The following is a 106,484-nucleotide window of genomic DNA, read 5'->3' on the forward strand; positions in this document are numbered from 1 at the left end:
GTAGTGTAGAAAACACTGAGCTTAGAGTCATCAAGACAAATGCATGAAAGGTAACTTAACATTGGTTTCGCCAGAAATTTGAAGTAAAGTAAATGACTTCAATGGGAAAATGATTTTAGGAAAATCTTTGACACTGAAATTAAATGGCAGCCCGAAGTCATGATTCCCAAAAGCCATATTTAGTAAAACATTCTCAAGTTTGACTTTTAAATTGTCAGATCTGTGAAGCATATCCTGAAAATCAAGTCAGCATTTGTAGAAAATATTTTCTGGGAGCTGCGGTTAACTGAGAAAATGTCATCTTAAAGTCATTTGTTTCCCATCAGTGTACAGAATATTCAAATATGTCAGTCAGATGTTGACATTAAAGTGAAGGAATGAGTAATCTGATTGCAAAAGCAGGATTTCTGAAATACTCTCATATGTATGTGCTTAATATTAACCTTTCTTAAAGCAGTCCTTTCCCTAAATTCAGCTTTTACTCTGAACGTCAAATTAAAACTTCCTCCCCGCTTCAAGATATTTCTGCAGCGCCCAAATCCGTCTCACCTCCCCCTCCACTTGGATGGGCTTTGATTTATAATTCTAAAGTAAACCAGCTGGGGCATGTTTGCATAGACACACGCACGCACACACGCACGCACAGCTTGTGTGCGCACTGATGCGTGAATATACACCAACAGCAGCGCCTCGCCTCTGCAGACAACTTCTAATACACTGTTATCTTTGTGGTTTTTCCACCTCGCGACTTATCGAGTGCAGCCTGCAGGCATATGACCAAAGAAGAGGGGAGCAGAGATGATTGATAATTAAGTGAAGTACCTGTATCGGTGACGTGGGTGGGGAAGACAGAGAGAGAGAGAGAGAGAGAGAGAGAGAGAGAGATGGAAGGAGGCGGGCCGAAGAGGAGAGAGAGGTCTTGCCTCTTGTCTTGCCGAGGCTCTTTGATTCAGTGGCAGTGGCTGAGACAACCCTGTTACCGGCCACTGTTAACCTGGTAAGTCCTCATGTTCTTCTTCTCTCTCTTTAAATCAGACCATTTATCTCTCTTTAGAAACGAGCAGAAGTTACTTTACAGGTCAGGAAGTCGGAAGAAATAAAGTTTATGCATAAAATGGAAACAGACGAGGCGACACAACGCAACGCAGCGGCATATTTGGGATCTCCGTGCAAGTCAAGATTAAGAATTGGTTCTTTTTTAAACCAAAGTAGCCGAAATTGGTGTTTTGAATTATATGAATATAGAAACGGGTCGGTGTTTTTTACTTTCCGGGTGCTGAAGCGCTCCAGTAAGCCAAAGGGAAACTTGGGCGCTGTCCACGGTGCTGAAAGTGTTCGCGTGTTTAAAGTCGGTCCGGTTGTCGCAGCTTTATCTCTGTCTGTATTGACAAAGTTTCTCATGGATAACCCCTCTCTTCTCCACAGTGTAACTAAGAGCCCCGATCATACTCGAGACCAACAGCTCGTGGCAAAGCAAAGACAGATTCCCCTGAAGGACTCTGTGTATTTATCGGGTATCTGTGTCCAGATATAAATCCAGACCTTTGGTCAGACCCAACTTTAGAAGAAAAACACGCTCTTTATTGGATGACCACGACGTGTGAAGATGCATTGCGTGTCCGATGAGTGCAAAATCTGCCAATTAAAGTCCGTGATCAAGAGCTCGGCGCAGACAGGAGTACCCGCGGTGAAGAAACCCGCAAGAAGCTCCACCCGGTAAGAAGTGGAAGAGTGATATTCAGTGAAGAAAGAGAAGAGAGTGGGGGCCAGCAAACAAACAGCAGCGCGTCATCAAATGATGGGGATAAAGCACCTTCTGCTTCTTTTGGTTTACTTAGACCCTCTGAATGTCCTGTGCGCCGCCACCGCTAACAAAAAGAACAAAACCCCGCTGAGGAGGATCCCAAAGGTGAAGGAGGTCAACGGCAGCACCACCGCGGTCCCCGGAGCCGCCGCCGTCCCGGGGAAGATCACCCAGGTCCAGGCTCCGCCGCTCGTCGCGTTCCAGCACGACACCTGTAAGGGCTACTACGACGTGAGCGGTCAGTTCGACAACGCGTTCGCCTGCAACAACACCGACCACCGCTTCTGCTGCGGCAGCTGCTTCCTGCGCTTCTGCTGCGCGGACCGGGGGAAGCGGCTAGAGCAGAACAGCTGCAACAACTACATCACCCCGGACTGGATCAAAACCCAGCCCCCGTCACCGGCGCCAACCGGTGACACGTACGACCCCGAGCTGGACCAGACCAACACCACGGTGTACATCACCTGCGGGGTCATTGCGCTCATCATTGCCATTGGGATTTCTGCAAAAGTTGCCTACGATAAAGCCACGAAGCCCCCTCAGGAAATGAACGTGCACAGGTGAGATCTTTTATTTTTTTTAATGTTGTCACAATCCAGTCTGGGAAAATATAAATTTTAAAAGATGTCCTTTATGTTACACACAGTTTACACTTGTGTTCCTGTCTGGACTCTTTCAGTGCCGTTTACTCATATAAATCTGAACCTGTTTTCATGTGTCAGAGTAATTAAGACTAATTCTTAAATCTACAGTTTATCAAATGATCAGATGGGGAAGCCTTTTTTGCAGATTGACACAGACTTCAGCTCACAATCAGACTTTTTGCTGTCAATTCCCTCCAATAGCTTTAAAAGCCAATCTATATAGTTGCTCTCATGGGGAATCAACTAATATATAGCAACGCACATAACTTACACCTTAAATATCATGGGTTCAGTCTACCCTATGACCTTTTAACATGTACCATTACTCTTTTTCCCAGAGATTTGCTTTTAAAAAATCAAAAATCATAGATACCTTTACAGGGCACACATCCCATTCTCTGGCAATCCTTGAAGGCGGGTGGTGGTATTTTATGTCCGTCAAACCTCCAGGGAATAAAGCAAATGCCACTGAAAACCATTATAAGTGATCACGTTCATCGTGATGGGAGTGGTCTGTTCTGCAATGACATTTTTTTTTAAGTCCTCGAGGCACCAGTAGTGGTCACTGAATTGCTCAGTGAATATTAAAGCCACATAAAAACACATCCTGTGGCCATTTCAGTCACAAGCTGAACAAATTGCTGTATGATGTGTGGAACGGGCCAAAGGCAATGTTTGCCCCCCCCACACACACATCATCATCATCATCAGAAAGTCAATTATAAGACATTTTCCATGCAAATGACTTCTGTTTCCAGCCCTTATGTCCTGAATCAGACCTCTTCCTCTATTTTTTCAGCTTCAAGGCATTCTTTGTTGCCTAAAAATAATTCAGCTGACCAAATTATGGGCACCGTTGTGCATCTGAAAGTCTGCTGTGCCAAACACTCCAAATGGTGTGCTGTTGTAAGTCTATATGGAAAGCTTTTACCTGAGTGTAAAATCGTGCAGTTTCTTATAACTTGAAAAATTCATGACTGTCAATTCCAAAGCTTGGATTATTGCGGTTAGACTCTTAATAACTTACAAAGAATAACTGATTTTTCAGGACTGTATTGTCTGCAGCCCAGAAAAAGTCAGATAACTGTGGAAAAATTCAGACTATGGTTCATTTCAGCAGGATATATCACATTCCACATTTCTCATTTATTTTCTATGCAGTACAGTCTGGAGGCTTTGCATTGCATTCTAAGTGATAAAGTGTGGAGGACCCTACTCCCTATTTGAATAAAACTGAGAACTTTGGTACTTTATGCAAATCAAAGGGCAGATGCAAGATCATGGGGAGCTTATTTCTCACTCCAAATGTTGCCACTGTCTGTCTATCCATCCATCCACAGAACCCTAAAGCAACTAAAAACTTTGTTATATTTGTTATCTTTAATAACAAAGGGATTACAGATTAAGTAAATCTACATTTGAATCATCCTCTTTGGCATGATTGCTCAAAATGCCACACTAGTTCTTCATGTTTGCTACCAAATGTGTACAGCTGTGGTTTCCATATGGCTCTGTCACTGTCTGTAGCTTTAAATGGAAGTGAGCCACTGTGGCCACCCCATCTTTCTCAAAGAGGTCTGTGAAATGGCAGCACACAGATCCCATGTCACCTGACACGGACTGAATGATACTTCGAATGGAAAAAATTCTGCCTATTCTGCCTTTCTGAACTATTATTTTACAATGAACTATAATGTGATAATAATAATAATGATGATGATAGGAAACATTTTAGAAGCAACTTTATGCCAAATGGTAGCACAAAAGTCATCTAATAGTTATGTCATTGTTATTTGGCTTCACAGTTTCGACATGCATTGTGCTGACATTAAAGATAAAAGAAATAAACTTGGTGTTCAGTTCCTCAGATACCAGCAAAAGACCACGTGACCTACTTTACTTATGGCTGAAACATTTTAGGTTTTGCAACAGAGGATCTGAAGATTTGGCAGTGTGGTGACTGTAACTGTAAAGTCATAATGTTACACAAGTCTTTATAGGTTGCTTTCGTCCGCAGGCATGACTTTTATGGTATCGTAGTATATCACCTCATGCTGTTATAGAGTAAACTTCTACAGTAGGGATCCTTTAATTGTTAGTGTGGTGTGTGGTTAGAATTTCTTGTGTTGTTTTGAATTTTGGCTTCCACCTTGAGATTGAAAAAATCTTTTTGGATGCATCTTCTTCAACAGGAAGTACAGAACAGGTAAACTGGAAAACCAATGTCTGTTTCACTGTTTGATGGACTATCCATTTTGCACATAGCTGATTGCTTCCATGTCTGATGGATATTTCGTCGTCACTGAAGCAGGTATTAAAAGGATAATTAAGGATAGTGTTTAATTAGGCGTAGGTTTGACTAAAATACCATTTTCCACCCACAATTAAAGAAGAATTATAGTCAGTTAGTCACTGCTGTTGTTCAATAGTCTCTGGAGTCACCTCCTATTATCCATAGTTGACTTTGGACAGAGCAGGAGAGGACGTCTTGTTTCTCTGCCAGAGCCCAGAAGTTGACTTAATGATAACTGCGCATTGTTATGCTCGGGTCATGAAGCTTTGTTGCCTGCTGATTTGAAAATGTCGAGGGAGATTACTCAGCCGTCTTTCTTAGAGAAACACAGTAACAAGTTCTTGATAGAAAATGTCCAAATTCAAGCTCTGACAAACAACACAAAGAAACCTTTTCAGCAAATCAATTATAGATTCAATTTAAGCTAGAGTGTTGGCTTTCTCCTTTCAAAAGCTGGCACAGCAAGCTTTTAATATCCATATGGACTTTATAATACAGTATTGTGTTTGAAATGGACACAAAAATAACAAGAAATATCAGGATGCAGATTTTTTTTAGTCTGTGCTTTGAAAAGTGAAGCAACATTTAGATTTATGCCTTCGTACTGCTTTTCCATCCTAGCCATGGGGTGTACTTTCAAGTGGATCTGCTTAATGTCACCACTTCAATACGAGGGCTGGTGTCGAGAGTTTAGAGAGAGGACAATTAAACGAGGAGGCACGGCCTGCTGGGTGCTCAGTAGCATTTTCCCTCTTTTTATGATTTATTTATTTTCACCAACCATTTGGCACATAGAGCTGTTGTAATGATGTCTGCTGGAATAGACCTCAGAGGCTGGCAGCAGACATTCATGCTGACAGCCGTGACCACAAAGAAGTAGTGGAACATGGGATTAGCTTTATATTTGGCAAGGGCCTGCTCCTGAAAAGTGTGAGCGTCTCTCTTAATTTCCGGTGCTTCTCCAAAGTGATTTAGACTCCTACCTCTGTGACTGAGGGAGGAATGTGAGCAGAATATTGAGCTGTTGGCAGACCTTTGCTGTTTGGTCTGTGACCTTCACCGAAACACAAGAAATGTGAGTGAGAGCTAAAGTTTTATTGATCGCTTTTCTCGGAAAAAAACACAAGATGCAATTTATGCTAGTTACACATTTGGTGCTTGTGAGCGTTTGGGGCAGCGCGGTGCAGGGCGGTTGGTTTGACTTAACCTCTTCACATCCACCAGGACACAGGAGACCACATCTAGGGTTAGGGGGCGGAGTCTGGTTAATGTTCAAACCCTTTATATGAACCTTTTATCAGAAAACGTATAACAACAATATGGATTAGACTTCATTTGAAATGTAACAGCTCCAAGTTTCCATAAATTTGCCTATTTAGGATGTGGTTAAACACATTCTTATTCAAATCTAACCCTACACAGCTCACCTGTAACTTTGTAGATGTTCAAAGACAAATGAAAGGCGTCTTGCAACAGTTCGACTCACTCACGTTCACATAAATCACTGAAATTGGAGGATTTTTGGTTTCAGTTCATTTCAACAAGACAACATATGCAATATTATACCTATCCTTTATATTAAAGTTGTTACATAAACAGTTTTGCTATTAGAGCTCTATCGTAACAACAGTAGGTGAGTTTAATTGCGGTGTTCCCCAAGGATCGATTCTTGGCCCTTTGTAATTACTGTGGTCAAACTTGGTTTACCACAGTAATTATTTTTCCCAGTTAATTTAGAGGCTGTCTTCATTTTAAAGTCTGTAATATTCTGACTGTAAAATATGATCAAATTGGGTTGTGCATCTTTGACTGATTATTCTTGCTCCATTTTTTTCTCTTATTGGATCCTAAAAGATTCTACTTGTAACTTAATTTTAGGACTTTATTTTTACCAAGTACTTTTTTCCTTATTGAGTCTTCTTTGTAAATAACATTATAGATTTAATTAAAGAATTATGCAATAAAATTCCATATAAACAGTAATCACATTTATAACAGCTGCTCCTACAGTTTTGAAGAAGCTGTGTGAAACTTGCTTCCTTCACAATTTGCAGTTTTATACCTGATTAAAGTTGGGTCAGTTCCTGCAAACTATACAGGATGTGCTCCTGCTGCACGCAACGAGGTATCAACTGGGACAATGCAAAATCAGGTCGCCTCTGTCTGTGAAAACGAAACAGCTAAAGTGTGCTCATCCTGGAAGGGAAATGCTATTAATATACAGTATATCTCCCAAAGTCACAGAGTTATGGAAAAGTGGACTGTGTGGTTCCTTTAGGTTGACATTGACACAGTTAAATTGCCCTTTCATTTCCTCTAAGAAAGCGCACTGCTGGCACTCAGTGTCAGAGACAGACACTGAGCCTCCAAAAGTTGGAAGCAGAATTAGTGAAATATCACTTTTATTTTGCAGCTGCAAAGAAAAGACACTGATTTAACGCTTTGCAAACAGGCCTCGAGCTTGAGTCCGGTACAAATAACACTCTGTATCGTGTGCATTGCTTTATTGACCACCTGACTCCCTCGTGATTGTGGATGTAATTAGGATTTCCTTTTCGCCTTGCCCCAAACCTCTGTGGCTCAAATTGAAGCTGCAGCTAAACAAATTAGGAAGAGCTAAGAAAAGAAAATGTTGGCAATTGGAAACGAGAACATATCAGTTCATGTTTTTAACATCACTGCGGTTTCCTTTCAGAGCCCTGGCTGACATTTTGAGACAACAAGGACCGGTTCCCATATCTCAGTATGAGCACGAAAACATCGCAGCGCTTGACGGGTCCCCCAAAGATGAGACACCGGTCAGAACCTTGAAGAATCATTACACACCTGTTCACACTAAGGCAGCAAACCATGGTAGGTGACACTGCTCTGCTTTTATTGGGATCAATAAGTCAGACTGTAAAATAGAGTGTGTGTGTGAAGGCCAAATAACTGGCTTTATGTGTAGCTCTCACCCTACGTCCATTTACAAATCCAGCTTTACGATGTTGTGACGTGCGGGCGTTAAGCGACGTAAACAGAGACCTCCTTTGCTCTCGTTAATCTGCAACAGCGTCCTGTGATTGGCATCCAGTGAAACAGATCCTTTTTCTTGAGTTGCTCTATAGAGCCAGCATTTACGGAGGTGCATAAATGAAACGCAATCCTCTGTCTGAGTTCTTCTCTCCCTCATGCTAAGGTTGCATAAGCCTACTCAGCATTGGCTAAAAATTTAGACGTAAACTATTATCTTCTGCGGGATTACGCCACCTTTTTGTCCAGAGATAATTCTGGTGTAACGCTGTTCCTGCTACTTTTATCTGGTCGGTCTCCAGATCCCAGCTCCAGGGATCAGCTTGTTTGCTAAGTGCCCTAGTATGGTGTCCCAGATTCAGTAGTGTTATGTTTTACTCTGGTGTCATTCTGCCTTCACCATTTTCTCCATCAGCACCACCACCCAACATGAAGCAAAGTGTCAGAGGAGAGCTCATACTGACAGTACTGAGTAGCAGGATATCAGAGCATGACTTGATTTCATTGGCATATATGATTGAAATGGAACTGCTCCAACAGACAGGAGAAGCAACACGAGCCTATAAGTTTGTGTTTTACCAAAGAAAAGCAAACAAGAAAGAAAAGTAAGTCATTTCTTGCATAATCACCAACTCAGATGGTCGAAAAATAATACAGTGTACGTTCTTTTCCATCATTTTCCTATAATTTGTTGCCATTTTGCTCTGCTTTGGGATTCAAAGGTGAACTTCATAAACTCTCAAAACAACAGCCGAGACCCAGGGGGATGTTTTCTGAGATATTGCCTTTGCTACTTGAAATTATAACTGGATTAGTGAGTGTTTCTTTAAAGTAATAAACTGCATTTTATTTGTCAAGGTTGAGCTAATACAATCACTTTCTGATGCTGTAGTAATTTGGCATATAAGCTGCAGCACTGGTTCAAAAAGTCGTGAAAGCCAGGAAGTTTGGGGAAATGGTGTCAGTTTATTGGCATTAATGCATTCTTTAAACATCACAACCAAGCCTGAGACTCTTACCTAAACCCTAAACGAATTCTAGGTTTAACCCCAACACCAACCCTTAACCCTCAAACAGGCAGAAGTGACGCCAAAGTAGCAGAAATGCATTAGGGGTAAGTTTAAAAGCTCATCTGTCTGGATAAAACATTGAAGCAGCTTTTAGAATAAGCTTCAGTGTCTGTTTGTGTGAGTACAAACACCGAGTAAAGACTAGTCTGTGTGTGATTCACAAAGTGATACATAACTTTCTTCAGTATATGGTAACACCCACAGAAAAGATGTTGGTAAATTATGAAACCCGTGTTTTATTACCCGGCTATTGTTTGCTGTGTGAACAGCAGACCTCCCAGTGAACGGGTGAATGGAGACCTTAAGGAGGATGACGGATGTTTAGGCTGAGATGGCAGAAATTTTGGACAGTGATGGGAATTTAAAATGAGGAAAACTGTCTCTGTTAAGTATTACAGTGTTAGTGGGAGCATTTACATGTTGTATTGCAACATATTATTATTACTATTGTTAAATATGTGGATTTGTGAGCCCACTCACCAAAAGAATGAGGAGAGTTTGTTGCTGCATGGCAGCATGCGGCTTTATTTTCATTATCATAATTACTGTTAGCTTTACAGAACATTATAAAGACAGATCAGTTTATGCATGAAACACACACTGCATTTGGTTTTCATTATATCGAGAAACTGAGGAAATGTAAGTTTTTATGAGGGCAACAACAAAACACTGCAGTAATTTTAAAGTAGTAGAAAAAGGTCTGGGCTAAAGAGGACATGCTTATGTTTTAGTTCTATGTTTTTATCCTTGGACTCTATTAGAGCGATTTACATTTCATGTTTCTTCACTGGTCATCTGTTTCAAACAGTAGATGAACTCGAATTCCCTCTTCATCCTTTCCTTGACCTCATGGTGTTTACTATTTAAGCCAGCTATTTAAGCAGAAAAAGAAAGAAAGATGTCCATGATCCCACAGGTGCAGTGGTCTTTTGGCCGCCTGAAACCATCCTCTGGATCGCTGCAACAAATCAGAGTTAATGGGCAGAGAGAATGAAGACAGATTTGAATAGACTTCTGTGAAACACTGATATACAACCATGAAAGAGAATAATAAAATATACTCAGAAGAAGCTACACTCAGCGGATGGGCTCTAACAGTATGAAGCTCATTCTCTCTTCTTAATCTTTTTTTATCACTTGTCTTTATATGTTGTGATTAAAAAATAGCCCTTCAAAGAATTATAAGCCTACAAGAGCCAAGTCGTATCTCCCCCCCAAAAAAGGACAGCGTTAGAAAAAGAGGGAAAACTCATTAAAAGAGGTTTATGACGTGTAGCAAGAGTTGAGTTCTGGATGTGAACTCAAAACATCAGCAGTGCGTTATGTGCAAATCGCACTTGCTGTTCCGGAGGAGAAACTGTATTATAGCCTATCAAGATATGATGCTGATGGAGTGTGTCTTCTGGTGAGGATAGTGCCCCTCCAGAACTGTCCCAGAGCGAGCATTATCACTTCAATTTCCTGGAGTTTTGTTCTCTACTCTCATTTTGTCCTCTAAAGTTTCTATGTTGCTGCGAAAATAGGCGACAAATGTCTTCCACACTTTCCACACGGAGAATGAAATCATCCTTTCAGGACACTCACAGCAACTTAGTTTTGATGGAAACAACTTTGGGCTGAAACTTTCAAAAGATGATGTCATTGCATCGGTTTGCTTGAAGAGTAGCAAAGATTTCTGTGTCTGTATTATATGTATTATACTTATACTCCGTTATTTTACTTGACATTTAAATATAATTGTATATGTGAAGGAACCCACTGTGGTAAATACAAAAGACATTAATCCTCTCCTTTAACAGCTTTCGCTCCCCCGAGAAAACGTTGCACCGCATTTTTAACCCTGGCTGGAGGGATTTGTTCACATTCAGCCACAAGAGCATTAGTGAGGCCAGCACTGATATGGGCTAATAAGGCCTGGCTCACTGTCAGCACTCCAAAGGTGGTGCATGGGACTGCTACCTGACAAAATTGTCAACACCTTGCACTCTGTTTCCATCTTCAGTCTGTTATTGCCTCCGCTCTCAGTGATGAGGGATTTCTGTAGGTGAGGGACATTTGATTTTTGCTCATATGGGTAATTGTGCATCCTCCTGCAGGACTAATGAGAACAATCACTTTTTCAAACTAGAAACCTCAGTGTCAGGTCAAGATGCCAGATGAATTGGTTGTCCTGGTGAGCAGATTCAGAGGCTTTGAACAATGGAAGAGAAAACGTTTTCTGCATGCAGCTGGTTTTATGCTTCAATTTTGTTAAACTGCATGAGGAAAAAGACAAATGCTGCTCTGAATGAAGAGTTTGTTTTTGTCTGTTTATTTGTTTAATCAGGTGACTGATACCATTTTCATCTGTTTATATAGGACATAAATCTCTGCAACCAGCATCGAGTTAGATTAGCTTAGCAAACTGGGGGAAATAGTCTGTTTATTTCTGTCCAGTGGTAACAAAATCTGAAATTTCCCTAGAATTTTGTCCTAGAACTATTTGGAGCAAAACTGGAACGAGATAACAGCAAGAAGCTGGCTTGAAGACAAATATTAAAATTAGTGCATAATCTGTAGCAGTAACATATGTCCAAAGGATACAAAGTTAACCTTAGTTTTTGGCCAGAACACACCTTAAGGTAACTTTTTTTAAAACTTCCCAACAGCTGCAGTGCAGCTCAATATGTGGATGCCCTTTTATACTTCTGTATATTTCATGGAGGTGAAATGTCACACTTTTAGGTCCTGACACATTCCATCTCAGTTTCAGGAATAATTAACAGTTGTAAAAAATGAGGATACCACTATTTTTGGTATTGGAAGTGTAACAAATGTGTGGGAACCATTTTGCTTTGGTGACGCTCATATGGATGCTGCTGCTGTAAGTCACCCTTTAAAGCTAAATAACACTAAGCCAAACTATTTCAGGCTGGAGTTTCATAGAAATAGAGAGAGTCATACAGTGTTTTCCTCAAAGTTTGCAAACACATCAAGTAGAAATAAAATAAAATAAAAAACCGAAGCGGCTTTAGGCTCAGGCTGCCTCAAGGAAGCAATTTATATCATGGTGAGTGTCTCCAGCTCATGGTTTTAGTGTTTTAGGTGTTTTCCTTTGAGTGTACAGAATTTATGAATCATCAACATTTCACCCTGTGAGAAAAACTAAACATAGCTATAGTACAGCATTCATATCTGCACAGAGAGAGCAGTATTAAAAATCAGGCACTAAATGGAGTGAAATATGCTACCTCCCATCCTCGGATATTTCCTGATTTCTTTCAAGGTCTCAAACTAACAGTGGTGGTCAAAGTGCGTCAGTAATCAGGCTTTAGTCATCCTCTGGGTTTGATAAAAGGAAACAAACGAGCTGTGTTGCCGAGGCTTCAGTGCCAAACTTCAGCGTGATGAAGACCAGGCCTAATGCTCCCACGTGTTTCTTCTCATTATGATAATTTGAAATGCTGTTCGATCTCGGCTTCCCCTGGCCCAAAGGTCTGAGTGATGTTATTGACTTTGAAGTGGCTCTTTGGAGAAATAGGCATTTAACTCTTTGCTAGTTAATGCAGAGAGGTGCGAACAGAGAGCAGAGAGAAGGAGGAGGAGAAGCAGTTTGATGAACCACCTCTATAATGTTTTTTAAAAAGGTTTTCATCTGTTAATTAATGCTGCAGTTTTTAATTTTCTTTTAGGCAGCTCAACACTGCCACAGTGCTAGCAGACACCTTGTGTTGCTCCTTTGTGTTCAGACCAGGCTCTCAGTTACACCCGTGTTCATCCTGATGAGGCGAAAATCACTGATTACAGATTTTTTAACACAAACAGGATGTGCACATAAGACTTAACACTGGTCATTCTTATAAATACGTCTCCAAAAGTCTTAGACTTTAAATCATTCTGAATTATATAACAACCCAGTTCCCTCCTTTCTAAGGTGCCAAAACCTCTGCAGTTTTATCAAAGGGTTTCAGCTACTTCGGAAAAAACGAAGGGCCACTGAAAAAGAGGAAATATGAAACCCTGAAATCTGCTGATTTCATTTCTGGCATCCTTAAGCAATGCATATTGACAAGCTAATCAACCCACCTGAGAGTCAGTTTTGCCAGTTTTGCCATTTTATCCCTGTTTAGTATTCTTGTCATCTGCGGCTGCTCTTCTATAAAATGGCAGAAACAGCTGGGAATTCACTGCAGACTCTCCTTAGTTCAGAAGCGCAGCCACACCAGCATTTTAAACGGTGAAATGTTTCGGTTAAATTCTTTCCAATAGAGCGGTTTCAATCAATGGATTTACCTGAGGGGGTCAAGTAAATTCAGGTGAGTTGAACTTTGGTGATGTTGCTCTGGTAGCCAATAGCAAACTGTCTTGAGAGCACTGATCTGTGAAGGACTGAGCGACTGACTCTAAAGAGGAAAAGTGTGTTTTGGCATTCGCCAGTCCAATTTATCTGACTTCAGCCATTTTAATTATCTCGAGTAACATTGTTCCCATTTTATCTAAAAGTTTGGCTTGAAATAGTTTCACATAAATGTGATGTCAGTGAGACTCGGCTGTCATTGCTGTTCACAAAACAGAACCAGAATTCAAAAGTTGTTTTGGGGTTTTTTTGTAGATGGCTCTCAAAATTAAATTACATTTTAAACTAAAGTAAGGTCTTTTAGTTCACATGCATGTACAAATATTAGAAAGCTTTCAAATATTTTACAATTCTTTTGTTCTGTTTTTGCATCGATGTAATCTGCAGGATTTCTGTTGGCCAAGGTTTTCAACTTGTGAGTCTCATAATGTTATTTAGAGGAAAAATGAATGAGACTTCACAGCACACTTGCAGCTATGAATACTAAAAAGTCACCATTCTAACAATATGAATGTTTTGAATGCCAGCTGGCCTAAGAAGTGCACAATAATCCATTTTTTTCCTTTACTTTTCATGTAACCTTTCATAATCTTTGGAAAATCCGGGATATCGAGCAGCTGCTGCTCCAACAGTGACGACAAACTTGGAAAATAAACAAATGAGAAATATTTGAGCCTCAGAGTGTCGGACACTTTGTGTATCTTCCTTAGGTCCATAGAACACTTACTGCAGGCGAAAGCGCATCAAACTTCCCCTTAAACTTTTTTGACCCTATGCGACCCATATCCCATCATGGTATGACAGTTTGAACGGCACAAATCCGATATTTTCAAATCCGACCTGGGTCTGTGACAGCACGTTTGCTGTCACGTTTTATTTGTAGTGTGAACAACCAGATAAAAAAATCAGATTTGATCAAAAAATCGGAATTGAGCATTAAGACCTGCAGTGTGAACGTAGCCTGAGATATTCACCAGTAGTGGATCGAACATATTAAGAGATCAGTAACAGCGGGGAAGGATTTACTTAACAGTAGTCAGTCTTAACATGATGATGCAACTGCCTTTTGAGTTGTGAAACAGATGATGTCAGCTTATCTGAGTCTGCATCACCAAGCCCGTGTCTCAACTTGAGGCACAGTACACAGCACGTCCTTTAAACTCTCAAATTTGTTGCTGAAATATTAATTTTCCACAATCTTTGTCTCACCAGGACATTACGGAAAAGAGAACCTGCGCAGCGGAGGCCAAGACATGCACAACTTCATCTCCTCTGGGTTTGTCACACTTGGACGTGGCCACTTGAAAGGTAGTCCATCCTCATTATCTGTTTTTCACTTCACAGTACAGTGAAGTGCAGAATAACAATCATTTCACTCACTGTGCCGTGCTGTCGAGCTCTTTCTGCCAAATGACTGTGTGCAGGACTGCGCAGTAAAAAAAAAAGTCAAAGAATGTGACTTTTGTTTCAGCTCAGTGGAAACTGGATGCTACAATTCATAATGGCTTTAAGTGACATCTTGCAAAGTTCCCACACAGACACACATTTCTTATCTATGATTAAATCCACACTTCCAATGACAAAGTAACACTTTCCAACTCTGTAGGCAGCCAGTGTGAACGTAGCATGGCACAGTTGTAGATTTCCCTCCTATTGTCCTCTGAAATTCAAATAAATTAAAGGAGCATTAGATTAAGAATGGGCCATAAACAAGAGGCCTGTTGTGTTTTTATAGCGCAGCACTCCATAGACGAATCGGGGCAGATGTCCTGGCAGGGCGATCTGGACATCCCCATGTCCTACGGTATGTTCTCTAAATCTTCCATTTTCCAGCCACACAACCTGTTTTCTGCTCACACCTGATAAGAGAAGTTGCTCACACTTCACACACACACAGGGATCAGTGGAGTGCCCTTGGCCGATAATCACAGCTCAGTCACCGGGTGTAGAGTGCCAGAGTTGTAATATTTTATTTATTCTATGGGAGGTGGTTCTCAGACCCATGTATTTCTGCTGGTGGCTGTTTGACAGCAGCTCTGAATGAATACACTGGTCGGCTTTATTTGAATGACCTCTACGCACAGGTGAGGATGTCAGACATTAACAGGGCTGCTTTGATGCTTATAAGTGAGAGTCTAGCCAGGGGTTAACACTTTTCAGCAGTCGGGAAGGTAAGTGAAAGGTTCACAGTTTGAAGGGTTTTTTTTGTTTTTCCTTCTTTTGTTGAGTTAACGTGTGATAGAATCTTATCTTTGGTCATAAACATGTGTTTAGTTGTTTTCACATGTGAATTCCTGCAGTATGAGGTTGAAACATCATCAGAACTGGCCCTTTCTCAGCTGTGTCACACAGCAGATGATCCTCTGTATCAGATGTTTTATTACTACTGGAAATACTGAATTTGCTTATGGCGATGAGTCGCGTGTCACCCACTTCCTGACTGTGAATTATCCAGAAAATTACCTGCTCTATTTGCACAAGGGAGCTGGGAGGGTGAAGTGTACTTAATGTCCAACGTGACTCATTTGGACATTTGGTTTCTGACACACAGCTCTGCTGGGTAACGTTTAGAGAAGATCGGGGCTGCAGGACGTGACGAGTGACTTTTAGGTGACTTTGATCAGCAAAATACTTGTTTCTTTATCGTAAATGTCTTTAGTTTTATGTTCTATTATTGAATGTTGAATCTGCTATTGAATCCTTTCCGATTCTTAAACCTAAAATGTGTGGTTGTCTTTGAAATTCTCACTTTTAACATCATAACTGATCGAATTCTCAGGAGACCGCAATTCAGACCCATGAAGAACATTTTGTTGCAAGCTTGTCTTTTTAAGTGACAATGATGTACCAAGAGGTGTTTCTCCTTTAGAAAGAGTGGTGGCAGGAGGACTGGTGATTGAACTGATGATTGTAACCTGACAGGTTTTGAGTCCCAGTGATAGAGAGCGACAGTCGCTCTGAGTGGAAGCTGTGCAGTCAAAATGGCTTTGTGAGATTTAAAAAAAAAAAAGTCTAGTGTCGTTGAAAAGGGGAGAACATTTCTGGATCATTCAGCTTCACACAACCTGAACGAGTTAAATCTGGACCAGTCGAGCTGACCAGCTCTCAGTCCTAACATGTCATCTGAGAAACCGCTGTAACTCGTCTCCGTTATGTCTGCACAGACTCTCTCACTGAGCTAAAACCAGCGAACAAGTGTGTCTCTGTCTGGAAAAGCCTCACGTAGGTTTCATTTGGATTATTGTAAAATTATTGATTGTTGTAAAAATACCCAGAAAAACTCAGTACTCAACATAAAGAAAAGCTCAAGAAAGGACTTCAAATTGCAAATTGTTTGCAACTTCTCTCTATGTATGTGAACATTTATCTCTGAACCTTAATATACATATTTACAAGATACGCTTTTTCAATAAAACCCAGATATAAAGATCAGAGATGACAATTAATCAATTTAAAAATTATCTTTTTAAATGTATTAATGACCACTGAATGTTTTATGTACAGGACTGTGCAAGAGGCTTGAGCCACCCCTCATTTCTTTATATTTTGCTAGAAAAATGGGAAATGTGTGCAGGATATTATTGTACATAAGTTTTTTCAACTTTTTTTTAAGGACACATTGCACACTGTGCTGATACATCTCAGCTAATGACAAAATGCAATTTCATTCTTATGAAGCTGGATTATTTTCTTTTGCAAAAAAAACTAACAAATCATGTGTTTATGCATCGGGCTGTTAGCAACAATGTGGCTAAATATCTGTTTTAAAGTTGGTTCTTTGCTGTCTGTTATGTGTGAACTCAATACTATATCTTCCCTTCACTTAAGTGGCTTTTTAATGCTTGAATGTCTAAAACAAAAAACCCCAAACAAACAAACAGTCCACAGAATATTTTGGAAACACCTTCAGAAAGCCTGTAGCTCTCCTGCTGGAGAGCGCTAAAAAAGTACAACAACATCTGAATGCTGAAAGTGAAGCTAACAAGCGCATGCCAGTAAAGCAAATACTGAACAGCAGTTCTGAAAGCTGGAAACGTCAGCTTTCATGAACTGGATCAATCCCTTTAACTAAAGACTAACACTTCAGATGTTGTCTGAGGCAGCGACCCTCTCCTGACTGTACCTGTCACCCTCTCACTGCACCTATTAGCTGACACGCTTTAGCGGCCTGATGGCGGTAGCTGTCACTTCAAAGCGGAGGTCCTGTCAGCTTCCATCGTACGTGTCTTCGTTTAACAGCTGGCTGTCGGCGGGATCTCCCCCCCCACTCCCCGAACACACAGCTACTGTCAGGAGGAAGTAGACTGACAGATGTGCACGTGTCACAGCTGACGGCATCCTGCCCTGGCTCCAAATCTGCTCCAAAAACATTTTTTTATTTAATTTTTTTTTTAGCAAAGATCATCCACAGCGAACATCTGCACAGGTCAGCTGTTCCAGGCAGACATCAAGTCCTTAATTCTGGTTCATGTAAGAAGTGGAAAGTTCATTTACTCAAGTTCTGTTGCAGTCAGAGACCGTTTGGAGGAGTTTTACATATTTCACTCTTTACTTCCTCCCTTTTCTTTCTGTGCTCCTTACCTTCCTTTTCTTTCCACTCTTCCTAGATTGTCACGATGCATTCTCCATTACCTTTCTCCTTCCTTTATTTATCTTTTACTCCATTTATCATAGTTTTTGTCCTTCCTGCTTCACCTTCGATGGATCAGTTACCATTAAACACACCAGTGTTGTAGATACAAGGCTTTGGCCACATAGAGGAGGTTCAGTAACACATCAGTGAAAGAAGATCTATTTCATTAGAAGTCCATTTTCTATTCAGGTACATCCTGGGTGCGTTTATTGGCCTAAAAGGCTGGATGAGACATTCACATTCACTCCTTTAGACAAATATCTAAGCATGAATACTTTGACCTTACGCCCAATATTTTGTGTGTGTGTGTGTGTGTGTGTGTGTGTGTGTGTGTGCAGCATTGTTTTGTTTGTGTGGGGGTGCCACAGTGACAGGAACAGTACAAACAGTACAGATTTGAATGTACGTCAGTCCTACCAAGCTGTTAAACAAAGATCCAAATAATGTCATTAATATTCATGCACCTGTGATCTAACATGACTCTCTGAGCTTTGAGTGCATCCACAGAGACACACGAGCATCTCTGGTTTGCCTGCAGGAGTGCTCGGATCAGGTGGTAAAGTGACTAAGTGAGGCTGGATGGATTATATGTAGCGATGCTGCTTAACAGCTCCGGATATCAGTTTATATGGAAGTCAAGCAGATGCAAACAGCTGATGTTTCTAAATATTTTCACTGAATAAAACTGGTTGAGATGGCCCGTGTTTTGGTTTATCCAGCAGTGTGATTACTGTATTTGTTTTGTATAAGGGCTTCTTATGAAATAAGAAAGGGGGATAGCAGGGTGAGTGGTTGATTTTAAGGCCAAAAGTGACATCATTCAATTTATTTGACTTTTCCTATTTAACTCCATCACAATTACAAGAGGGTCTACTGTTAAATTGTTGATTTAGAAAAACTTCCTTTAGTAAAAACGCTTGTGCTGTCTTTTGCAAGTCAAGGAATGTCAGTTTAATCAAAGTAGGACAGATTTTAAGAGGTTTGTCTAAGAACATGTTCCCAAAGGAAAGGAAAATTCAAAATAAGATCTCTTCTTTGTTCAGCCTGTTTCTCTGAGTTTAATTTGACATCAAAATGACATTCAGGGCATTTTCCTTCTTTCTTTTATCTGAAATAATTAATCAGCAGCGCTTTAGATAACAGTAAGATTCAAAGAAAGCTTGAGTGGCTTGTGCATCAGTATCAGAAATTTGACTCAGTGATGGAATTAAAGTCTCAGCTTTGTTCTCAGAGTTCTTAGATCTACATCTCAACTTCAGATTGTCATTGATGTGACACAAATCTGTCTATTCTGGTTGGTCCAGCACACTTTTTTGGGAAGTTTTTATCGCTATTTCATTTTTTTTAAATGACTTTCTACCATCCATGGCTGGATGGATGTACATGACAGGTGTTACACAAGTTAGCTACAGAGGTAGTTTCTTTAGCTGTGTCCTCAGTCAAACCTGTTGGCACTGACTGTTGGATGGTTTTATGGACACAATTTCTAGTCAGAGCCAAAAGGTCTCCCCTTTTTGTGGCCTGAAGATCATCTCTTTTTGCTGCTGGTGTGGTCCTTCATCAGGCGCTGGCCTTTAGCGCTCACTGGGGTGGTTTGCAGTGTGAAGTGTGAAGCGCCAAGAATAAAAATTAGCAGCTCCAAGTCTGAGACCATTGTTCTCAGCTGGAAAAGGGTGGAGTGCCCACTCTGGGTTGGTAATTAGAGCAGAGACCCCAGGGCAGACCCATGACATGCCTGAGTGATTACCTCTCTCAGCTGGCTTGGGAAGGCCTCAGTGGCCCCCTGAAAGAGCTGGTGTGGGTGACAGGAAGTGGAGTTTCTGGGCATCTCTGGTTGGACTGCTGCCCCCACATCCTGGACCCAGATAAGCAGCAGAATATAGATGGATGGACTTCTTTCAAAAGTAGTTAAATGACTTTACCAATTATTACACATACATTCGTTTTGCTGTAGTTTTAAATGTCTATTTTGAAACAGAGAACGTTGCTACCGTATTTTATTGTTGCGACGACAAAGAAAAGGATGCCGTAAGCAGCAAGAGTTTTCCTCTGGATGTTGACATGTAAAAACAATTAGCAATCATTTTCTACAAGTAAAATCTGCAGCTTTTAAATAATGTTTAATGAAGTAAATCAGCCACAAAAGCCGTGCAGTAACACAATCCAGTCATGTTTGAGAAGCAGGAACTAAAATATGCTCGCTGCTGTTACCCGAATAGTTGTCGAGTCACTGTAACTCTGAGGCTAACGTGTAATATCTCTGAGGTTAAACAGTCCCAATGTGTGCATTTAGCGAACATCTCCCAGACATCTTGTGTACAAACATCCCCCTCGTCCTCGGGGCTTATTCATCTCTCTCCTTGCTTTCCCCGCCTGTGGCATCCACTGATGTGCATCCTGCTTAATTACTTTTTCATGAGTTGCTCCCTGTTTTCATCCTGAGGGAATTGTCTTCCCACCTCCCCAACCCCCCCACCCCGCCATCCCAATCCATTTAAGGTGACCTTGTCTTATTGGGACGCACTGCTGCAGCGCTCCCACCTCCCCTTGCTTTAATCCCTCGAGGCCTACAGTGTGTCTGTGCCTATGCATGTATGGGGCTGCATAGCTGAGTATGAGAGTATGAGTATGAGTATGAGTATGAGTGCAAATGGAGGGGTGTCAAATTGTGCCAAGTAGGTTTCACTTCCCAGTTTGCCTCCATTACCGAGTCCTTATATAGGCTCGTCTTTACAGATGCTTGTAGCGGCTGAAAATCTGAGCATGCAGTAACTGAAAACTTCAAACGTGAGAATCACTGATCAATAAAATCCTGTAAGGTGACATCAGCCAATTGCATACTCATGTTTATCAAACTAGACTATGACGCTTTATATTGATTCAAAGGGATCAGTGGTGAGTCAAGCTCCTTCTGGATCCAGTGACGGCTCCCTGCTGCTGCTGCTTGAAATCCTTTCTAAAGTTTCCAACTTTATCTGGAAAGAAAAGGATGTGCATCAGCAACCGAGATTTTATTTGTTACAGAAGATCATTTCCAGAAGGATTGCGTTCCCCCCTCAGTGTGCAGCCACCGTTTGTGATTGAAGCTGATAATGTTTAATTATTTTTGATATCTGATTCTAAATAAGCTTAATGCTTCCTTGACAGTCTTGGTACAAATATCCAGATATCACTGAGATTGTAGTCATTGTGGAATGCGTCTTGAAAAAAAATGCATGAAATGGGAAAAAAAACTCCTCTAAAAGAAAAGAACTACAATTTTTTTGAGTCTAAAAGGGAGACCGATGGTCTAAAACACAGGTGTCGAACTCCAGGCCTCGAGGGCCGGTGTAGACGTGTCCTTGATCCAACACAGCTGATTTAAATGGCTAAATGACCTCCTCAACATGTCTTGAAGTTCTCCAGAGCACTGGTAACGAACTAATCATTTGATTCAGGTGTGTTGACCCAGGGTGAGATCTAAAACCTGCAGGACACCGGCCCTCGAGGCCTGGAGTTCGACACCCCGAAAACAAAGAATTAACAATGAAAGAAAGTCGCTTAGAGAATTTTGATTCCTCTGAAGCAAAATATTCTGTTAGTAATAGTCAATAAAGTCACTGTGTATAGAGTGTGTCCCATTCTACAGTCCAATATATGTCCCATTTAGCTGTACAGTATGTGTCCCATTTAGCCAGTGGATATGTTTCCCAGCAAACCTTCTGGCATTTACCCGTCCCAGAGCTCCTGTGTGGTGAAATAAGATGAACTGAAGGACCATCTGTATCTGCAGTTTGTCTTTTTCTTATAAATCTGCCTTTTTTCTTTTTGGTGCTTCTGGAAATGGAAATATTTTTCAACAGTAAATCTGTTTTGTTTTTCCCAGTGTGTACCGTTTCAGCTTCCTGCTAAAACCAAAACAGCCTTTTATTGCTCAACCAAGCCTTCAATTTTCTGGCAGATTTCACGCTCAGTGAAAGCGAGGGTCACAGGCACCAATCAAAATGTTGCTGGTATCATTTTTCGATAGCTACTACAGTGTGCGTCGACACTAAACTCATAATGATAAGCAAAAGTGATGCTGCCTATTTACATAAAGCTGTCCAAATAACAACAACAAGAACATTTCATTCAGTACCGGCCTTCAGACTGGCGTGCAGGGTGGTAAAGAAAACAAGACTGTGCTCACGTTTTGGTAAATGAGTCAGCTTTTTATTAACTTTGCAGTTTTTTTTCATCAATCATTACATGCTCTGACCACAGTCTCTGCCACAATTAGTCTTTTCCCAACATTAACTTAACAATAGTGAATGCCTATGCTCTGTTGTTAGGAGGTTAACAAGCAACATTAATATCATAAAATTCAAGTTACGTGAATATAAATATTATTATCATGAAATTAAGTAAAATATTATGCCTTTATAAGCTGTTGAATGTGCAAAAATGAGTCGTTTCAGCCCATAGGTAGGTGGTTGCTAGGCAACATGATGATGTCACCATGTTTGGCATAGATAAATATCTTCAGGAGCCCTAACATGTACCTGTGTTTATGTGTTTGGTTACTGAATTCCTCACCGTGTAGAGCGACATCATGGACAACAAGATCTAGTTTGTTACAGTAAGATTAAATTAATAATTTTTCTTGAAACAGTAAAAAGATAACTGCAAATTGTTTGACAACATGGCTAAACCTTTTCATAAGAGCTTCTTTTTCTTTCAACCGATTAATATGCTTCCTTCCAATCTTCACATTTAACATTTTATAAAAGATACAAGATCTGAGATGTTCCACGGCCACTATATGTCACAGAGTTACTGAGCTTACAGAGCTACAGGACTTATATTACAAGGGCAGGAAAGTCTGTGGTAGACCCGCTGTGTTCTGCCCACACAGACCAGTTCCCATCCCAACACTTATCTAAAACCAGCAGGGCTACCAGCAGCATCTGATGTATAGTCTTCGCAGGTGGTGAAACAGAGCATGGCAACGCTGCTGGTTTTCTATAGGAAATACGACTGTTTTGTTTTTCATCAAGTCTCGTCTTCTACACACTTACTTACAAGCCACAGCTCATCTCCCAGCTGGTCACATCTATACAAATGGCAGACGTGGCGTGGGATCGAGGTGTAGACGGAGCATCAAACCTGCAGCATTAAGATGATCAGAGCATTCAAAGGGCTGAGACTCAAAGGCAAGGCATCACATCGGGCGGAATACAAGTGGCTTATCCCTGCAGCATTCTGTCTGTCACTCAGTTGTAAATGTTTCATCCTGCTCTGCTTTACATATGAACCTAAACGCACAAATCTTGTAAAGGCAAACGGCGCTACTCCCACTATCAGACACCAGAAAAACTCTTTTTTCAGCATAGTAGGGTGGAATAAAATATTCAACATGATGTCAGGGTCATACGGCCTTTGCTGCGGTTGTTTACTGAGATGAGAGGAGCAGGTGGTAACAAGGTTAAATGGACTATTTTTGCATTGTGTATTTATGCAGAAAAATGAACCTGCTTTTATTCCAAAGAGTAATTGGTTTATTTGCATAATATTGCTGGGCCACCATGGGATTATATTGTCATAGAAACTCCATTTTTAAAAGAAGAGCCCATTAGAAACATTTGTCTGTGAGAGACACACTGTCAGCTATTATTTTAACTCCGTTTAAATGCACTATATTTACATGTTGGATTGAGAAATGAGGTGAAAGCTGCAGTCTTCTGCAGTTAATTTGGAGGTATGTCTATCTTAATTATTAACACTAATGTTTTTCTTAAAAGCATTTATGATCAATTTCAGTTTTTTTGATTGTCCTATATATTGTGTTTATTTCATCATTTCCCTGCGAATGTGTTGCTACGTTCTTCTTCGTGTACATTTCGCCCACACAGTCACCAGAATTTGTATTAGTGATAAAATTTGGTTCGAGTCACCAAGAAATATAAAATTAAGAATTTGGAAAAACACCAAAGGCCTGGTTGTCGCTAGCTTTCCAAAAACTTAAGCGCGAAGACAGCTACAAGTCTGAGTTTTATGACCACTGGCATTGATGAAACACAAGATACAACTTAATGCAAGATGGTCAGTATAAGGGAGTGCTAAGCTTAATACAAGCCCATGATACAGTCATGTTAGGCCGCTGTCACACAGGCCTCGAGAGTGGTCGCTGACTGCCTGGCAACCACCTGTTGCTAGGGGAAAATGTGCATTTGAGTGGTTGCTGGCTGTTGCTAGGTGACACTAGTCACAGAGAGACTGCAGACTGCCAGCAGCAGTTTGCACGGAAGATGCCAACTTATCTGCAAACACTCAGCAACTGCTCACTGAGTGAAAGTGAAACTGTGAAGAGTGTGACTCAAAAACCAGAAACAAAGATAAATGATTCAAAGCAGGGTCACCCTCTAGGCCTGTGTTACCAAAGCCTCATACATGTCTTCCACAACACTGCCTACCGGACCAGAGTCTAGATGGGGATATGAAATTATAAATATGTTGGTAAAAAACCCTGTACACACAGACCACTAAAGCTCTGAAACGTATGCGAGAGAAGCTGTAGTTTGTAAACTTGCATACCCTCAACAGTGTGATGCTGCAATGCAAAATTCCCTAAAACTTCATGTACAGAGTGCAAAGCCAAATGTATGCAGATATCTGCATGTCGTTGCACCAAAATGCAAAAAAACGTTCACAAATATTTAGCAATAATAAACTTTAATAACTTAAAGCTCACTGGACTTATTCCAGTGCCTCTATACTAAAACCTTAAGTAGCTCACTTCTGGTGCAACTCTTAAAATCATTGATGTAAACCAGCCTCCAGATAAACCTGGTATGTGACCTTTTTGATCTGTAATAACCCATATGAGTGTTTCTGGGCAATTTTCAGGCAGCATCCAGTCTGTGATTGGTCTTTATCAAGTCATTTCAAGTCAGCACAGCATTTTCCTAAGCCGTAACTTTCTCAATGAGCGTGATTCCAAACAGCAGGGAGACGGTGCCATCTCCGTGCAGAGATCTGCGGCTGCCAAATGCACAATATGAATTGATTTGTCTCCTTATCTCGCCTGTCCATTAAATAGGAGGCTAATGAACCTGATTAGAGTGGTTAGATGAAACTCACACTCGGAGAATCCCACAAGCCTTTCCAACCACATGGCCGAGAACTGAATATTGAGACTCATTCATGCATCCTGACACACACACAGATAGCCTCTTAACACCTCGTCTGATCCAGCCTCTCCTCATGAATTATGTAGCGCTTGTTTGTACACTGAAATAACATCTCGAGAGCTCACCAAATGGAAGGTCAACCCGAGCTCTCGCCGTATCTTTTCCTGACACCGTTTATCTGAAATTGGAAATATATATTGTCCTTTTTGATATCGAGGCTAGCGCATATCTGTCTGAACATATTTATGTATAACATTTTGTATATCCCTGTGAATTCTAATATCAGGTTTAGTATTCAATGTTTAAATTAAGAGTATGTAATTTTATAAGTGCAGAAAAAAGCCGAAGTAATGACTGAATGTGGGTAAAAGTTAGAGGTGAGAGATTCCTCCTCAGATAGTCATATTGCGTATTTTTCTTCAGACTGTGGGGTTTTGTTTAATTACAGAGTTTCCCTACAAGTAAAAGATAAAAGGCAAAGGAAGGGAAATGTATTTACACAGAAGGGCTTTTTCAAAGTGCTTCACAAACATTTAAACAAACAAAAAAAAAAAAATACAAGAACTGCCTCATACGGGAGGCTTTAAGAGTATTATAAAAAATGTGAATCCAAATTTTAATGTAATCCCAAAGACATACGAGAGTGAAAAAAATGCCTTCCACAGGCACTTTCTGCAGTGCAGTGGTACTGGATTTCATCACACGCCTTTCTTTTATCAATACTGTGTGCTTTGAGTTTCTGCAAACATAAATCATTAGTTAACACAGTTCATTAACAGTCACTAAAAGCTCAAATTAAACTTGATTTATTATGGCTTCCACTAATTTTCTATTCTATTTTGAAGTCTGAATCACGGAAAACTACCCTAGAGGAGAATCTAAATATGGAGCTGGAAAACAGGAGCCCTTTAAACGATTACTCCACGAATGCTGTGCTGCAGTTCCATCATATGAAGCAGCGCGCTATGACAGGATATGAACTCACATTCACTGCTCAGAGACAAAAACACCGACGGTAAAAGGTGATAAGGAGAAAAAAGGAGAGAAGAAAGCCGCAGGGCCCCCATGGTTGAAGTGGCACAAAGATGATCCGACAGTGGCTGAAGGACACGTGGCAGCAGGTGGGTGTGGAGGTCATATGGAAAGGTGGACACCCACTGGGGACAACAGGAAGGGAATGGCTGGTTATATTTGTAATAGTGGCAACAGAAGGAGAAGAAAGAGAAAGCTGGCTATGGTATTTATAAATTTGGGATTTTCACAAGAGACTAGAATCTTCTGAAAATGGAATAGCGCTGATAAAAGTTATGATCTTCAAAACTGAGATCGTTCCAGTTATCTTAGATGTTTAAAAGGTTTTAAGAAAATCCACTAAAATGCGTCACAGTGTTGATTTCTTCTGATCGGTGAGCTGAAATGAAAGAAAAATGCTCTTTAAGATAAAATAACATCTCTCGTTGAAGGACTAAATCTCCCACTGATGCATTTTAATGACATGTTTTTTTATCGTGACTGTTAATGGACCATATGCTGAGTCCAATAAGCATTAATTCACCTGCTCAGACAGCAAACCTGTGAATGAGTCAGGCTCCACTTTCACATCCTTGCCTTTGAAGGCCGCAGGCTGTGCCACCGTAATGCTATTAGCCGCATAACAAAGTTGTGAATTGAATGCCGTGGTGACGAGAAAGCACTCTATGACATGTAAAATCCTATTAGGATGCAGATTAGTGTTATCTGCGCCGCACCTGTCAATATCTATTATGAGTGGGGGGCAAGGACATGGCAGAGCTGGACATGGAAATGCTTCAGTCAGCACACTGTCCACAAGCAAATACCAAGAGGGCTGCTTGTATTGGTATGCAAAGAATTAGCTATCGTACAGTAGGCAGGCAAGCTCGAGGCAGCGTTGTTTTTATCATGCGGGAAGTATTCTCCCTTTACAAAGATGAGGGACTGCATGGAGACCAGAAAGCTGCCAGAGCGATAGAATAATTAAAGAGAGAAAAAAGCTGACAGCCAAGGATAAAGAAAAAGAGTTTCAGTGTTGTGAGGAGAGGCTGAATGTTAATGTCTCTGTTGTGAAGGACAATATGCTCATTTGGAAAACAAATGGGACTCCATTTCATAATAGTTACTCTCATTTGACCAGCAGAGACGCGCACGCTGACATTGTAATGATGGGCTTTTGGCTTAACGTCAAAACTAAGCTTTGGGGAAACTGCGAACGGCCTTAGTCGAGATGAGACGTGTGTGTTTTGAATCTTGAGAACATCGCTGTGGCAAACAGGGAAAAGGTGGAAAAACTAACTACCCTGATGTAAGCAAATGGAAAAATATGATGTAAGAAGTACAAGTAGCAGAAAAAAACAGAGATGAGATAAATAATGTAGAGGATGCATTTAAGGATTGATGGCTTTGGGATCTTTCATCATTAAATTCCCTCATAATTAGTATAAAGGTAAAAGAATGTGCAGAGCTTTTTGCGATATGTGAATGAACACCAATCAGGCACCTGCTTAATATTGTGCTGGTCCCCTGTTCGCTGCCTTAACAGCTCTAACCCTCCACTAGACCCTGAGGGTGTGCTGTGGTATCTGGCAACAAGAAATTAACAACACATCCTTAAAGTCCTTGATGTTCTGAGGTGGGACCACAATTTAATTGGCCATATACTGACTTGCTTGTCTAGCACGTGCCACAGATGGTTTGCCACTGCTCCTTCTTTGGACCCCTTTAGATACTGACCACTGCAGACTGGAAACACCCCACAAGAGCTGCAGGTTTGGCGGTGCTCTCACCCAGTCATCTGGCTAGGACAAAATGTTCACTTGCTCCCTGATAGATCCCGCCCACTAACTGGTGCCATGATGAAGAGATAATCAGTGTTATTCACTTCACCTGTCAGCGGTCATAATGTTATGCCTGACTCAGTGAAATAGATGTGAGGTTACAACTATCGCATTGAAATATGGGCACTGTCCAGCCTACCTGATATATTGGCTGGGGTCAAAACTATTTTTTGTGGCTGTGCTGTAAATGTGCTTTTTAATGCTGTCAAGTTGGGCAATTTAACAAGGGAATATATAAAGACTGACCGCCAACCTCAAGTGGCCATTAAAGACACTTTTATTGAGCCGTTTTGTGCATCGGATATCAACCCAGCTGCAAACCACTTCCCCCATTTTAAGTGTAGCTGTGTCTCACATCGCTTACCTCCAGATGATATCAAAAATTTGCCAAATATACCTGTGGGGAAAAAGAGTGAATGCTCAAATTATCATAGTGAACAGCTGAGTCTGTTCACCTCAGGACATTCTGAGGGAAGTCCAAGAAATTACCTTCAGTACACCTTCAGTAGAAGCTGACAGTGTACTTTAAGATGTAAGATTTAAATATTATTAATATCCTTCTTAGGCAACATAAAGCATTTTAAAACTTATATGGCTCAAATATATATATTTGAGCCATCTTGAGATGCATAATTGGCCCAGGACAGTGTTAAAATGCAACTTCGGTGGACTGAAGTATCTATGTATAAGCAAAAGGTTTTTTCTGATAGGTGCTTGCACACATTACATAAACAGCTTTGTTAAAGCGCACTGAACTCATCAGAGACAAATCCTGTCCAAACAAATCAGCCTGCAGTTGGGCAGAGATGCGATTCGTGTTCGTGAAATCTTCCCACTCTTCCTGCTCCTCGCTTGTTTTACTGGTGCTTCTTGTCAAATTACGACCAGTGGCTAAGCTTTCACAAATTGATGCTAATTGTATGTAAATCATCATCAGAAATTACATTTGCAACTCATCTTCAGGTTGAGTCTTCTGCTCTAAATGCTTCATTAGTCAGTGCCTCTGCATGTTTTGTGTGAACAGAGCTGCCCACAGATTTCCTGTGACCCTTTGGGCAAACCTAGCTTGAATAACTTGAGTGATACAACCCCCACACACATGCACTCACACATGCACTCACACATGCACGCACGAAGACTCGCTCACAAGGCCAGGCTTCATTCATAAATCCACCTCTTTAAAAAGCACAGATGTGAAGCAGTATGAAAAATTCAGCTGCCGTACAGCAGCACACTGTGACAGAGAGTTCAAGGCTTACTACACAGCAAATCTGAGGTGTATAAGCTGTGAGTGGGTAGCACTGAGAGGTCTGCGATTAGTATCATCCCTTGTGTGTTGTCCTGGAAAAGCAACCAGCACACACAGCCCTGCGTGACAGAGAGGCTAAGAGACAGAATGAGAAATGTTAAAGAAGGAAACCAAAGGGGAGCAGGGTGAATTCACTTCTACTAAAGGTGGCCTTTTTGCCCATAATGCGATGCATCTATCAGGGATGTTTCAACAAGCCGTGTGGCCACTTTTCCGAGTGCTCATTAGAGTCGACGCCAGCTGGGTGCCTGCAGGAATGCATGATGGTTCATTACAATATTTACGGATGTTGGACTCATTCATCATTGAGTGTAATGTGGTTTGCAGAGAGCTATCAGCATTAGTGTTAATTTAAGTGCGTGCCACTGAGCTGATGCGCAGCCCACGGCACCGCAGTAAAAAGGTTGGGGACAGGCCCAGCTGGGGTTTTGTCTGGATTCAGGTCCTGTTAAAGAGCCCTGTCCAGGGAGTGCCCTTGTGCCTCATGGGTAGGCTCCAGTGGCATTGGGGACAAGCAGCAGTATAGAAAAGGGATGGATGGATAGACACAGAGGTTTAAGGCCATATCTGCATTTTTTTTAAACTAGCAGTATAGATATGCAAAGCAAAAGTGAAACCAGGTCACCCTTAAAATAAGTCTGTATCAAGTCGTAAGCAGTATGCATATAGACTCATGCATTAGATTCCTAAAATGACATTTTTAGACACAAGTGTTTTTCAATATCTCTTTTAAAAGCCAACCAGTGATGAGACAGACAGCGTCTCCATCTATCACTCTGTACTTTTTCTTTTTTTGTCTAAAGTTTTCTGATCACACACTTGCAAATCAGTGCTTACACAAGTGTGAAGTTTTGTTTGTCAGAGTGTGAGTGCCGCTGATACAATGCAGTTGCAGTGATTAAGCGTGCAGCTGAAGGCCAAAAGCCTGTCGAAAGAAGTAAATACAAGTGTAATTCAGTTTTCTTGTTCCAAGCAGGGCTGTCATGGTGTCTACTTTTCACTTCATCATTACTGTGGCGAAAGAAAAAAACACAATAATATTGTTCTCCCAATATCAACAGACCATTTTTAAATGGCAAAAACGCTGTTGTCATTTACATATTGCATAAAATAACAATAACTATTTCTTATTTATTATATCATCATATGTGTACATATATCCATACTTAATTTTTAGTTATTACTTAACAATTACAAATTGGTTATTAAGAAGACTGAGTACCTCGAATGCAGCCCCCAGACTGACGGCACCATCACCATCAACGGCGAGCCTCTGCCCAAAGTCACCCAGTTCAAATACCTCGGGTCCCTCGTCACCTCGAACTGCAAAACTGGTGGCTTCAGGTCATTGGAGTCCTGTGCGACAAGAGAATGCCAATCTACCTCTACGGGTCAGAGTGCAGGCTGGCGACGAGCAAGCACGAGCAAGTTCTTCACACCATGGAGATGAAGATGCTGAGGTGGCCCCTAGTTCTCACACGACTCGACCGAGTGATGAACGAAAACGTCATTAAAATGATGGGGACAAAATGCAAGATGGCACGGCCATGTTGCCCATTGTGATGAGAACTCCGTCATGAAAACAGCCCAACGATTAGACCCGGGCGGCAACAGGCTGCGAGGAAGACCAAAAAAGCGCTGGATGGACCAAATCAAAGACGACATGAAGGATGCGAACGTCACAGATGCTCTGGATAGGAAGAAGAGGAGGAACGCATGCAAAATAGCGGACCCTGCATCGAGCGGGACATGAACTGTAGAAAAGAAGAAGAAGAATTACGGATGAATAATTATTAACTAATAATACCAAATTACCACTTTAACTAATAGTTATTTTCTAATAGTTACATACCCTTTAGTACCTTTTAAACTCACAGAGTGTGGACAGGTGTTTAATCTGTATGGACTCGTTCTGATGCTCAATCTGCTGATTTTCTGTACTAAGCTGACTTCAAAGCTCATAAAATAGTAAAAATGTAAATCGCAGTGCATAAAGAGACATCTTTAGTTGGTTTAGCCAAACAACAATCTAAACCCAGTGATTTTCTACATGTGAAGCTCCAATTATCAAATGTTTGGCATTTTTAATCATTTGGAATTGATTATCAATATGGTTGCAATTACTTTTTGCCAGTAAACCAGTCAAGTAATCCTCGCAGCTCTGACACATTTGAACTTTGCCAATAGGAGCGTCTACGTGAAGCTGCAATTATGCGGTGATTTCTTTATTGCTAGGTGCTACTGATACCCCTTTCACTCATAGGTGTCTTGTGAATGTAGTCATTCGTAATAACTGAGTGCAAATCGGAGCCTCACACTCCTGATGAAAACATTTCTGTGAGACCGTGTTTGCTTTGATGAATAAAATGGTAAACTGAGGGCAGCATATCGAGCTGTTTTGGGTGTCTGCAGTGGAGCTATTCCACTATATCGCTTCTTAAATGTTTGTGTTATGATGCAGAGTTTAACGTGACCTCCATTCACGTCTGAAGCGGTCGCTGGTTTATTTATTTGTGCGAGAATCCAACAGCCATTTGATCCAGCAGACTGTGAATTAGCTCAAACTCCTTAATGAACTGCATTTTTTTTCTCCTAAATTCCAACATTTCTGCTGTATGAGATGGAAAAGAGATGTCTTTACAGAGCAGTAATGATGCATGAATCCGTCTCATCTCCCCTTATCGTCGTGATATGAGCTTTAATATGCTGCACAGCCGTGGCGCTATCTGATAAGATGTGGCTCCGGGCGATTGGAGCCTTCATGGGTGCAGTGGATAGAGAGGAGGAGGAGAAGGCGCTGAGCGGCTGAGCAGCTGAGCGGCTTCGGCTCTGGGTGCATCATATTCTTCCCATTTTTCTCCAGTTCCAGACAACAGGCCCCGGTGAAATGACTGTGGGTGCCGCCGACTGTGAAATTAATTGAACTTGTGATCCGAAGGGTAGAGACCAGCATCCGGCCTGAGGAGGCGAGTGTACATCCGTGCTTACATTAGCCCATGACAAAGGAACAGCCAAGGCCACGGGCGACGACTGGATCTGCGGTCAGTTTCCCCGATGAGATGTCTCGAGTAATGGCTGAGCAGAGCTTGACTCGTATGACATTGTGATCGTGTGAGACGTGCTGCCACGCTGCTGGCTCTTGTTAGAGGCATTATTTTGGAGAGAAATTGGATTTGCTCACAGATCCACCATGTCAAGTTAGTGATGACCGTGTAGATAATGATTTTGTGTCTTCTTGGCCAGAGATGCAGCTCAGATTGCCAGATTCAGAGCTGAGCTTTGGTGACAAGTAGATGCACACGAGCTATAAAATGTCGCCACAACTTGTAACGATAAACTAACTACAGTCAAACAGCTACAGCTAACATATGGTTTTTGAGAGGGGACTCTCTCCCAGTTCATCATGTACAGAAGCTCGGTCAGAATCAGTTGGCGGTGCATCTTAACACTTGGCACCCTTTTAGTTTCATTTCCATGTTGACAGGTAGTCTGACTTAACTAAATCTGTCTTCTTAGATGTGGTTAGTGATGTGAAATGATATATTTATCCCAAAGCATAAACCTCACTCAAGTAGTTCAGTCGCCGTCACCACCAAGAGCTAAAAACAAAATACCAGAATGTTATTATGTCAGCTACTGATTTAAGCCTCCACCAGGCTGCTGTTCTGTGCTGCAGGATCTTTATACTTCCCACTTTCAGCACAGACTGCTTCTAACAGTACTTAAAAAGCTTTGTCCGAAACATGTAACTTTCTGAAACAGTGTCTGCCGCAGTGTGAAGGTAGGCAAGGTGTGCACTCCTTCTCCAGCTCTCCCTTGTAATGTCTCTCACTTGTGGATCTTCTGTAGGTACAATTAAATGCAACACAATGGACAGCTCTGACAAGACTGTCTGACAGTGTGCGCTGACGCCTCGCTCTTCTATTCTGTACTTGAGAGCAGACTTTTTGTGATGCACTCAAGTGTGACTGTTTGACCACATATAAAGATGCTTCTCTTTACACACAATTGTACAATGACCTCATCTGAAGTGTAGAGAGGTCCTTCAAGCTCCTTTGATTTGTCCTGATCCTCGGAGTAATCCAGGCCAAATTGGATTTTTATACTGTTAGCAGAGACCACAATACACTTTAGCCTGACATCAGCATTGGCAAAAAGAGGCGGAGGTATTGTTGCTATTAAAGCCTTTGGTTGCACCTGTTGGATGATTATATGAAACATAGCAGTATTCTCATGACTTTTTTTTTTTTTAAATTTTCATTGCTCGTCCGACTCCACTAAAAGATGAGTTTTAAAATTAGCTTCAGTTTCTGTAACTTGCCTGAAGCCGTTGCTGTACACATGTACCAACATTAACAAGGATCATCATCACAGGTGGAGGTAATTCATCTCATTTAACTTCTGGACTCCACTCAAAAATGAGCAAACACAAAGTTATGATTGTTTTTTTTTTTTTTATTGTGAAAGCCAACTGTTGAAATTAACTTTAACTTGCTCCCAGTAGTGACCATTGCCAAAGGGGTCAAATTAAACAACAAAAAGGTAACTCCTACCTGCATGCTCCAAATTGTTGTGACATAAAGGTTCTTGGCTTAAACGACTCAGCTACATGTTTCCATTTTTTCATTTAGCCTCAGACCAGAGGCTAAGCCGAACAGGCTGGAGACTGGTCTTCTCTGTAGGCCTTCTCTGTAAGAGATCTGCTTTCAGCGCTGTGTCCCTGAGGTTTCTCAGAACTGTGGTCCCCGGCCCTGTGGACACAATGCAATCTGTGCCGCCCCACATTAGATAAGTCTCCTCCAACTCTCATCCAGGTCACATTGCACCACAGAGTGCAGCAGGGCTTCCAAGACTCTGCTGCCTCCGCTGATGCTCAGGTGGAGAGAAGACTGCACACGTGACAAAGCGCTGGGTGAGTGTTTCAGGTCAGCTGAATCCACAGCTCCAAACAGACCTGATTTCTTTATCAACAGGTCACCTTTAGGTTCAAACTAGTTTAGCACGAAGCCCGCCTCTGATGTGATCAAGCTTCCTTTGTGAGTCCTGTGGCAGAGATCTCTCACAATCTGTGAAATCTGAAGTAAAATGTTATATATGAAGCTAGAAACCATAATATTTCAGCTCTATGCTGTTAAACAGCAGACCTTTTGCTTTTGGAGCAAGACACATCCATAATGTTTTAAATCATATCTAGTCTTGTTTACAGAGCCTTGACTTTTTGAAAGTAAATCTGGAGACAAAGATTCAAGCGACTGATCTTCAAAGTTCACCAAGATAGCAAGCACCTTTGGGCCCAATCTGGGCTGCTCTTATGGATCAGTTATTCCACTAACAAGTATAGTGTCACCCACATCCTCTCCAAAGTTGTTATATCTGCATGTTTAAGCAGCCACATCTTTTCTGATGCCGTAATCATTTTTAACCTTAGTTGTAGTTTCACACAGAAAATCTGCAAACGCACTGCAGAAATTTGCATAACAACTTCACACTTATCACCACATATGCTACAAATGTCCCCTCCTTGATATTGATTGACCTTTACCCTGGCATGTATCTAACATCAGCATTTTGCCGGTCATAGATTATCTTCCTCTAGCCACACGACCTGGATGAGCAACGAAACTCGGGCGTGGCTCACGACATGATGCCTTTTTTCCGTGTGATATGACACAGCAAGAAAACTCAGTAAAAAGATCTGGTGACTCTCATATCGACTTCATAACCTGTATTTTTCACACAGTGCAGGCTATAATTATAATGATTAAATTAAAGATTATCTTACGCCTGTGTGTTGGCGCTTGTTAGTGAGAAGGCCTGCAGACTTCACTGTCACAGGAGTTAATCACACGAGGGCTTCGAGGCCTGGACCTGCAGCTGGAAGTTTAAAACACAGCGAGACAAAAGGACTTGATCCTGCACATCATGCTCATGTTCAACAAAAGTGCAGGTACATCAGACAGTGACACAACTCAAGGAAAGACATCAGAATTTCGTCAGCAGACGTCAGTGTCTGAATTTATTCATTTAAGCCACAAACTTGAGTCACTGTAACCGAGACACAATTTCAAAGATGAAGCTAATCAGCAGAACTATAAATATTACTTCCACAATTTATTCATCTGTTTAAAAAATAGAGAAGCACTTCATAACCCTCAATTTAGCATAACCAACCAAGCAAGTTAGAGGTAATGTAGTAGACGTGAGAAACAGGCTATAGAAGCAGTTTTTAAATCTAAATTAATTTATATTCTCAATCACAAACGTCCACTTCTAGATCTAAATCTAGACACGAGGCTGCACTGAATAAAATCTCTCTTTTTTTTGGTCTTTTTGCATTTTCTCAGCTCTTTTCACACATTTCCCTGTTTGACATTCTGTCTGTTTGCATGAGAAAGAATTACAAAACTCATGAATAAGTTATGAACAAAACGCCTTTAAATGCGAGGCACGCTCAATGCATTTCACAAGAAAGTGCAGAGTGCGTGATAAGGAAAAAAAAGTCAAATGATTATTTTCTGACTTTTTGTGCTTAAAACTAAACTGACGTTTCTGTCGAACAACATGCCGGCTACTTTGATGAAGTATATTCGAGTCTCTTCTCGTGCCAGAGGACCATCTGATTATTCAATAAAAACACAAAGTTTGTCCTTTAACAGATAATCGTCACACTGAAACCTTGACAACAGAAACACATCTTGAAAATGGAGTTTAATGAAAGAGTGCTGGTTGAAAAAGAACACGTCCAAGGCCCTGAGTTACTTGAGAAAAGGTCATTTTTCTCTTTCCTCTTTGCACCTTTTTGTCAAAGAGGTAGCGGACGACGTGTTTTATGTGTTACATTTCAGCCTGCTGTCAGTGATGGGCAGATAGCACAGATGCCACATATGGTTGGATGTGCGTTCATGCTTGGAATGACTCAGACCAGCTTCAATTTCACACAGTGTCTGGTTTCTCCTTCGCAGCCTCCCTGTCTCCTCTCACCATTTGTTTCTTTTTTCCTCCTCGGCCCCTCGGAAGGATAAATTACAAATGATAAAAGTGTGTTTTGCAGCCAATCTCCCTAACACAATGCTGACGCCTCCAGTAATGAGGTCATTATCATGCATATCGCAGATATCAAGAGGAATGAGCTTAAGAGCTTACACATTTAATTGATTAAGACAAGCAGGCAGCCATGTTATTTGTAACAAAGACAGCTGGGGTTTTTTCGAAGGTCATGATTTCTGAACAACATATCTAACAAGTTCTAATAAAATATTGCTGTCTTTTGGCTGTATAAATAAACGAGTATCATACTGAGGTTATTGTCTGATGAGAAACCATCTGTTTGGTTTTTATAACAGCCAGCCTTTCTGGGCAGCAGTGATTGATACCAATCAGTGTCTTTATAGCACATAGCTGTGATTAGGAAGATTTGTGGTTTAAAATATAAACTACTGTAATAATCCTTAAAATTCAATAAAAATTCAAACCTCTGGTTTTTAGCATTTTTCATGATGGCCATCATTCTCCCCCTGAAGGAAGGGAGCATGTAATCGACTGTTTGTTAGCGGTTTTGCATCCACAATTTTCAAGATATAATTTTCAAATTTTGTGTGATGGTGGAGACCAATAACAGCTCAAGCTGACTGGATCAAGGACACGTCAAATGTGAAAATCAGTAAAAACTTTATATTAATGGATTGTCTTCAAACTTCACAACAATATACTTGATCTTTAGTTAGGTTAGCGTTTGGCCTTCATTGTTAAATGGACTGACAGCACTTTTCTACTCTCCTGGAGCACTCAGATCACTTTATACGACATGCAACAGTCACCTTTTTCTATGCTTTTAAGTGCTTTCATACTCCAGTGGATGCATTGGAGAGCAACTTGGGGTTAGTATCTTGCCCAAGTATATTTGGCAGACTGGGCGTCCCAGGAATCAAACCACCAGCCTTGCAATCAGCAGAGTACCTGCTCTACCTCCTGAGCTACAGCCAGCCCCACTGTTAGTGCTCAAGGTCAAAGATAATCTTGGGGAATAAAAAAGTCAAGAAGCAATACTGAGTAATACATTAAGGGCACAGAGAGAGCATGAATATATCTTAAACTCTTACGTTTTTACAGCCTGTAGATCCAAAGATGTCAGCCAGTTCTGCTCTAATAATATGGGTAAAGAAGATAATAAAATACATTATTTTAGTACGTCATGCATGAAGGTCATAGGTCAAAGGTCAAACATAAGCATGTTGTATTAAAAGCAGGCTGACATTAGCGTGTGGTAATAAAAATGACATAAAACATGAAAGTTTTAATATAACTCTGGTCCTCTAGAGGGAACTGCGCTCTCTGAGTGCTCTTGTTTTTGTATGGTTTTTTTAAAATAAAGTATTCATGAAATATCTGAATTAATTTTAGGAGCTTTGTATTTCAGCTGGACGCTCAAGACTTAAACTCAAGAGTTTAATTTGAGCTTAATTTTGCCCTGAGACTGTTTTGCTTAAAACTAAAATCTGAACACAAAGCTGTGATCGTGTCGTGTTTTCAACGGATTAAAAACAAGTAACCGTAAATAACTAAGCAAGAGCGAGGTCCTTAGAGCTTTGAGGCTTTTATGTTTAAATATTTAGCTGTAGGACCTGCAGCTGTTTCTGCACAATATTAATAGAGATCTGAAAGCCAAGACAGACGTAAGTGCAAATGACATCAGAACCTTCTCAGGGACTTAAATGAATAGAATATGAATTGTCGTCAAGTGCTCTGACTTGGCTGCATATGAAATGGCTTGGTTTAGATCCAATATGACTTAAGATTTGACGTCAATGATAAGAAGGAGAAAGGTTTCAACGTTGGTTTGACTTGTTTGTAAATGATTATATAGATTTATTTATAAAGAAATAATAGAAGTAAATTGTTGGACTGAAGAGTTATTTTGTGAACCTGCAACTGAAAATTTAGCTGGACTTGGAATTGGATATCTTGTTCAGGACAACATGGCACTAAACCAACTAGTGTGTTGTGCATTTAGACTAAACTTAGGACTTGGAACTTTTATTGCCATTGTACAGTTGCTTGCACAATGAAGGTGTGAAAGTAAAGAAAACAATATACAAGAAAAGAAGGTAAACAATATAAGAACACTATGTGCACTGTATACACGATGTTTGGGTTACGGGAAGTATTGTGGGGGTGTGTACAAGGACATCGTAATAAACTATAATAAATAATAAATAAGGGCGGAAGTGCTATGGTCGTTAAGGATAAGTTAAGGGATGGAAATTGCACATCTGCCGAAATATTGCACAGGAACAAAATATTACATGAAATGGCAGCAACATAATAAATAGCAAACAAATGCTGATGTCATTCTGAGAGCGTTTTCACACCTATAGTTGATGTACTCTGGCCTCGATCACTTGATCAGTTTGCAAACTTGCAGCCTTCTTCTGTTTCTTTCTTTTCTGTTTTCTTTTTGTACACAGAGAAAATTCCACATGAACCAAAAGGCATCACTACAAACCACGCGAAAACGTTTCTGCTGCCTGCTGGCCAGATGGGTCGGGCATGAGCGACAAAAGCGGATAAAGAAAGAAAATTTCACTTCTAACATTCATATTAATACATGTTTGCACTTTGTGTACTCTGCGTGTTTCTGGTATTCTGCTACATCCCAGAATGCTATGGGAAGCCTGCTAGTTGAGTTGCCTCGATGTCGAATTACATTCTCGCCATGAACAAACCGCTCTGGAGTTTGTTTAGAATCAGACAGACAAACCATTAGAGTGCCTTCTTTTCAGTTATCTCCTGCCTGACTGTAGATTGCCAAGTGTGAAACCTTTCCTGGACCACAGTCAGGTACAAATAGCCAAGCCCCAAGCCATTGAACAGAGCTGATCTCAGTCTATAAGAAACTGAATCATGATTCTTATCAATTCTAGTGTGAAAATGGTTAAATCAATGACAAAAAATAATTTTTCTGTAATTTATCACAAGGGAGGAATTATGAAAATATGGCAACCAGTCGGTGTGAGATCCAGCCAAAGTACCCCTGGACATATATCAAGATGATATCTCTCTCTTACAATTCTTAGGAAAAGAATTCCTCTGAAACCGTGCCTTTACAAACAAATTTTTTTTAGTGGACAGGTCTATTTTTACCTTTCGCTGGACTGATTGGAAATTCAGGACACTGCTAGAGACTGTGGTCTAACCTCGGTGGCCTCTGGTCCCATCCCACTACTTTTTCCCACTGAGATCATTTGAGAGCTGCCGCTCCACACAGCAGCAATAACTTCCTCCAGAGGTTCATCACCTCACCTCACCACAAAACCTTCAATCAACAAGAGACCGACCGTAGAGCAGTTTGACCCCAAATCTGCCACCATGTGTTGCACCATAATCGTCTCTTTTCTTACTGGGCTGACAACTCAATTAAATGCTCACGCTGGGACTTTAACAGGAAGTGCAGTCTGTCGCTGAGGTAATTTGGACACGTTTTGTCACGTACGGTGGCCAGAGTGGCTCAGCTTCAAACGCTTGTACCATCCGATAATTTCGTCTTCAGTTAACCGCTCCGTGATCTTTGTGCTTCATAAAGCAGCACGCCGTCATTTTGATTTTGGTGTCACAAATCTGCACGTTTAGATAGAGCGCATCATTATGCACCTCATCGCATGCTTCTGACTTACTGCTGTAATTCTGGCCAGTGGTGCGCATGCCATTGCTCCTCTGTTGCATTTCTCAGTTGAAATATAGAGTTCTACAACTTGTATCACTATACTCTGCATAAACATAGAAAAATAGAACAGCAGTCTAAAGTAAAGAAGTGAACCGTTTCTCCTTCATAGTTGTTCCATATGTACACTGTCCTCCAACTAAACTAGTGTTCCTGAAACCTCATAATTTAGGAGTGTTCAAAAGAAAGAAAAAGTCTACATTGAAAGGTATGTGGGCCACCCAAACTCTTTATTTGGGTTAGGCTAGGAAACCCTCACAGTGTGGCCTAAAAAATACACAAATTTAAAGTGTTCGAAAGCTCAGTTTTCTCCTATCTTTCTATCTAAAGGTGAAAAACCAGTGTGGATTTTACATACACTTATTCAGGTTGCTTGTCATCTAAAATAGATCATGATAACAGCTTGCACAACCAGCCTGTGGGTTTTTACTTACACGGAGCGTTTGATGTTGGTAGAAAAGTTCTGTGATCAACAGGAACCTAAAGGTTTGATTCACTAAAAATAAATCTTTCATCTCGGAGTGAAGCCTTTGCGTTATTAAAGCCTCAAAAATGCAGAAGCTCTCATAGAAAGTTGCTGTGGGATCTGTGGTGACACTTACCTCCAGTTTGACAACCATAAATATGGTATCACTTGAGACCTGATGCTGTGCAGGTTTAAAATGTAAGCAGAACACTGAGTATTCAGGATTTATGTACTTTTTCTTCCTGAAAAAAATAACCTTAAAGAGCAACCAGCATGCGCATAAGAGAATAATTCAACTTTTCTCAAGTTTTAAAAGACATCCTGCCTTGTTGTTCCTTATTTAAGAGCATCCTTGTTTGTTGTTTGTCTGTGAATGCTGGGGTTAGACAATCTGAACATAATCCTGATGTCAGTCTTTCTGAATGCTGCAGTTGTTGTCCTGACAGGCTTGGCTGCTGTGCACAGATGGTGTTTCCTCTCTGACACCATCAGGGATCCTTGTTGGCATGAAAAATGGTTTTGTTTGTGAGAGTTTCAGCAACTCTTTCAGCTTGTCTGTGTAAATTCAAAGAAACACTGTGGCTTTTTGGTGATTAGACAAATGTGGTATCATGGAAAAGATCAAAATTACCTGACGGACAAAAGATTTTTGCTCATGGTTTTCCTTGTTTCCTTGTCACGCTTTTTCAAATAGATAATGCAATTCAGTCACTGACTGTCTGAAGCAGGAACAGACGGCTTGAGATTCTAAAGGTATCAGATCTTTATGAGTTCCAGGTTTTTAAGACTTTTTCTAAAGAAGAAAAAATTACCGAGTTATATGATGTAACTGCTTATCCTAGCAGAAAATGCTCATTTTTTGAGAACAGCTACAAACACATTTACCTTCAAATTCAGTCCAAAACATTAAAGCAACAGTAAATATATTAAATACAATAAAATTTAACTTCCTGTTGCATAAAATCTCTATAAACAGTTTGGCAGCTATCTTCCTGATGTAACAGGTCCTTAACAGGTCTTAAAATTAAATGCCAGATAAAGGCGACTTCATATGAATTACAAAACATGATAATTTATGATGTGTAACTATTCATTTAACCAAAATGAAGCCAAAATAAAAACTAAAAAAACAGTCCTGTGAGCAACTACAAAGACCACCAGTGTGTTTATAGGAGTTGTAAGGGTAAGTAACAGAGAGGATAATCACATGCACTCTTAACTGATCAGTACGTTTTAGCATTAGCTCTATAAAAGCAGAAGTGTTGACAGTTTGCTGTCCTGAAGCATTCAGGTGTGTTATCACAAGACCAAGGAGGAAAGGCATTAGCAATGATCTTAAAAAAAGAGAAAAAATGATCAGTCCATCAGCTACTCTGAGAAAGATCATACACAAGTGGAAAACATTCAAGAGAGCTGCCAGCCTTCTCAGGACGCTCCAGTAAATTCACCCCACGGTCAGACGGTGCCGTGCTCAGTTAGCATGTTAAATGTTACAGTTCACAACAGTAGAAATAGACTGAAGCGGAATGGCTCGTTTGGAAGGATTGCCAGGAGAAAACGTCTTCTGTCTAAAAAGAACATGGCAGCACGGCTTAGATCTGCAAAGCTGCAAAACCTCAATAATTTCCTTTGAACAGACAAGGTCAGCCTGGAGATGAATGACCACAATGCAAAGCACTAAGTCTGGAAAAAACATTCACCTTTTACGCCTCGTACCAACTGTCAGCAGAGTGGAGGAGGGCTGATTTTTTGGGCTTTTTGTTTTTTTGTTTGCAGAAACAGGAATTTGGCACCTTGTAGTTACCAACTTAACCATGAAATCTTCTGTATACCAAAGTATTCTAGAGTCAGACATCAGGATATCTGTCCATCAGTAAAATCTTGGACCAGTTTGGGTCATATAAGAGGACAATGATCCCAAGGACAACAGTAATTTCCAAAAAGAGAAGAATGCAGGTGTTGCAAACTGACTGAGTTTGTGGTGCTGTGGTGGCACCATAAGAGAGCTGTGCATGAATGAATGCTGCACATTTCAATGAACTGAAAGGATGCTGTAAAGAACAGTGTGCTAACATTCCTCCACAACAAGTGAGAAACTGATAAAGTCTCAAAATCACTGCCAGCAAAATAATATATCAGTTATTGCTGCTAAAACTGGTTCTACAAGCTAATGTGTATTTCACACATTGCTTCTGGTAAGAACCAAATGATGTTTAATTATGTCCTGAGACATGAAACTTGACAGAGGGTCTACTTTTTTGTGTGAGTGCAGCATGATTATTGCCAGTGTCCATGTAAGGACACAACCTGACACCAAGTGATGCAAACAGAGACTAATGTGTCTGTTTAAATATTTTAACACAATCTCCTTTCTGGGTTTTCACTGTTTGGGTTTTTAAATATAAGTGTCACTATTTTAAAGCAAGTCTGCTTCCCAGCATGACAATCAACATAATGGCTTTTGATTCTGATGATTATTATCATAGTTTGTTTTTCCAGCGTTGAACAGGTTGTTGTTGCCAAAGACAGTTTGGGATAATTTCTTCTTATTATTATTATTACCAGAAAATCTTTGTTATTTCCTGCTGTTGCTTGTAAATCGTGTCCATCCAGGTTACAAGCCAATAGTGGACCTGTGGTATTTGTATATGTGTATACATCCTATTTGTGGTGTTTTGTCAGGCTAATAACTTTTTCAGTAATATAGTAAATTACATATTGAAGAAGGAGCACTATAATGCATGTGTTTTGATTCCCACAGCCTCAGTGTAATTATTTTCTTCCCCAGGTATATTACAAAGAGCTCTCTGCGGAGAGTGATGAAGGTTTTATGTGACCAGCAGCTACATGTGCGGCGCTCGCACTCGATCATCAGAAATGTTATGTGAATTAATGTGCTTGTGATTTTTATGGTGGGCACATTGATCTGTTTTCTTTTCAGTAGAAGTGAACCACATTAAGCACGTCATGAGAAAATAATAAAGCTAATATCGGTGGTGTTGTTAGGAGGATGACACTGGCTTCTCTCTCAGCCCGAAAAGAGAAACTTCTCCAAAAGTCTGGCGGTATGGCAGCAGATACTTGGGTATCGCTTGCCAGATGGCAGAAGGGTGAACAGGCTGTGGCTCGGGTGGGTATTAACTTTTAGTATCCTTTGGGCTCCCCCTCACCTCCGCGATTCATCAGCGTTAAGACTCTGCTGCATCAGTGCTTGGCTCAGACAGGACATATGATTGTAATTCACCACATAAATCAGTCATCAGCTGCAGGTTTCTAATTGTTCCTCGTGTACCTTCAAAGTAAGACAAAAACACGAGTGAGGGAACTGTGGAGCAGGAGATTTTACACAGTGTCTGCAGTGGTGCTGATGCTGTCCCGCTCCGCTGTGAAGGTGAAGCTGCCAATTTACTAGTCAAACTATGTTTCTGCTCTCGCCTATGGTCACAGGCTGTGGTTAGTGACCTAAAAAATTACATTGTGAAAATGAGTTTCTTCCGAAGGATGTTTGGGCTTACCCTCAAAGACCTTCAAAGGATGAGGAGGCTCAGTGACTTAGGAAAGGCTGAGAGGAGAGCAGCTCCTCCTCTGCATCAAACGGACTGAGATGAAGTGATTTGAGGTTCTTGATCCCTCTAGGTGAGGTTGGGTGTTGTGTAGCTTGGGAACTCCTCAGTATACCCCTGAAAGAGTTGGAGGCAATGGTTGGAGAGAAGGCTTCTCCACTTAGGCAAAAGCCTGATAAGCAGAAGATGGATGGATGTGCAGCCACAACAGAAAACCTGGCAAAATATATATTTATGGTCCTAATAACACCCCCTCAGGACCTGCACAATCTACCTTCTCTCATTAACTACAAATGCATCTTATATTATCACCATAAGGCCACCCTATAACAAAAGCACATCCACTTACTAAAATTAGAGACCGCGTTTAATGATAGAATTTATTGTATCTCATTTAAAAATCAAAAATCTACATAAAATTATTTTTAAAAGTGCTACTTTCATTGACTATTAACAAACGTAATATTCAAATAACATTAAATCCAACAAAAAAACAAAGATATAGAAATATAGGAATAAGGCCAGTCAATCCAAGACCGGGAGAATCACAGCTCACTTAAAAAACACGAGATTCATTCAATCACTGCACTAAACATGACGAATACTAAACACAGGTAAAAGCCAAGCATGCAAATGAGAAGCAAGAAAAACTGAAAGCCACTTATGATAATGCGCTCCGAGATTTAAAGTAACTGCGCCCACCTTTAGGAGGATTCACTGTAATCCAATCCAACACTTAAGGTAAAATCCTTCCTGGAATAAATTAATTTAAAAAAAGAATAAATGATAAAATCAACTATTTATCAAAGACTTCAATAAAAGCACGCAGCTGTACAATAAAACTGTAAAAACGTCAGGATTCTGTGAAATTGCATTGTTACTGCTGCCTTCTGGTTTTACTTTACAACATTATGTTTCACCAGCAGAATTAATCATCCAGTCTTTAAACAAAGGTACACCTCCACAAACACCCCGAGCCCGTATCCACCGGAGCCGGTGACCTGTGGGGTGTGCCACAAACAAGGCAGCCTTCACCTGTTTAGAGCAGAGAGATGTTTTCAGTGGAAGACGAAGTTCCAGGTTTGGTCAACAGATATTTAAGACTGACGGTTTAACATCCTCCATGTTCCTGCCGGACAGAGCTGGATGGATCTACAGCTTTTTTTAGACATGTTCATGACTTTAACTCACATTCAGCACTTAATACTTGCAGAAAACTAAACAAAATGCGTCACCCTGCACTAAATTTTCTTCATATTTCTCGTGTTGACTCTTCAGAGGCTTCACAAGACACCGTGTCATTAATATGAAATGAGATTTATTCACTGAACACAGATCTTCCATATAAAACTACCTCGAGACAGTGCAGACAGTCCTGAAACACTCCTCCATTAATTCTTTAAAAGCTTCCTTTTGATAAAACGCGCATGAACATTTAATAAAACTGCATACTCCATGTATCACATGCAGTGAGATCGGTTCCTTTTTTCCTACCAAACCTCTCAGTTGTGCAGCAGCCTCTTTAAATATTCACAAAATATCATCTTCCTGCCCCTAGATGTACATTTTCATCAGAAACTGTGACTAAATATAAATAAATATTCTACATTTCTAATATTTGTCGTGATCCACCGAAGCTCAGATGTGTTTCCACGGAGGAAAATGATATTAACTGAGCAGTCAGCGGGGACCGTATATGAAAAGCCGCATCTTTGACGAGTTCATTAGATTTCAGGGAAATGCAATGGAGGAAAACACTGATAAAGAGCTGCTGTATGTGCAGCCAACAAAACAAAATGGGCACAGAGTGATTAAAACATATCTGAAGAGGGATTAGAGAGGTTAACAAATGCTTTATTGGCTCTTACAAGATCAATGAAACACTTCATTTTGTATCGGAGACTCACGACAGGAAAAATGTCCTCTAGGTATTAATATAACCGGCTTCCTTATTTCACATTTCTCTCACATCAAACCTTTGCAGTCGCTCTTCATTTCTATTTGGTTTACTGATGGCTTTGATGTTCCTTGCGATGATTTAACTTAATTGTGATGATTCACTAACCGGCAGCATTTACACGAGCAGCTATTGTGGCAATTGAAATGTCACTGGGAGAGAAAAAGCTTAAGACTACAGACGTAGATCAGAGAGAGAGATCAGAGCGGAAGTGAAATTCACTCCGAGAGGCGGCATATTTAATGCTTGACCTCATTATGGAGATCGAGCAGAGAGGTGTGTCTCTGCTTTATTGGCCTTTGCACTGACGATGTTCATTTCAGAAAATTACATGATCTTTGGCTGGAATTGGTGGCCTACTTTCTGCTATGATAAGCACACTGTCGAGATCAGACACTGAATTAATAACAACCGCGCTTATTATATTGCTCTGCAATCCTCCGCTTCCTGCTATATTAAATCTCTTTTTTTGTCATATTCTTTTCTGGGTTTATTTCACAATGTAGCCTCAACACAAAGGCATTGTTCAGAACTCTGTAAGTCGTTCTCTAATGCACTTAATGCACCTGAGAATTTCAGGAAATGAGTCCAAAAAGTGACGCGTATTAGCTGAAATATTATCCTCTGTGCTACAATCACAGTAGCAAGGCACAAGAGTAAATTAGCTCTTTAAGCTTTTTAATTTGAACATGTGTTATGTTAAAGATGCTGAATCTGCAATGTGATGTTTATTGGTTTGGCCCTTAAAGACTGAATGTGCTTTGTCAGCGGACAAAACAAACATTTGCAAAAATATTGTGCTTTTTTTGGCTTTGTGTCACATACTTTGCCACCGGTCGTTCCTACACTGGACAGGTAATACCACTTGGTGCATTGTTGCTTGAGGTAGAGCCACACGAGGACAGCAAGAACATAAATGGCAAAAATATCCGTGAAAGGTTACAAACAAAAGTTAACTGGGAGAAAAATTGTTTCCCTTAAAACATAATTGAGAAGGGAGAGCAGTTGTAAGGGAAGGTCATTTCTTAGAAGCTGCACTAACAGGACAAAACATAACTTCAATTGATCACTGATGGCAAACCAAACCAAAATGACCTTTGATTATATGGTTACAGTTCAGGGCGGGCATTATTTTACATGCCTTAAAAGTTAAGTGTGCACAGTTGTCATGCTTATTTAGATGTAATAATAAATGGAAACACTTCTTAAACTGTTGTTTTCTGATTATGATTAAAGCATATCTGCTTAATTAGACACATACAAATGATAACGAGGTTTAATGAGTGAAGCCGAAGGTAAACTTATTTTCTTTGCACACTAACAAACTGCTGTGAAAACACAGTAATGCACAGTTATTCGTGAATGCTGTGGAGTATTATAAATGCTGATGCCTTTCAGGAAAAACAAATTAACAGCAATCCACTCTCCATTTTTATAATTAGCCATTCTCCAGTGATACTTTGATTGCTGTGGGTATGTGCTGTGGTTTCCATTGTCTGCGTGACTGAGAACAGCGTTAAGATTTCACTGGCAAAGAGCCGTCGTGACCAAGACTGCTGTAGCTAATAAACTGTTTATGGGGAATACAGTAGGAACACTAAAATAGCAATAATACAGCAAACAAACATCATGGCCGGTGTTTTATTTTTGCATGAAGGAAAATGACATCACAGCTGTTATTAATAAAATTTATAGCTTTAATTCTCAATTTAGTGGTTTAATATTGTAGCTGGAAAAAAATGAGTTGATTTATTTAACGCAATACATTTTACAGTCAAAGAAAAAAAGATAAGCTAAATATCTTTGGCATCACTTATGCATCCAGTTTACAGAAAAAGTTTGTCTTTTTTCAATATCCTTCATATGCTTTTATTTGTGTGTATGCTGTAAGTAAGACTGGGGCACAAAACCTAAAACAACAAACTCTAAAATGCTCCACAGAGCTGAAGAGAAGTGCAGTGAGTAATAATTGAGGATTTGTCATCTGAAAATATTTTAATTAATATTTAATTAATTTAAATTTTCCATTACAAAATGTTAACAATTGCTTCTTTTACATATCGTATGCTGGGCTATATTTTGTAACCATGGCGACTCACTTTTTGTAACTGCCTTTGCCTGTAGTGTGCAGAACTGGAGGAGGAGGTTTGATATGACGCGCACACAGTGTGATACGGACACGAGCTTCAAACTCTGCGTGCATGCTAATGTCCCAGCCCGGCTGGAGATGCAGGGTGGCCCCGAGGCGTTCTGTCAGTCTGTCAGCTGACAAGCTGGATTCTTATGAAGCTGAAGGACTTAGGAGTAAAAACAAAAGTGGGGAGGTGAGCATGGGTCCCTTAACACCACTGCAGAAAATAAAGGTTTTACGGTCAGATAGTTTTAGGTTGTTTGTGGCTGGATTTAGCCGGCAGTGCAGAGAAAATCCAGGGTGAATTGCTGAGCTAGATGCTGTCCTCTGCAGAGAGTCTGGGTGGCTGAAAATGTGAAAAAATACCTCTGGGTTTAATGGAAATGGAATGAACTAGACTTTTTTAAAGACCCACAGACATTTGATTTAATACAATTGCAAATCTAGCACTTGATTTCTAGACATGTGTATAAACGACCCCGGGTTTATCAGAAATATGACTGATCCGAGATTTCACTCAGTGTGACAGTACCCCTGTAAACTTTCAGTAAAAACATATAAAAAGATGCTAGTGATGGACATTTTGGAGAAATTATTTGTCAGAGGGGAGTCTGAGATTGCAAGTTCCCAAAGAAAAGACAAAATGGATTTGACAGTTGTGATCACACACGTTGTCGACTGCAACTCGAACCATTTTGATTTTTATTTAGACGTTTGGAAAATCAGAAACATTAAATGTATGCTGAATTATCCATTAGTAATTCCTGCCTCCAGTGAACCTGTGAATGCTTCAGAAAACTAAGAACTGCACTGATTATAAGCCAAAGCCCAGACTGGGCCTAGTTGCCTGGAGCAAACAGAGGGAACATGGACTGAAAGAATCACGATCTATAAACCAGCACATGGTGTCACATAGCTAATGAACTGCAACTGAAAATAAAGACCGTAGTTTTAAATGTGTTGATGCTGAAAAAACGTATTTTTAAAAACAAAGATTAAGAGATTTAAAAAGATTCAAGTACATGAAAAAAGAAAACACAACCAGAAGAGTAAGATAGGTTTCTGCAGAAATATGCCGGGACCATCGCAAAGCCACTCAGTCATGCCTTTATTCACTGCGCTCAGGTGTGACAATTACAAAATTAACCCCAATTTACCTTTAAGGCTCGTGAACTGCCACTGCACGGCTGGTAGGGGCGTGCTGACACCTGGAACAAAGAGATCTTTTGTACTCAGGTCAGCTTCAATCCGCTTCCTACAATATCTCCATACAAACTTTGTGCATTCATGTGAAGGGTCTGCCACATTTAGCGCTGGTCCCAACCAGCTGGCCTAAACCAACCAGCTCAAGTAAGTTAAAACAGTGAGTCTACACGTGTGAAGGTGCCGAACCTGTTTTGTGTCAGATAAAGAAAAAACTCCACTCACGTTGTTTTCCTTGGCCACACATGGATGCAGAAACTGAGACTGAACATGCACGTTTGGGTAAAATCATTTGTCTGGTTATGACCTACGTAAACACCTTTATTGTTCTGGCGTTGCTGATAGTTTAAAGGGGTAGGAGGAAAGAAACCTGAGATTACCCACCCCTTTATTTAAATATTGTTACTGGGGAATTTTAAAGACACAACTGAGAGCTTAAGTAGTTAATTGAAGACAGAGTTAATAGAAGTAGCACTATTGTTTGTTTTTCACTGTCTGAATGAGGCGCTTTTGGCAATGATTCAGGTGCTGGGCAAGAACAATTCCATTTGAAGTCTCCAATTAGTTGAATTGATTCCATGTTAAGCTCGGTCACCAGAGACAGCCAGCGCAAATAGAAAATGAGGTGATTGTACCTCTAATATTTGGGTCAGTGCTGCCTCGACTCAGAAATAAAATACATCTGTTCCATTTCAGCTTTTCTTTTTACATCTTTTTGTTGTATAATTGCCTTAATCCTTTTACTTTTTGCTTCCTCGAACTAATATTAATGCTTTCAGAGTGTGATACATACAGAGAAGAATCAAAGGAAAGGGATAGAAAATAGCTGGTGTTGCATTGTATAATGCCGACCATTACCTGCGCCTGCAGGAGCCAAAGAGACTATCATGACTCACTTTAGATTAGACCAGGCTTCTTTCATTGTTCCCCAGGGCAACATTCATCTTGTGGCAGTCACCAAATATTGACTGTAATGGTGACAAATGTGGTCTGCATAGTACAACGCTTTACAGCTCCTGTATAAGGCCAGTTCATTACTAGAATTCATTATATGTGCAGGACAGACTGGGCAATGCTGCAAAATTTGAAAGGCACCAATTTACTTTTAACAATATGCAAGGCCTCCCTAATCCCTCACTATGCACCTCATCAGTGAAACGGATGGCTGTGAATATAGAGCCTATGAATCTTTAACCACCTCTGCTCCTTTCATTTGTTTTAGAACACCCCAGTTGTACAAGTTGCTTCGCTGGCAGAGCTGAAATTCAAAGTATAAGTTCTGGAGTTAATCCCCGGCTGGGTGCCGTACCTGCGCAGTCATCTGGGTCGCCGTGCAGCAGGTGACATTTCGGTCCCGATCGCTCGCAGGGCCCTCAACGCTCCTTTTCATTATCAGGAGCTCCAGTTAGCTGGATCCCGCGGTGTCTCGTGTCGGTTTATGTAACTCGTGTCCCGTCTGCGTGGACGGGCTCGCCGTACAGCGTGCTACACCCCGAGCCTCTTGCGCTGCCCTATTTAAGGGGGTATTTTAAGACTTCCCACACGGGTTCATTTGCCCTTATCTCCTTTTCAAGTTCAGCTGTTTTCCTCTTGAAGCATTCTTCAGTGTCAGACCACAGGAAGGAGCCCGAGGTAATTTACACACCATTGTTATAATGAATTAGGAGCTGCGTGTTAGAAATGGGATGGGTTTCCTGGTGTATTGTAAGAGGCGCTCCAACGAGTCATCAAACAGCAAATAGGTCATCGGGCTTGTATAGGTAAAGGTTGGCTGTCATATTGTTCAAGTAACGGAGACGGATAAGCATCGGTTTCAAACATGTTGGAAGTTTGTTGGTAGGAAATGAGACCGTTCTCATTTAAATTTGGTCAGAGCTGCTGGCGTCCCAGATATGTGTACAAGGTGTCCTTTGGTGTCAGTGCTGTAAGGGATAACACCTCCACCTCCTCACGTGTTCACTGCATGTTTTACATGTTACACGTCCCTTGAATCCACTGGATACCCCAAAGTGTCAAATTCTGCACCTACTGTGTTCGCCTCCGTGTCCATCTCAGTGTTGTCTCTGTCAGCTTATTATTGGTCCCTCTTGCTTACTTTTTGATTTCCTTTGGACTTGTCTCCATTGTTCTCCTCCCAGCTCTTTACTTCATCTGTTCGACATGACCCTTCTCTTCCTGGGGTCTGTATTTAGTCAGTGTATTCTCCCTCGGTGTGTGTCAGGTCAGAGTCTCTACTCCTTCTCCCTCCTGAATCTTCCCTGTTGTCTTTCATCTGTTTGTGTCGTCTTTGTATCGTGACTCTTCAAGTCTTTGCGTACTGCAGATTTTGGGTTGTTATTTTGAACAAAGTCCTGACAGTTTTGTGCTGTGTGGATTGTGACAGCCTGGACAGGCTCGTTCCGCTGATGCCCACAATTCCCCTCGGTGTTTGTTTTTTGCTCGCTGCGATGGATTTGCAGGGAAACCTTGTTTGTCCCTGTGATGCCACTCGTTTGGTGTGGAACATGAAGACGTTTGTCTTTCTGGGACAGGACCTGTGTTGGTCCGTGTGGCAGTTTCTGACCACAACGTTCACACAAAGTTCATAAAAGATTAATTGTAAAATTTTGACATTTTTTTCCTTAATTTTTTGACAGATGTTTGAGAGTCATGCATCCATGTTCACCACTATTGATTTATTGGTCATTCAGTGTTAAGCAGTGATTACATGATGCAGCTGATGATTTGCTTTTTTTTCTGCCATCCTTCTTTTGTTTATTGCTTCCATCTTCCTCCATTCATTTGTTCCTTCTTTCCTTCCTCTCTCTCTTCCTTCGTTCTTTTCAGTCTTCTCCCTTTCACCTCCTCCCAACTTTCTTCCTTTTTTTATTCCTTCTTTTCTGGCTGTCTTCATCCTTCCTTCCTCCCTAACTCTAATCCCTCTCCACTGACCTTTGACATGCATTCGGACCATGTATGAGTAAAGTTATGTTTGACGAGTTGATATTCGGTTGAGTGGAGCTCAGCAGTGAAACCTGGACGTAATGACGTGACCCAGCAGTGGCTCTGTATTTTTTTTTTTCTTACAGCCATTTTTATGTCTTTATATTCTTCACATGAAGGCAATTTCAATAATGCTCCACTCAAACGGCAATGAAATCATTTTAATGGCTTTTGCTCAACTTTCAGAGAAATATAATTAGCAGAATGTTATTTGAAAACACATTTCACTCTGCGACGTGTTATTTGTGCCTCTCTCCACAACCTGGTGTAACAACTTCTCAAACTGGCTTCACTCGCACGATGATCTCCGCTCGGATTTCATTCATCACAAACTGCACACTAGGAAATAATGACGAACTCTGAAATGTTTGTGCTTGATTATTTTAATCTGCAGAGATGATGATAGGTTTCCAACCCTGTCAGCAATAAAGGGGATGTGCCTACTGCTTCATAATGGAGCCTCTATTTCACACGGTGCTGATCAGCATTTCTGGCAAGTTGGTGGAGACCTTTTTATGACTGCGTTTAAATCTCCACCTTCAGCTGCTTGAAATCCGTCAGTCTTATTGATTTGTCAGACACTTTTGGCTGTAGACACTCTCTTAATTAGATAAAATTAGTCTCTGCTTCAGTTTGAGTCATAATTTTTTATAAATTTACAGAATTTAATAAAAACATCTGCTAACTTGAAATCAAAAGTGATGCTCATTAAAGAAGATTTTCATGCTTACCATCATTTTTTTATTCTTAGATTCTGCTAGCACGATAGACTGATTGTATGATTCTCAGTATAAAATCATCCTTATTAGTCTTACACAGGGTCTTGTCTGAAACAATCTCTTCCCTCCTTTAAGGTCACCTTCCTTTTAATGGCTCGGGTACACTAAAGTAAAACAAAGACAGCCACCTCCTTACAAGCAATAAAATTAGTGATTGCCAATCAGTGCAATTCATCTGCAACACGTCTGTTTGCAGCAAAGAACTCGGCTCAGCTTGTTGCCAACTGATTGTAGTCTGGTTACATTTTCTGTTTCAGGTCTATGAGCCTCTCGTGTAACTGTTGCACGAGCCAAAGTTTTTCTGACTGACTAAAGGTTATACCTTAAAGGCCGGTCCGTGAAAATATTGTCACATTCAACCGGTCCGTGGCGCAAAAAAGGTTGGGGACCGCTGCCATAAGCCTTTTATGGCTGAAGGGGTAAAAATTGAGCATGCAGGGCAGTCTGAACCTCCCATGGGCGATTTTTACATATACCAACCTCATGACTTGAAACTTTGGCCAGAGTAATATGAATTCACTGCTGTTTATATATGACAGTACATAAGGGAAAGCATAATAGGTCCACAATAATGTGTTACTATATAAGCAGTCAGGGTTTCCACCAGTTGTTGGACTCTTTCAGCTCCCATTTAACCACAAAAGCACCTGTAATACCGACATGTTGAAGCAGAAAAAGGGTACTCCCCAAACCGTGTTACAAGCTGTGCGGTCTAGTGTTAAGATTTCTCCTGCCCAAAACCATTCAAGCAGACTTGAAGTACACTAAACTGTACTTTTTCCAAGAGTGGAAATAGTTTCAAGCTAAAATAAAATATCCTGCTGCTCAGTCATAGCAGCGACCTTCATCATGGAGCAGTTAAAAATGCAAGGCATTGGCAGGAGTTCATTAGTATCAACTAATCAATCCCCTGCAGACACTCTGATTTATGCTTGATATATTTTGCTCTGTGGTGCAGCGCACTGGTGCCTCCACCCGGATTTGAACACACTCGTTTATCATCAGCAGCTCTCACGCCTCCAAAGCTCTTGTTTTGTTATTAGGTTTGCTTGTCAGGAGCAACAGCAGACAGTGATAGACACCTGAATCTCTATGTGGATTCCAGTCATGCAATGCCCACCAGGATTTCATCTCCGAGCAGTCATAACCTTTGCAAGCTCGCAGACAGATGTGTCTGGCACCCAAAATGAACAGAAACAGCAAGAGGTGGAAAAACGAGGCACCGTGAGAGCTTGTTAGTGCATCACTCTGTCTTGTGGGAAGCGCCTGGACGTTGTTTGTTCCCATATTCACAGACTTGTGTATTTGTGTGTGTGTGTGTTTTTAAACTCCTTTACACCCCATTTTTTTTGAGTCTTTTCATCTCTCACTTTTGTCTAGTTTCAGTTTTTATTTAGTTTTCAGGCCATCAAAATGCAATTTCCTGTTTTTAAAAAATATATATATATAAATAAAGTGCTGTCTGTGCGATCGTCACACTGTGTTATCCACAGGCACGTATTTGCAGTAAACACATAAAGAAATCTTTGCCTCTGCTAATGCAATCTTCTTTCTGAGTAAATAATATATTTTAGGTTCAAGTTTTGAAAGAGAAAAAAAAACACATGAAAAGTGAAGCAGCTTCTTTCTGAGTCTAATTAAAACACATGTTTGGTTAGAGGCGAGACAAAGCATTGAGAGACATAAAAGCAAAGATCAAAATGTGGCTGGTGGAGGCTCCCTGACAGCAGGAGTCTTCAGACAGACGACACGAGGTTGCAGAAATTTCATTTACACCCCCCAAGATACCTGAAGGCACAATGCAAATCAGTCTTACAAACTGTCGCTTGACTTTAGTTTTCTCTTAATTTTCATCTTTGAATGGATACCCTCGTGCTTATCGTGTCTCGCTTTTGTGTGACTATACACTTGGCTTTCTGCAATAAGAGCAGGGTCCGTTGTTAAGGTTACTTAAGGCGGAAACTGTTTCGTTCAGTCTACATTTAAGGTATTAAACTGAACAAAGCGAGTAGCTGTTTGTAAGGGGAGGCGGTTGAGGGTAGCGAGACTTAGTAATGGTTTTGCAAATGTCACTACAGAGGGAGGCATAGATGTGTTTCATTTACTACCGCTCGGGAAAACAAGCCTTTGCAGATGGATCTGATGTCTGATCGATTTGGTGAATAAAAGAAGAAATGAGAGCCACTCAGCTTGTTTGAGGTTTTGCTAAGGCTTAAAATTTATTTAGAAATGTGAGGCTTGTCCACATCATTGTATTGAGAACATCTGGGTTACTGACTAAACCATAGGTTAAGAGAGAGATCTTTTTTTTTTCTATATGTTGCTAAATTTTCTTTTTAAGCACTAATTAGCAGTCTTCACCCAATTTACAAAGCTCACTAGATAAAAGAAAACCTAGTGTAAGACCACAGCAGTGCATTAGCCATGGCATAAACACCAAACACACCCTTTAGGTATGTCTATGCCACACCTTTAACCCTGAATTTCCATGAAAGAAAAACAATAAAAAAGCAAATTATACCATTATTTCTCTAGTTTCTCAGAAAGAGCAACACATCAAGCTACTACTCTATTTTACCTTTCTTCAGCTTCACCTCTTTGATATCGCCTAGGTCAGAAAATGTCTGGCATCCCTTGGAGGGTTGCATCCATCCTTCACTCTCACCTGTGTTTTCTCTTTTGTTTGGCAGTGTGGGATTTCTTCACCTGTGCATATGGCAGACCACCTATTCTACCCTTATCTGTTCACTGACCCTTCCTTTTGTAAGAACCAGACATGTCTTCAAAAGCTCTGATACAAACTTTCATAGACATTCATTCTCTTTCAATCCTTCCTTTCATCTCCGGCCTCTCACCTGCTCCTTATCTTCCCTTGTTTCCTTTACTTCTTATCTGATCTCAGCCTTTTGAAATTCAGCCTTTCAGATTTTGGGTAGAAAAGTATTTTGATTAACCAGAAATGTTCTCTTAGTTGTGTAATTTGTTTTGTTGTTGTTCTGATTTCACTTGGCTTATTTCTGTGCTGGTAGCAACATTGCAGCTGATGAGTTTTCATTTCCTCTGTATATTTGACACCTGCCTCAGGTCAGAATCATATTTCAAGCAAAAGATTATGCATGAGAAAAGACACATAAATAAGCAGTTTTTAAAGTCAAGTTATATAGCAATACCATTTTACTGTACACATCCCTGCTGTTGTCTAATTAGTAGTCACTCCTGCAGTCAGCACCACGGGGGGTACTTTGAGCGTGGGGTAGACAACCAAACGCTGTGGAGACACAGAGTATAAAAAGACCTCCCTAAGAAAAGAGTCAATTAACTTGCTTCATAAAAGGACTGCCGTGTTCTTACTTGGCATTGTAATTGTCAAATTGTTAATGCCATATGTTTACCTTTGTAGTAGTGGCAAAATTACAGGGTACAGAAACACTGAGCACAGTGAGGAGTGGCTTTTTTGTAACAGAATAACTGTTTTCACTTGAAGAAACCTTGAAGCAGGCGATACAGTGGATCCAGAAAGTACATATTCTGGTTTTGCACTCATTAAGTTGGTAAAACTGATGGTTTTTGATATCAATCATCATGTTCTCCATATATTTATATTTGACATATATTATATATTTGAACATAGTGTATTCATTTCATTTTGGTGCTGAGAAATCTCTCAAAGTTGTAGCCCAAGGAGTCACACAGGGTTCATGTTCATGTGTCAGTTGACCGAGCGTTCACATCTGAAAAGTGGAGCCAGTGGGAATGATGCTCATTTTGTATGTTCATATTTACAGTCAAATGGATTATAAAACAGGCTCTGCTCTAAGGCAGGACAGCCTGTGACTGCTAAGTGGGTGCGCAGTGACCCTCAGCTTTTCTGTAAGATCCACTCCTCAACTGTCACGCCCAACTTTAAAATATCAGCCATGACAATCTTCAGGCTAAGGCTTCAAAACAGGACGTCTCACACTGACAGGTGACAGTACATTCAACTTTTATATGTAGTTTATATGTTAAACCTGCCAACAGGACTTGAAGTGTGCATTTGGAAACTTCTATATAATTTTGTTCTCTTAAAATATTTAAAATATGACTATATGACTAAAATATGACTATATGGTAACCATCATAAAATATGATGGTTACCGTATAGTCTTAAGGCTATTACACACGGAGTGAGTTGCAAAAAAGTGACACAAACTTTTCATGTAATCCAATAAAAACATCAAAATGTACTTGGAAATAAAGTTAATCAATATCAAGCAATGATGAGCTGATGTTTCTAAAGAAGAAAAGGAAGAAACCGATTCTGGGTTTATCCACTTCTCACGACAAAGAAGCAGCTGGACATAATTCATACCTCAGCTGAGGAAGCAGAGGAATCATTTCAGAGAGCTGATGGACCCAGAGCGGTGTCGAGCTGTGTGTCTGAGGTAAAACAGTAACTAGTTGTGTATCACTTTATATTAAGTACCAGTGCACGTTTTGAGCTACAGCTCACCTGTTGCAACATGCCGTAGTCTGATTGGTCACATCTGTTCATATATATATATATATATATATATATATATATATATATATATATATATATATATATATATATATATCCTGGACTTCTTTTCTGGAAAAGAAAAGCTTATATTTAAGGAGACGGTCCTTTCAGGGGCCGCTTCACCCTCTAACCCCAGCGACAGCAGCTTGTCCAGGATGAGACAAGAAACATCCACGAATACATCACGAAGATGGCCCCAACTGACAGCGTGCTCAGTGAACACCTCAGGCAGCAGAAACCCAAGAAAGAGGAGGAAGGCGAGGAACCATCATGGAAGGACAGGCCCCTGCACGGTATGTACCACCGGCAGATAAAGGAGGTGGCTGATATCCAGAAATCCTACCAGTGGCTGGACAAAGCTGGACTGAAAGACAGCACAGAGGCACTAATCATGGCAGCACAAGAACAAGCTCTGAGCACAAGATCCATAGAGGCTGGGGTCTATCACACCAGGCAAGACCCCAGGTGCAGGCTGTGTAAAGATGCCCCAGAGACAATCCAGCACATAACAGCAGGGTGCAAGATGCTAGCAGGCAAGGCATACATGGAGCGCCATAACCAAGTGGCCGGCATAGTGTACAGGAACATCTGTGCCGAGTATAACCTGGAAGTCCCGAGGTCAAAATGGGAGACGCCCCCAAGGGTGATGGAGAATGACCGAGCTAAGATCCTGTGGGACTTCCAGATGCAGACGGACAAAATGGTGGTGGCTAACCAACCGGACATAGTGGTGGTAGACAAACAGAAGAAGACGGCTGTAGTGATCGATGTAGCGGTTCCGAATGACAGCAATATCAGGAAGAAGGAACACGAGAAGCTGGAGAAATACCAAGGGCTCAGAGAAGAGCTCGAGAGGATGTGGAGGGTGAAGGTAACGGTGGTCCCCGTGGTAATCGGAGCACTAGGTGCGGTGACTCCCAAGCTAGGCGAGTGGCTCCAGCAGATCCCGGGAACAACATCGGAGATCTCTGTCCAGAAGAGCGCAGTCCTGGGAACAGCTAAGATACTGCGCAGGACCCTCAGGCTCCCAGGCCTCTGGTAGAGGACCCAAGCTTGAAGGATAAACCGCCCGCAGGGGCGTGCTGGGTGTTTTTTATATAGATATATATATATATATATATATATATATATATATATATATATATATATATATATATATATATATATATATATATATATATATATATATATATAAATTTATATACTGGCTGGATTTAGTCAAGTGTTATATATTTATGAAGTACATCCCCATACCTGAGAACAAATCTGCTAAAGAAGACAAACATATGTTAAAAATACACATTAAACCACCTAAAAAAAGATTCCACACCTAAAACTAATAGATATTGATCGTCATGGCAGGTGTAAAAAAACTGACCCCTGACATTTTTAAAAAGGGTCTGCACATTCATTGCGTCTAATACTAACACTAATGGACAACATGGATATGGCACTGATGTCTTTTTGCATCAAATTTGGTCAAGTTGAGACTTTATAGATGCAACAGTCCCACTGACTCATCATAAAAAGTCACTGTTTTGAATTTTGATTAGAATTTTGATGGGGCTGAAGTTAAACTGGATTTCTGCTGGACTTTCACATATCTCACTCTTTCCAGGTGATGGTGCGGGGACACTGAATGTATTCAGTTTGGCTTTACAGTTGTGGAGATGTTACTGATAAATGAAATTACAAAAATAGCCTAGAGCATCAGGAGTTAAGGTCAGCGAAGATCACCTTGCTTGCTTTAAATATAGCAGTGTTAGTTAAACTCTGAGTCATGTGTGGCTTATATTCATCTCGACCTCCTGAAAGAGTTTATTCAGACTAAATATTTTCAAATTACAGCTGTTGTCTTTAAATATCAAAGCTCAGGGTGTATTGGGTTTTATTAAATGTCCCATATTACCAGCAGCTGTCTGATACAGGCCTGTGAAACAAGTTGTCATTATTTTGCTTGACACTTTGAGTCATGCAGGCCTGGAAACCAGTCAGTGATCCCCTGCAAAACTCCAGCTGCTAGGGAAAAATGTGTGTTCCCTCGCTGGTTGGTGAGTGGCTGCTGGAGGTTGCTAGCTGTCACTGCGTGAAATTAGCTTACCTCCTGGGGATTGCTTTGGTCACTAGTACATTGTCACGGTCGCCAGTAGTTTGCAAGTAAAATGCAGACTTGAGCAACCCCCCATGACCCAGTCAGGGAACATACATTTTGTCCTTACAGTCAGTCAAGCTTGCAAGGAAAGACCACCAGCTTCATAAACTGACCACACTGTAGATATATGACACCTAAACTTTGTGAAGATAGCTTTTCTTTAAATAGTGAGTGCATCAAACTGTTCATGAAAAGGCTGTACGAGGCATAAATCAGTCAACTTTATACTGCGTGTGTATAAAATCATCTCATGTGACAGCTGGTACACCGAGATCCTCAGCAGCTCATGAGTAAAAGTTTCTAAGTGTGTCAGAATTATTACAGTACGTCAAAGGAAATCAAGGATCATTTTGACCCGAGGTCGAACCTCCTGCCAGCCACATTTTGCACCTGCAGCCAAGTGGCAAGCTGCCGACCTTTTGGGCTTAAAGCCAAAGTTTTAATAAGTAATCTGACTATGTACCTGTTGAGGCGCGACCTGACTGCAGGGCATGTTTGACACAAGGCTGCACAGGGTGAGCAAATGGTTTCTTCAGGCAGGGCCAATAAAAATTAAAAAGCACAGCAGGGAGAAGGAACAGAATTTTGATCTGAAAATTATGAATGCACAATCAAGATATTGTTGCTCGTTGTTATGAAAATGGGGTTTGTGGCATCTATTTTAAAAGGTCCTCCTGTTTTGAAACCATTTGGGTTTGTCTTGACATTTCCAAAAGTCCCACTGCGCTCGGATTTTAACGAGTGCTGGCATTATCGCTCGAGTGTTCATTTGAGATTCTTATGAGGGTGGTCGATATTGTGGATGACAGCACCTCATCAATTAAGCCTGTGGCCTCTGCAGTCACTCTGAGTATGCAACTGAGAAAACACAACATCTGACTCCTTACAATCACAAGTCTTCGAATAAACACTGTGAGATGCCATAGCAGCGTCTCTCCACACATACGGCCTCACAGCGTTGCGCCGTCATTAATTAGCGTCATCATCTCCGATTGTTTACTTGTCGCGAATGATCATTTAATTAGGTAACTTCAGATGGAGGATCCAAATATTATGGATAGATTATAACAAGATCAGTGCCAAACGTCTCCGGCAGCAGCTTAAAGAAGCTGAAGCTCTGTAGGAAAAATATCAATCACATTTATATGTAAATAGATGTAATTATCTGTTGTAATCATCGCACATTACTCAGGAGGCAGCGGAGGAACGGGCGCTTGTTGCTTTAATTCTGTGAATGTGACAGAAGTGTGAAGGAGACAAAGCAACTCAAAGACATGCAGGGAGCCAGAAAGGCTGTAAAATAACACCCACTTACACTGAAGCCTCCCGAAAAAAGATCATCTCAGTCGTCAGTAAATGGCAAGACACTGATGCTACTTTTCAAGGTTAGCCTGGCAAATACATACAGAGTAAAAGCCTCACAATGCTAGTGTAGAAAATACATTAATATACTCCAGTATTTATTTTCCCTCTGACACAACATTTAGAAAAAAATGTAAAGTTTTAATATTAACAGATATTAGCAATGGTTGAAATCGTGTGAACTCTAAAGGGGGTTGTTTTTAATGTTAAGCTGTAGTGACCTGTTGAAGTATAATTAATTAATTAACTCTGTTTTCTGACCAAAACCTCTAAAAACCCCATTGCAGTCGAAATGCACAGCACTAAACTGGTGACCATAAAGCAGCAGATTGCAGGTAAAGAATCAGATACTGCATCGAAAGATGGAGGGGACCAAAAACAGAGCTAAAAAAGAGAGATAGTGTTAACCTTAATAATGCCACATGAATGTTTTTTCTCTCTTTGGATATCTGAAAAGACAGATGGCTCGACTTATCATCTTGCAGTAGATAATAAACACCTATTCCCAACCTTCATGCTGTAAACTGAAACATGGATACCTTCTGCTGACCAACTAAACCTTTCATCACAACAGTGATGAACAGACAAAACTGAGAATTTGTGATTTAAGGTCGACAGCAGTCTAAGAGGACCTCCCGGTGACCAGACACCTCCTCCAGCTCACACTTGGTTAAAACAGGAGCCACACACTGAAGATGTGATTTAGGTGTTACTCTAGAAATTGTAACCCTGTAGTTGATTATAGCTGAATGATCTTGAAGCTTTAATCTTGAATTTGTTATGTGATAAGTAGAATAGAGATGAGAGAGCCTCTTATTGAAGAGTCTTGATTCCTTCAGATATCCCGCAAAATGCAAAGTACAGAGCACATTCCCAGAATGGGAGCACAACCTTGGCACAGAAGGAAATATTGTGCATAAACACAGCTTAGTTTCGTCCCTCCACACCTATGTGTTACTGCTTTTTGCCCTGCAGGCTCTGCAGGTATTTTCTTCTTTCTGTTCAAAAGTCACAAGGTCACAGGAGGAGAGGGGAAAAACAACAGCCTGCGCCTCCTCTTGACTGGAAAAAGCATGTCAGGAGCACATGATGCATCCAAGAGCTGTGACACACGATCCCTAATCAATACTGCAGAAACAAAGATCCTCGGCCTCGCAGGCCCCTGGTGGGAAGCCGTCATGTAATGCCAAGACAGTCGTCTCGGTTCTCCGGTCTGTTCTTTTCGGCGAGGAGGGAGAGCTCTTTGAAAACAGACCAACATCTGTCAGAACTGTGGGTACAACTGACAGACTGACAAACAGCTAAAAACATACTAAATCACTGGAAACAGTGACTGCGCTCGTCTGTTTTCAGAGTGTGCAAGTGCACATCAGAGACTAAACAAAGAGCATTCTTCAGCTGTTTGTTCAGAGCCATTTTCTAGTTCACTCTGAAGCTTGCGTGACGCCTGACTGCGCAGTCGTCACTGATAAAAGTCTAAACTTGCACGAACTCCAATTAGCTGTAACTAAAATAAAATGCATTCCCAAATTGAAGGGAAAGACGTAAACATTTAATTTTAGTATTCCGTGAGCTCTCTGTTAAATGCCAACGAGCAGATGAGGCTGCCTCATAATTACAAAGTCATTAAAAGATCCCAGTTGCAATTTTCCAGTTTGTGGTGTCTTGACAAAACCTGCCTATTTCTCCTTCATTTCATCGTTTCATCAGCCTGCTTATCAACAGTTGCTCTGTGCCAAACGACCAATGTAATTACGGGAAAACACGGAGCGCAATTATGGAAAATAACTTACTGGATAATTTGTTTTTTGAATACTCTCCTGTCTTTCCTTTACATCAATGATTTCCTTTACATCTATAATGAGAATTAAAACGCTTTGCCAGTTTTTACTCATTTGCTTCTGTTCATGCCATGAGCCTTATTAAATTCAGCTTTTTGCTTGAGCTATAATCTGCCTTGGTTACACACAAAAAGTCTGTAAACATCCTCTTTGGCATTAAAAAAATAAAATCAGCAAAAAACAATGGGCCAAAAAGTTCAAGCTAAAACTGGTAAAACAACTGAACTGAAGAGCTGCAACGAGCAGGAGGTTTGTTACTAACATATAATGTTTTTTATTTTAATACATGGTATGCCCAAAAGTAGCCGGACACAGAAAAATATGTGAGGGTACTGAATGTTATTCCTAAACCACAGAAGAAGAACTTAGTCCAGGGATTTGCTTTAATTCCGACAAAATAGTAGCAATCAGGTCTCGCCAATTAAAAGATCGAGGAACCTTCTGAAAAGTGAAGCCAGTGCAGAATTCCTTCTAATGACCACCAGGGGGAAACAGCATAAGTCTGTGGGAAAGTTAGCATTTGGTTCACTTGCTTAAAGTCCTCTGTTTACACTTTACTGGTCTCAGTCACAGGTTTGAAGGATAAAGCAGGTTATGATTGACATGTTTCAAGCCTCTGAGTCTACAGTGCGCCTCAGTCTCTCAGTCAGTACCATCCCTCAATCATTACACCTGCTTTAAAACAGCAAATAGAAAATCAGCTTGGGACTGTCACAGTGGCTACATCCATCTTTTACATACAGTCTGTGAGTCTTACAATGAAGGCTGCATTTTAACTAATACTGCATTAAAAAAATCTTTCAGGATATAGTTTCAGAATATAGTTTCATCTGAACCAATGTAGCTTGTCTATGTTCTCGCTTCCTCTCCTTCAGCCTGCCCAACTTTCCACAGACAGAAGACGCTAGAACAGGAATTCAGCATTGCTCATTAATTACAGCTCTCATTAAAAGTGGTCATTTAATGAGAGCTACTCTGAAATGAATGCAGAGGTGTCGGCATTCTTGCTTCTGAGAAGACACTGCATTGATGCAAAGAAAAAGTTCTAATAAAAAGAAATCTTTTGGCAGAATCATTAACGATATGTGCACATTCTCGTGTTTTTAATGAGGTCAGTGCCTGAATGACGGTTCAGGTACTCATGTTCAGTTTGTTGCTATGCTGACACGGCGAGCACACTTTTATGAAACATAAGACGCCAGTGACTTCACGATGTCGCTAATTTCGATTCGCCCAGTGTCAGCGCTGTGGGACTACCATCCAGCAAAGAAGGAGTTAGTATCATAGCTGTGGCGTCCAGAGTTCGGTGTCTGTCCCCTGTGGGGAGTGAAAAGGTCAGTCTGCTTTCCAAATATCAAAAGCTGCACATATTATATATTTCTATTATACTCCATTACACATTGGATAGCTGACTTAAATTTGCTTAAATCTACTGTGAACCTTGTGAACCTTCATGGATCTTTTGCTAAAATGGATTTTCCTGGAACATCTGCACTTTAAACACTCACACTAAAGGAGGACTTTTGTGTATTTCTGTAAAAGCATTGCACTTTTTGCTCCATTAAAGCTGGACATTCTGTTTCCAGTTCATCCCTAAAGTGTTGGATGGGGTGAAGGTCACAGCTGTGTGTACACAAGTCAAGCTTCTCCACACTAAAGTGGGAAAAGCATTTGCTTACAGGGCTGGCTTTGTTGAAACAGGGAGCACAGCTAACAAAAAGATCCCCCAAAAAACACTGGAGGATGTAGCAGAGATTTCTCTGCAGTGGAGGAAAGGATGCTCCTAAACCAAGAAAAACAGAGCCGAACTAGAAGTGGATGGAAAGGAGTGTCGAAGGAGAAAGCTTTCGGTAAATCTGTGGGGTTGGGGGACGGTTTGTGAATACGTTCTTCAGTAATCAGTTTCCCTTTTGGCCAGTTGCAAGCCTGTTTTTGTTTTTTATGTATCTGTGTTTGTTCCAACCTCAGCTGCTTACTTGGATTCCTCAGGTTTCCTATCCATTTTCAGCCTTCTGGTTCATGGAGTCCTCTATTTCACGGCAAGGATAACGGCAGCTTTGTGTGATGTGACTTCTGACATATCGAAGAAGACATCAGATAAATCTGTGCTTATCCTTGTTAGTAATTCACAGACTCCAAGAAGCCGTGCTCCCCGAAACACCATCGGTCAAGCTCGTGGCAGCGTGTGGGTAAGGCTCCGAGACTTTGTGTGGATCGCTGCTCTCTTTTGTTCATTTCTGGAGACGTGTTAATGTTAGAGACCGGCATTTAAATAAGCAAAATGAAGCAACTTTCCTTTTCACCACAGTACCATGTGAGATGGAAAATTAACAGATTTGTCATCAGCAAAGTCACTGGTGAAAGGATTTCTTTCCATCTGATTTCAGTCAGATGTGGTTTACTTGTAGAATGAAATAAGATTAAGTCATGTGCACAGAGAAATGCTATAATTACGCTGAGTGCAGAAAGTGGAAAATGATACAGAGAATTTTTAAATACCCGGTATGCTGAGATGAGCAACAACCTTCTAAAACTCATCAAAGATGGGCTGCAGCCAATGAACGACTGAGAGTTGCATGCCTTATCTAAAGTCATTCCTCTTAATGTTCATGAAGTCTAACTCTTTGTAACTTCATGTGTGTCCTCCAAGAAAATGTCTGATTAATAAGCAGCAAGTAGTTTATTTTTTGGTGAAAGAAAGAAGGAAAAAAAAACGTTTGCACCACCAGCTGGTGTTGTGAAACCATAAAAGATGGATGTTGCTTCCGAGTCTGAAAAGTGAAGCTGGGAGTGCAGATTTAAAGCAGGGGGGCCTTAAGTTTGTGTTCTTTTAATGGCTGCCAGGGGGCGAGGCCTGTTTTGACCTATAAATGCTTTTGTGGTAATATTATAGATGCAATCAGTCATTTTGGGTCATATCTAAAAGTAGATTACGGTCTCTCCAAGAGTAAGAAAGGAGGATTTTTCCGGGTACGCGTTGGATTTACCCCTTTGTTCATACTGTCTATGCTTGGAAGGGACAACAGTTAAATAATTATGGGATAACACGTCTAGTAGATCATAAGCTTACTGACTCACATTTTCATTTCTCTGATTCTGTGTTTTAGTTTTTGTCTACATTTTTCAGAGTACAGTAGATTTTTTAGTTTGCTCGGTGTTTCCATGTCTATTCACTCTATTTATGTCTGTCCCCCTGTCTGAGTTGAATTGTCATTTGTTTACTTTCTTGTTTACTTTCTGGTTCATTTTAAAGGTTTACATTCCTTCAGTGTAGTTTCACCTTGTTTGGGTGTTGTTTCCTGTTTTCTTCTGTCTTGCTTTGCCCCTCCCCCCATGTGATTGTCTTGAATAACTTCACCTGTGTCTCGTTCCCCTCCAGTCTCCACTCAGCCCTGAGTATTAAATGGTCCTGATCCTATGCTCTTCTTTGTTCTTGTTGAGTCAGCTGTTTTTCACCCTCATGTTTCTCTCAGTTTTCTAAGCTTAGGTCCTGCTTTTTTCTCCCCTTCCTGTTTCCTTTGCCCTCGATTGACTTTTTTGAATTTAGTTTGTTTTTTCCATCTCTTTGGGTTACACAGTTTTTCCTTCCATTTCTGATGAGCCCCCAAGGAAAACAAAAAAACAGCACTTTACACAACAATCTTTTGCCTGTATAACTTTTAAATATTTCTACCTTGTTAGTATTTTCCAACCTGCCTCAGTTTTCTTAGCGTAGTAAAGTAGTGCATATACCTCCCATATGTATCCCCTATATATAGGTTACTGTTATAAAAAATAGACAGATTTAAGGATCCACTCATTAAATATATGTAAAACTGTGCCTGTCCAAAAAGTGGCTGTGCAGAGAAGGCATTCAAGCATGAATGACTGAAGTCATTTGTTACAGGAAACTAAAGCAATTACAAGTAAATATAATCATGTAAATATAATCTCATATATATATATATATATATATATATATATATATTCATTCATCTATTTTAAGCCATCGGAGTGATGTTATTACTACTACTACTACTACTTCCATCCGGTTTAAAGGCTTATTAAGAGTTTGTTTTAGGGTCACTGTTAGAATCAGGTTTAGACTAGACACTTATTTGTAATGGTTAAGCCTAGGGTGAAAATGTCAATGAATAATCTGACACAGATGTCAAAATTAAAATGTCTATAAGCATGTGTTTGGCCTTCCTCCTACACACAGAGTGGAACAGGTAGTGGAAACATTGGTAACAGCTTTCAGCCACAGTATGAGAACAGCTCCAACTGATGTCAGCAGCTGAAATACACCTACTCAGGTCTCCAGCAACACAACCGCCAGGTTTAAAGCACGCTGGATGAATCAAATAATGAGATTTATGGACAGACAAAGCTTCCTGTGACTCCTGAAGGACATACACAGCTACAACATTATCTTCCTACTGGTCTCGTACTGTATCTACGTCAAAAGACACTGGTATCACAAAGAGTGGTCACTGCAATATTGGATCTAAGAACTATCAAGCCAGTTTTAAAGTCTGCAAAGAGGCAGTTTTGTGTGACCGTGAACTGTGGTTTGCTTGAACACCTTGTGTTCTTGGGCACTGGTCAAAGTCAAGGCACTCCTGCCTTTGACAAAACAGCAGAGGACCAGCTGGAAATTTAAATGTAAGCTGTAGCGGTAGTTGAGTCACATCAGGATTTTAAGGTTGACCAAAGTTGCTAATTAAAATGTGTAATTTCTTTAGTTCAGCTTCGATGAAGGTTGTAGAGGAAATCTGATAAATGGCATCTGCAGAATTATGTAATTGTCCTCAGTATAGCAGAGGAGTAAACATGACTACTGAATTTAATATCCAAAGCATCTCATCTTGCCTGGTGTCACATTAAATTTTAGTTTTCAGTCTCTGTATACACTTTTTTCAGTTCATTTTGGTTCGATTTGGGCATTTCTTCCGTTTTTTTTCCACCAACATCCACAAATAACACAAGTGGGCTCACATAAGTAGTGCTCTTTTCATGTGTTGTGCTATATGGTTAGTCAAATTGCCTGACTTCACTTTTCTAGTTCCAAAAAGCTGCATTAAGAGGACTATTTAAATTTATTATATGTCATTAATAAATTTGCAGTTGCCAAATACACAAAATGTCTCTAAACTGCTTTTTGGGTTTTTTACAGATGTAATTTCTCTGTGTCAGATTGAATTATTACTAACACTTTACAATGTATCCATCATAGCTTCCCTTTACAGATACATGAGAGCTTAAAATCCTGAATGGCTCTAGTAAAGAGAAACTCATCTTCCTCTGTAAACTGGCCTCTCCGTCACACATGCATATGTAGAAGGGCAAAATGAGGTGATCTGTCCCACCAAGTCCACATGGTACTTCACACTCTGCCAGCATAATGACATAGCATGGGCTGTCTCGGTAGCCAGCGTCTGTCCATCAGCTTCCCCCAGAGCGAGGCGTTTAAAATGGATCTGGGTCACAGTGGGATCCCCTCTGTCCACCCGCTGGAACCTGGAAGCATTCGGCTCATTTGTGACAGATCTGCCTGAATTACTACAGCCAATCCATGTGACACACTTTACTGACAGTGAGAGCTGCTGCATTATGTATTAACACCTAGACGGTGTGTTCTTTTTCAGTACACGCTGATGCATTCAACATGCCACTATCTCTGTGTGAATGATAAAACTGACATTTGCTCCACTTTTTTGATTCCGTACTCGAGTGACTGCTGTTTAGCACTTTAATAACAGGTGCTGTAACGGGTTTGAGGATTGCTGGAGATAAAACCTGAGAATTTCCTGTTAAAAAGTGACACATGGATTTTACTTTTTATACAAGTACAAGCTTTTTCATACGATGAAGAACCCAACAACCATATGAACCCCTGTGAGCAAGCACTTTGGTGACAGTGGGAAGGAAAAACTCCCTTTTAACAGGAAGAAACCTCTGGCCGAACCAGGCTCAGGGAGGGGCGGGGCCATCTGCTGCGACCGGTTGGGGTGAGAGAAGGAAGACAGGATAAAGACATGCTGTGGAAGAGAGACAGAGATTAATAACAAGTATGATTCAATGCAGAGAGGTCTATTAACACATAGTGAGTGAGAAAGGTGACTGAAGAAGAAAATCTCAATGCATCATGGGAATCCCCCAGCAGCCTAGACCAATTCAGCGTAACTAACTTTGGTTTTCAGTCGCCTAAACATTTTTTTAATGGTCTGTGATCTTTTGCTGATATTCTATTTCTCCTCCTCCTTTTGGGAGATGGCAAATTAAATAAAATGCAAACACAGGACAGTAAGACACTGAAATGACAAGAGAAGAAAAATCAAAATCCACAAGAGACTGATCGTGAAAGTAAGAGAGCTGCTGTTACCACCAGGTTAATAAGCTGAAACATAAAGTGAAGGCTGACACAAGAGTTTGTAGAAACTGGAATTATTTTAAATTACTTGACAACTTCAACTAAAAATGACATCCTAGAGTATGAAGGCATGAAGTGGTGTCTGCCCCAAACCAACCTCAGCCATACTTTTTCGACCATACCTTGTCAGGTGTAGACAACTGGGAATTAAGCCTTGGCAACCCCCAAAGACTCTGCTGTAACTCCAATTGCAAGGCGAGTAGGGGTTGCAGAGGGGTGTAACACCCTATAATGGAGTACAATAACACCACGCCCATGTGTGAAAATGAAAAAAAGAGTATTAACTCTATATTGTCAGTACAACACAAGGAGACATTCCCAGACCTGCCCACGCAGATGAACTGACAGCATCCACTGGCTGTGGAAGAAAAATGACATTTGTGCTTTCAGAAGCTGTTAAATACATCAACGAGTGCAATGCTCATATTTTACTTATCAATTTTATGTATTCATATTTAATATTGAGTAAATGTACCTTCAGTAATAAATTCTTTTATCTTATTATTCTCTCTTTCTACCTTTAGTCTGAGGCTCTTCTCTTGTTAAGGCTCATTAGTTCCAGTAAAGGGAAATTTTCATACAAGATCATTTTAAACAACGCTGCGCTGGTGACAGTGGCAGTACAAACCTTTGGTCCATAAAGGTTTTCATTTATTTTCACATTTTGGTTTTGAAGAACTCGACTGGTCTGCACAGTCTCAATCTGAATCTGAGCTTTGCTAAAAGCATCGACTGTCAGCTGAGCTTTAACATTCAGTGGTTAAATAAGAGCAAATCCCTGCAGTGTTTTCCAGAAGCCTGACGGCATGCAGCCCTGTGGCAGCTGGGATAGGCTCCAACCCTCCCATGACCCTGAATTGGATAAGCGGAAGAAAATGGATGGATGAATAGATGTATGGTTGGATAGACTAATGGCAATACCTTTGCAGATGGGTGAAGACTATTAATTTTACCCACATGTTTCAGTATATTTCAGTAGTGCATTAAACTGCCAGGTTTTTTATGTAAAACAGTGTTAAGCATTATCTATGTAATGCATCTGTAGTGCATCTGTGCACTGCTGTTGCAGCAGACTGCATAGCCCTAAGAGTTTTGATGTGTTGTCGTCCTGCTGGGTTTCAGGCTTTGGTAAAAGAGGACATCTTTTAAAAGGCTCAGCTTTGCATGACGCACTTGATGTTCTCTAGTGGGGGAGATTTTCTTTTTACTTTTAAAAACAAAATACTTTTTGCATCAAGTTACCTTCATTTCATTTGGTAATGCCATTAATTCTTAATATGTAGCAGGATTCTTTAGCTGTCAGTTTATCTGAAGGCACAGACTTTAAATTTCATATATTAGATGTGAGATATGACCAAACACATCTAAAGAAATAGAGACTCCAGCCTCATGAGTTTGGTGTGAATGAGCTCCATGCTCCATGTTGCCATGCATGGGACTAGGTCAGATTTATTTTTTGTATGTGTTTTTTTTGTTCTCAGTTTAGTACCAGAGTCACTGCACAATACTGGCGATCCCATTCATATGTATATAAAGGGATCACACACATGCATACTCTGAACCGGAGATTACCTCAAAGGGAAACCATCTTTGCCGGGTGATAAGCTTTTGAACCTTGGCTAAACACTTGTGGTACATTTTAATGTGTGAAATTTATCTAGAGGTCTGTTTTTCTGCTCTGGGGAAAAAGCAGTTTCCCCAATTACTCAGATAGTAAAAGGTTGTTATTTACTTGGTACAAAACCGCTTTCATTTCCCGTTCATAGAAGGGTAATTTAACTGGGTTTTCTATAGCTGCTATAATTGGCCTCTTGATCAAACCTGTGTGACTGGCAAACAGAGTACAGCTGCAGGGAGGACGGACCGAAGACGTGCACCCAGTCAAAACAGTTTAACTCTCAAAGCCTTTACATTCGAAATCTGACTGTCTGTCTAAATGTAAAAGGGACTCCACCAACTCCACATTAAGGATGTTAGCAAAAGTCACCATTTGTCTGAAATGTCACAAACTCCCACCGGCAAATAAACATCGGTGACCTACGGGCACTGATCTTTCACAAAGGCAGAACTCAAGCCACTGTTATCAGTTCAAAGCCTCTATAAGAGCTCACACACAGCTATCAGAGCTGTGCTTTTACTGCCTTATTGAATGATAGATAAACATATTTAAATGGAAATAAGCCACAACTGCATAACCATGAGTTGTATGTTGTTCAGGAAAAGAAAAAAGATATAATTGAATAAAGGCAATATTTTCACTTATTGGAATTCCCATTGCTTCTCAGTGACAGAGGTCTCACAACATATTGCTTTGTTCTATAGCCAACAAAACAACACATTACAATATTAGCGCAACATCAAGTGACACACCCGCCGCAAAGATGGATCACCGTGAGGTGTAGCCGCTTCCACGTACCCAGACAAAGTGACTATAATCAATCATCTTGGTAAAGCGCTGCTAAACAGTGGATTCTGTCAAATGGAAGAAACACTTACAGGCTCATAACTGAGCAGTGGCAGTTTACTGCTCACTTGAGACACTGAACAAATCAAAGCTTTCATGTCTGGGGATATAGCGAATACTGACTTGAGTGGATGGAAGGGCTGACTGATACTCTGCTGAAATAGAGAACAACATTTGTCACGTTATTATAGAAGAGCCAGTAGTGCTGAACTCATAAAGGTCAGTTTTTCACTACTTCAACACTGCGGCATAGATAATGCATAAAGTGTAGTGACTGTCAAGGCAAAGCAAGGTTATTCATATTGCACAGCAGCTGTGGATGGCCTGTATAACATAGCTGTATTATTTATTGAATAGGACCGATAGAAGAATCTGTTCTCAGATTCTCAGTCTTCTAAAAACCCCAAAACAAAAATTGGATCCCTTGAGCCATGAGATACGTTGACATTTTCCATAAGCTGTTGTCAAACAGGCATATTAACGGTATTATAACAGTAATTAGATTCCAGTTGTAACCATCTTATTTGTATTTGGGCTGTACACCTCATGTTTGCTGTGCTGCTGACTGGTTTAGTTTAACTTGGCTTTGTAATATGTTTTTGACTTGATTGTTACTACTTTTGAGTCGGGTCAGTTATTCTATATATTAATGCAATATGAATAAATCAAAAAGGGCTGCTTTTTTTTGGCTTTCTTTGTGTCTGCTGATTTTGACACACTTTTATTTGCTTTTGTTCTTCTGGTAACAGGAAACCACCACCATGACTACCAGCATAGCCACCTGGACCTGACCGCCCTGACACCTAAAATGGGTAAGAAACTGCTTGACTGCTGATGTGTAGTTACAGGCAGAGCCAGTGTAACCCTAGACTGATAACGTGATATACTCTTTTAGTTTAGCCTGATTTCATGGCAGTCATTGGCTTCATTTTCCAAAATGATATGCATTATTATCTCTAAGTGATAGAAAGCCGAGCAATTTCTGTGATAGACTATTTCCAATTTCAAAAACAAAAGTATGCCTTTCACAGGGAATTTAAAGTACGAGGAGCTGATAGAGAAATCCTCGGAGAAAATGAAAAGCAAAAAGTGTGATAATCAAAGGATCGCCTGTGCAGTTTGCTCAAGTTATTGAAAACCCAGTTACTCTTATAGCATCCCATCTATTTTTCTAAATGTGATTTTCTGTGAAAGGGGAGCAGCCCTTCACTGTGGAATTACTGAACGGTTCTGCATCTAAATGGCTGTGAAATGAAAGAGGGAACCTGGATTTTTAATTACTTACAAAAATCCCCTCTGTGATATTCTAAAACTGCAGAGGCCAGTGTTTTGTGTCACTGTTTTGGGTTTAAGTTATCGTCATTGAGTCATTAAACAAAGTTTTTTACCATTAACGGAGCGCTGCCATCCACATCCTGCCTGCACTTGTCTGCCTCTTAAACAGGGCGGCTTTTCATGGGAAAATGGGTTTCGAAAGTGCTTTCAGAACCAAATAAAACTCTTCAAACAGCACTTTTGAAGTCTATTTAGCTTCTGATGAGGATCATAGCTGCAATGCATAATTCAAGAGTTGCTGGTTTGGACGTTTTTGTTAACCCTTGGCAGCATTCCTGCAATATTGTTTTTGACCAAGGGCAACCTCTAGTTTGAAACATACTGTGCACATTGATTGTTATTGATCCTTTCTTTCTCACTTGGATTTGTTAGCCCACAGACAAATGAGATACGGTAAGTAATACACATACACATGGTGTTTATGTGTATCTTTTCATCAGTTTTTCTTTAACATAATTCATGTAAAGTAGCAACTGAATTCTTTTCCTGCACACTGAGGGTCATTATTCTCCTTTTCTTTCCTTTTGTTCAAGCGCTTGTGTATTTTTTGCAGTTGCAAAACTTCACGTTGCTGCATTACAATCCATGACCTTTAGTCCAACCTTAAAATCTTTTCTTCACGCATTTTTTTTCTTTCCTCTTCCTTCACTCAACCTAACCGGCTCTATCTACCCCACAAACCCCCACACACACTTTCTGATTCTGTGAATGTCTCCCCTCTACACCATATGTTCCTTGATGTTGTGTGTCCCTATCCTCCTTGCTGCAGTAGTTGCCCGGTCCTATTTTTAAATCCAGCACCCGCGTCCCTGCCTGAATCCCAGCCCTTTCCGCCCACCGCGCCTCCTGACCCGTGACTGGGCGTCCTAAATTCTGAAGCCACAGGAGCTCTGTGCAGTGCAGGGAGCTGTAATGGTGTCATACATATCACAGATATCCCCAGATGAACTGTTAAAGGCATGCGATAATGATCTGTCGTTTGAGCTGCTTAGATGCAGTTGAGTGACGCAGTTTCCCGCTGACTCAGAACTGCAAAGAAGACAAATTAGTCATTTCATTGAAGCTGCAACTTCAGTAAATAATATCCTTGAAATGCCTTGACACAAAATCCTCAGCCTTACCAAGCAAAGCGCTCTTTGTTAAGCATAGTCCTTTCTAAAATACAGCCCATTCTGACTTTTTAGTTTTTAGTTCAGTTCAGTCAAACATGTTATCTCTTCTTTTTAAAGTTCTGAGTATGTTTCTGTCCAGCAAAGAAAAATTACATTTTCCAAACTGGGATCTCCGTCTGAGAAGTTCTTAGAGCCAGAAGTAGCCATGTTTAGACAAAAGGTTGAAGTGTAAACTATCAGCCAATCCCAGCAAGCTTGGTTCACATTATGCATCCATATACTTTACTGATTGCAACCAACAGATACACTATATGGTCAAAAGTACTGAGCTACCTTTACATTACACCTTCAGAAGCTGCTCAGCAATGGAAACCTATACCATGAAGCTCCCAGTGCTCAGTTCTGTGCTGATGTTAATCCCAGAGGAGTTTTGGAAGTCTGGAATTACTGGTGAATTTCATGCACCATGTGCCTCAGCACTGGTTGAGATGCTGTGCCATTCTGCAAAAATACAGTTTACAGTTGACTGTGGAATATCTAGTAGGAAGGAAATTTTGTTGTAAGAGTGGCATCCTATGAGAATACCATGCTCGAATTCACTGAGTTCTATGCATACTTGATTTTTTTCCACCAGTGGCAGTGGGACTTTTGTCCATAAAGTAGTTAAGGCTGGCGCACTGGTAGCTATTGGTCAACAAATGTTGAAATGAAAAACAAGGATTTGTAAAGTTTTTGGCAGAATTGTTCATCTTGAAAATGAAATGCATGTAGAGATGTTTGCCTGGCCATGCCAGATTCCAAAAAAACAGGACATCACAAGCTGAAATGACGCCAAAGTTCACCGAGAAGTTGTGGCTATTTTTAACAAGCACCACAGTTCAGAAGAAAAATGACAGTGATCATTTGGAGCGAGCCCAAGTTTTTGGCATTTCAGAGAGAAGTAATGCAAATATCTTAAGGACATATTCACGTATACCCAAAATAAACTATCCAAATGTCACAAGAGAAAAGATTTTCTCACCTGAATGGAGCCACGTACCAGGCTTAAATATAAAAGGGTGAGAGTGACTTTGAAAACAAAGGGAAAGAATCAAGAAAAAGTTGCAGACGGACGCAAGCAAGCAACACTTTTGACATTGATCAGAGGAAATCTGTGCAACATCATTTCATGAGTGGATGGAGGAGGAACAAGGAGCATATGGAGTATAAGACAGAAACAGCTGGCCTTTTCTGTTACTTTTGACTTTAAAACAGCCCAAATCTGACCAGCATGCACATCAGATATGGCGGGTGTAGTTACAGTGGTTTTCACAGTTACCCGTGCCCACATTCACATTTTTAATACTCTAACTTCCTGTTCAATGTCTCAGTTATTTATTGATTGATTGATTGATTGATTGATTGATTTTTTACCAAAAGTTGAATAAATTCCAGCAGCATGTGTGAAACAGCCCCTAAATGCTCTGTAGTCCTGCTCAATCTTTCTCAACGCACATTTCCCACTGCATCACTTTCCTTTCCTTTTCCCTCAAGTAAAGACTCCCAGTGTATAGCCCATCCTTTTGACTGACTGTGTGCTGACTGCAGTGCACCACTTCCTCCCCTGTCCCCTGTAGAGCGACCCCAGCGGATGAACAACATCCTGACCTCAGCCACGGAAGCCTACGACCTGTCCCTCTCCAGATCCTTCCAGAACCTGAGCCATCTGCCGCCCTCCTACGAGCTGGCCCTCAAGTCTGACTTAAGTAAATACTTTCCACAGATCTAACAAGTGGTCCTTCAGTCGTCCTCCATCGCTGTGTCATACCTGATACGCTGCAAAAACACAGGCGATGACATCACCCTCATGTCGGGCCTGTGCATTAGGGGTTGTTCGATTCACCACGCCAGGCCTGATGAAACATCTCAATGACCATTACAGAGACATGCATCACGATAACTACCTCCAGATGTTTGTTGGCTCATCATACAGATAGTACTCTCACTTTTCACCTTTTTAGGGAAATAAACTTTTTAAAATGCATGACAGCTCGCTCAGAGGCTCCACACTCATTCCCATCCACTCATCTATCGGCTCATAGACTGACATCTAATTGGCGTGTAATTTAGTTCCATCTGTGGCCCATGTCATGTTGCTAATGTCTCTTAATGACATATTAAGAACCATTTTTTTTTTCAGCTCAGTGGCTTCTATACAACAACTGGATGGCACTTTAATGTCCCGCCAATATTGCAGTTCATTATCCTCATGGTGACATTTTCAGTTTGATGATAACGTGGATGCTGCTTTAACCTCCTGACTGGTGCATTGTCCACTGGTTCATAGAATGGTTTCATGTGATGAGTCAAGTTTTGTTTCATTTATTTAACTTTCATTAAAGCCACAAGTTTCCTGAGGTATGCTTCATCTGTGTGGAAGATCTTCCCTAAACGACAGTAAATTACATTTACTTTTATTGCACAGTAAGATGGGACATGAGGCATGAACAAGAAAACAAACAGGAAACCTCGACTATTTAAGAATTAAAAAATTGTGTTCATAAAACAGTTTTTTTAATGCGATCTTTAAATGAAGCTGTTTATTTAATGTTATGTTTATCTTGCAAATTAATTCAATCCCAGGTCATTAAACTGCAGCTTTGCTAATTTCTAGGCTGGGCATGTGGATTGTAAGGGTCCACTGAGTTGACATATTTAGTGAGATTTTATAATCAAATATTGATTGCATATAGCCTTATTCATGCTTGACGTTTCTGGGGCATGTTTCCATGTAGCCAAAATTAATCAAACTCAACAACTGTATTAAAAGTACCTCAACACATTTGTATCAAAAAGATATACACATGCATCTTCTATACAAAATATAGGCGACCGGTGCAATGCAATAATAAGGAGGTTTTTGTTCCAGCAGCATATACCTATTTCCTACCAAACAGCAAGCAATCGCTTGCCAATCTGTCGGGGAAGACACATTTTTCCTTACTCACTGAGCCACTGGCAGATCTTTAGGTCTGTGTGTCCTTGGCTTTACAGACAATTTCACAGCAACCCCCTATAACCTCCAGCAACCACTTGCAACCAAGAGCATCCTCCTTTTTCTCTAGCAACTGGTGGTTGCCAACCAGTATCTAGGCCTGTGTGAGTGGGGCATTAAATAGTTCAATTCAATTCAGTTATATTTATACAGCACCAAATCACAACAAGAGTCGCCTCAAAGCGCTTTATATTATAAGGTAGACATACATACAGAGAAAAACCCAACAATCATATGACCCCCTTTGTCCCCTTTGGCGACAGTGGGAAGGAAAAACTCTTTTTAAATAGTATCCTCTAAATACTCTAAAATTCCACCAAACATATAAAGCTGAAGCAGATCAGTCATTCCAGCAGCTGATGTGGGCTGGCATGACTATTAACAACTAGCATATATATTATATGTATATATAAAATTGCTTTTATCCTACTCACTTATAGCTTTAGCACCCAGAAAGTGCACATTTCATCGGTGACTTCTGGGTGTATTTAAGTTTTCCCTTTCAAGCTCAGAAAGAGCTCCACAAGAGTCTGCAAAAATGGTTCAAATAAAACCCTCAAAGCATCAGGAGCAATCTTAAGACAAGGTACGCACACAGAGAAATCCACTTAAACATGTCACTGGTCCTTTTTTACACTGTGTGGTTATGTGATAGAAAAACATGCATCAGAGCAATCTCCTCTCAGCGCATTCCACATTTGTCTTTTATAAGTTTGCCTTTTCTTTCACTTATCAACTCAGGGCTTTGCTCTTATCTTGCCGGAGTCCTGTACAAACACAGAAAATCACAGAGATGAATCATGCTGAACTACAAAGAAGCTTTTCGAATTTGAGACAGGGGCCCGGCAGAATTTGTCAAACACGCAAGGAAAGTCATCCCTTGAAGAAAAAAGAAGTTCTAGCATGAGTGAGATCTTTGGAAACAAGCCTAAAAGTAATATAATTAGTTGCAATTTTAATGAAACCATCTGGAGAGACGATGATTACTAAATTAAATTAGCATGGTTTATTTGCAATTTAAAATTGGCAATTATAAATCATTTCTGGTGTGTAGTTTTTGTGTGTGTATGAGAGAGAGAGCGAGAGAGGCGCTTCCATCCTCTCCGTCCTTCAACGATGTCAACGATGCAGGGATTGAGGACGCAGCTCTAAAATAACCCGCTTAGCTCCTCCAAGGAGGCGGCACAAAGAAGGAGAAACCAATCATATTTGGCTCTGCTGTTTTTCCCCTTAATCACCCTTAAAAGGGATTAAAACACCTTTTAGAACAAATAAGCCACTTTTAATCCGCCCAAAAAGAAATACCTAAATGATATTACCATATCCCCCTTTTACATTCTGCCACTCCTACTCCAAACCTCTAAAGATCACTTTATAATTGATGTTCTACCAATTTCACGAGTGTTAGTGCATTATATGATTACGGTGTTCTGTGATCAATAGCTGACACATAAATACACTGGCTATACTGAATGTAATCTAGCAAAGTGGGAGCTGGGGTTTAATTAGCAGTTGTTAGCAATTTCCTGTGTTGTAGCTCTGCTTCACATTTGGGACCCTTCAGCCTCTCGCAATCATTTTAACAGTAAAGTGCTGCGTTTTATCTGTGCCGCAGAGATGAGATAAAGCAATTTCCATTGCCCTTCTTAAATCATTTCAGCCACTTACACTGTAAACAGTGGAACATGTGTACATCCATAAAGAATAAGACCTAAATCAAATGGAAGCGGAGGCAGTTATAGAGGAACAGACCATTTCGAGGATGACTTTACTTACCTCAGTGGCAGAAAGGAAAAAATTGCTCATTTCAGCTGATTGCAACAAAAAGCATCTCTTGTTTTCTGATCTGTTCTTGTCCTGTCCTGTGAACGCTTTGACTTCAAATATAAAAGTAAACAATGTATAGAAAGGGGGGGGGGGGCTTGCTACATCTTACTACATCGCTATCTTGGTGTTGAGAAACTGAAAACACTGCAGTAGTGATGTGTCAATAGCAAAGCATTCGAGCCCTAAAGAATGACATCCTTCAGCATCCATCTAAATGGGACCATAATTTCCAAGATAAACACTGAGTTGTATAAAAAAAAGTAGAGATTGAGACAATAAACTGAACAGAAAAGTGGTTACTGAGGTCATAAATTGTAAAAGCAATACAGTCATTTTCTCATAGACTTCTATATTAAAACAGGCTTTTTGCACCACAGTTAAGACGGTTACTGTAGTTACTGTGACGTCACCTGTTGGTTTGCAAATTCCTGTTTTCAAGCCTCAAGATGAGCTTTTCAGGCATCTTGACTGCAAAAAATATATGGGAGGAGGGGTTTTGAAGACTCTTAAACTGCTTGCTCATTAGCTAAGGACTGACAAGTCCTTAGCAAACAAGTTAGCAGAAAATACCACAGATGGTCATCCTTTTGTAAACGAAGTCTGAAAGTTGCTTCTAATAGACTTTTTATGAGACTTTTTGCAACCTCAGATATCCCCATGGTGGTGTTCACATAGACCATAGTTTAAGACATTTTACTATAAGGAATGAATGCTAATTTAATCTTTAATCTTCCCTCTTCAGACCCTAAGGTTACATAGACTCTGCTCCGTGTTGTGGGTTTTTTTTTCTTATTTATGCCATATCATTATCTGAGTGCAACTCTTGAGATCTTATTGACTGGAAACTTCACTTTGACCTGTCATTAGAGATATGAGCCACAGCTTGTCAGTTGTGTCTATACTTGTAGTTCGGTTGACATTTCCCGCCGTAATGTCATATCTAAACCAACCCTTCGGGGAAGAATGCTAGACCACATCGCCACAGGCAAGAGTTGGGCTTCCCTCATTAGGAATGCACAGAGTAGTGGACATTAAAACCTCTGAGTGGGAGAAAATAAGGTGACCTTCTGTATCCAGGCGTGACATCTCTCCCAGAGAGACGAGCATCCAGACAAACAATTCCCATCATCCCCTTTCTCCACGACCTGGTGAAGCGTGATATAGTCCTAAAGCGCCAATTCAACCTCTGTGTTCTGCAGTAATTAACTACTGCAGAGGTAACAACTGCTCAGCACAATAGTTAATCAGGCAGGCTCCTTGGTAGCCTTCCCCTTTTTGTGAGCACAGCCAAAAACCAGGTAGACAGAAGTCTGCTGAGAGCTACCTGTGGCTAATACTGCGGTAATGATTTTACCATTAGGAGTGTGTGCACACAGTGGAGCGGCGGCCTGCTTTCTGGCAGAGGATTAAATCACTGGTTGCCCGTTCAGGCACCACCCGCGCATGAACTGTTGAGTACTGTGGCTTGCTTATGAGTGTTCTCAATCCTGAAGGACAAATACATTGACAAGAGCTTGGAGTTATCCTGTTTTTCATGAAGGGAAGGGACAAAACAATTCAAACTGCTTTGAATAGCACTTTCCAGCTGGTGTGGGATTATATTATCAGTTCTCACTGCCATTATTACCGTGGGGATCACATTTTTGTGAAAGACCGGTTTAATCTGCCGCCGCAGCTGAGTGTTTTGTTATTTGATTTAATGATGTCGCGAGACGCACTACGCAACCGTCATCTGTACTGAGCCACACAAATGGCATGAGCCTGGTCGTCAGTAATAGTAGACAGAATGCTTCTAATTACCCAAATAGCCACAGAAAAGAGATTTTATGCTCAGTAAGGAGTCTCCTTAGAGGTGGACACCAAGACTGGGGAGTCTTTTTCTGATGCAGGTACAGGCTCTTGCTTGTGCAATAATTTGTTTTGATTAGTAAAACGTATCAGAATGAAAAATGATCTAATATGCTGCAAAGCACAACTTGCCCAGGAAACATTTTGGCAATGAGCAATTTGCTTTAATATTTACTCAACACATTGTGTCATGATTGGACCAAATTTAGACTTTCTAGCAACGGGGGCTTATTACCCAGAACTCTTTGTAAATCAAGTGGAAATAAGATAATTTTTAATTCATGAGCTACAAGGTGGGATTATTCTTGCAACCTTTGATTCCTAACACACTGACTTATACTGCTGACAGTCCAGGGTTAGACGCCACTGGATTATATTACTCATACCGAAAGAGCAGAGTGACGATCGTCGGGCATTATGTGACAGTCTGAAGGTCAGTACAGCTAAGCTCACCATGATGTTCCTGTGTACATAAACGACATAAACATGTTTATTCAGCGTTCCCTGATCTACCGGTGCCTTTCTGTATTTGCATGTTCTCCTAGTACTCTCTTAGTTTTCCTCCCACAGTTTAAAGACTTGGCCATGGGTATGAATGTGTGATTGTCAGCCTTTCGCTGTTTGTTCTGGACTTGTGACTTGCCAAGAGCGTATCCTTCCTTTTGCCCTATGAGAGGGGAGACAGGATCAGGCTGCCCCTGATCATAAGCTGGATAAACAGTTAAGAAACTGGGTGGATGCTCATAATTTCCTGGTTTATAAGAAAGGTTCCTGACTCCCACTGTTGAGCATGGAAACAGCACCCCCACCCCCCATCTGTCTTTCCACCTCATAAGCCACACTGCAGTTTTTGCCAGTGTACTGCAGCTATTTTTGACCAGGGATGCAATGTTGCTGTTTCAGTGATTGATGGGTGCATTTTGCTAATTTGTTGAAATAAAGCTAGCTGCGGAGAGATGTGTCATAAGCCAAGCTATCCAAAATTATAGCCATTCAAAGCAAAGCCATTAAGACTAAATGCGCCTGCCTCTCCCTGATGATCATTGTCTTTAACTCCCCAGGTGATAAAGACATAGATGACTACTACGCCAGGAAGCATCATCCTGACTTTGGTGGACGGGGACCGACCCACATGGTGAAGCTGAACGCAGAACCCCAGCAACACCAGCAGCACCAGCAGCACCAGCAGCGGCAACGTCCCCGTCGAGTCCAAAGGGCCATGTCGCAGGACCACGTCCTGTCTCCTCCCAGGACGCCGCGACGTGGAGAGTACGGCCTGTCTTCATACGGTGTGATGGCGGCCGCAGCATATGGAAGCAGCCGCCACCTCTCGGAAGAGCAGCTGCTCTCAGCGGACCGCCTCCATTCCCAGGATCCGCTGTTGTTATCCCCAGCAATGAGGCGTGACAAGTTCCGTGAGAAGGCCATGGCGAGGGCGTTGTCTCATGCTGACATGCTGATACCCACCACGCCAGTTATGGACCGCCACAAGGTGACCAAGATGCACTCTCAACCCAGTGCCTCCACCGACTCCTACAACACGCTGACGGTCAACCACCAAGTGACCACGTCTAAGAGGCAGGCGTTTGCTTCCCGACGAACACACACGGTGGACCACCTGCAGTACATTCCCGGCCACCACCACACATACCACACTGCCAGTAAGAACGAGGTAACTGTTTAACTCCGGGGTTGAAGCATTCCTGAGACCCACCACCAACATCAACAGAAGGATACTCAGCAGAACTGTTCAGTCTTCTCATCAAAACAACCTCCTGCATTTAAGAAAAAAGAACAAAAAAAGAACTCTTCCGGCTTTTTAGCACAAGCTTTCTGTGTCATCCAGATTTTGGATAATTAGAATCAAACCCTGGCAAAGACATTTCTCTCTTAGAGCATCATAAGGGCTTTGCGCGGCGACACAAAGATCCTTCATGTCGGACATTAGACAATGTGAAGAAAATATTTTTTAAACTGGATTTGGGACTGGAAGGGAATTGTATCAACTTTATAAATATATAAATATAATATATTTACTATTTGTATTTTCAGTCCTTGTTATAGCTTTAGAGATTCTCATTAACTGATGTAAGCACTTCAGATGGTGCCTCTTGAATTGTCCCATTTCGATGATGAAGTGGATTTGTGGGTTAAAAAGCACAATTAATGACTTCCCTTTTTTCGATTAAGTTTTCTCTTCTTCTTCTTCTTCTTCTTCGGTGAATGGCCAGAACATATCAGCTTATTAGTGAAAAACGAGGCTATTTTTGTTGCATATAATAGGAGATTGTAAATAGGCTATATTAGCAGCATTAACCTAGAAAAGCTGGCCCTCCGGCATTATTTTTTTCTCCCACCTGGAATCCTTGATTCCTACTTTAAAATTTTGTTTTAGATAAGGTGAATTCCCCCAAATAGCATTATTTCCACAGATGTCGGCAAAATATGTGGATTTAATATATATCTGGGGGGAATTTTTTTCTTTTCTAACTGTGCTTGTAGCATAGAATGATTGTGTGTGAAAAAACCTTTTACCAGTGTTGACTGGCAGCTTCAGTCTGCAGAAATAAATCTACAGGTGAAAACGGAGCCTGATGGTCATTCAAATTTGCTGAATTTCCATATCCTTGCTTTGTCATCCGTAACCCCATCCATCCATAATTCTGAGTTTGTGATTGGCCAGCTGCTTCCATCTCTACATATCAAGCACTCAGTGTTAAGAAGTGCACAGGTTGTGTAATAGTTTGTCGATGTGATGGACCAATCGGTACTAAAGAGGACATCACAATCGCCTGTTAGTGAAGCATTGATTAAAATGTTTGAGATATTTTCATTAAAGCAATGCCTTATTGTATGGAATCCCATATGCTCTTAATTGAACAATCATGCTTGTTGTCTTTGCTTTCTGTGCAATATTATTGACTATAATTTACCAGCAGAACCAGCAGTGAAAACCTATATGGTGAGAGATGTTACAGTATATATACCTCAAAAATTCAATTGAAGAAGTCTCAAACTTTGCAGGCAAAACAACCATTAGGTATATCAATCTTCCAATTGTTATTGAAAGTTGTTTAAACTTTGCTCGAATAAGATTTATTAAAGTTTTATGGGATAACAGGTACGTGAAAATACTGTGGTTCTGTTTTCAGTTGGCCTGGGGGTGGGAAAGGTTTTCTCGGTTCCTATATGAAGATCCAGTCCAGGAAGTGAGACAGTTGGGGTCCAAATTTTATACTATTAATAGAAGTGTGGCTGTTAGGATTTGTGTAATTCCTTCAGGGCTTGGGTTTTCTAAATGGACTCGCCACAATGTGTCATAAAGTTTGCCAAAGACAGTTTTTTAAGGCAAATTTCTATTAAGTGCAGGAAAATTTAAGCGTGCCATTGCACTTTTTAACAACAGGTGGAGTGTCATGCTGCTTCCTGCCCAATTCCCAATTCAAATCTCAAGGAAAGCCAGTTAAGCACCTCCTTTAGGAAATGGTCACATGTCCAAAAAAATAGCTTTCTCACTAAGACAAGTCCCATCTTAATTTAAGCCTAGACTGAATATAAAAGATGGACGTAGCCACCAACTTAAGCATTTCTGCTGAAGGCGTGTGTCTGATGGAGATCCAAAAACACTTTCACACCTTTTATAAATAAACATCCTGCTAAATTAAAGATAATTTGTAACTAACAATTTAAACTATGAACTCATACAGAAAGTGTCACACATCAAATGAGCAGTACAGTCATTTTCTGATAGACTTTTATAAAATTTGAGATTTAAAGCTACATCCAACTTTTATATTGTAGCTCAGTTTATGGTATAAAGGCCAGAAATTACATTACGTTTTCATTAAAGGTCAGAAATGCTCCTCAGAATAACCTTTGTATTTCTACAGACTTGCTATTTCCATTCCCAAAATGTCAGGAAATAAGAAATTAAAATCGTGTCTCTTTGTGACAACTCTCAGCAGACTGGGACAAGTAAGATATCAGGAAAATTGTTGTTTCTTTAGATATTTGAGTGGTCAGCTACTGTATATACAAACTTGGATACAATGTTACTTATGATTTGGACTGTGCAATTTAAATGGAAAACTTCAAAGGAAAGCAATGTCTCATTCAAATCAATTCTGTGATTATGCTGAAGTACGCTCATGCATTGTTGCACGTTTTCCTTAAGTGTGCTTCATTTCTTGTCATAACAATACATTTAAAATTGATTTACGTTGTGGAGCATGAAAGGTTGGCCAAATGTATCTTAAGTTCAAGAAATGTATTTCTTTACTTTAATGTGCCACTTTATTTTTTAATGTCAGATATGCATTTAATGATGTCAGTTTGAGGTCGTCTTTTTTCCAACTTTACTGTCTTTGTACACGATTTTTTTCTTCCTATATTGGAAAGTGCTTGCACAAATGAGGGCCATTTGAAGAAGGCGTGATTAATAGACTGCTTTAGACAGATATGTGTTCATCCAACTTGCTCGACTAATCTCACAAACTTCTGCTCCTTCTTTTCACTTAATTAATAATGATGTCATCCCAAGAGCCTTTTCTCTATGTGCAATATTTCCTGTTCATGCAGTATAGCTCTATAGCCACTTACTCTTTTTAAAAAGTTGTGAAGTTCATTGGCTGCCATACAGGCTTTGTTGTCCTTTTTATTTAGAAATGTTTTGTCTTTCATAGTCAAAGAGGAGTTTTTATAATACAGATAAATGTGGTATGAATGACAACACGTCTATGTAACTGCACAAATAACCGGAGACTAACTTAAAGGCTTCAACAAACAAATTATGACTGTTCTTGTGCATTTTTCTGTTTGTTTACAAATTATTAAAGCAAACCATGTGTGTTGTATATATGAGTTTAACAACGTGTGCTTATATAAGTCCAAGATAACAAAACTCTGAAACCCATAGAGTGAACCTGGGGAGGACTTGGATATTATGCAGATGCAGAAGCACCAAAAACTGCAGTTCATCAAATGGCCACAGGAGTTTTCCTCCAAAAGCAAGTAAAATACAAAGTAAGGTCTCTGTCACATAGGCCTGGTCATAAACCTTACTGCTTACGGCTGGGAAAAATGTGAATTCGGGCCAGTTGGTAAGTGTTTGCAGGAGGTTGCTTGCTGTTTCTAGGTGAAAGTAGTCACAAAGAAATATATGATGCTGCAGCAAAAACCTCCTTGCGATTGCTTTTGTTGCTAGCAGATTGCCCTGACAGTCAGTACTTTGTATTGAACTCTCGCCAACTACTCACTAAGAGGTTGCAAAACTGTGAAGCTTGCAATGCCAACCTTTGGAAACATGATGGTTTCAGCAGTGAGACACAATTGTTGTTTTTGTTTGTGATTTGAGCCACACCTTTCACGTTTCACTACCCTCGTCTGATAGCCATTTCGCAAAAAAGTGGGCGATCTACTGAAACACTCTTCGATGCACTATCCTAGTCAAGCTTCCTAATGTTACCTGAAAACTTTTCCAGAAACTATGATCAAAATGGTGAAACACTTCAAAATCCAGTCCACATACCAATTTATAATGTGTGTTACAATGCACATCTTTTATATACAGTCTAATAGTTGGGCCAAGGGTCATGCTCAGGAAATGACTGTGCTTTGGGTTAAAATGCACTCCTTCACTAATTAATCCTTCACAGGTGGCATACTTGGTCAAAACTGGAGCCTCCCAGCAAGTTTCCTGGTTTGAATCCTGGTGGGTTCACTTCTGTGTGCTTTCCATGGATACTCTAGCTTCCTAACACAGTCCAGTGCATGTCAGGTTAGCTGGTGATTCTAAATTGGCCATAAATATGATCTAGATAAAGTATGTAGAGTAAAATTCTGCATTCAAAAATGAGTCCAAAGGGCTCTCTTACAATAATCTACAGTGAAAAAAGACTCTATGCAGTCCTGGAAGTGTTTCCATAGGAATTCTGGGGGTAAATAACAGTTATATGCACTTAATAAAATCTACTTGATCATCTGGAAGTTGACCACCTCTAAAAAAGCAAAAGGTTTTAGCAGTTTACCGATGTGGAGCATTTAGGTGCTGACCACGCAATGCTCAGTGAAATCCCCCCCCCCAAAAAAGAGCTACATTCAGACTCTACAGGCCTCTGTTAGTGTGAAATGTCAACGTGCATTACAGAATAATTAGAAAAATACTGAGTATGTTTTTTCTTTTATTCACTTCGTTTCCTTTCATTTCATTTACAGTACACTGTTACTCACAATAACAGTCAACTCAAGCTACCTTCCAGGCATTGAGTTGATTGTGAACTCCTCGGTACACCAAGCTATCCTAGAGTCAAATGTGAGGCCATCTGTCGGACAGATAAAGCTTGGCCTAAAAATTGGATCATGCAACAGGATGATGATCCCAAGCACATCAGTGAATCTACAGTAGAACGGTCCAGTCCTCACCCTGACTGAAATGCTGGGGCTTGGCCTTAAGAGAGCTGTGCATAGATGAATACCTGCAGAATCACAGAACTGAAGCAATTAATGAAGAAGAGTGGGTCAAAATTCCTACAAAACAACGTGAGAGGTTGATAAAGTCATACAGAAAATGTTTACTTCAAGGTTATTGCTGCTAAAGGTCGTTCTATGAGATTAATTTCTCACAGGACTATATAAAAGATGAGTTGGGCATAAGAACCATCTCAGCATTGTTATAACCAGGTGTGTCCTGGCACACCAACAAACGCGGTGTGCATATCTCTAAGACAAAAAAACAGATTTGGATACACTGAGAATTACAATGAGGCTGGTTTCGCCTTATAATAATTTCAAAGACCACACAAAAATACCTGTACCCCAACCTGCCTTTGCATTCCTGGTCACTGACACCATCAACAAAAAGCACTGAGCCTCATTACTTTTATGACACATGTATTAATACCTTTTGCTCCCATCATGTCCTGGTCCATCTGAAACCCTCTTGAAATTCATAGCGGAGTGAGCAGGCCATGCATTTTGTACAATACCAGAACAAAACCTAATGGTCACAATAGTGCACACACAAATGGGCAGATGGCAAATAGCAGTGGTTTCCACTTTCTTCAAAACCCATCCATTTGCATTTAGATGGAAAAACGAACAAGGTTATTTGGACAACTGTGGCCCAAATGGAGGAGCAATGGTCAAATGTTTGGCCATTAAGCAATTTAATCCTGTTCCCTCTGTGTCCTTTATCAGGTTAATTAATTCAGATAACTGCTTGAATGATTCCGACCATCATCAACAGCCACTGGTGTTCAAAAAGGTGATATGGTGTATATTGTAATGTGGTCCCGCTTACTATCAGTAAACCAACAGTCAGAAGGATATATCCTTGTGCTGTTGAACACTAGTGCTAATCCTAACAATGTAAAATAACCAAGCATGCTCATGAATCATTCCTTTGTTGTTGGTGGTATTTTTCTGAAGAAAAAACCAAAACCAAAAAACATGCAGACCTCTGAAAAGAAACAAGAACTTCAGGGTTGTATCTATGCTGAAATTTGAGATCTGAGTTGTCTGGAAGGACAAAGGATTTCAAACTCATGTATCACCACTGTGATCCAATCAGAAGCCACAGCAGCGTGAGGGACAAATGCTGCTCTGATTGATTGATGTGCCAAACAAAGAATGGACAGAAGGCAAGCAAGCAAGCACAAAGAAAAAAAACCATAGCCTTATCCTCATCATCCACTTTAGATAACTTTTGAATTTTTTATAGCGCTCTTTGCTGTTTACCCTTTGACTGTGTCTCCTCCATTTGATTGTACGAGTCTCTCTCAATCTGTCTTCTAGTCTTTTAATTCCTTTACTTTTCTTCCCCTTTTTCCTACTTGATGAGTTTTTCCAATATTGCAGATTCACAGTTGGCACTCCTTGGTTTTATTCAGGGCCCATTTTAATAAGATCTTCATGAAATACTTTGAGTTTATATTCTTTGATTTATGCTAAAAATGTTTTATTTAATTTTCTTGAATGTTCAGTTTTCTCTTACTTTAACTTAGTCTGTTCGTCACTTTGTCAAAACACTCAAACTCATCAGAACTGAATTTCATCTCCTTTGTCTATCATCTCATATTTGCATCCAACACCCTTAAATTTCAGTCATTCTACACTGTAAACTGTAATTATACCTTTATATAAGCTCCAGCTGTGCAACACATACTCATAGCTGACAGATGAGTGAATGCATTAGATTATTAAGTAGAATATTTACCTAACCATAAAGAGGAAATAACCAAATAATAAATGCAGCTGACCAGCCACAGGGGTGGAAATAGAAGCTATTATCTTTGCTGCTATTATACCAATAGGATCCAACCTGAGCAGAAATTGGACAATTCCTGTAATCTATGGTTCACTACGAGAGTTCTCACCTCCCGGGAGAAATGAATGGATGTGGGCGCCATGTAAATGCAGAGAGTTAATAGAGTAGGGTGCTTAAGGAGCCTGTGTAAACACCGTGGCATTCACTGGTGACCATAGCACCATGGGAGTTTGAAGATGAATGCAGCTAACAGGCTGCAGCTGTTCCCACTGCAAAGCACACACACATACGACTTTCTCGTAGGCGGCGGCTATCGATCCCTCCGACATACTGCTTCGCTGTTGCTTAAATGAGAGCAGTCAGTAGCAGAGCTGTGTGTGAGATAGCCTCTAGTGATAGTTGGTGAGTGGGGGTGGAGGGGAACTATAGCATAAAAAGTAATAATAACCTGGAAAGAATGTGCATTCTGCAAATAAATACAATCTAAGTTTTTTTGTGTTAATTTTAGGAGCATCGTGAGTTTTTAGGAGTTTGACAGACGATCGAGCATTCGTCTGAGATTCTTACAGTCACAAGAGAGTGCTGTAAGTGTTTTATTCCTTTGTTTAAACCATAATAAGAGGAAAAAGAAAAGCACTCAAAGTATATAAAAAATGCTGCATACTGTGGGTGCAACATTTAATTCAATTCAGTTGTATTTATACAGCGCCAAATCACAACAACAGTCGCCTCAAGGTGCTTTATATTGTAAGGTAGACCCTACAATAATGCATACAAAGAAAACCCAACAACCATATGACCCCCTATGAGCAAGCACTTTGGCGACAGTGGGAAGGAAAAACTCCCTTTTAACAGGAAGAAACCTCCGGCAGAACCAGGCTCAGGGAGGGGCGGGGCCATCTGCTGCGACCAGTTGGAGTGAGAGAAGGAAGACAGGATAAAGACATGCTGTGGAAGAGAGACAGAGATTAATAACAAGTATGATTCAATGCAGAGAGGTCTATTAACACATAGTGAGTGAGAAAGGTGACTGAAGGTGGCTGAATTTACTTGACTGAAGGCTTCGGCATAGGACACACCCATGTTTCCTTGACTCCCTCTAGAAGGGAAGAACCTCAGATTGCATATCTCTTCATGGACTTAGTTTTACAGATTTGACCTGACTTTCAATCCTTACTGTGTGATATGCTGTTTATGCACCATAAACTTTATAGTATATAAATAAATGACTTAATTTCTGACATTATCGGGGAATACATAAATGACTAATTAAGAAACAACAAATGACTCTGCTAATCAAATGTGGTTCGTATCATTTCCAGGGCTCTCCTTTAATACAAAATGTGCGGTGTGTCTTACCTTCTTGTGGTCTGCACTGATGTGCTGCTGTTCTTTGCATTTACATGAACCTCATTATTTCCTTTCTGTCACACAAGATATTTTTCATTGTGAATCCTACACAGGATCCACAGAATGATCCCTCTCGTGATTTTATAACCCACAAATTAAGAAGTGAATGATTATGAAGTGGCTACCTGTAGATGATAATAATCCATAACTCGGATGTGATTAGAGTAATTTCCTAATGGGCTCGGCAAAGCACCGGCAGACCACAGATGGATTAGTTGTATACCTCAAATGATCCCAGACCTCATCACCTTGGTCAATTTTACCCACCAAGAAAAGTTAGAGGGGGGCTGAGCTGCGTATCAGAGATGAGGACTCTGTCCGGAAAATGATTATAATTACCATCATAACGATAATAACAACAGTTATGGGAGTTCTTGCAAACTCCCTCCTCAAATATCATGGAAACATCCTCGTTAGGGTAGACCAAAGGAAGCCTTATGTTTATTAGAGTAGCTGCAGGGTTTTACAACAAATAAGAGCAGCCATTGCGCTAAACTTCACAATGCATCCAAATGGCCACGGTTTCATGAGTGATTTTAACATACTTGTCAAACACAGTCATCAGACCCTGAAGAGAACAAAGTGAAGACAAGACACAAAATCTGCAAATTCATTCCAAAATCTCTCCAAAATTGACCATAATATTAGATGTTTGTTGAAACTAACTGCCTACATTATATTATGACATTGCACATAACTATGTTCCAAGCTCTTAAAAAGTCCTGTTTCTTTGCTCCAGTGTGAACATTCTTCAATTAAATACAAAGCTTACTGCCTCACAGATATCCTGCCTGCATTGTCTTATTGACAACAGCCTTCATTAATCACACACCATACACACTATTCACTCTCCATCTGCTACCGAGATAACAACGGCAGTAGTTTTGCTGAAGTCACGCACGCTGGATGCTCACAATTCTCATTTATTCTTTACCTCCCTCCCTTCTGTTTTCTCCTTCATTTTTTTCACATCTTCTGGTCAAACTCAGAGTTTTTTCCCTCCCCCAACCTGGACTTTAAGTCATGAAGCAGAGCAGATACTCCAGACTTCAGACAGTACAGGCCACAGAGCAGATCAATGTGCAGAACACCAGAGGCCGGGCCCTCTCCAGAGTCCGAACTCGGCTCGTGTGTCCATTTGATCAAATGCCAGCAGAAAAAAGTAACACTTTTCTTTTCATGCAACCAAAATGAAAGCACTCAGGAGTTTTTAAAACTACTCACAGTTTATTTGCAGTCAGAACAGCTCAGTGTTCAACAGACCTGTTACTTAAAGGTTGCGCTCCCCTCTAAGTTTTAAAAGTAGAAGTTAACTCGAGCTGCGCTGCAACAGTACAGCAATTCCTTGAATGATTAAATGTCTAAGAATTAAAGCTGCTTGAAACTGTTGAACAGTTTAAGACAGTTCCTGTGTAAATGAATGGTCATATGCAGATGCAGTTTTAATAAGCATGTAAGTATAAGATGGAGATGTTTGTGTACACATTTACAAACCTTACAAACTTCCAAACTTTTTTTTAAAACTTAAGGCAATACGTGCGAGAAACAGAGGAGAAGACTTCCAGCAGGCATTTGGCGTTCGATCTGTCTCCTAAAACTAAAGTTGTGCTCTCATCTGTGATGCAAACAGGTTCCAGTTTTGATATTCTCTGTGAAATACCAAATGAGTTGCGGTGTTGGGCTGTGAACACAGGTCCCGCTAAAGGGTGTGAGGTGATGGCATGGAGACTGCTTCTGACAATTTGGTCAATATGCATTTTGTAGGAGTTTTGCAGCTCCTCACACTAAGCAGCAGATATAGGGTCTGCGGTGTGATTCATGCCCTTCTACAAGCTTTTGTAGCTCTCCATGTGTAACAGCCTGTGTCCTGGAACCTCTTAATACTGTGCTGTGAGACAGCAAACTTTCTTGCAATGGCACCCATGAATGCACCATTGTCTAGGGTATCGTCTCAGGTAACAACAGGTACCTGAAACAGGTAACAGGTGTTTCATTCTGCTTCGCTGTGGATTTGTACCTGGACTGAAACAGAGTTTTTCTGTCTACAAGAGGCCAAACTGTAAATAACAGTGTATGGTATTTAGTCTATTGTAATAACATTTTCTGGACATTTTTAAGTTAAACATGAAAACCCATATTACTGTTTATATAATCAAAAATTAATGAATTTATGAAAATTAATGTTGTAGTTATATACCCATTTACTAGTATTGTGACATTTTTTATGGGTGGTATATCATTTTATTACATAAAATATAGATTAAATGTGCAAGACCTTTATATAAAATTACATTATAACACCCTATATGTATTATACTTATTTGCACTGCAGCAGTGTTTGACCATATTAGGTAATTTAATTGGTTTTACCCATTAAACAAGAAATACACGCAAAAATACACAAAGTTCTTGAGTAAATTAAAGCTAAAAAAACTGAAGAATGGAAATATCAACGAACTATTTAAAAAAAAGACTTCAATGCTTTCGTCAAAGCATTAAACATGCTTTAAATGCAGCTATACTAACTGTATGATGTTAGCTAGCTAACGTGACAGCTATTCTCCAATCCACATTTTGAGGTGTGTGTTAACCTTTTGGAAACCTCCTTGGTGGTTTTTTGGAGCCAGAAGTGGCCATGTTTAGTCCAGAACCTGGTGTGCAAGATAGCAAACTACATCCATAAACTCAATGGGTTCTAACTGGTGCTAAGTAGCATGCTAATAAAAACCATAATATACGAGAAAATACCAGAAGTTTCTCACCAAAATTCAAAAGATAAAGACGGTCTGTATCTCTCAGCAAGACATATTTATTGTTTTCACTTACTTCCATTAAAACGCTCCAAAAGGCACCAACAGCACAAACATCCATGAGAGGTCCAATTAGCAGTAGGAAGCCTAGCAAACAGCGCTCAGCTACAGCTGGCTGATCAACAAACCTGCCAGTCGACGTGTTCTAACTTTAAGCCTTAACAAAATTCACAAGGTTGAGGTATTTAAAACAGGGGTGATTCTAGGATCAGAGCTTTGGGGGTGCTGAGCACCCAGAGAGCTGCCCAGCCAGGCAAGATAAACTTGTCACAATGACACTTCTTCCCTGTCTCTGTCAGTTCCTGCATCCTTAAATGTCTCCAGTTGTCCCCAGTTCTCTCTGACTGTCTCCTTGGTGCATTTAAACCCCTGTTCCTCCCTGTCCTCATCGTCTGTTGTTTCCGTTATCAGTCATCATAATTTTACCATCTCTGTGCAAGTCTGCAAATTTCTTTATTAAATCATAAGATTCTTAAATTCAACAAGTCTCTCTGTGCCTGGGTCCTCATCACAAAACATGACATCACTGTTTTGTACATTTTAACACAATTTAATAAGGATATGCTTCAGCCAATACCTGATGATTAGCCTTGTCTCAGTTTCTTGCTTTGTGGTAGATCTTTATTCTTTTTTCACTGAGATATTTGAATGCTAATCAATAAATCAATATTCAATTCTAAAAAAAATTCTAATCCCCACATTTGTGAAAGAAGCAAAACACTTTTTTGAAAAGTTTGTAACAAAACCATCAAATCTGATAAAGGTTCTTTAAATGCTGCAAAAGAAGAATGGATTGGAATAAAAAAAATACATATCCTAACCTTAATTACTGGGGGAGAATAATGAATGATGCTCATAGTGAGTAAAAAGTAAACAGTGCATTTTCTGGACAGAGATTCACTTTTAAAGTGTATGTATAATACAATAAAGATACATAAAAAATAAACTCCAAAAATAGAAGAGTCCTTGAAATGTACAAATGTACAAAATATTAATTAAAAAAGTTATAAAAATGGAGGCAACTGTGCCTGTGGTACAATGTATGAAAAGATCTTTACTGCAGATACTACTAATATGGCTCTGCAGATTTTTTTTCTTTTATTTTGACCTATGTCGCCTCACCTTGAGGTTGGCAAATCTATCACTGTTTGGTGGTCAACTCTCTCAAGCAGTTTAAGAGTTTCTGTTGTGCCTGTCACTGTTCCCTGTCTGTTTTCTTACCTGATTCTTCCTGACCTTGTACTTTCCCCTCTTTCCTCTCTCCCTCTTTGGACTGACAATCATACGCATTGTATTAGATGAAAAAACTACTATTGAAATCACTAATATAAAAGTCCTCTCTCAGTGTACTTTCAACCAAAAGGCAAATAACCAAACCACATGAACATCTAATAAAAGATATAAATACTGAAACACTGATCCAACATTATTCTTGATTGACGGATAATTTGATTTTACACTTTTAACTGAATGTGGCTCCTTTTTTTTGAAAAAACTTATATCCATTATGAACCTAGCTGTCACGTTCCTGGGTCTGTGGACCCAGTGTTTTGAGTTTGAGTTTATTTTGATGTTTATGGTTTATTTTTAAGTTCATTAGGTTATCTAAGCTCATTTGTTTATTTAGATTCCCCTTGTGTCTTCTTCCCCTATATTTAAGTTTCCCTCACCCTTTGTCTGTGAGGCTGTTTTGACTGCATGTTATCAAGTTTGCATTGTCATGTCTGCTTCACATGTTTCCTGTTTTATTTTGCAGGTCTGTGTCCTGTGTCAGTGTAGTCAACTTTGCTTCCTTTGTCTCGTTATGTCAGATTAGTGTCTGCTGTTTCCCCATGTGTTTCCACTTCCCCTAATCACCCTTGTGTGTAGTCTGTGTTTCTGTTCATTCTTTGTCAGGTCGTCTGTTGTTCCACGTCATGTTTCTAGGATTTTCCATGTTTAGGTTTTTTGCAATGTTCAAGGTTTTGTTCTTTACCTTTTGTGTTTAGCATCTAGTTTTCCCAGTTTAGTTGTAGTTAGGTTCTTTCTTGTGTGCATCTGCCTTTTGTTTTTGTACTTTTTATCAGCCATATTAAACGGCTGGCTTTTTGTTGACACTCAAGTTTTGGTCCACTCTTCACAACACATACAGTCTGCCTCAGCCAGACTGTGACACTGGCTGTCTCTCTGTACACACGCACACAAACAAACAAACAAACAAACCAGGAGTTATAAGGTTAATGGGAATCCAGTCAGTTAGCTAGTTAGTACCTTGGGTTTCATATCGGCACATATGACAAAATAAGCAGCTTCTCTCATTCCTTTTCAAACAGGACAGTGGTAACAACAGCAGGCTACGGACAATTTTAAGTTTTAGATTTTAAATAGGCTGTATACATTTCAATGGGAGCAACATGACGGTCAAATGTCACTGATTTTACTACAGAGCAGGACGGATTGTAGGGCAGCAAACATAGTCGGGGAAACACGTTTTCAACACTGCAGGTTACCTGGTGTAATGTTTTTCAGCTAAAAAGAAATATGGTCTGACTCCTACCTAACTTTATAAAGAGTAACTGAAGGTTAAATGCAGCTAAAATGTTCTGTTTTAAGCCAGGCACTTACACCTGCACTCCGCTGCGTCTCGGGCACCAGAGGCGAGCTGGAACAAACCATTTTGGGAGGGGGGGTATCTATACTTTTGTTGTTAAAATATTACATCTCAACCAAGTACTGTATGCTTTCTATATTTTTTGTAGTGTCACACACACACACACACACACACACACACACACACACACATACATAAAAATGACAATATCCTGTACCAAATATTGTCAAAAAAGTAAGAAATCTTTGGGGGTTTGATTCATTCGAAGCACCCCCCAAAATGGGCTAAAAACGCCCCTGATTTAAAAAATACCTATGCTTGCTTCACTTTTCGGATCTCTTCACCTTGACAAACTTCAGCTATCCTTCATGTACAGTGTATGGGTCATCCTCAGTGGCCATTCAAGAAATCTTTGACTTCACTTTTATATCATCAAAGGTTTAGCTTGAGCCTTAGCCAAAATATACCTCGAGGCTATGTAAGGGCTATTTGATCAAGAAGCGGAGTGAGTGTGAGTGCTCCATCACATGGGCTGACGTGAACGATCACCCGACCTGTACCCGTGAATGGCGTAGTGAAGGAAAAGAAAAAAGTCCTCAGCACATGTAATTTAAACCTAACGTGTGATAGGTTACATTGATAAGTGTTACTTGTGCCGGTCTGAGTGTGGTTTCTGCCAGCAACACCGTAGCACGTGACACCCCCTCTTCACTTTGTGCGAGGATGGGGCTGAGGTGGGATGTGAAGCTTCCCACTGTGTGAACATGATGAAACGAGGATGTTCACAAGCCATCAATGAGATGCTGCTAATCTGACTGTATCCTGCTGGGAAGTGTCTGACAGAGGGAACCACCAGCAGAGACCATCACTTGTTTACAAAGAGGTTTGTGTGTATTGCACGCGTGTTCACTGTGCAGGTTTACCTCTTAATAAACTCTGTTGGTTTTTGTTTGTTGTTGTTTTCTGGGGAGGTTGCTTAAGAGACTATGATGCAGTAGACTTAGCGAATGGCTTAAAAACACCTCCTCTGTCTAAAACTTTAACATATTTAGATTAATTTATGCCAGGTTGCATGCAAGCTGAAACAACCACATGCAGACAGAGTCTTAATCTGGGCAACTAGGCTGAAGCGTCTCAGAGGAATTAACAGGAGGGGCACAAAGTAAGCACACAAAAGAAAGAACAATGGTCTGCAGGTTTCTCAGCTGTCACATGCTTCTATAGTAGGTGGCTTGTTCAAGAGATCATGTGACAAATTCATCAGTTAACAGTATTGATCCCGCAGTGGACACAACCCTGAGCCCAGGATCCTCCAATAGATCTCTGGGTCCTCAGATATGCCAGGATTTACATGAGAACAGGTAATAATATTTATATCAACTTGTTGTGGGCGTTGCAGTAAACCTGTCCAGCTGTGCAGTGACATTTGTACTGGTGCTGCTGATTTTGTGGACTTGCATGGTGCCACCCCAGTAATATGAGGTAGATGAACAGCTTGTCTCATGAGGCGAACTGTCCTAGATTTAAAAAACAGTGTATGACCTTGATTTCTACTGTAGAGAAACCTACAGAGCTCTGATTTATTTCCTTAAGCCTGGAGGAAAAGCAGCACCCTGTGTTTGAGCAGTGTGATCTGGTGCAGCCTACTTTAATTCAGAGTTTGAGATAACACCTTACAGCCATTGACACTAACAATACCAATGTTGTATTCTGCTTGAGCCTTAAATTTCACATATAAATCTGACGAGCTCTTTAGCTCATTAGATAGATTATGCATGCAGCCATTAGCCAATCTAGCCTTCCTGGACTGTTTTTCATCACCTTATCTGTGCCTGTAACAATACACCTACCCACACATCCAGCATGTTTTAGATAAAATGGTGAAAGCTCAGCCTACAGGCTGTTTGATGACTGAAAAGCTACATACAGGCAACATATGTAGGCATGTAAAAGAAATGCAAACAATGTGCACCACCCTGGCAGGGGAGTCATGAAATGAACATAATATATATGAAAATCAAAAGACCTTGGACTTATAGTAAATCAGTTTTTTAAAACATACATGTTAATAATCACTGTATGTTTGACTGTGTTTCATTAAGATTGGGCACATATAGACATACTATGATCATTATAGTAACATACCTGTACTCATTTAAAAGTCACAGTTCTCATACACAGAGTAAAATATAATTAGCCATGCTAAAAGCTTCTATTTGACTGTTTGTCGGAGATGTTTATTTTAATCGGGGGGGTTGCTGGGTAGACTGGTACCACTGTTCTGAGGAGTGTCAAACAATGCCAGCCAGTCGAGGCTGCTGGTGTGTCTCAGTATGTCCTTGAGCAGCAGGCCGTAACTGTAACTCATCATTTTTCACTGAAAAGGCTTACTGGTGTGAAAGACAATCTCATACCAACCATAACAAACACGTTGTGAGAGCCTAAACGTAACCGAGAATGAAAGCAAAAATAAAAAGAGAGTAAAAACCAAAAGAAATGATCATTTTTGTTTTCACAACCCCATACGCTTTATACAAACGATGAGCATTGTGATTGGCTGCAGACTTGGTTCCTTCTGGAGTCATTACCGAGCACGGTCAGTGTGGTTAGATTTGGTGTCTGTAAACATTTTCCCTCTTTAAAACTAGCGCACTATGGGTTTTTTAATATCTCACCCTTCTTCGGGATTTTTCCAAGGCTTGAACCTGATTGGACCACTTGACTGGCAGGTTTGTTGATCAGCCAGCTGTAGCTCAGAGCTGTTTGCTAGGCTTCCCCTCTGCTAATTAGACCTCTCAAGCATGTTTGTGCTATTGGTGTGTTTTGGAGTGTTTCAATGGAAGCGTCTGACAAACACAGATGCAGAGCATTCAACAAATTTGTGCTTCAGTTTTGGTAAGTGAAGTTTTAGCATATTAATAGCATGCTACTTAGCACTATTTAGCTGATATGTGTCTCTATGCACTTAATGTGTAAAGTTTATGAATCCTTGTTAACCAGGTTTGCTAATTTTCATCAGTATAAGGGGACTTCTGGCTAAAAGCCACTGGGTGACATCAGGGTGGCTACATCCATCTTTTATACTGTCTGTGCTTCCAGGTTTTAGACTGACTCATCTGAGCCCTGCTGGAGATTTAAAAGATGCTCACTTACTTGCTTTAATGTTAATAGTCAATGTATTATTTTTCCTCAGACTTTCTGTGAAACCTGAAGTAAATCTTTGTCATACCATACAAGTAATGGAGCTAAAATGGAGGTTTCTCATTTTATGGCTCAAAGCCACGCAGTTCAGCTTTTTATGCTAATATGGCTGAGATTTGAAAATAGAATTTGTGAAAATTACACAATAACTCGACAACTCTGCAGGGGTCATCTGAAATTTGGGACCCGAAAATGAGGTTATGTGCCATAAAAAATTCAGCGTATGGGTGTAGAGGCATTTCAGAAAGGGGCACAGCCAGACTGCATGAATTGCCAGATGAAAAGTGCTGCATTTGAATCCAGGGATGTGAAAACCAGGCTAACTGCTAACCTAATTAATATTGTTTCCCTCCTGTGATTTACCAAATCGGAGGAGTGCTAATTTCACCCAGCACTGCACACACTACCTAAAGTCTAGAAAGGGTGTCCTTGCTTCTTGGTAACCACAGCTACTTGGTGTTTATGTGTTGCTCTTGGTGATGTTTGATGCTTTCAGCTTAAAAGAAGAAATATGAGATGAGGGTCCATGATAGGGGTGTATGTTCTTATTTGATCAGTTTATTTTAGTGCCTCAAGGATTCAGAGACTTTAAAGATTATCATTATTATTACTATTATTGAATTGTGTTTGGTTTACTTCTGAATCTTTTGCTGAGATGGTAAAATAAAAATAACAGACAGTAAATATTAATAATAATCCCAAAATTCCTACGTTTTTTAATTTTCTGTGGCTGTTCAGGTTGCATTGAATGACATAAAATCCCCAAATGTTAATAATTTTTGTACTTTTTGGCTATGGCGTTCACATCAGCTGTCAGTACAAGAAATGCTAAGTGGAAGACAGAAGGTAAAAGTGTGTTTGTTTGTGTGTGACAATTTGAATTTGGTCATTTACTTTTATCAGATATATTACTACCACCAAGGGTAACGTAGAATATACAGTAGTAGATGGGATAGAGGAGATTTCCCTCTCTGCTCTATGTGAATGTGGACATAAATGATAGTTAGCTAGCAGAGATTATTATGGGTGCTGATGAAATATATCTTTTGGGTTATTTTTAATGTTTTAAGCCCAGTTCTTTGCTCGGTGGTCCCTCCCCTCTGCTATAGCCAATGTGATAATGATTACTAATTGCAACAGTTCTATTATCTGCTTTTTGACAGTTACAAGTAGGGATGGGTATCGTTTAGGTTTTATCCGATAACGGTGCCGGTGCTTAAAGAATGGAGAACACAAACTTTGTCCAAAAACCTCTCATGTTCAGCTGTTTTTTTGTAAAAAGATAACAATGTTAGCCTTTTCTGCAGCTATAGGGCATATATGGTCTCACTCTTGGCTGGAAGCAGTGCTTAAACAATGGAAAAAACACAAACTTTGTCCAAAAACCTCTCATGTTTAACTGTTTTCCACTTTTTCTTTGGTCATTTTAGCCTTTTTGGCCAGGGTGAAGGGAGTATCTGCCATCAAACAAGAAGACAGCCGCATGTAACTATGACGGTGTTTGCTAGTTCACCTTACATGCATTAATGTAATAATGTGGTTAGCCTACTCAACGTAAATTACACACGAACAACATGAAGCTACTCACGCAGAGGAGAACGGCTGCTGCTGCCATCATCATCCGTCATCATTTCTGCTACGCTGACAGGACTAGGGGCCAGGACTCTACTCTTCGGGATTTTGGGGGATGTTGCTAACTCCGGGTCCGATAACAGGCACCACACCCGCAGTAGATGTGCTCGGTGTGAGGTCTCACAGCAAGCTATCAAATATGGCGCATTTCTCGGCTTTAAAAAAAAACGCTATGCGTCGCCAGGTGTTTCATCAGATTTGAGGTGTTACCTCCTTTGACAGTATCACAGTATCAGCTTAAAGCACTTGTTGCAGGCTGCTGAGTTTGCATCTTTTCCTGTGAAGTACAGCCAGACTTTTGACCGCTTCGCCTTGGGCATTTTTAATCTGTAGCTCTGCTCTAAAAGAACGTACGTACCTGGCCCCGCCTACTATCCTCGGAAACGTAAAATGATTGGTTAGAATTGGCTCAGGAAAAAAAAAGCACCGAAATAAAGCACCGAAATGTGCGCTGCTTTTCGGTCTGGTTACTACCGTTTATGTCAGAACGGCACCGGTACCCATCCCTAGTTACAAGTATACCATGTGGGTACTCATCAGTGTTGGTCAAGTTTATTAATTAATTAGTTACTAATTACTGATTATTTCTCCAAGAAAGTAATCCCATTAATTTACTGATTGTTATTTTTAAAAGTAATTGGTTACTTTATTACTTTAAAACCATGATACACAACCTGAATATGTAATAAAGCAATAGATTTTTCTGCATAATCCATCATATAAAATGTAATCAAATGAAAAAGTCTCTTTTTAAAAAAATGTTCTATTAGTTTTAATCTTTAACTTTATGCACATTGCATCAAGCAAAAATTAATTATATGCAACAGTCTTTCACAGGAAGTAATTTGTTTAACATTTAAACCTATGTTCTGCATATTCCAGCATATAAAATAAATTCATGTTTTGTGTTTACACTCTTTCAAATAGATGCAAGTAAAACACAGGCAGAAATGAATAAAATTAAAGATTCAGCAGCTCTTAAATCTACTGTCACCTGTTTAGCAGGAGTGGGGCGGGTGGAGGTTTGCCCACAGCGGTCATGTCAGTGGGGGGATCCGGGGGTTTCTCTGTGAATGTCACATTCCCGTGGCGGCGTGCTCGGTGCGCAGATTTGAAGTTTAATTTTTTGCTGTAGAAAGAGGTTTTCCGACACAGAGTGTACAGCGGACCTAATGTTTTTGTCACTTTTTACAGAATCAAATTTAAAGTAATGTGAGTACGTCTGCATGGTTGTACTCTCTCCTGCTCTCCATTGTTGATCTGCACACGTCTTTTGCGGCCACGGACGTTGCACGCTCAAACATCATTGTCATGAGACACTCACAAACAAAACCAAGACTGTTTAGTAACGCAGTAACAGAGCGTGCTTACAGGAAAGTAACAGTGATCTAGTTACTTTTTTTGCAATAGTAATCCCTTACTTCCCTTACTATCCCTATTATACTCATTACTTGAAAAAAGTAATCAGATTACTGCCCATCTCTGCTCATGATGTGATGCAGCTGCCTTGCTTGTTGGTGTGAATGCACTTATGGTACATTCAGTTTAATTCAAAGCAGAAAACAGTTTTTTCAGCAAAATTTTAGCACGAAGACACTGCTTGAATCTGTACCTCCTGCTGAGCTTAGATGCTAATCTGCTTCACGTGCTGCAGACAGTGGTTAGAATATTGTCATTAGTGGAGTCGATGCATCTCTGCTGGAAAACTAGGCGATGAAACAGTTTCTAAAATACTACAGTCATCTTTTCTGCAGTTATGTGTTCATACTGGTGTGTATCAGATAGTATCTGTTGGTCAGTATCAGCTGCAGATATATCAGTCAGGCTTCAGTATTCATGCTCTGGATTATGAGTAGCTGTAAAGAGCTGAGATCAAAGAGATTTGATCATGACTATCCCAACTGTCACCTCTATATTAATGCTATATTGTAAGATTGTATCAAAAATATTTGGCAGTGGTTCCACATGTAAAGCAAATCTTGAAGCTACAGAGTGGGAAACAAATGAAAGACTTTGTAAACCCCACTGCTGCTGTGTTTTGTTTTACAGGTTTTATTTCCTGTTACTTTTTTGTTGACTTGTCAGATACATTACCAGAAAATAACACTGCGAGCTCCACCATTCAACTCTGCTATCTTTTTTAATTCACTTTCTGTGGAGCAGCTCCTGGCTGTATACCTGATGATATCACATTTTTGAGTCCTCGCTCTGTGGCTTCTGGCTTTGGGAGAATCATTCACAATCGCATGTATTGATTTGAGTGTAAGAAATTCTTAAATACATGCCTCTCACTGGATTTATGGGTTGCCTGATAAAAGACTGTTGACCTTAACTGGTATGTACTGCAGTAAAAGAGAAACCGTGAAAAAGAGGAGCCTCTTGTGGGAATTGCTGTGATGAGGATTTTCAGCTGTCCTGCAAAGCCTACGAGGAAAATGCTTTAGAAAAAATTCAGATGTTTTGATGGTAAATGGTAAAAAGATCGGCCCGTTAAGGTCAAACCTCTTTGTGTTCTCTCTATAAGTCTGGGGAGGCTTCAGAACAATTAAAATCTGGTGTGACAGTTCAGAGCAAGCTGCAACAGATTCAGGAGAAAAACAGTACACTCATGAATTATTCAAAACGATTGTCTTTCAAGTGTAAAAAAGTAAAGCCTGCCAAGAATCTGTTGCTACTGACAATGTTTGAGTCAATTACAAAACAAGTGTGAACGTGCAGAAAGCAGGTGACAGATACGATCAGATACGTACAGTCTGAGAGTGTAACCGCATAATAAACTTGTTCAGGCAAACAATCGTTTTGGGTAAACGATGGTTTGTTTTGAGTCTTCAGACACAGACGAGCTGCTGTAATTATAATCCTGTTCCTTTTCTGAAATGAAGTGAGTAAAAAAAACTAAATCAATGGCTGTCTCAATAGAGAGATGAAAATGAAGGGAAAAAATCAATCGTATCGATGTAATCCGAGGCAGTAAGTGTTCCTCCGTTTGTTTGTCGTATAAGCGCTGAAGGAAATCTTTAAAGCTCAAACAGCATGGATGAAGTGAGACTTTCATCATCCGACAGAAATTTCATCAATAAATTGCATCAACCAAACGTCTAATGGAGCGGCTCCTGGCCACAGTGGTCGGCAAACATGTTGACTGTGTTGTCATAATCTCTTCAACAACTCTGAGATCTGCCGCACACTTTGATGCGCATCCGGATTTATCATGTGTTCATAAATTTACTGGAGCACTAAATGTAGCTCAGTCAGACAGCAGTCGATCTGGATAAGACTTCCTAAAACCCACAGCAGCCATCTGTCTCAGGAAACGTGCGATCCTTCTGAAATAACATTTTATAGATTGATGTCTTTATTGTGAAAAGAAAGGGTTTGCATAAAAACAGGCAGACCAGGATAGTTAGATGGTACTAACAAAGACATTTTTGGGTCAATTTAACGGTATTGAAAAATACAAGATGATGACATCACATGATGTAAGAAAACAATATATAAGTGCAACAAAGGCAACATTTGCATTCCCTTGTTACAAAACCATATCGTCGGCTATGTTTGCCACCCTCAGACTGTAAATAAAAGATGAAACGGAGCCACTATGACATCACCAGGTTGGTGTTTGTTTTAAGACCGTACCTGACCGAGAAGCCGGTGGATACAGCTCGGTCATACAGTAGCAGCTTGATAGTGAGAAAGTAGGTCTATCTCATGGTTTACTTTGCTTGGGTGTAATTGTTTACGGTAATAGTACCATAATTTAATAAGTCTTGCTGTAAGACAGAAAACCAGATACTGAGTCACAGGTAAAAATGTCATTGATCAACTTCATTGATCATTTTCTAGGAGAATTGTATACAAATGGGCTTCTTTTTGCAGTCAGAGGTGTCGCCACTGTTGACCAGTGCTAAGCATTCAAGCAGTGTTGCCAACTTAGCGAGTTTTCAGACCCCCTTAGTGACTTTTTTTCTAAAAAGCGACTAGCGACAAATCTGGCGACTTTTTCTGGTGTTATTAGGAAGACTTATGAAGACGTTTTCACGTGAACACACGTATCACTCTTACTCTCAACAAGCAGCGGGTGCTGCCATTGGCACCTCGCCCGTGCAAAAATGCTCACAAGCGGCAGGTAGTCCTCACGCAGCAGTCGCCCCCAGCTGCTGTCATAGCAGGAGATATTCACCCCTACGCATACAAACTGCAAATGAATCACACATGAGCGAAGCCGCTACCAGAAGGTCAAAACTACTCTGTGTTTATAGAGATTGACAGACCACGTGACTTTCGCGCATTGCATGCCGGGAACTCGTGGCAAAACAATCCAAGTACCGCATAAAATGCAAGCATTTGCAGCACCGCAAAACGTTCATTCTCCGGTTCCAATACCTTCTTGGTTTTTCTTTGCTCCCCAAAAAAGGAATGTACAAAACGAAGGAGAATAATGCCGGACCGTACAAAGACAGACTCGACAAAAAGGCAAAGAATCAAAATCAAAGGAGTGAAAGGGTCAGACCCTTACGAGCACACAGAGTGGACAAAAGATGTTAGCGTGCTGCCCAACTTTCACCACGCTCAGATTTATAATTATACGGTTCTTGGAGTGAGTGCATACACTCATGAAGTTTTTAGTAACTTCAGGTCACTGCAACAAGCCCAGGTACAGTTTACCGATGGATGGGTACAGGACCTTGAAATGCACCGTGTAGAACACAAGACCATCGTATGAACAAAGGTAAGTTTACCAGTCTCACAAATCGTCTTCATAAATACACATTCGTTAACAGTTTATTAATAGGACCTTTGAGCTCACGGTAATTAGTAGTGGAAATAATTTCTGGTACGCATTTCAGAAATGTAGCAGTGACAATAATATTGTATGCTGTAATCGTACATGGCAATTAGTGATACAAAAATCTGTCATATATCCTGTGAATAAACGTATATGTTTTTGTCTATGTACCACGGTAATAACAGAAGCGACACGCAATATTCTGTCAGGATAATTCACTATTTATGCAAAGCTGCATATTTACTGTACATTCTGTCCTCACAAACACGTTTTTCTGCATTGACTGTTTCAGGTAAATCAGGTAATCCATGCGCCTCAGCCAAAATCCTCTTCAGCCCTGGGTTATTCTGCAATCTAATGGGGACGTTGAAAGTGCACATGCATGGCTGGTGTGGCAGAGAAGTGTGTACATGTGGCGGCTCTCCTTTACAAAGTTGACACTACTGTGCGTCTACGAGGTAATATCACGCCAACAGATGTCCAAGCTTACTGGATAATGCCCTCCAACATCAAGAGAGTGCAAGGAGTACCAGGCCACACAATTGACTACACCACCAGAGCAGCAAGAAAAAGGGCACTCGACCAATCCTTTAGTGCTGGACAAAGTGACTGTTCTCCAAATCCCAAAATCCGGACTCGCACTGGTGGCAGTTCGCTACAAGTGCATACACTGGCCGATTTAAAGCCTCTCACAGATCTCATGCATGAAAACCGGTCAGGCCTATGCGCTGTTATGGAGGACTTCTGCCACCTATATGCTGACCCTGTCCAGCGTCGTGTCCTCGCCAAATCACTGCTACGTATCTATGACCCACAGATGAAGGGCTGTCAGCTATCTGTCCTTCTGCAGCACTGCGATCGTCTGAAGCACTGTGTCGTTGTCTCAAAGGCAGAGGCAGAGGCACTGGAAGAGAAAACCAGGGAGCAGCACAAATGTGACCTTTGGCACACAGCACGAGCAGG

General features: G+C 40.4%; 1 protein-coding gene across 3 annotated transcripts; it reads left to right on the forward strand.

The window, feature by feature from the left end:
* The first annotated feature begins 255 nt into the window (after window positions 1-255).
* LOC100705402 (shisa family member 6) lies at window positions 256-85,616 on the forward strand. 3 transcript variants are annotated; one of them, XM_025906452.1, is made up of 9 exons: window positions 267-997; window positions 1,426-2,364; window positions 7,437-7,594; window positions 14,372-14,467; window positions 14,895-14,963; window positions 72,423-72,485; window positions 73,381-73,401; window positions 75,737-75,865; window positions 81,891-85,616. In XM_025906452.1, exons 2-9 carry the CDS (start codon window positions 1,796-1,798, stop codon window positions 82,511-82,513), a joined length of 1,728 nt encoding a protein of 575 aa, XP_025762237.1. In that variant the 5' UTR covers window positions 267-997; window positions 1,426-1,795; the 3' UTR covers window positions 82,514-85,616. The 3 variants fall into 3 exon arrangements, with proteins under 3 accessions (XP_025762238.1, XP_019213164.1, XP_025762237.1); XM_019357619.2 differs by lacking the exon at window positions 73,381-73,401 and having other exon boundaries at window positions 262-997; XM_025906453.1 differs by lacking the exons at window positions 73,381-73,401; window positions 75,737-75,865 and having other exon boundaries at window positions 256-997.
* Window positions 85,617-106,484: the final 20,868 nt, after the last annotated feature.

Source organism: Oreochromis niloticus, linkage group LG4 (genome assembly GCF_001858045.2).
Source record: "Oreochromis niloticus isolate F11D_XX linkage group LG4, O_niloticus_UMD_NMBU, whole genome shotgun sequence".
NCBI lineage: Eukaryota > Metazoa > Chordata > Actinopteri > Cichliformes > Cichlidae > Oreochromis > Oreochromis niloticus.

Excerpts from the sequence above, each read along its gene's own strand:
- LOC100705402 (XM_025906452.1), top strand. The coding sequence starts at position 1,796 with ATGATGGGGATAAAGCACCTTCTGCTTCTTTTGGTTTACTTAGACCCT. Across the intron at positions 2,365-7,436 it reads CAGGAAATGAACGTGCACAG|AGCCCTGGCTGACATTTTGA; the intron begins GTGAGATCTTTT and ends GTTTCCTTTCAG. Across the intron at positions 75,866-81,890 it reads GGCCCTCAAGTCTGACTTAA|GTGATAAAGACATAGATGAC; the intron begins GTAAATACTTTC and ends TTAACTCCCCAG.